The sequence below is a fragment of the Odocoileus virginianus genome, chromosome 25, assembly GCF_023699985.2.
Source record: "Odocoileus virginianus isolate 20LAN1187 ecotype Illinois chromosome 25, Ovbor_1.2, whole genome shotgun sequence".
Classification (NCBI taxonomy): Eukaryota; Metazoa; Chordata; class Mammalia; order Artiodactyla; family Cervidae; genus Odocoileus; species Odocoileus virginianus.
Window position 1 is genome coordinate 13,314,826 of NC_069698.1, and position 125,002 is coordinate 13,439,827.

Genomic DNA, 125,002 nt, shown 5'->3' on the forward strand with positions numbered 1-125,002 from the left:
GAGGAGAAGGGATGACAGAGGATGAGATGGTTTGATGGCATCACCGACACAATGGACATGCATTTGAGCAAGCTCTGGGAGTTGGTGATGGACAAGGAAGCCTGGTGTGCTGCGATTCGTGGGGTCGCAAAGAGTCGGACACGACTGAGTGACTGAACTGAACTGAAATCAAACCTACCTACACTAGATTTGTGATATGAAAAGGTGAGAAAGAGGTCAAATGTGAACAAAAGAGATTTTTGGTTGCAAATCAGCCAAGTACACAGTATCACAACACCAAAATTCATCCTGTTTCCACAACAGTGGCATTGTCATTGTGAGATATCTTGCAACCAGCTCACACAAAAAGGAAAGACCAGAAAAGGCTACTAACCAGAGTGATCAGGGAAGCAGGAGAGAATGGGAAGCTGAGTGTTGGGAACTTGAAGAGAGGAAAATACTCAAGAACAAAGGAAAGAACAGTGCCTAAGTCAGATGAATGCTCTGGCTGGATAAGGAGTGAACAGAGATCACTGAATGCCAGGATTAGGAGATTTTTGTGGCTTCAGCAGTCCTCTGATGGGCTCAGTGGCTTTCGTGAGAGCAGTTTCCATTTGTGATAGAGTCGAGGCCAGAAATAGAAGGGAAACAAGTGGCACAGTAGTGAGGAAAATGAAAGAGAGTATCTGAGATGTGGACAGCAGATGTGGATTTCTTGTCTTGTGGAACAACGTCGTGAAAGTTTTCAAAAGCGGGAGAAGAGGCAGAGGAGTAAGGATAAAGCAGGAGAATGGGGAAGGGGCAGTGGAAAGGAAACAGGAAGCAGGAAGAGAAGAAGGGAAGGAACATCAGTGTTAAGTGTAGGAAAGAAGGCAATGAAGAGGGAGAGAGGAGGTATCAGAGGAAGGCTCAGATGAAATAAGGGGAAAAGCTAGAGGTAGGGCTTACATATTGTCTTAAATCTGATTTTTATTAGAAGCTGTCAGCACGGAGAATCTTTTCTTTTTCTTTTATTCAAAATCCCAAGTTTATTTTTCTATGGAATTTGTATGGAATAGGAACTTTCATTTTAATTTTACCTTATAAATTTGTATTGTTAGTAAATATACTATCACTGCCTAGTATCATTGCTATTACTGTTCTTAGAGCTGACTTTCCCTAGAGTTTCTGATGGATTTACTTGGCAGCTTTTGCTTTTCTACCAGTTTGATAGCAGAAAAATAGAGCCAAAGACTGGAATTTCATACAGGCAATATAAATAACCAGTGCCAATGATTGCAGTTATTAAATGTACATTTATTTGGACTGGTCTTTCTTCTATGCAGGACTTTCCTGGTGGCTCAGATGGTAAAGTGTCTGCCTACAATGCAGGAGACCCGGGTTCGATCCCTGGGTCGGAAAGATCCCATGGAATAGGAAATGGCAGCCCACCCCAGTATTCTTGCCTGGAAAATCCTATGGACAGAGGAACCTGGTAGGCTATAGTCCAAGGGGTCGCAAGAGTCGGACATGACTGAACGACTTTGCTTTCACTTTTCTTCTATGCAGTCCTAAAACTAAATAATCAAAATATTCAGCTCAATATGTGGATAATTATTAAGTCATAAAGCTGAAAAGAGCACTAGAGGAACATTTTTTACATTTTTCTATATATATGTTTTTTTCAGTGAAACTATTGTCATAAGTAGGTTGCAAAGTAGAGGTTACTATTTAAGTGATTTACTATTTAAGTGACTTAAATGCAGAGAGTCTGCTTAATTAAATGAAATAAGTGTTTTGAATACAATTATCAAAAAAGTTTCTTTTACAAGAAACATTCTGACAAATTCTTAAACTGCCTTTTAATTTGTTTAACAGTCTGGTAACCAAAACTTAGGCTATGGAATCAGTCCAATTATTTTACAGATAATTTTATATCATTAAGGAATACAGTGTAGTCTTAGAGCTGTTTTGCTTATCCAGGTTTTACTCACAAAAATAATAAAATATGCAGATTATTCACTGTTTTCCATTTTCAACTGGATATTTTGATATCTTATAAACCAAATCAAAATTATTATAAATTTAATAATATTTCAGCTTTCTATAAAAAATAATGAATATTATAAAAATCATTCTCTCTCACCAATATCTGTTAAGAAATTGTGGAAATCCCTTTAGCATTCGGCTGTCTGAAGTATTCATAGAAAATAGAACTCAGGCACTGGAATTGCAATAACACAGGCAGCATCGTTTTGCACACTGATTCATTTTGGGAGCTTCATTTTCCAGGCCCAGGAAAATGTTGTTTATGTGAATGTGTTTTGAACAGAATTGTCAACCATTGCATAACTGTCTTCTTTTGCCAAAAGAGGAAGGAATGATGAAATAAAATTCCCCTGATAGTGCCCAAGGATTCCCTTTAGGACAAACTTAAGCTTTTCCACTGGGCATTATGTACTTGGACATTTATGAGGAATCCAGGGTATTCCACAGGGCATTGCAGCCTCTGAAATCACAAACATTAAGTTATGTTTACATAACACAGAGCACATTTCTGACATGTTTATGCAAACTCCAGTGTATCTGTGAATTTTGATACTCTGTCAGTATGGTCTTAATTCACTACACATGATTTTAATGACGTCAAAGTTCTAGATTCTCTTCAGAAGCCAACTGCAAGAAAATTCCCCTCCTTGTGGAACTTGTAACTCACATCCATACCCACACCTCACTCCCCACTTTACAGTGAAAACTGATGAGACGTCTTCCTAGGAAGAGCAAGGGAAAAGCAAAAAGAAAGACCACAGTGGTAGGTAGCCGAGATCAGTGCGCCTCAAACTTTAATTCCTGTGACTCTCCTGGTGATTTTCCTAGAATGCAGATGCTGTTTTGGTAGGTCAGAGGTGGTTCCTGACGGGCGTCATTTCTCACAGGGCGCTGTGTCTGGATGTTTGCCATCCTCAGAGACTTCCTTCATTTGCACGCCTAGCTTCTCAGAGAGTTGGCTCATTACAGAAACAAAGGAAAATGCCAAACGGAACTTGTGTGCAAAGAGAGAGGCCAAGTGGAGACAAAGTAGGCAAAAGAGGTCAGTGTGAGTGATCACAGAGGAGCTAGGGGCTGGGCGGGTACTGTGTTCTTTACCCAACTTAAAGGATGACTAATAAGGGATTTTGAACATGGTGGTCACATGTTCAGATTTGCCTTTAAATATTTACAGAGAAGTTGCCATTAAACATTTATTGAGAAAAATAATGACATTATTTATGTCAAAATAGGAGCGAGAAAAGGCTGGCTTAAAACTCAACCTTCATAAAACAAAGAGCATGGAATCTGGGCCCATCTTTTCATGGCAAATAGAAGGGGGAAAAGTGGAAACAGTTGCAGATTTTATTTTCTTGGGCTCCAAAATCGCTGTTGATGGTGACTGCAGCCATGAAATTAAAAGACATTTGCTCCTTGAAAGGAAAGGTATGACAAACATAGACAGTGTATTAAAAAGCAGAGACATTACTTTGCTGACAAAGGTCCATATAGTCAAAGCTAGGATTTTTCCAGTAGTCATGTACAGATGTGAGAGCCAGGCCATAAAGAAGTCTGAGTGCCCCAGAACTCATGCTTTAAGGAGATCAAACCAGTCAATCCTAAAGGAAACCAACGCTGAATATTCATTGGAAGGACTGATGCTGAAGCTGAAGCTCCAATACTTTGGCTGCCTGAAAAGACTCTGATGTGGGAAAGACTGAAGACAAAAGGAGAAGAGAATAACAGAGGATGAAATGGTTGGATGACATCACCAACTTGATAGACATGAGTTTGAGCAAATTTTGGGAGATAGTGAAGGAAAGGGGAACTTGATGTGCTGCAGTCCATGGGATTGCAAAGAATTGGACACTACTAAGCTACTGAACAACAACAAAGAAGTGTCTTGGCATTGGTGCATGACGAGTAAAAGATTTTAAGGGTCCAGACTCCTTGAGGGGAGAATGTTGCAGCATGCAGGTAGCTAGGGAAGAACAGTGAAATGGGGGCAGGAACCAGGAAATGATGCATCTTGTAAACAGCAGGAGTCCATTGACAGACAAAGAAAAGCAGGAACCTCCAGACTGACAGAAAACTGGGTGATAAGGGTCTGAGTAGCAGATGAAGAAAGGTGAGGAAAGGTGGGAATCTCTTGTAACCAAATGTAACCTTTTGTTCACTATGCTCCCATAAGCATAAAAAGATTAGCCTTACAATAAGAAGCCTCTGGATTTCTGAGGCAATATTATCCTTATCTGGGTGTATTCCTCCAGCCCATTTACCAAGTGACAGGAAGAGCTACTAGTTTTGAGTGAAGCCCAGGAGAGAAGGGACTTCCCTGGTAGCTCAGATGGTAAAGCGTCTGCCTACAGTGCAAGAGACCAGGGTTCAATCCCTGGGTTGGGAAGATCTCCTGGAGAAGGAAATGGCAACCCACTCCAGTACTCTTGCCTGGAAAATCCCACGGATGGAGGATCCTGGTAGGCTAAAGTCCATGGGGTCACAGAGTCTGACATGACTGAACAACTTCACTTCATTTCAGGAGAGAAGGCTTTCCAATATATCAAGGCTAATGTAAAAGCTGTTGTGCTCATGGACCATATTCAGCACAGGCCCTGGTGCTGGAAGTGGCAGTGAAAGAGCTTGGCACCTTTAACAGACTTCCAGAAGTGGATCATAGTGTATGCCCTTAGAATTCTGGGCAAAGCACTGCCATCCTCTAGATAACTACTCTAATTTAGAGAAACAACCATTGGCCTGCTAGTGAGCCTTAGGAGAAAAAGAATGTTTAACCACGGCCACCAATTTTCTGTGATACCAGAGCTGCCCTTGGTAAGCTGAGTAATATCCCTGTCATTCTCCATGCAGTTGGGTATGCACAGAAGCATTTCTTCATCAAATGAAATTAGTATATATAAACCTGATCAAGCAGGAACAAGCAGGGCACAAGTAAGTTACTAAAGCAGTGGTCCAAACTCTATTTGCCTTCTATTTGCCTGCTGCGGTGGCTTCTGTCTCCCAGCCTGGGCCTGTGTCCTTGTGATTGTTTGACCGAGAAGACCAAGGCCTGATTTACAGATGGTTCTGAATGGTATGCAGGCACCATCATAAAGTGGACAGCTGATGCACTGCAGCTCCTCTCTGTGACATTACAGTGGACAGTAGGGAAGGAAGAACTTTCCAGTGAGCAAGTCTTTGACCATTGCACCTGGTTGTACACTTTCTTTGGGAGGAGAAATGGACAGTTGTGTGATTGTGTTAGGGGAAGAACACTGATTGAAACTGCCCACCCTGGCCAGGCACTATCGTAACTATTCTCATGAGTTGTTTTATGACAGAAGATCCTGGTAAGGAATACGGAACTAATAAGCCACCACCAACTGGAAGAGTTCGGGAAAGGTCGAAAGGAGACACCGCGTGTCCGTCCACTTCCCAGAATCCCTGTTGCTAGCATCCATCTTGGCTGAGCGATGCGTGTGCCACCAGGAAAGACTCTGAATTAGAATGATTGGCTCGGGACCACCCAGAAACTAATCCCACCACCATAAAACCCAAGACTGCGAGCCATGCAGCAGAGCAGTTCTCCTGGGTTCCCTTACCCTCCTGCTCTCCACCCGGGCGCCCTTTCCCAATAAAATGTCTTGCTTTGTCAGCACACGTGTCTCCTCAGACAATTCATTTCTGAGTGTTAGACAAGAGCCCAGTTTCAGGCCCTGGAAGGGATCCCCCTTCCTGCAACAATTATATGCCAATGCATTGATTGTGGCCAGTGGTTTGGTGGAATATTCATAGACTTTGAAGGAATATGATAGGAAATCAATGATAAAGAGATCTGTAGAAGAGTTATGTTAATAGATCTCTCTAAATGGGCAAAAAACATGAAGGTATTTGTGTCCCATGAAAATGTTCACCCCAAAAAAGTGATCTCAGCAGAATAGGATATTATCATCAAATGATTAAGATGATGATAAAGAATCCATCTGCAGTGCAGGAGACCTGAGTTCTGTCTCTGGGTCAGGAAGCTCCCATGGATAAGGCAATGGCGACCCACTCCATTTTCTTGCCTGGAGAATCCCATGGAGAGAGGATTCTGGCGGGCTACAGTCCATGGGGTTGCAAAGAGTCAGACACGACTGAGCAATTAAGCACACGATGTATAGACACGAGTCAGTCTTTCTCAAGCACCTCTGTCACTACTCAGTGGGCTCCCAAATGAAATGGCCAAGATGGTAGGGATAGGAGGTTATTCATAGGCTGAACATTTTCTTCGCCTTCCCAAGTCCAGCTTGACTTTGGCCACTGCTGGGTACCCGGTCAGTCAGCCGTCAAGCCCAATGTTAAGCCCTTGATGTAGCACCACCGTTCATTAGCATGATCAGCTGTGTTCCCGGTGGCAGCAAGGTTAGATTTGAAGTGGGAGTCCTTTGTTCTTATTGGAATATATACTTACTCTAGATGCAGATATGCCTAGATTTATTGACTTCCCTGCAGTCAATGCTTCTGCCAATATTACCATCCTTGGTCTTATAGAATTCCTTATCCACTTTAATTGTTGCTGTTCAGTCACTCAATCATGTCTGACTCTTTGCAACCCCATGGACTGCAGCAAGCCAGACTCCCCTGTTTCTCACTGTCTCCCAGAGTTTGCTCAAACTCATGTCCATTGAGTCAGTGATGCCATCCAACCATCTCATGCTCTGTCACCCCTTCTCCTCCTGCCTTCATCTTTCTCAGCATCAGAGCCCAATGAGGGGACTCTTCATATCAGGTGGCCAAAATATTGGAGCTTCAGCTTCAGCATCAGTTCTTCCAATGCATATTCAGGATTTATTTCCTTTAGAATTGACTGGTTGATCTCCTTGCTGTCCAAGGGGCTCTCAAGAGTCTTTGCCAACACTACAGTTCAAAAGTAGCAATTCTTTGGCACTCAGCCTTCTTTATGGTCCAGCTTTCACATCCATACGTGACTGCTGGGAAAACCACACCTTTGACTATATGGACCTTTGTTGGCAAAGTGGTATCTTTGCTTTTTAATATGCTGTCTAGGTTTGTCATAGCTTTTCTTCCAAGGAGTAAGTGTTTTTTAAATTCATGACTGTAGTGACCATCCTCAGTGATTTTGGAGCCCAGGAAAATACAGTCGGTCACTGTTTCCACTTTTCCCCCATCTATTTGCCTGAAGTGTTGGGCCTGATTGCCATGATCTTAGTTTTTTGAATGTTGAGTTTTAGGCCAGCTTTTTCACTGTCCTCTTTCACCCTCATTATGAGGCTCTTTTGTTCCTTTTTGATTTCTGCCATTAGAGTGGTATACCATTTTATATCTTCAGCATATCTGAGGTGGTTAATAATTCACCTGGCAGTCTTGATTCCAGCTTGTGAGTCATCTAGCCCATGAATAGTGTAGTCATGATGTACTCTGCATATAAGTTAAATAAGCAAGGTGACAATATACAGCTTTGATGTACTCCTTCCTCAATTTTGAACCAGTTTGTTGTTCCATGACTGTTTCTAACTGTTGTTTCTTGACCTGCATACAGGTTTCTCAGAAGGAAGGTAAAGTAGTCAGGTATTCCCATCTCTTTTAGAAGTTTCCACAGTTTGTTGTGATCCACACAATCAAGGACTTTAGTGTAATCAATGAAGCAGAAGTAAATATTTTGGGGATTCTCTTGCTTTTTCTATGATCCACTGGATGTTGGCAATTTGAGCTCTGGTTCCTCTGCCTTTCCTAAATCCAGTTTGTACATAGGGAATTTCTTGGTTCACGTACTGTTGAAGCCTAGCTTAAAGGATTTTGAGTGTTAGTTTGCTAGCATGTGAAACAAGGGCAATTGTCTGGTAGTTTGAACATTCTTTGACGTTGGCTTTCTTCTCTGGTGGCTCAGAGGGTAAAGCATCTGCCTGCAATGCAGGAGACTTGGGTTTGATCCCTGGGTGGGGAAGATCCCCTGGAGAAGGAAATGGCAACCCACTCCAGTATTCTTGCCTGGAAAACTCTATGGACCGAGAAGCCTGGTAGGCTACAGTCCATGGGGTCACAAAGAGTCGGACATGACTGAGCAACTTAACTTTCACTTTTTCACTTTCACTTTCTTTGAAATTGGAATGAAAACTGACCTTTTCCGGTCCTGTGGCCACTGCTGAGTTTTCCAAATTTGCTGACATATTGAGTGTAGCTCTTTAACAGCATCATCTTTTAGGATTTGAAATAGCTCAGGTAAGAATTTCATTACCTCCACTAGCTTTGTTCATAGTAATGCTTCCTAAGGCCCACGTGACTTCACACTCCAGGATGTCTGGCTCTAGGTGAGTAACCATACCATTGTGGTTATTAGGGTCATTGACACCTTTTTTGTATATTTCTCACGTCTATTGTTGCTCAGACAGTAAAGAATCTACCTGCAGTGTTGGAAATCCCTATTTGATCCCTGGGTCAGGAAGATCCCCTGGAGAAAGGAATGGGTACCTACTGCAGTATTCTTTCCTGGAGAATTCCATGGACAGAGGAGCCTGCCCCGCACTGTCATGGGGTTGCAAAGAGTCAGACATGACTGAGAAACTAACAATTTCACTTATCCACTGTCATGATAGTCTTTCCTTATAATTTTATTTATTTATCCATTTATTTTGTTTTTGGCTGTGCTGGGTCTTCGTGGCTGGCAGGCTTTTCTCTAGTTGTGGACAGCAGGGTCTTCTTTTCTGTTGTGGTGTGCTGACTTCTCACTGTAGTGGTTTCTCTTGTTCTGGAGCATGGGTTCTTGGGTGTGCAGGCTTCAGTTGTGGTACGTGGGCTTCGTTGCTCCAAGACATGTGAGATCTTCCTAGACCAGGGATCAAACCCATGTCTCCTGCCTTGGCAGATGGATTCTTTACCACCGAGCCACCAGGGAAGCCCTGTCACAGTGTTCTTAACAGCACTAATTCTGGTCAAGGAATTCACTTCAGAGCAAAAATACATGTGGCAGTGTGCCTATGCTTGTGGAAATCACTGGTCTTACCCTATTTCCCATCATTCTGAAACATGTAGTTTGATAGAATGGTGAATCTCTGAACCAATCACCAGTATATGATACGGTTTCACCCATAGCAGATTAATGGGTCTAGGAATCAAGGAGCAAAAATGGGAGTGGCACCAGTCACTGTTAACTCTAAGAACCCCTACAGAATATTTGTTTCTTGTTTCTGTGTTTTTCTGTCTTTCTGGCCTTACACTCTGATTTACAGAGGGAGGAATGTTTCTACCAGGACACAAAACCATGATTCCACTGAGCTGAAAGTAGATTGGCACTCAGTACCTTTGGGTCTGCATTCCTCTGAATCAGCAGACAAAAAGAAATTCTGTGGTGGCAGAGGTGATTCATGGCAACTACCAGGAAGCAGTTAGATTATTACAGAGGGTGTAAGGAAAAGAGTGTCCGGAATAGAGAAGATTCTCTAGTCTCTTCGTGTTTTCATTCCCATGATTAAGGTCATTGAAAAACTCCAACAAACAAGTCAGACAGTAGTTCCAATGGCTCAGACTCTTCAGGAATGAAAGCTCGGTTTACCTAACCAGGTGAAGAACAGCATTCACCTGAGAGCCATCCTGAAGCCAATAGGAATATAGAATATGTAGAGAAATAATTCAGTCAAAATATCAGCTACAAAATAAATATCAGCTACAAACATGTGAGCTGTTACAGATACGAGGACTGTAATTGCCAAGAGATTTCCTTCTTAGCGTGATGTGGATGCATTTGTGTATGTGTAGAGTATATGTCTTAGCTTTCTTTCCAGTCTTTTTTCCTTGTCATGTGCATATCCTGACTGTATAATATAGAGGTTGAGGGCTGTTCATTTGCCATTATAGTATTTAAGTTACCCTATATCATGGAGAGAAATAAATATCACTCAAAGAATTTACCTACTTTTCTGGGGAAGGAGATATACCTTTTCCATTATCCACAAATGGGTGCGTTATGTTAGGTGGAATGTAACTTTATTCTTTTTTATATGTGGAGATAACATATGGCTTTAGGAGATATGTATGGGTGCCATGGTGATTATGGATAGATTATAAGGTTAGTTTTATATGTCAGCTTGGCTGGGATGTGGGCTGTCCATTTATCTGATTAAACATTATTTTGGAGTGTGTCTGTGAGACTGTTTCCAGAAGTGATTAGTATGGAAGTGGTGGACTCAGTAAAGCACATGATCCTCCCAATGTACCTGGGCATCATCCAGTCTGCTGAGTGTCTGAATGTAACAGCAAGGCAGGGGAAGGTTGAATTCAGTTTCTGCTTGCCTGGTTGACGCTGATCTTTAGGTGCTCTAGGTGATCCTGATTCTCAAGACTTTGTACTCAGACAGGAATCTGTACCATTGACCCTCCTGTCTCAGGCCTTCTTTTGAATTACGACACTTGCTGTCCTCAGTCTCCAGCAGTGTTCCAGGCAACTGGCTGAATTTAGTAAAATGGTATCATGCTAAACACCTAAATAGCTGTTAAACAATACAGATTGACTTTCAAAGTATCTTTTTAAAGGAATCATATTCTCTAAATGTGAAATATACATTCTTTATAGGTGAAATATGTTTTCAGAAATCTGGATTTTTCAGAAGTGTATATTTTACCTCTTTCCTAATGTGCCACTCTAATGAAAAACAATGTACTAAATTAATAAATCTGTAACAGAAGGTGAATAGAATCACATCATTTGACTAGATATTTTGATAATTTCTGGAGCGTATAAAGCAGTTTGAATTGTACTGAAGGTCAGGGCAGAGCAGAGGAGTCTGTTGACCAAACATCTGTAAGAGAAGGCTGCAAGGAGGCCTGAGTTTCTTGGAAGCCTCCAACTGTCTGTCCTGTACTCACCAAGCTAAATTAAGACTTGATAGGTTATACAGCCCACTCATATATTCATAATTTGGCATCAGACTTCTCATTCAAAGAAGAATCCATTAGGACATGTCCTTAATGACAGTAGAAGAAAATGCGTGCATGTAGCCTGCACTTTCAGTTAGTCTTTGGGTCATTACAGTATATGAAAAAGCAAAACTCCACGTAATTGACAGGAAACCATCTGAAAAATGGAAACATTGTATACCAATAATAATCAACAAACTACAGACATATACAATTAGAATGAATCTTTAGGGAGAGGATTAAAAGCAACTTGAATGTGATCAATCCACTCTATTTCCCTAGAACTTAGAATGCTTCAGAAGAATTAAAATAAGACAAATGAACTGGTCTAATCTTGTGACCTACACAAGACTCCAGGAATATAGAGTAATGTATTTTTAAAAAATACTTGTAGCTGAAAACCATTTTATGGTCACCAGTTAACCTCTTTCTCCAGCCACACCCGTCATCACCAGATAGGCTCATGAAAAAGGCAAAATGATGAGAAGAACAAAGGTTATGCATGAGCCCTACATCAGTAACTTCCACTTAAGATGGACAGCTTGCCTAAGGTCATGTCAGAGTGCTCCATTTGCCAGGACAGAGTCCAGCATTGAGTCCCCAGTATTTCACCATTAATGGGGGTAGTTAACCAGCTACCTGGTGGTAGGTTGATCACTTTGACAGTTTTCCATCAAGAAAGGGTTGGTGTTTTGTTCTTAATAGAATAGATATTTACTTTAGATACAGATTTGCGTCCCCTGCAGGCAGTGCTTCTGCTGAAACAACCATCTGTGGACTTACAGGATTCCTTATCCACTGTCATGGTACATTTCATTCCACACTGTCATTCCACATTTCATTGCCTCTGATCAAGGAATTTACTTCATAGCAAATGAAACGTCATAATGGCCCCACTGTTATTAAATTCACTTGTTTTATCCTGTTTCCTAAAATTCTGAAGCAGCTAATTTGAGTGACAGATATAATGGACTTTTAGAACTAGGTTACAAAATTTCCTGTATGATAATATCAGAAAGTTCAAAGTTCAGAAGGATGTATATTTTTTGAATCTACATTCAATACATAGTACTGTTTCTCAGAGAGGATTTGCTCTGTTTCATGGATCACAGCCTTACTGTGGCAAAGAGGCTGTGGAAACTCAATGAAGCTATGAACCATGCCTTGCAGGGCCACCCAGGATGGACGGATTATAGCAGAGAGTTCTCACAAAACATGGTTCACTGGAGGAGAGACTGGCAAACCACTCCAGATTTCTTGCTGCAAGAAACCCATGAACAGTATGATATTTTGGGGGGAGTGACAAAGATGGCACTCCCCCCAAGCTCAGAAGATGTCCAACATGCTACTGGAGAAGAGTGGAGGGCAATTACCAATGACTCCAGAGAGAAAGAAGGGGCTGGGCCAAAGCAGAAATGACGCTCCGTTGTGGATGTGTCTGGTGTCTGGTGGTGAAAGTAAAGTCTGATGCTATAAAGAACAGTATTGCATAGGAACCTGGAATATTAGGTCTGTGAATCAAAGTAAGTTGGATGTGGACAAATAGGAGATGGCAAGAGTTACCATCAACATCTTAGGAATCAGTGAACTAAAATGGAAGAGAATGGGTGAAGTTAATTAAGATGACCATTATGTCTACTACTGCAGGCAAAAAGCCGTTAGAAGAAAGGGAGTAGCCCTCACAGTCAACAAGAGTCTGAAATGCAGTACTTGGGCAGTCAATCCCAAAGAAGGAATGTCAAAGGATGTTCAAACTATCATGCAGTTGCATTCATTTCACATGTTAGCAAGGTTATGCTCAAAATCCTTCAAGATATGTGTGAATCCACCAGCAGTATGTGAAGTGAAAACTTCCAGACATACAAGCTGGGTTTAGAAAAGCAGAGGAACCAGAGGTCAAACTGCCAACATTTGTTGGATCATAGAGAAAGCAAGGGAATTCCAGAAACACGTCTGTTTCATTGACTACACTAAAGCCTTTGACTGTGTGGCTCACAACAAACTGTGGAAAATTCTTAAAGAGATAGGACCATCAGACCATCTTACATGTCTCCTGAGAAACCTGTATGCAGATCAAAAAGCATCAGTTAGGACCAGACATGAAACAATGGACTGGTTCCTGATTGGAAAAGGAGTATGTCAAAGCTGTATACTGTTACCCTGCTTATTTAACTTATATGTGGAGTACATCATGCGACATGCTGGCCTGGATGACTCACAAGCTGGAATCAAGACTGCCAGGGGAAATATCAACAATCTCAGATATGAGGACAATACCACTCTAATGGCAGAAAGCGCAGAGAGGAACTGAAGAGGCTCTTGATGAGGGTGAAAGAGGTGAAAGAGGAGGCATAGAACTCAAGATTAATAAAACTGAGATCATGGCATCCCATCCCATCCCATCATGGAAAATAGAAGGGAAAAAAGTGGAAGCAGTGACAGATTTTATCTTCTTGGGCTTCAGAATCACTGAGAATGTTTACTGCAGCCATGAAATTAAAAGATGCTTACTCCTTGGAAGGAAAGCCATGAGAAACCTAGGCAGCTTATTAAAAAACAAAGATATCCGTTTGCCAACAAAGGTCCATTTACTCAAGTTATGGCTTTTCCAGTAGTTATATACAGATGTGAGAGTTGAACCATAAAGAAGGCTGAGTGCTGAAAAACTGATGCTTTCATATTTTGGTGCTGGAGAAGATTTGAGAGTCCCTGGTACAGCAAAGAGATCAAACCAGTCAATCCTAAAGGAGATGAATTCTGAATATTCATTGGAATGATTGATGCTGAAACTGAAGCTCCAGTATTTTGTCCACCTGATACAAAGAGCTGACTCATTGAAATAAACCCTGATGCTGGGAAAAATTGAAGGCAATCTTTTCTTTCCTGCCGGAGAAGGAGGTGGCAGAGGATGAGATGGTTGGTTGGCATCACAGACTCAGCGGACATAAATTTGACCAAACTCCTGGAGACAGAGGACAGAGCTGGTGTGCTGCATTCCATGGAGTCGCAAAGAGTTGAACATGACTTCACAATCGAACCGCAACACAACAGCAGTTCACAACTCAGACTGAGAAATATGGTTCTAGATTTAGTAGAGTTTGTTTTTACTTAACTTGTGATTGTGTTGATTTTTTGAACACTGTAAAGGATAATGTTCTCAGAAACTTCTCAATATCACAAGGTGTTGCAAAATGAGGAGAAAAAAGTATTTATCCATGTACATAAGAGAGAGGAGCTATAAATTCTCTAAAATCTCAAGATTAAATAATTGATATATCTTCATAATAAAGAGTATTTCTGTTGTATTATTTCCAAGTAGCGTTTTCATCTGATATTATCAGTGTTTCAGACAACTGGATGAATGTAGCCTGATAGCTTTTACATCTCACTAACATTAAATAATACATTTGTCATTTCATAGTTTCTTTTTTTAAAGATATCTGGACAATACTTATAAAATGTAAGCTTTGTAAAGGTTTATATTTTACATCTTTCCCAACATTCTACTGCAATGACTTATATGATATACAAATTAAAAAAAAAAACTCTAACAGAAATAAAAATGGGAACACATCAGTGAAGCGATTTTAGTGAATTTTGGAAGGCATAAATTAGTATGGATTTTTCTGAAACATACATCAGAGCACTAGAATCTATAGATTAGATATATTCAAGAGAAGGCTCCATAGGAAGTCTGACATCTGACAGGCCTCCAGTGCCTATTTCATACCTACCCAACCTAAAGAAGAACTTGGCACGTGATACATAGTGCTCAACCTTTTCATTCAAACAAAAGGCCAGTTATAGAATCAAACTTTGTGGTTATCAAAGAAATATACACCAGTTGCCTATATTAGAAATATAGGCTTTGAGTCATAACAGTTTGTGAACCATCAGAAATTTAGATAACCTGCAGGAAAAAAATAATCAGAGCAATGGGAATATTATACAGCAACAAAAAGTAACAATCCAGGGCAATATGCAATAACATGGATCCTATAGTGAAAAGTAACAAAAGTATCTGGACTTTGATTTATTCACTCCATTTCTGAGGCTTAGGGATGTCCCCTAGGGAACAAAAACAAGATAAATGACTTGGTCTAATCTTGTGACCTTCACTTTTGGATATAGGTAATAATGATATTTTTACTTATACTGTTTAATTGTTAATCCAAACATCTACCTAAAGAGTTTCTCCTAATATAGAGCAGGAGATAATCCTCCTGCTAAGTAGAGCAGGATTAATCACTTTAGGGATATGATACTTGCAATTGTCATGAAAGAAACCTAAGATTGGTGTGGTGCAATCCATGGGGTCGCAAAGAGCTGGATACGACTGACCGACTGAACAGCAGTAAGGTGACCTGACATTCAGTGACCGTTGTCGGCCTAGTAATCTCCATGGGCTCATCACAAGATTGATAATCAGCCTTGCAATTTTGCTTCATTTTAAGTATTCATTTCAGTTCTCTCTCGATTATTTATAGACACAGATTCCTGTGATTGTCCTCCATTCACTCAAAAACAATCCTAACTTTACTATAGAATTAAATGTAAGTCTCTAGACTACACAGCGCTTTTGTTATCTAAGACATTATATTCCCTTTTCTTCAGTGATTATGCCATTGTATTGCTTAATGCATTTATGAAACCACACTGAGAATATATGTGTGAACTCTGATAATTTCTCTCCTCTTTAATTATTCTGATATTACATGAACACTTGATTAAAATTTATCTTTATTCTTGGTTTTGAGTTACATATCCACATATTTTAAGATGTTTACTAGAAATCCCACCTTAGTGAGTCATTAAAATTCTAGGATAGTTATAAGAGGAACAAACTTATACACAAAACTACAAATAGCCATATCAGATCTCCACAATTATCTGACTATTTTAACAAGAGGACAGATATTAATATGAGTTTTAAGCATTTATCTTCAACATTTTTGCCAGTGAATTTATGACTTTCTTATTTCTGAGGCTGTAGATAATTGGATTTAAGAAAGGAATGATGACAGTGTAAAATAGGGAGTCCATCATATCTTAATCATTTTCTTGTAAAGATCCAGGGAGCACATACATGAAGAGAAGAGGCCCGTAGTATAAAGAGACAGATAGGAGGTGGGCTCCACAGGTGGAGAAGACCTTCCTTATACCTTTCAAAGACTTCTTTTTCAAAATTGTACAGAGAACTAGTGCATAAGAGGTAAGAACAATGGAAATGGTGAATTCCTGTATTGACCCAGCAAAAAATGAATACTATCAGAATGTTAATGGAAGGGTCAGTACAAGAAATCTTTAACAGTGGTATAATGTCACAGTAAAAGTGATGTACTATGTTGGAATTGCAGAAGGTTAATCTGAGTAAAAAAAACATTATGAAGTGTGGCATGAAGGAGGCCACCAAAATATGACAAAACCAACAGCCAAATGCATAGTCTGTTGGTCATGATCCTTGGATAAATTAGTGGTTTGCATATGGCCACATAACGATCATATGCCATAGTTGCCAACAGAAAACATTCTGTAGTTACACAGATTACAAAGAAAAAGAATTGTATCTTGCATTCAGAAAGAGATCATTTTGCTCATGGCAAAGAAGTTGAGCAGCGTTTTGGGGGTCACTGTGGAGGATAACCAAATATCCACAAATGCCAGATTCCCAAGGAATAAGTACATGGGGATGTGAAGTTGAGGGTCATTGCAGATGAGAGCAATTAGACCAAGGTTTCCCGTGATGGTGATGAGGTATATCATCAAGAACAGCAGAAGCAGGGGCACTTGCCATACTGGTTTATGTGTAAGTCCTGTGAGAATGAACTCTGTCAGCTCTGTTGCATTTTTTGTTTCCATATCATTAATAGATTGCATCTGAAATACAATGCTATAAATGGAGAAAACATTTCTCAAGAATTTTAAAGAGGAAATTTGGTTAGGATAATATGAATAGAACCATATACCAAGCCTGAATGCCCTTTATTTTATTTACTCTTACCAAATACTTGAAAAGTATTTGCAGAAATTATGTTATTGGAATAATATAATTATTTCAGTTCAAAATATATACAGGTATGAATGGATGTAGAAGAAGAGAAAGACATTCTGAACATGATCAAATTTATGGGGGATTATTAAATGAGATGGAGGAAACGTGCTTAGGGCATGGATATAGTGTCAAAATTAAGATGTTAGAAGAGCATGATTATAAAATAAATTGAATACTAATGAAAATTTATTGAATTTTATTCTTTAAGGAATAGACAAACTGAAAATTTTTAAAACATGGAGATGCATCCTCAGTTATTTTTAAAGTTAAATAACTGGTTGAATAAAGTAGACTTCAGGGGATATAGCCTGATGTCAGAAGTACTAATCTGGAAGTTGTGACTATTGACCAGCGATTCTTACAACAGTTACCCATTAGAAGTACCCAGTAGGGAGTGGTACAAAATAGATTCTGAGGTATTATTATCAAAGTTGATTCTCTAGGCCATGAATGTCATCTAGTCATTTTATTAATGTTTCCTAGGTGATGAAAATACATGCAGAAATCTTATTCCATGTCTGCTTTGACGTTGGGGTGATGAGGAATTCAAACAGATAGTTCAAAGTAAATCAGAATATAGAACCACTAGCCCTTGCAGACATATTAGATGCAAAGGGGTGGTTAATAATAAAAGAGAGAAAGTCATAAGAGTCACTTGATTACCAGGTAGAAAGTCGTCAAATATTGAGATTGAAAACTCAGATGTGGTGGCAAGTTTTTGCAAGGAGCAACCTCTGACCATCCAGGTGATATATACTAAGCATTATGATTCCATAGGAGCATAATAGAAATAATGATTTGGGAATCATTAATGTAGCTAATAATAAAATGGGAAAGACTAGCGATCTCTTCAAGACAATTAGAGATACCAAGGGAAAATTTCATGCAAAGATGGGCTCAATAAAGAACAGAAATGGTATGGACCTAACAGAAGCAGAAGATATTAAGAATTCACAGAACGGTACAAAAAAGATCTTCATGACCCAGATAATCACGATGGTGTGATCACTCACCTAGAGCCAGACCTCCTGGATGAGATGGTTGGATAGCATCACCAACACAATGGACATGGGTTTGGGTGGACTTTGGGAGCTGGTGATGGACAGGGAGACCTGGTGTGCTGCGGTTCATGGGGTCACAAAGAGTCAGACACAACTGAGCGACTGTAACTGAACTGAATAGTAATAATAAGTATTCATATATTTCACAATCATTTGAATCAGATTATGTAGCTAGGTATAAACATGTCAAACCAGAAATATATTAATTCACTTATTTGACAAGAAAATTTACTTTGTAAATTTCTATTTTTAATAAATATGCCAACTCTACTTAGAGTCTCTGTTGTCACAGAGAAATGACATTCTCTAGAAATCCTGCTGGATTTAATTGAGAGCATTTATTCCCCTACCAGTTTTCTAGAAAAAAAATTTAACCCCCAGCCTGGAATATTAATACAGGCAATGTAAATAAATAATGGCAACAGCTGCAGTTGCTAAATGTATATTTATTTGAATGTGCTTCCTTCTATAAAATTTTAAACAATTCAACAAACAAAATATTTCAATTTAATGTGTGGGTACTTAAGTCATAAATTTGAAAGAGCACTTAGGAAACACTTTCTGCATATAGTCTTATATACATATATATAAGCCTTATATATATATATATATATATATATATATATATATATATATAGGGCTTCCCTGGTAGCTCAGAAGGTAAAGCGTCTGCCTGCAATGCAGGAGACCCGGGTTCAATCCCTGGGTTGGGAAGATCCCCTGGAGAAGGAAATGGCAACCCACTCTAGTATTCTTGCCTGAAAAATCCCATGGACGGAGAAGCCTGGTAGGCTATAGTCCATGGGGTTGCAAAGAGTCAGATATGACTGACCAATTTGAAAGAGCACTTAGGAAACATTTTCTGCATACAGTCTTATATACATATATATACATATACATGCACTACAAATATATACATATATATATATATATACATACACACACATACCTATAACCTTTGTGTGTATATATATGTATACAATCAGTTTCATTATATGTATGAAATTATATTTCAATGAAATTATTTTAATTTCCAAAGAAATTGCTATCAGAATTGGGTTAAAGGAGAGAGAGTTTACTATTTCAGTGACTTAACTTAAAAATCAATCAGAGAATGTAAAGTTAATGGAATATATATTTTGAGCAAAATTATCAGAAGGATTTCTTACAGAGGAAGCGTTATGATGTAACTCTGTAAACTCACACTTATTTGTTTAATGTTCTAGTTCACCAAAACATATCCTATGGAATCATTAGAATTAATCATATAATTATGTATCATTAAAGAGTACAATATAGTCTTAGATCTATTTTGCTCATCTAGATTTTACTTATAATAATAAAATAGATTATTCAGTATTTGTTTTCCATTTTCAACTGTCTATGTTGGCATTTTGCAAACCAAATCAAATTAGTATAAAATTTAACAGCATTTTACATTCATTTTAAAAATAGATGTTATAGAAATCATTCTGTCTTACCTATAGCTACCAAAGTTGAGATCCTTTTAGTGTTTGACTTTTCAAAGTAGAAAATAATGCAAAAGTACTGCATTGACAAGAACACCAGCAGCAATATTTTGCACTTTGATTCATTTTGGAGGTTTCATTATCCAAGCTCAGGAAAATGCTTTTTATTTGAATTTGTTTTGAACACAAGACTCAAGCAGTTTTAAAACTGTGTGCTTTTGCCAAAAAGGTGTGATCGAAGAACTGTTAATAAAATTCCCCTGATAGAGCCCATGGACTCCCATTAGGACAAATCTAAGATGTTCTCCTGGGCACTGTGAGCTTGGACATTTATGAAAAATTCAGGTTGTTCCATGGGGCATTACAGACTCTGAAATCATAAGAAGCAGTCCTTATAGAGAGTTCAGTTTTTTTCTAATTTTTATTGGAGTAGAGTTGCTTTAGAATGTTGTATTAGCTTCTACTGTATAGCAAGATGAATCAGTCATACATGTACATTTACCCCCTCCCTTCTGGACTTCCTTCCCATTCAGGTACCACAGTGCGTTGAAACTGGTACACTCTCTAACACTATACACAAAAATGGACTCAAAATAGATTAACCTGAATGTCAGGTCAGACACAATGGAACTCTTAGAGGAAAACGTAGGCAGAAATGTGACATAAATTGCAGCAAGAGCTTTTCTGACCCACCTCTTAGAGTCATGAAAATAAAAACAAAAATAGATAAATGGAATCTAATGAAACTCAAAGGCTTTTTCACAGTAAAGTAAACTATAAACAAGTTGAAAAGACAACCCTCAGAATGGTAGAAAATATTTGCAAATGAAGCAATGGACAAAGGATTAATCTCCAAAATATACAAGCAGCTTATACAGCTCAATATCAAAAAGCAAACAACCCACTCAAAAATAGGCAGAGACCTAATCAACATTTATGTCTAAATAGATACTTAGGTCAAGAAGACATACAGATGGCCAACAAACAAGTGAAAAGATGTTCAACATCACTAATTATTAGAGAAATGCAAATCAAAAATATTAATACAATGAGGCATCACTTCACACAGGTCAGAGTGGCCATCATCAAACAATCTACAAAGAATAAATGCTGGGGAGGGTATGGAGAAAAGGGAACCCTCATACCCTATTCTTTTGAGTGTAAAAGTAGACAACCACTCTGGAAAACAGTATGGAGGTTTCTTAAAAGATGAAATATTCAGTTACCATATGCTCCAGCAATCCTACTCCTGGGTGTATACCCAAGAAAATCACAGTTCAAATAATACATAGAGCCCAATGTTCATAGCTGCACTATTTACAGTAGCCAGGACATGGCAGCAACCTAAACCTGACAGCATCAGAAAGTGAATAGCTGTTGCACTAAAACTCCTCTCTCTGACATCCCTGAAGGACACTGGTGCTGGAGAAACATTCCAGTGAGCAGAACTTTGACCACTGCACCTGGTTGTCCACTTTATTCTGGAGAAATGGACAGATGTGTGAATATATACCAGTTCATTGGCTTTGGCCAGTGGTTTGGTGGGATGTTCAAAGCCTTTGAAGGAAAATGACTGGAAATTGATGACAAGGAGATCTGCAAAAGAGTGATGTTAATAATTTCTCTGAATGGGCACAAAACATGAAGATATTTATGTCCCATGTGAATATTCACACACACACACACACACACACACACACACACACACACAAACAAAAAGTGATCTCAGCAGAATAGGATATTATCATTAAGTGGTTAAGATGACCCAATGACTGGACACTAGTTACTCTTTCTCAAGTAACCTTGTCATCATTCAATTGTTGTTCAGTTGCTCAGTCATGTCCAACATATTGCAATCCCACAGACAGAAACACGCCAAACTCCCCTGTCCTTTACCATCTCCCAGAGCTTGCTCAAACTCATGTCCATTGAGTTGATGATGCCATCCATCCATCTTGTCCTCTAATGTTCCCATCTCCTCCTGTCATCTGTCTTTCCCAGCATCAGGGTCTTTTCCCGTCAGTCAGCTCTTCAAATTAGGTGGCCAAAATATTGGAGATTCCTTCTCAACATAAGTTCCTTCAATGAATTTTCAGGATTGTTTTTCTTTAGAATTGAATGGTTTGATCTCCTTGCAGTCTAAGGAACTCTCAAGAGTCTTCTCCAACACCACAGTTCAAAAGCATCAATTCTTTGGTGCTCAGCCTTCTTTATGGTCCAACTCTCACATCCATACATGACTACTGGAAAAACCATAGCTTTGACAACACAGACCTTTGTTGGCAAAGTAATGTCTCTGCTTTTTAATATGCTGTCTAGGTTTATCTTTTCTTCCAAGGAGCAAGTGTCTTTTAATTTCATGGCTGCACTCACCAACTGCAGTGATTTTGGATGCCAAGAAAATAAAGTCTCTCACTGTTTCCATTGTTTCCTCATCTATTCACCGCAAAGTGGTGGAACTGGATGCCATGATCCTACTTTTTTCAATGTTGAGTTTTAAGCCAGCTTTTCACTCTCCTCTTTCACCTTCATCAAGGGGCTTTTTAGTTCTTCTTCCCTCTCTGCCATAAGGGTGGTGTCATCTGCATATCTGAGGTTATTGATATTTCTCCTGGCAATCTTGATTCCAACTTGTGCTTCATCCACCCTGACATTTCCACGTGATGTAATCTGCATATAAGTTAAATAAGCAGGGTGACAATATACAGCCTTTACATATTCCTTTCCCAATTTGGAACCAGTTCATTGTTCCATGTCCAGTTCTAACTGTTGCTTCTTGACCTGCATGCAGGTTTCACAGGAGGTGGGTAAGGTGGTCTGGTATTCCCATCTCTCTATGAATTTTCCAATTTGTTGAGATTCACACAGTCAGAGGCTTCAGCATAGTCAATGAAGCAGAAGTATGTGTTTTTCTGGAATTCTCATTTTTTCTATGATCCAACAGATGTTAGCAATTTTATCTCTGGTGCCTCTGCTTTTTCTAAATCCAGCTTTAACATCTGGAAGTTGTCAGCTTGGAGAATTTTGGGCATTATTTTGCTAGCATGTGAAATGAATACAGTTGTGTGGTAGTTTGGACATTCTTTGGCACTGTCCTTCTTTGAGATTGGGGTGAAAACTGACCTTTTCCAGTCCTGTGGCCACTGCTGAGTTTTCTAAATTTGCTGGCATATTGAGTGTAGCTCTTTAACAGCACCATCTTTTAGGATTTGAAATAGCTCAACTGGAATTCCATCACCTCCACTAGCTTTGTTTTTAGTGATGCTTCCTAAGGCCCACTTGACTTCACACTCCAAGATGTCTTATAGGTGAGTGATCACACCATCGTGGTTATCTGTGTCATGAAGATCTTTTTTATATAGTTCTTCTGTGTATTCTTGCCATCTCTTCTTAATATCTTCTGCTTCTATTAGGTCCATACAGTTTCTGTCCTTTATTATGCCCATCTTTGCATGAAATGTTCCCTTGGTATCTCTAATCTTCTTGAAGAGATCTCTAGTCTTTCCCATTCCATTGTCTTCCTCTATTTCTTTGCATTTTTCACTTAGGAAGGCTTTCTTATCTTTCTTTGCTGTTCTTTGAAACTCTGTATTCAAATGGGTATATTGTTCCTTTTCTCCTTTGCCTTTCACTTCTCTTCTTTTCTCAGCTACTTGTAAGGCCTCCTCAGACAACCATTTTGCCTTTTTGCATTTCTTTTTCTTGGGGATGGTCTTGATCACTGCCTCCTGTACAATGTCATAAACTTCTGTCCATAGTTCTTCAGGCACTCTGTCTAAATAGATCTGTTCCCTTGAATCTGTTTGTCACTTGGCTATATGATAATAAGGGGTTTGATTTAGGCCATACCTGATTGGTCTAGTGGTTTTCCCTACTTTCTTCAATTTAAGTCTGAATTTTGCAATAAGGAGTTCATGTTCTGAACCACAGTCAGCTCCCAGTGTTGTTTTTGCTGACTGTATAGAGCTTCTCCATTTTCGGCTGCAAAGAATATAATCAGTCTCACTTCAGTATTAAGCATCTGGTGATGTCCCTGTGTAGAGTCATCTTGTGATGTTGGAAGAGGGTGTTTGCTATGATCAGCTCATTCTCTTGAGAAAACTGTGTTAGCCTTTGCCCTGCTTCATTATGTACTCCAAGGCCAAACTTGCCTGTTACTCCAGGTATCTCTTGACATTCCAGTCCCCTATAATGAAAAAGACATGTTTTTTTGGCGTTAGTTGTGGAAGGCCTTGTAGGGGAATCTTAGAAGCTATCCTTGATTCTCCAGGCAAGAATACTGGAGTGGATTGCCACACCCTCCTCCAGGGGATCTTCCTTATCCAGGGATTGAACCCACGTCTCCTGCGGCTCCTGACTTTCAGGCAGATTCTTTACTGCTGAGGAGCCAGGGAAACCCCATCATTTAATGGGCTCCTAGACAAAGTGGCCATGGCGGCATGGATTGAGATTATCGATTGGCTCAACACTATTGACCTTCCCTCCCTAAGTCCCTAAGCTTGACTCTGTCCTCTGCTGGGTGCGCGGCCGCAGCTGAGACCAATGGTACATCCTTCATGTGGCACCATCATTCACTGGAGTGATCAGTCGTGTATTTGGTGGCAGCATGATTACATTGGAAGTGGAAGTGGAAAAGGAAATGGAAATGAAAGGGATCTGTTCTACTGGAATAGATACTTACTCTAGATACAGATGTGTCTAGATATGTGACTTTCCTGTAGTCAATACTTCTGCCAAAATTATCAGCCTATTCTAACAGAATTCCTATTCCAATGTCATAATGTTCTTAACAGTACTGATTATGGTCAAGGAACTCATTTCAGAGCAAAATAAGTGTGGCAGTGTGCCCATGCTTGTGGAATTCATTGGCCTTCCCTCTGCACCGTGAAGCATGTGGTTTGATAGAATGGTAAATGACCATTGTAAAGCCTCAGTTATAGCAGAACTGTCTGGCAATATCTCACAAAGCTAGGACAAGTATCTTCAGAAAGCTGAAATTTCTGAACCAAACATCAGTGTATGATACTGTTCCATGGGTCTAGGAATCAAGGGGCAGAAATGGGAGTGGCTGCAGTGACTACTGTCCCTTGTGACCACTACAAAATATTTATTTCTTGTTCCTATGTTTTTCTGTCCTTCTGGCATTGCAGTCTCACTTCCAAATGGAGGATTGTTTTTACCCAGACACAAACTATCATTTCACTTACCTGGAAGTAAACACCACTCACTACTTTTGAACCTGCATTCCTCTGTGTTATCAAACAAATGAAGGAGTTACTGTGCTGATTGAGGTGATAGATGGAAACTTCCAATAGGAAACAGGACTGCTCCACAAGGAGAGTAAGGAAGGTCTGGAATACAAATGATACACTAGGGTGAAGCTTTCAGACTATTTTTATAGTGCTATTTAAGTAGGAACTAGTGGATGTGTCGAAACTCCATTGTTTTTGTTCTCTAAATATCTTAAAATTGTAAAATGTTTTTCCACTGATTATTTCAAAATAGTGTTTTTTTTTTTTAACTCACACTGCTATAATCAAATATCATAGATTTTTGGCCTTATAACACAGACATTGATTTTTTACATTCTGGAGGTTGGGAAGTCTGAGTCCAAGGGTCCAACAAACACTGTACTGGTGAGAACTTGCTTTCTGGCTGGCAAACAGCTGCCTTCTCATATGGCCTTTCCTAGCTGAGTACCCCTGTAGAGAAAGCGAGCTCTCTTGTCTCTCTCTTTTCTTATAAGGGGACTAATCCCATCATGAAAAGCCTTACCCTTATGACTTCAGTTAATAAGTTCAGTCGCTCAGTCCTGTCCGACTCTTTGCAACCCCATGAATTGCAGTGCACCAGGCTTCCCTGTCCAGAACCAAATCCCAGAGCTTGCTCAAACTCATGTCCATTGAGTTGGTGATGCTATCAAACCATGTCATCCTCTGTCATCCCCTTCTCCTCCTGCCTTCAATCTTTCCCAGCATCAGGGTCTTTTCCAGTGAGTCAGTTCTTCGCATTAGGTGGCCAGAGTATTGGAGTTCAGGTTTAGCATCAGTCCTTCCAATGAATATTCAAGACTGATTTCCTCTAGGATTGACAGGTTGGATCTCCTTGCAGTCCAAGGGACTCTCAAGAGTCTTCTCCAACACCACAGTTCAAAAGCATCAGTTCTTTGATGTTCAGCTTTCTTTATAGTGCAACTGTCACATTCACACATGACTAATGGAAAACCATAGTTTCACTAGATGGACCTTTGTTGGCAAAGTAATGTCTCTGCTTTTCAATATAAGGTTTGTCATAGTTTTTCTTCCAGGGAGCAAGGATCTTTTAATTTTGTGGCTGCACTCACTATCTGCAGTGATTTTGAAGCCCCCCAAAATAAAGTCTGTCACTGTTTCCACTGTTTCCCCATTTGCCATGAAGTGATGGGACCAGATGCCATGATCTTAGTTTTCCGAATGTTGAGTTTTAAGTTAACTTTTTCACTCTCCTCTTTCACTTTCATCAAGAAGCTTTTTAGTTCTTCTTCATTTTCTGCCATAAGGGTGATGTCATCTGCATATCTGAGGTTATTGATATTTCTTCCAGCAATCTTGATTCCAGCTTGTGCTTCCTCCAGTCCAGCGTTTCTCATGATGTACTCTGCATATAAGTTAAATAAGCACAGTGACAATATACAGCCTTGACATACTCCTGGAACCAGCCTGTTGTTCCATGTCCAGTTCTAACTGTTGCTTCTTGACCTGCATGCAGCTTTCTCAGGAGGCAGGTAGGGTGGTCTGGTATTCCCATCTCCTTGAGAATTTTACACAGTTTGTTGTAATCCATATACAGTCAAAGACTTCAGCATAGTCAATGAAGCAGAAGTAGATGTTTTTCTGGAATTCGCTTGCTTTTTCTGTGATCCAAAAGATGTTGGTAATTTGATCTCTGATTCCTCTGCCTTTTCTAAATCCAGCTTGAACATCTGAAAGTTCATGGTTCATGTACTGTTGAAGCCCAGCTTGGAGAATTTTGAGCATTACTTTCCTAGCGTGTGAGATGAGTGTAATTTTACGGTAGTCTGAACATTTTTTGGCATTGCCCTTCTTTGGGATTGGAATGAAATGTAACCTTTTCCAGTCCTGTGGCCACTGCTGAGTTTTCCAAATTTGCTGGCATATTGAGTGCGACACTTTAACAGCATCATTGTTTACTATTTGAAGTAGCTTAACTGGAATTCCATCGCCTCCACTAGCTTTGTTCATAGTCTGGGTCATGAAGATCTTTTTGTATAGTTCTTCTGTGTATTCTTGCTACCTCTTCTTAATATCTTCTGCTTCTGTTAGGTCCATACCATTTCTGCCCTTTATTGAGCCCATCTTTGCATGAAATGTTCCCTTGGTATCTCTAATTTTCTTGAAGAGATCTCTGGTCTTTCCCATTCTTTTGTTTTCCTCTATTTCTTTCCATTGATCACTGAGGAAGGCTTTCTTATCTCTCCTTGCTATTCTTTGGAACTCTGCAATCAAGTGGGCATATCTTTCCTTTTCTCCTTTGCCTTTCACTTCTCTTCTTTTCTCAGCTATTTGTAAGGCCTCCTCAGACAACCATTTTGCCTTTTTGCATTTCTTTTTCTTGGGGATGGTCTTGATCACTGCTTCCTGTACGATGTAATGAACCTTTGTCTGTATTTTTTCATGCACTCTATCAAATCTAACCCCTTGAATCTGTTTCTCACTTCCACTGTATAATCATAAGGGATTTGATTTACATCATACCTGATTGGTTTAGTGGTTTTCCCTACTTTCTTCAATTTAAGTCTGAATTTTGAAACAAGGAGTTCATGATCTGAGCCTCATGATCTCATGACCTCATCTAAGACTAATTACCTGCCAAAGAGTCTACTCTAATACCACCATATTAAGGGGTTGGTGCTTCAACATACGGATTTGGGGGAACACTGACATTCAGTCCCTATAGTAGTTTGCACTTGTGTGCTCATGTGCTCATTTTGTCTGACTCTTTGCGACCCTGTGGACTGTTCCACCTGGCTCCTCTGTTCATGGAATTTTCCAGGTAGGAATACTGGAGGGAGTTGCCATTTCCTCCTCTAGGGGATCTCCTGGCCCAGGGATCGAACCCGCATGTCCTGTGCCTCCTGCGTTGGCAGGCAGATTCTTTATCACTGTGCCAGTTGGCAGATTTCAAAGATGGAGAACATTTCCTTCCTATTCTGCCACTTGTTTCTTCCCCATGCCCATTTAAAAATTAGGTCCTCAATCTAAACTGTTAGCTTTCTGACACAGTGAAACTTTTCAGACTACTGAACAACAAGCATAGCTAGAAGGGGCCTTAGAAAGCATTATGGGCAGTGAGAGGCAACTCACTCCTTTTTGGTCCTCATAGAAGCAGGCTGAGTTAAGAGAATCCTTCAACAGTGAAGGTCAGGTCAAAATCCTTGAGTCCTTTCTCATGCTTTCTTCATTGCTTTCCCATTGTGTTTATTCTTCTGTGTCAAATGAGAGTTGAATACACAAGAAGTGAGCTCACCATGTCCTAAATAAAGTAGAATAGAAGACCTTTTGATGGTCAGCAGCATTCCTGGGATCTGCCTCTGATCTGCCTCTCAAACACAACATGCTTACTATGTGGAGTTATATGTAATATGAGTCTCCAGGCTATACGGCTGATTATGATCAAAGGCCTCATATATGAGTTCTTTTCAGAGGTACAGCACAATTTTAGTGCTTAATATATGTTTAGTAAATGGACTTATAAAACCACAATGAAGAATATACAAACATGTAAAATATTTTCATTTCTGCTTATTTCGGTATGATATGAAGACTTGATTAAAATTTCCTGTGTGTTTAAATAATATATACAAATATTTAAAATCATTTATTAGGTACTAAAATCTTAAGTCATTAAAATAATAGAACAGTTATGAATGCAGAAAACTTTGAATGTTAAACACAATTAAAAATTTAATCTACATAATTTTATGTTGCTTTTATATACGAGAACACATATTAGTATTAAATCTTAATGTTTCTTTTTAATATTTTTAGCAGTGAATTTATGACTTTTTTATTTCTCAGACTGTAGATAATTGGATTTAGGAAAGGAATTATGACAGTGTAAAACAGAGAGTCCGTCATATCCTGATGATCTGCTTGTGTGGATCCAGGACGCACATACATAAAAAGAAGAGGGCCATAGTATAAGGAGACAGAGAGGAGGTGGGCCCCACAGGTGGAGAAGGCCTTCCTTATGCCTTGTGCAGACTTCTTTTTTAAAATTGTGAACAGAACTAGTGTATAAGAGATAAGAACAATAAGAATGGTGAACACCTGTATTGAGCCAGAGAAAATAAATATCATCAGAACATTAATAGAAGGGTCAGTGCAAGAAATTTTAAACAATGGCATGATGTCACAATAAAAGTGGTGTATTATGTTGTCATTACAGAAGGTTAATCTGAATAAAAAGCCTGTATGAATTAAGGCATGAAAAAGGCCACCAACAAATGATGAGACTAACATTCCCATGCATAGTCTATGAGTCAGAATTGCTGGATAAAGTAGTGGGTTGCATATGGCTAGATAACGATCATACGACATCATTGCCAGCAGAAAACATTCCGTAGTTGCACTGACTGCAAATGAAAAAAATTGCACCAGGCATTCAGAGAGAGATATCCTCTTATTCTGGGTGATAATGTTGACCAGCATCTTGGGAGTCACTGTGGAGGATAGCCAGATATCCACTAAGGCCAAATTCCCAAGGAATATGTACATGGGAATTTGAAGGTGGGGGTCTTTCCAGATGAGAGCAATCAGACCAAGGTTTCCCGTGATGGTGATGAGGTATATCATCAAGAACAGCAGGAACAGGGGCACTTGCCATACTGGTTCATATGTGAGTCCCGTGAGAACAAACTCTGTCAGCTCTGTTGCATTTTTTGTTTCCATATCCTTAATAGATGGCCTCTGAAATACAGCGCAGTAGATGGAAAAAGGACAGTCATCAGTCATTAAAAAAGAAAATTTCAGGACGATAATAGAAATAAAAACATACACTAGAGTGCCCTTTATTTGCTCTTACTGAAATACATGAAAAATATTTTGGGGAAATTATTGTGCTGGAAAAAACCAACTATTATGTTGGCTAAAAATTTTGTTCAGTTTTTCTGTATGGTCTTATGGAAAAACCCAAACAAACTTTTTGACCAACCGCCTATTTTATCTCAAGATGTATGTGGGGATGAACAGATGTAGAATAGAGGAAAGATATTCTGAACATGGGTAAATTTATGGGAAAACTACTAAGGTAGAGAAATCCCGTGTTTTAGTTATGGATGCAGCATCAGGAGTAAAAATGTTACAAGGGCCTGGTTTAACAAATGAATTCACTGCCATGCACGTCATAAATGGCATCTAATAATATGCACTTTATAAATGCTCCCCAAGTGATGTAAATGTATCTGAAGTTTTTAATTCATATGTGATATGACATTGGGAGTTTTGAGACCACAAAGAAACAGATCAAAATAAATCACAATGTAGAGTTACTGGGACTTGGTGACACATGAGATATGAAGAGTGGGTTAGTGAAAGTTGCTCAGTCGTGTCCAACTCTTTGCCACCCCATGGACTATACAGTCCATGGAATTCTCCAGGCCAGAATACTGGAGTGGGTAGCCTTTCCCTTCTCCAGGGGGATCTTCCCGATCCAGGAATTGAACCAGGGTCTCCTGCATTGCAGCAGATTCTTTACAAGCTAAGCCACAAGGGAAGCCCAAGAATACTGGAGTGGGTAGTCTATCCCTTCTCCAGCGGATCTTCCTGACCCAGGAATCAAACCAGGGTCTCCTTCATTGCAGGCAGATTCTTTACCAACTAAGCTATCAGGGAAGCCAGAAGAGTGGGTTAGTAAAGATGAAAGTCACTTGGTGTCTTACTAAGTGATCATGGAAAATTAAGGAAAATTCAGATGCAGAGGCCAGTTTTTGCAAGAAACTTCTTCTGAATATCAAAAGTGACATATATTTAGCAATAATAATCTATAAGAGCTTAAAAGAAATAATGACTTACGAGACATTGAGGTGGCTGAAAGCATAGTATGTATGGCCTATCCAGAAGACAGTGGACAGTGTGGATAAGGTAAAAGAAAATACATGCGGAAGTGTTAAGTTAAAATAGATACCCATCATGTATTAGTTAATGTTTGATTCTCTTTTCTGCCTTATGACTCTTGGTATTAGACAAAAATTATCATTCACTCTAGAAGTCAAAATTCTAAAAACTGACCTTCTCTATCCCCTGAACCTAGACTGAGGGGACCAGATCTACCATTAGCCACTCAAACTCATCTACACTGAATTTGGATATGAAGAGGGGAGAAAGAGGTCAAATGTTGAGAAAAGAGACTTTCCATGTCAACGAAGTTGCAATATCATGCCGCCAAAATGCATGCTGCACCCACAACAGTGGCATTTTCATTGTAAGCTGTAGCATTCAAATTCAGCAGCAACGGCAACAGGTCTCACCGAGCTAGAGCTGCAATATGATTTTGGCGGTTAACTGTTCAGCTTCTTTTTCTGTGTGTTCCTGCCCATTTGTCCAGTGGATTTGTGTAATTTCCCTGGCAGTTACTTGTTAGAGCCAATTTCCATTGAATTAACTCATTTCATGTTGCAACCAGGAACACTGGCTCACACAAGGAGGGACAAGAAAAGACCAGAAAAGGCTATTGAACAGTGACTAGAGAAGCAGGGGGAATTAGAAAGGTAGTTTTATGAACCTCAAGAGTAGAAAGCACAAAAAAAAAAAAAAAAAAAAAAGCAAAGGAAAGCACAGTTTATTTGGTAAGAAAAAGAGTGAGCTGAAATCACTGAGTTGGATTTAAGAGATTTGTAATGGCTTTAGTGAGATGAGTTTCCGTTTGCGACAGAACAGATGTCAGATAATAATGAGCAATGAGTGGAAAGCAAGTGGCATAGCAGTGAGGAATGAAGGCGAGTATCTGAGATGTGGAGACAGATGCAAATTATTTTTTGTCTTGAGAAACCATGTCATTAAATTTTCAAAGAAAGAGAGGCAGGCATTGAGAAGAAAGAGGATAAAGGAATAGAATGGGAAATTTGGAGGGGGAGATGAAAAGGAAACAAGAAGCGGGAAGAGGAGAAGGGATATAGATGGATAAGTGTAGGACAGACAAGGCATTGAAGAGGGTACGAGGAAGTATCAGAGAAAAGCTTAGATGAAATAAGGAGAGGCTAGAGGTATGGTTCAAATATTTGTCTTAAATTTGATTTTTGTTAAAAGCTATCAGTACTATAAATCCTTTTTCTTTTATTCAAAACCCCGTTTATTTCCTATGGAATTTATATATGGAACAGAGACTTTCATTTTAATTTTACTTTATAAATTTGCATTGTTGGTAAATATTCTACCATGCACAGTATCTTTGTTATTATTATTATTACAACTGACTTTCCCTAGAAATCCTGATGGGTTTACCTGACAGATTCTGTTTTTCTACCAGTTTGATAGCAGAAAAAATTGAGGCAAGTACTGGAACTTAATACAGGCAAAGTAAATAACCAATCCAAAAATTTGAATTTGTTAAATGTATATTTGGAATGGGTTTTGTTCCATGCAGTCTCCAATAACTCAAATTTTCAATTCAATGTGTGGGTGATTATTGAGTCATAAGGCTGAAAAGAGCACTGGGAAATATCTTCTGAATTTTTCCAGATATATATATTTTTTTCAATGAAATTATTGTCAGAAGTTGGTGAAAGGAAAGAGAGGTTATGGTTTAAGCAAATTAACTTAAAATTTAATTTGTTAATGTGGTTAATTAAATGAATATTCATTGGAAGGACTGATGCTGAAGCTGCAACTCCAATACTTTGGCCACCTGATGCGAAGAGCCAACTCATTGGAAAAGACCCTGATGCTGGGAAAGCATCAGGCAAAAAGACAAAGGGGTGGCAAGAGATGAGATGGTTAGGTAGCATCACTGACTTAATGGACTTGAATTTGAGGAAACTCCAGAAGATAGTGGAAGACAGGGGAGCCTGGAGTGCTGCAGTCCATGGCATCACAAAGAGTTGGACATGACTTAGTGACTGAACAACAACAGCAACAAAATGAAATGAGTGTTTTGAATACAATTATCAGAAAGATTTCTTATACAGGACACATTATGACTTAAATCCCCAAACTCACTTTTAATTTTTTTGACATTCTACTTCACCAAAACTTATCCTACAGAGTCATTGTAATTATTCTAACTAAATAATTATATGTCATTAAGGAATGCAATGTAGTCTTAGAGCTATTTTGCTCATCCAGATTTTACTCACAATAATAAAAGTTACAGGTTACTCACTGTTCATTTTTCATTTTCAGTTGGCTATGCATCAGCTTCAATTGGCTTATGAATGAAATCAAAATTGTTATAAATTTAGTAGTATTTTAACTTTGTATAAAAAATAATGAGTATTATGGAAATCATTCATTCTTACCAATATCTCTTAAGAAACTGTGGAGATCCTTTCAGTTTTTTACTTTCTGAAGTAGAAAATAATACAGGAACACTGCTGTGACTCTACATAGACAGCATCAGTTTGCACACTGATTCATTTTGGAATCCTCATTTTCCAAGCTTAGGAAAATGTTGTTTATATGAATTTGTTTTGAACAACATCAACCAATTACATAACTGTGCGCTTTTGCCAGAGGAGGAAATGAAAAACCCATATTCCCCTGATAGCACCCAAGGATTCTCTTTACTAAAGTCCTAAGCTTTTCCACTGGGTGTTATTGACATGGACATTTATGACGAATCCAGGCAATACCGCAGGGCATTACAGACTCTGAAATAAAAATCAAATCAGTGTTGACAGTTCCAGATTTTTTAAAAATTGGAATTGCACTACTTACATCACAGATGACATTTCTAACATGTTTATACAAACTCCAGTTTATCTGTAAATTTTGATACTCTGTATGCTTTGGTCAGTATGGTCTGATTTAACTAATCACACTTGGTTTTCATGAAGCCAGAGTTTTAAATACCCTTTATGAGCCAACCCCAAGTAAGTTGTCCTACTCATGAAGACTGTAGCTTGTATTCCATGCCTATTTCCAACTTTCCACTTTACAGTGAAATTTGATGAGAAATCTTCCTAGGCATAGGTCAGGGAGAGGCACAAAAGAAAAATGAAAAGAAAGAATGCATGGGAAGTAGCCTAGATCAGGACTCCTTGGACTTCAGGTCCTTGTGAATCTCCTGGTGAGTTTCTTAAAGTGCACATTCTGATCCAATAGTTTAGAACTGGTGCTGAGCGTCTTCATCTCTAATGAGGTTATACCTCTGAACGTTCGCACTCCTCAAGGTCTTCCTTCATTTGCAGGTCTAGCTTTTCAGGGAGCTAGACCATTATGGAAAGAAAAAAAATTGCAAATGGGGTTGGCATGCATAGAGAGCAAAGAGGAGCTTTTTTGAGAGGCCAGCACAGGTGGGATCATGGAGGATCTGGAGTCTGGGTCGGGGACTTTGTTCTTTATCTCGATTGAAAGGGAAACTATTGAGGGGTTTTGAACATGAAGATTACATGTTCAGATTTGCTTTTAATTATTAACAGAGATGTTGCTGTTCAACATTTATTTATAAATATAGTGACATTATTTATGTCAAAGTAGTGTAATATGAAAATGATAATATTTAGTTTTGATATGTGAAAAATGAAAAATATTTAACCTCCACTTGGGACCAACTTAGTAGCTAGGAAAAAAAAAACCCAAAAAACATGGGCCATAGACTTTGGTAGACTCACTCATTAATCAGTTGTCCTGTGTTCTTAGAAGTATGCTAGTGTGAGACAAGTGCTCGGGCCTGGTGCACTGGGAAGACTCAGAGGGATTGGGTAGAGAGGGAGGTGGGAGGAGGGATCGGGATGGGGAATACATGTAAATCCATGGCTGATTCATGTCAATGTATGACAAAACCCACTACAATACTGTAAAGTAATTAGACTCCAACTAATAAAAATAAATGAAAAAAAAAAAGTATGCTAGTGAAAGCAGAAAAATGCATGAAAAAAAAAAACCACAATAGATCAAATAGAAGTCAGTATGAAAACAGCGAAGGATGGAGTAAGCAGTATAATGTGCATTAGTAGCTTCAGCATAACTCAAACGCAACAATTTACTGCCCCTTCAGTTGTGTATGTGTGCAGTCACAGTCATATCTGACTCTTGGCAACCCCATGAACTATAGTCCCCCAGGCTCCTCTGCCCGTGGGATTTTCCAGGCAAGAATACTGGAGTGGGTTCCCATTTACTTCTCCATCAGTTTTGTATAGTTACCTTTTAACTCATTTTGTTGCCCATAAGTGAGTACAAAGGTCTGCATTGCTGCTCTTAGTATGAATAGTCTTTTTAGTTTTAGTCATTTTAATAGGTGAAGGATATGTTGTTGCATCTGGCACCTCCTACAAAAGAAAAAAAAAAAAAAGGGCACAACACCTACTGGGACCCTGTGGATTTTAGAAACAACACCATCATCATTTGGGTGTGTTATTCCAGCCCATTCCAGCCAAAGTTGCTAGCTTCGAGTGTGGCTCAGAACAGAAGAACGTTTACAAAAGGTCCAGGCTGCTGTCAATTGAACCACATGATCTCACAGAAACAATGGTGCTTGGAGTGGCAGTGGCAGATAAGGATGCAGTTGGGAGTCTTTGGCAGGCCTCTTGGGCATCCCTGGTAGCTCAGATGGTAAAGAATCTGCCTGCAGTGCAGGAGAACCAGGTTCGATCCCTGGGTCAGGAAGATCCCCTGGAGAAGGGAATGGCTCCCCACTCCAGTATTCTTGCCTGGAGAATTCCATGGACAGAGGAACCTGGCAGTCTACAGTCCACGGGATTGCAAAAAAAACTGGACATTACTGACTAGCACACACATAGGTAAAAAAGTAGAGCAGAACCTTGATTCTGGAGCAAAGGTCTGCATCCACTGCAAATAACTACTGTCCTTGTGACAAATAGCTGTTGGCCTGCGTCTAGGCATTTTTAGAGGCTGAATGCTTAAGCATTTAAAATGCTGGTTAAAATGGCAGTTTTCCATGAGACTAGAGCAGCTTTTCATAAACTTGGTGTTATATGACCCACCAAACCATAAAATTGGCAGTACACTGCCATAATTTTGTCAAATGGAAGTGAAATGTACCCTCTGGCCTGAGCAAGCCCTCAGGGCACCAGTATCTTTCTTGAAGAAACATGATCTCCATACCTGCTGCAATGACTTCTCTAGCCCAGCCTGCACTGTGGCCTTGTGGGTTGGTCTCTATAATTCATGGAAAGAGGAGAGATTACCTGGAGCTGATTAAACAATGATTCTGTACCACATGAAGACACCATCTGAGGGTGGACAACTATAGCACTACTGACACTCTCCGTGACATCCCTGTAGGACAGTAGTGATGGAATATCCTCCCATTGGGCAAAACTTTGAGCAGTCTACCTCCTTGGTTTCCTGGAAGGAGAAATGGCCAGATTTATCATGATATGGGCTTCCCAGATGGTGCTAGTGGTAAAGAACCCACCTGCCAGTGCAGGAGACATAAGAGACACAGGTTCAATTCCTGGTTCAGGAAGATCCCTGGGAGAGGGAATGGCAACTGATTCCAGTATTCTTGTCTAAAGAATCCCATGGATAGAGGAGCCTAGAGGGCTACAGTTCGTAGGGTCTCAAAGAGTGAGACAGAACTGAAGCAACCTAGCATGCACACACGTGATGATATATAATATATTAGTTTCAATCCCTGGGTTGGAAGATCCCTTGGAGAAGGGAATGGCTACCCACTCCAATATTCTGGCCTGGAGAATTCCGTGGATTATATAGTCATGGGGTTGCAAAGAGTTGGACACATCTGAGCAACTTTCTCTTTCACATATTAGTTTCAGTTATACAACATAGTGACTCAAAATTCTTATAGATTAGCATATTAAAAAGCAGAGACATTACTTTGCCAACAAAGGTCTAGTCAAGGCTGTGGTTTTTCCAGTGGTCATGTATGGATGTGAGAGTTGGATTGTGAAGAAAGCTAAGCACTAAAGAATCGATGCTTTAAAACTGTGGTGTTGGAGAAGATTCTTGAGAGTCCCTTGGACTGCAAGGAAATACAACCAGTCCATCCTCAAGGAGATCAGTCCTGGGTGTTCATTGGAAGGACTGATGTTGAAGCTGAAACTCCAATACTTTGGCCACCTGATGCAAAGAGCTGACTCATTGGAAAAGACCCTGATGCTGGGAAAGATTGAGGGCAGGAGGAAAAGCAGATGACAGAGGATGAGATGGTTGGATGGCATCACCGACTCAAGGGACATGGGTTTGGGTGGACTCCAGAAGTTGGTGATGGACAGGGAGGCCTGGCGTGCTGTGGTTCATGAAGTCGCAAAGAGTCAGACGTGACTGAGTGACTGAACTGAACTGTCATGTACCACCATCTAATCTGTGTTATTATATGACTGTATTAGTGAAGGAGGACTGATACTAGTATGAATTCTGAGCATTTTACTATTTTTGCCAGTGAGTCTACAACTCTCTTATTTCTTAGGCTGTAGATAACTGGATTTAACAAAGGGATTATGACAATGTAAAACAGAGAGTCCATCATATCCTCATCATCTGCTTGTGCAGATCCAGGGTGCACATACATGAAGAGAAGAGCCCCATAGTATAAAGAGGCAGATAGCAGGTGGGATGCACAGATGGAGAAGGCCCTCCTTATGCATTGTAAAGACTTCTTCTTCAAAATTGTAAAGAGAACAAGTGTATAAGAGGCAAGAACAATGAGAATAGTGAACACCTGTATAGACCCAGAGAAAATAAATATCACCAGAAATTTAATGGAAGGATCAGTGCAGAAAATCTTAAACAATATTATATCACTGTGTATTATATCACAGTAAAATTTATGTACTATGTTGGAGTTGCAGAAAGTTAATTTGAATTAAAAAAGCATTATCAATTATAACATGGAAAAGGCCACCTAAAAATGACAAAACTAAGCCAGATGCATAGTCTATTGGTCATGATCATTAGCTAAATTAATGGTTTGCAAATGGCCATATAGTGATCATATGCCATTGTTGCCAGCAGAAAACGTTCTGTGGTTACACTGACTGCAAAGGGGTAAAAAAACATATTTTGCATTCAGTGAGAGAGATCATTTTGCTCTTGACACACAAGTTGACCAGCATCTTGGGAGTCACTGTGGAGGATATCCAGGCATCCACAAAGGCCAATTTTCTAAGGAATGGGTACATGGGAATGTGAAGGTGAGGGTCATTGCAAATGAGAGCAGTCAGACCAAGGTTCCCCACAGTGGTGATGAGGCATAGCACCAAGAGCAAGAGGGCTTGCCGCTGTGGTTGATACTTAAGTCCTGTGAGAACAAACTCTGTCAGCAATGTTGTTGCTCTTCCATGTCCTCACTGGATATTTCCTGAAATCAATGGGATAAATATTCATTACTATTTAACATGGATTTTCTTGGGGAAATGGAAATAAATTCTTACTTAAATTCAAAAAATGTGAAGCAATGAGCAGATTTAGAAAAATGGAAGACATTCTAAACGTGTGAAATTTGTGGAAGTAGGGTGGAGTGTGATAGGGAATTGTGTCTAGGGCATGGATATAGGGTCTAGGGAAAGGAAGTTTGAAAGACTTAGATAATGAAATAACTTGAATGGCTTGCAAAGTATCTTGAACATTACTCGTCAGCTAGTAAGTATACACTGAAAATAAGAGATACAAGTGGGACTGTAAGATATTTTTTAAAATTTGTATGAGGTAGTATAGAAAATAAACTGCAGGGAGTGGAAATTATAGTCAAGAATACTAGCCAGGAAGCTGTTACATTGTCCAGTGGTTTCCAAACCAGATTGCACATTAGAATTGGCTAAGGAACTTTTTGTGTAAAATATAGATCATGAGGTTTAATGTACATATTGATTTAGTGGGTTAATAATAAAGTCTAATAATCTGTATTTCTAAATTACAACTCAAGTAATTAAAACTTTTGGCTTAAAACTCAACATTCAAAAAACTAAGATCATAGTCACATCACTTCTTGGAAAATAAATGAGGGGAAAATGGAAACAGTGGCAGATTTCTTTTCTAGGGCTCCAAAATCACTGTGAACCATGACTGCAGTCATGATATTTAAAGGCACTTTCTCCTTGGAAGAAAAGCTATGATGAAACTAGATAGCGTATTAAAAAGCAGAGTCATCACTTTGCCGACAAAGGTCTATATAGTCAAAGCTATGGTTTTTCCAGTAATCATGTACAAATGTGAGAGTTGGACCGTAAAGGAAAATGAACACTGAAGAAGTGATGCTTTCGAGTTGTGGTGCTGGAGAAGACTTTTCAGAGTCCCTTGGACTGCAAGGAGATCAGGCCAGTCAATCCTAAAGGAAATCAAGTCCGAATATTCATTGGAAGGACTGAGGCTGAAGCTAAAGCTCCAATACTTTGGCCACCTGATGTGAAGAGCCAGCTCATTGGAAAAGACCCTGATGCTGGGAAAGATTGAGGGCCTGAAGAGAAGGGGGTGACAGAGGATGAGACGGTTGGATGGCATCATCAACTCAATGGACATGAGTTTGAGCAAATGGCAGGAGATAGTAAAGGACATGGGAACCTTGTGTGCTGCAGTCCGTGGAGTTGCAAAGAGTCAGACACGACTGAGCGACTGAACAACAATTTTGTACTCCAAGGCCGAACCGCTATTCTGGGTATCTCTTGACTTTCTGCTTTTGCATTTCAATCCCTTATGCTGAAAAGGACATCTTTTTTTTGCTGTTAGTTCTAGAAAGTCTTGTAGGTCTTCATAGAACCATTTGACATCAGCTTCTTCAACATTAGTTGCTGGGACAAAGACTTGGATGACTATGATGTTGAATGCTTTGCCTTGGCAATGAACTGAGATCATCCTGCTGTTTTTGAGATTTCACCCAAGTTCTTTATTTCAAACTCTTTTGTTGACCATGAGAGCCACTCCATTTCTTCTAAGGGATTCTTGCCCACAGTACTAGATATAATGGTCATCTGAATGTATATTTTTCATTTTGTTATTCTGGAAAATTATCCTATACTAATATAAAAATGCACTGTTCCTTTAATGAGTTTTTGCTTTATTTTGAAAACTAAAGGGAAATATGATAACAAAAGGCAAGCTGCATGCAGTAACCATCTCAAATCAAGGAAACTTCTTGTACTTTGTTACAAGATTCAAAAAGAGTGATGCACTCTTACTGCATTCTATGTGTTTGTATATTTCACAAATTCTTGTTTAGAAATTCAGATGTGCAAGCTATTCTGCCATTCACTGCAAAAAATACAGTGTAAAGACTTCTAAGTTGAGATCTAAAAGAATTTTTAGGTCCAGAATAAGTAATATCCAAGTCCAAGGGTGGTCTAAGAAGAGTAAATAAACTAACAAGAGTTTCAAATGAGTGTGCATTGCCATCCTCTTTAGGGCAATCTGAAAGTAGATAATCTACACTCTAAGGTACAAGATAGACCTTGAAGAAAGACACCATGAAAATTCTGAAGGATCAGTTTGGGGCTGGGGAGGTGGATTCTCTGTGGGGAGACCAGTAAGAGCAAAAGGACATAACTGAGGAGGGAAGTGTATCCAGTCTTTCAGTGACTTATTGTTGCTATAAAAGAGAGTCCACAGGAGAATTGTGAAGGAAAGGACTTGGAGTCCAACCATAGTATAATTGAAAGGACCTCAACCACAGTGAACAAATTCAGAGCAAGGAAGATAGAGAAAGAAAAATATATAAATATTTATATAGATGTACATATATATAGAAACATCATATAGTCTGAACATGCACATGCATAAATAAATAATGCTAAATTTTGTGTGTTGTGTGTATACACACACAAACACCACACAAAAAACCTGCTAATGGCAATCCATTATAGATCCTTGAAGAGTAATATGATTTAATCTGAGTTCTTTTTACAAAGAAATATCTGGCAGATATGTTTGGAAAATAAGAGAGAATGAGCAGAATGAAGCGGATAAGTAACTAGAATTTTGTAAATCACAGAGGTAAGTGGTTATGAAAGTGAGTGTCACAGTGGTATCAATAAGAATGTACCTAGGATGAGTGATGAGAGGCAAAGAAGGGGTGGACCTGAAGGTGAATCACTCTTTATTCTTAGAGCATGGAGTGTGATGAAAATGAATATTTAAGGACTTTGGGGCACAAACATGCAAACTCTTGTTCGTTTTCATTTCTTTCGCAGCCAACCCACAGGCATCACAATAGCATATCTTAACATTATTTGAACTTTGATGAGATGCATTTATATCTCCTCATTGTCCACCACACATCCTGATAAGCTGACAACCTTTACATGTTTCTAGTTTCTTACTAGGTTTACTTTTAAAAAATTCAAAGAATATTAATCCATTTTTTCTATCCTACCCCTTACAGCATAAATCTTCAATATAATCTGCTAGCTTTCTTAGTGAAGCTTTTCAAATTGATCAATGAAATACAGACACAAAAAGGACTGTAGAAGTCATAGACAATGAAAGAAAACATGCCTCTTTGCCTTTTCCTAAGCATCACTCTCAGCTAAGATCATCTCCTACAGTGTAGTTCTGTTTTCACTGTCTTACTCCCATGCCATTTTTTTCCCCCTTGCTTTTCCATTTCTTTGTGTGATACGACAGGTGATTACCAAAGAAGTTCAGTTCAGTTGCTGAGTCATGTCCAACTCCTTGCGACCCCATGAACCACAGCACGGAGTCCACCGAAACCCATGTCCATTGAGTCGGTGATGCCATCCAACCATCACATCCTCTGTCGTCCCCTTCTCATTTTGCCCTCAATCTTTCCCAGCATCAGGGTCTTTTCCAATGAGTCAGCTCTTCACATCAGGTGGCCAAAGTGTTGGAGTTTCAGCTTCAGCATCAGTCCTTCCAATGAACACCCAGGACTGATCTCCTTTAGGATGGACTGGTTGGATCTCCTTGCAGTCCAAGGGACTCTCAAGAGTCTTCTCCAGCACCACAGTTCAAAAGCATCAGTTCTTTAGTGCTCAGCTTTCTTTATAGTCCAACTCTCACATCCATACATGGCCACTGGGAAATCCATAGTCTTGACCAGACGGACCTTTGTTGGCAAAGTAATGTCTCTGCTTTTTAATATGCTGTCTAGGTTGGTCATAACTTTCCTTCCAAGGAGTAAGCCTCTTTTAATTTCATGGCTGCAATCACCATCTGCAGTGATTTTGGAGCCCCAAAAAATAAACTCAGCCACTGTCTCCACTGTTTCCCAATCTATTTGCTGTGAAGTGATGGGACTGGATGCCATGATCTTAGTTTTCTGAATGTTGAGCTTTAAGCCAACTTTTTCACTCTCCTCTTTCACTTTCATCAAGAGGCTTTTTAGTTCCTCTTCACTTTCTGCCATAAGGGTGGTGTCATCTGCATATCTGAGGTTATTGATATTTCTCCTGGCAATCTTGATTCCAGCTTGTGCTTCCTCCAACCCAGCATTTCTCATGATGAAAGTTACCATAGCCTAAATAAAGTGGAATATGGGACCTTTGACGGCAGATGAAATTCTTGGGATTTGTCTCTGTTCAAGCAAATACCAACCTGCCTCCACTGTGGAGTTAAAAGTAATAAGAGTCTCTGTCTCTAGGTCTATGGTTTATAAGAATCAAAGATACCATAAACAATTCCCCCTTATAGTAACTTCACTATTTTAGTACTTTATGCATTTTTAGTCATGTTCTAGAACATAAAAGCATATAAAATGATTGTTTGTGTTTGTTTTTTGCTTTATTTTGGTATTCTATAAACAGTTTAATAAAAATTTTGTAATAAGAAGTAAAAATTATTTAGGGAATTTAGTAGGTACTAACATAAGTCCCAAAATTATAGGACATTATAAGTACAAAAAATTTTGAATACTAATCATTACATAGCAAGATCAAAACTATACAATTTAGTTAATGCTTTAATGAAAATAGATATTACTATGAGATCTAAGAATATCTCTTTAACACTTTTGTCAGTGAATCTATGACTTTCTTATTTCTCAGGCTGTAGATAATTGGATTTAAGAAAGGAATTATGACAGTGTAAAATAGAGAGTCTATCATATCTTGATCAATCATCTGCTTGTTCAGATCCAGGGTGCACATACATGAAGAGAAGAGGCCCATAGTATAAAGAGACAGACAGAAGGTGGGCTCCACAGGTGGAGAAGGCTTTCCTTATTCCTTGTATAGACTTCTTTTTTAATATTGTAAAGAGAACAAGTATATAAGAGATAAGAACAATGAGAATGGTAAACACCTGAATTGAACCAGAGAAAATAAATACCATCAGAACATTAACAGAGGGATCAGTACAAGAAATTTTAATCAGTGGCATAATGTCACAATAAAAGTGATGTATTATATTAGAGTTACAAAACGTTACTCTGAATAACAAACCTGTATGAATTATGGAATGTATAAGGCCACCTAAAAATGATAAGACTTAATAGTTGCATGCATAGTCTATTGGTCATAATCACTGAATAAAGTAATGGTTTGCAAATAGCTACATAGCGATCATATGCCATTGTTGACAGCAGAAAACATTCTGTGGTTACGCTGATTACAAAGGAAGAGAATTGTACCATGCATTCAGAGAGAGATATCATCTTACTCTTGCCTAGGAAGTTGGCCAGCATTTTGAGGGTCACTGTAGATGATACCCAGGCATCCACAAATGCTAAACTCCCAAGGAGTAAGTACATGGGGATGTGAAGGTGAGGGTCATTGCAGATGAGAGCAATCAGACCAAGGTTCCCCATGATGGTGATGAGATATATCATCAAGAGCAGAAGGAACAGGGGGATTTGCCACTCTGGTTGATGTGTAAGACCTGTGAGGATGAACTCCATCAGCTCTGTTGCATTTTTTGTTTCCATATCCTTGATAGATAGCCTCTGAAACAAGTGCAGTAAATGGAAAAAAAAGTTATCAAGAATTTTTTTTTAAGAATTTTAAAACTAATATTTGTTGAAGGTAATTGAAATAAACCATATACTATCTAAATGCTCTTTAATAATCTTACTATAGTACATAAAAATTACTTGTGTAAGTTATGTTAAAACAGTTCAATTACAACATCTAAAAATTTGTACAGAAATGAGCAGATTTAGAAGAGAATAAAGACTTTCTGGAGATGAGCAAAATTAGGGAATACTATAGGATGAGGTCAAGAAATTCTATGTGTAGGACATGGATGCAGCATCTAAGTACAGATGTTAGAAGGACCCAGTTTATAAAATGAATTCAATGCCTTATGAGTGATCTTGAGCTATATTCTTTAAGAAATAAGCAAGAAATGAAAACATATAAAACAGAAAGTGGCAACATTAGTTATTTTTAAAATTAAATATTTGATTGCAGAAAATAGACTGCAAGGAGAAAAACTTGTGTCATAAATACTAATCAGGAAGTTGTGACTATTGTCCAGTGACTCCCAAACTAGATTAGACATCAGAATTGTCTGAGGGAAATTTTGTGAAAATTATAGATTCTGAAGTATTACTGTAGACATCGGATCAGTAGATCTTGAATGGAGTCTGATAATATGTATTGTAAAAATATTCCCCAGGTGATTTAAATGTATGTGAAGTTCTTAATTCATGTGTGATATGACATTAGGAGTGACAAAGAAGACAAAGTGAGAGATCAAAATAAATCAGAATGAAGACTCATTTGTATTGCTGAATGCAAGTTTGTGTCCCCGATGTACTGTGAGGTCAAACAAACCATAATATCTGAGTTTGGAGTAGAGAGAGGTATAATGCAGGGACTAGCAAAGAGAATGGGTGGCTTCAGCTCAAAAAATCCTAACTCACCAATGGTTTTCAAAAATTGATGTTGAAAGCTCAGATGAAATGGCCAGTTTTTGCAAGGAGCATCTCTGAACACCCAGGCATATAATTCTACAAAAGCTTAATAAAAATAAAAAGTAATGACTTGGGAGTCATAGAAGTGGCTAAAATATAGTATGATCTATCCATTGGAAAATGTATACAAGGTAAAGGGAAATAAAGCATGAAAATAAACTTGAGGAAATTTAAAGAGATTTAAAAGTGGATATGTGTGTGTGTGTGTGTGTGTGTGTGTGTGTGTGTATAGGTATATACATAATTTTAGATACATAACACCTGATCCTATTTTCTACCTAATAAGTCTAGAAACCAAATTTCTAGAAACTGACTTTTCCTTGAACCTAATGTAAGGGGGCTTGATCTACTGCTAGTAACACTACTGCACATACACTGAGTTTGGAATATATAGAGAGAATGACAAAAACTTGATGTGTGCCGAAGAGAATTTTGGTTGCCAACTCAATCATGGGAACAGTATCACATCCCTAGAAAATGAATCCTGTGCCCATCACAATGGCATCTTCAGTGTGATTTGTAGTATTTAAGTTCAGCAACAATGATAACAGGGCTGTTGAGCTAGAGCTAGAACATGATTTGGCATGTTGACTACCCATATCTCCAGAGGGTTTCTCCAACTTTCCTAGCATTTCTTTGTTGGATTCTGTTTTCATTCAATTAACTGTTTTCCTCGTGGAACCAAGAGTACTGGCTCACCCAAAAAAGAGAAAAGGAAAGACCAGGAAAGGCTGCTGAGCAGACTGATCAGAGAAGAGGGAAGGAGTTGGAAAGCTGAGTGTAGGGAACTTAAGAGAGGAAAATACTTTAAAAGCACAAAGGAACGTAGAGCGCCAAAAGTGAAATAACTGCTCTTGTTAAGATAAGGAGTGAACAGAGGTAGTTGAATCTGGAAATTAGATTTTTAGTGGCTTTAGTGAGAGCAATTTCCATTTTGTCATAGAACTGAATCAAAAAACACTGGAAAGTGAATGGAGCAAATGGCACAGCAGTGAGAAGAATGAAACGGAGTATCTGAGATGTGAAGAACAGATGAGTTTTTTTTTTTTCCTTGTAGAAAAATGTCACGAGAATTTTCAAAAGAGATAGAGGAGGGCATTGAGATGAGAGTGGGCAGGGAAGTAGAATGAGACGTGTAGGTGGGTGGGAAGAAAACATGAAACCACAAAAAGCAGAAAGAGAGTAAGGAATGTAGATGGGTAAGTGTAGAAAAGAGAAGGAAATGAAGAGGGAGAGGAAGTATCAAAGAAAGGCTGAAGATGAAATAAGGGGAAAGTCTCAACGGTTTGGGGGCCTTATGTTTATATTAACCCTGGTTTTCCTTGAAATTTTTCAACACTGGGAAACTTTCCTTTTTCTTTCCTTCAAGTTTTTATTCCTACAGAATTTGTGTATGACAGTGTTTAATTTAAATAAATTTGCTTCAGAAATTTATATTGTCTATAAATAAACTAAACAGCATCAAACTTCATGTTTGAAAGATCCTTTACCTTTGCTATTACTGAGATTAGAGCTGACTTTCTCTAGAAATCCTTCTGGTTTTCTGTCACAGCATTTGTTTATCCACAGTTTTTATTAGCAGAATAAAATTGAGCCAAAGACTGGAACTGAATAACGGTCATATAAATAACCAATGCCAATAACTGCAACTGTTAACTGTGTATTTATTTGAAATAGACATTCCATTCAGTCCCAAATCAGTAAATAATGAAAAATTCTCAATTCAGTGTATGGGTACTTATGAAGTAATAAAAGTCAAAATGATTGAGGGCCATTTCCAGCACTTTTGCATATATATGCACACAGATAGACTCAATGAAATAATTAAGGAGTGGATGAAAGGATAGAGGGGTTACTATTTAGGTGATATAACTTGAAATTTAATCCACCAGTATAGTTAGTTAAATGGAATAAATATTTTGAACACAATTATCAGAAAGATTACTTACACAGGAAACATTGTGATCTAAATATTTAAATCAACTTTTAATTTAACGTTCTAGTTTACCAACTCTTATCCTGTGGAGTCTTGTGATTATGTTAAGCAGATAATTAAGTATGATTAAATGGTAAAATGTAGCCTTAGAACTATTCTGCTTATTCATATTTACTCACAATAGTAAAATAAACAGATTATTCACTATTTACTTTCAATTTTCAAATGACTGTTCAGGTATCTTGGAAACCAAATCAAAATTATTATAAATTTAAAAGTATTTTAAATTTCTATTAAAAGTGAATATTATAAGTCATCCTCTCTTACCTATAGCTGTTGAGAAATTGTTGAGATTCTTTGAGAGTTTGGCTTTCAGAAGCAAAAAATAATACAAGAGCCCCAGAATGACGGTAACAGGGGTGATAGTTCTTCCCACGGATTCACTTTGGAGGCTTAATTTTCCAGGCTCAGGAAAATGCTGCTTATATACATTTTAATGATGTGCGTTTGCCAGAAGGGGAAAGAGCAATAAAATAAAATTCCCCTGAGAGCACCATGATTCCCTTGATGACAACCTAATACGATGTTAAAGTGTTGCACTCAGTATGTCAGCAAATTTGGAAAACTCAGTAATAATGAGAGCCCATTAAAAATCCTTGAAGAGTTATGTGATTTAATCTCAGTTCTTTTTACAAAGAAAAATCTGGCAGATGTGTTTGGGACATAAGAGAGAATCAGCAGAATGGAGGCAATAAGTAATTAGAGTTTTAGAGGTAGATGGTTATGAAGGTGAGGGCCACAGTGGTATCTGCAAGAATGTACCTAGAATCAATAGTGAGAGGAAGACAAGGGGTGGACCTGACGGTGAATCACTCGTTAGTCTTAGAGTATGGAGTGAAAATGATCATCTGGAACACACACATCCAAACCCTTGTTCATGTCTTTCCTAGCCACTCACTGGGCAGTATGGTATCATATCTTGACATTATTTGAACTTTGTTAGTATGCATGTTAGTATGCAAAACTTCTCATTGCCATCCACACATTCCAATAACTTTTTTACATGTGACTATTTCTTTTTCTAATTAATTTCACTTTTTAAAAAAAACTCTAGGAATATTGCCCATTATTTTCCTATTCTGCCTCTTCATTCATACCCATCCTAAACTTTCAGTTTATCTATTAACCTTCTTAGAAAAAGTTTTCCAGATTGACCTACAAATACATACACAGCTAGAAAGGACTTTAGAAATCATCATAGACAGTGAGCGATAACTTGCCTTTTGTCTCTCTCGGAGCCCAGGAAGGTAAAAGCATCTCTCATAGTGTAGCTCTTTGTCTTCATTATCTTAAATCCCCTGTCATTTTTTTTTTCTCGTTGCTTTCCTATTTTTTTCTGTGATATGAGAGTTGATTCCCATGAGAGGTGAAAGTTACCATGCACCAAATAAAGTGGAATGCAAGACCTTTTGATGGCCAGCAGAATTCCTAGGGTTTGCCTCTCTTCATTCAAATACCAACCCGCCTCCACTTTGAAGTTAAATGTGATTGACTTATAAGTGTCAAAGACATCATAAACAAGTCTCCTTCAGAGGAACAGCTCTGTTTTAATATTTAATGCATTTTAAAACCACATTGAAGAACATACAGGCATAGAAAATACTTGGGGTTTTTTGCTTTATTTTAGTATTCTATCAAGAGGATTAAAATTTTTATATGTTTTTAAATAAGAATATAAATCTATTTTATGGGACTTATTAGTTACTAATGTCTTAAGTCACTAAAATAATAAAACAATTATACATCCAAAAAAACTGAACACTATCACATAGCAACATCTAAAATATATAATATTGTCAATATTTAAGTGAAAAGAATACCGATAAAACTATGAGATACAACCATCTCTCTTTAACATTTTTGTCAGAGAATCTATAACTTTCTTATTTCTCAGGCTGTAAATAATTGGATTTAAGAAAGGAATTATGACAGTGTAAAATAAAGAGTCCATCATATCTTGATCATTTGCTCGTGTGGATCCAGGGCGCACATACATGAAGAGAAGAGGCCCATAGTATAAAGAGACAGACAGGAGGTGGGCCCCACAGGTGGAGAAGGCCTTCCTTATGCCTTGCAAAGATTTCCTTTTTAATATTGTAAAGAGAACAAGTGTGTATGAGACAAGAACTATCAGAATGGTGAACACCTGTATTGAGCCAGAGAAAATAAATATCATCAGAACATTAATAGAGGGATCAGTACAAGAAATTTTAATCAGTGGCATGACATCACAGTAAAAATGAAGTATTATGTTAGAGTTACAGAAGGTTAATCTGAATAGAAAACCTGTATGAATTAAGGCATGAAGAAGGCCACCTATAAATGATGAGACCAGCAGCTGCATGCATAGTCTATTGGTCATAATCACTGGATAAAGTAATGGTTTGCAAATGGCTACATAGCGATCATATGCCATTGTTGCCAGCAAAAAACATTCTGTGGTTACACTGATTGCAAAGGAAAAGAATTGTATCTTGCATTCAGAGAGAGAGATCATCTTACTCTTGCCTAGGAAGTTGACTAACATCTTGGGTGTCACTGTGGATGATAACCAAGTATCCACGAAGGCCAAGTTCCCAAGAAAAAAGTACATTGGGATATGAAGTTGAGGGTCATTGTAGATGAGTGCAATCAGGCCAGTGTTTCCCATGATGGTGATGAGATATATCATAAAGAACAGCAGAAACAGGGGAATTTGCCACTCTGGTTGATGTGTAAGTCCTGTAAGAATGAACTCTCTCAGCTCTGTTGCATTTTTGGTTTCCATATCCTTAATAGATGGCATCTGAAATGTAATGTGGTAAATGGAAAAAGGACATCATTTATTTTTAAAAGTGAATCGCTGAGGGCAATTGAAATAAAAGCATATACTAACCTGAATATTTTTTATTTACTCTTACTATGATACATGAAAATTAGTAGTAGAAAAGTTATATTAGAATAATGCAATTACATCACGTAAAATTTTTTTCAGAAGTGAGCAGATTTAGAACACAGAAAAGCATTATGTCATTTAAAACTTTGCACAGAAACGAGAAGATTTAGAAGAGAAGAAAGACATTCTGAAGATGAGCAAACTTAGTGAATACTAAATAACCTCAGATATACAGATGATGCCACCCTTATGGCAGAAAGCAAAGAGAAACTAAAGAACCTCTTGATGAAAGTGAAAGAGCAGAGTGAAAAAGTTGGCTTAAAACTCAACATTCAGAAAACTAAGATCATGGCATCTGGTCCCATCACTTCATGGCAAATAGATGGGGAAACAATGGAAACAGTGACAGACTTTATCTTTTGGGGCTCCAAAATCACTGCAGATGGTGACTTCAACCATGAAATTAAAAGACACTTGCTCCTTGGAAGAAAAGCTATGACCAACCTAGGCAGTATATTAAAAAGCAGAGACATTACTTTGTCAACAAAGGTCCATCTAGTCAAAGCTATGGTTTTTCCAGTAGTCAAGTATGGATGTGAGAGTTGGAATATAAAGAAAGCTGAGCACTGAAGAATTGATGCTTTTGAACTGTGGTGTTGAAGGAGACTTTTGAGAGTCCTTTGGACTTCAAGGAGATCAAACCAGTCAATCCTAAATGAAATCAGTCCTGAATATTCATTGGAAGGACTGACATTGAAGCTAAAGCTTCAATACTTTGGCCACCTGATGCAAAGAACTGACTCGTTGGAAAAGACCCTGATGCTGGGAAAGGTTTAAGGCAGAAGGAGAAGGGGACAACAGAGGATGAAATAGTCAGATGGCATCACCAACTCAATGGACATGAGTTTGAACAAGCTCTGGGAGTTGGTGATGGATAGGGAAGCCTGGCGTGCTGCAGTCCATGGGGTCACAAAGAGTCGGACACGACTAAGCGACTGAATTGACTGATAGAGTAAGGTCAAGAAATTCTTTGTGTAGAACATGGATGTAAGAACAAAGTAACAATGTTAAAAGGGACCAGTTTATAAAATGAATGTAATGCCATGTGAAGATCTTCAACTTCCTTCTGCAAGCATTCGGCAAGAATCTCAAACTTATTAGACAAGGAGGGAGAACATCACTTATTTTTTGAAGTTAAATATTTGCCTTTAGAAAGTAGGGTGCAGGGAGAAGAAACTTGCGTCATAAACAATAATTAGGAAGCTGTAGCTATTGTCCAATGATTCCTAAACCAGATTACACATCAAAATTGTCTGGGGGAGTTTTGTGCAAAATATTGATTCTGAAGTATAACGGAAGAAATTGATTCAGTAGATCATGAATGGGCTCTGATAAAAGGAATTTTATAAATATTCACCAGGTGACCTAAATGTATGTGAAATTCTTGGTTCATGTGATATAACATTAGGAATGATGAGGAAGACAAAGAGATCAAAATAAAATGAGAATGAAGATCACTTGTACTGCTGAACTCAAGTTTGTGTCCCCGATGCATAGAAAGACCAAACAAGCCAAAAAGTTTGTTTGGGAGTTTTGAACAGAGAAAGGTTTAGTACAGGGCCAGGCAAGGGGAATATGTGGCTTACGTTCTAAAATCCTAACTCATCCTTGGTTTTTGAGGAAGAGTTTTTAAAGGCAAAACTTGGGATGAGGGCTGCAGAATGTATGACTCTCTTCTGATTGGTTTGTGATGGGGTAACAGGGTGTGTTCCAGGAATCTTGTGCTCAGCCTGAAGTTACCATCCTCCACCTGGATAGAGGCCTTAAAGAAAAACTTAAAGTTATGTTGTTCTGTATGTTCCTTGAGGGAGAGCAGGGACCCTGCTTCATCTCTGCAATGTTGTTTGCTGACTGTTCCTCTTTGCTTCTGTATTCCCCCCTTTTCCTAATTAGGAACTGTTTGAATCTGACCTTAGGAACTCAGGGAAGGTCTACGAGCTAAAGCTTTTTTCCTACAAAGAAATGCGAAATACTGAAAGTCTTTTGTATTCATGAGGGCTCCACAGGGTCCTGCTCAGTTTCACTGGAACTTGGTGACATGTAAGATATGAAGGAGTGATTAGTAAAGGAGAGAGCGTAACTAAGTGACTAGGCAGATGGACATCAAAAATTGACATAGAAGACTCAGATGCAGGAGCTAGTTATTGCAAGAACATCCTCTGGATAGTCAAGTTAGATAAACTTCACAGTATGATTCTACAAAAGATTGATAGAAATAATGACTTGGGCGTCATTGAGGTGGCTGAAATACATAGTATATATGATCTTTCCATTGGCCAGTGTGAGTAAGGTAAAAAGAGAGAAGGCATGAAAATAAACTTGAGGAAGTTATATTAGAGAGAAATGGATGTATATCATTTATTAGATGGAAAAATCTGATCCTCTTTTTTTTTTACCACACGAGTTTTGGTGGCAAACAAAAACTGTCGTCCACTCTAGAAGCCAAAATTCTAGAGAATGACTTTGTCCTCCACCTTGAACCTAGGATGGGGCAGTGGGGGGCGGGTTTGGTGAGGCGTTTGATTTAGGGTTAGACACTCAAACTCTTCCCTTGTAGCTCAGCTGGTAAAGAATCCGCCTGCAATGCGGGAGACCTGGGTTCAATCCCTGGGTTGGGAAGATCCCCTGGAGAAAGGAAAGGCTACCCTTTTCCAGTATTCTGGCCTGGAGAATTTCATGGACTCTATAATCCACAGGGTCACAAAGAGTCAGACATGACTGAACAACTTTCACTTTCATTCAAACTCAGGGCTCCCCTGGTAGCTCAGCTGGTAAGAAATCTGCCTGCAATGCAGGAGACCTGGGTTCAGTCCCAGAGTTGGGAAGACCCCCTGGAGGAGGGCTTGGCAACCCACTCCAGTACTCTTGCCTGGAGAAATCCCCATGAACAGAGGAGCTTGGCGGGCTGCAGTTCATGGGGTTGCAAAGAGTGGGACACGACTGAGCGACCAAGCAAAGCACCCAAGCTCACCACACTGCATTTAGAACATATATAAAGACAAAAATCATATGTGCACGGAAAGAATTTTGTTTGCCAGCTCAACCAAGGAAAAAGTGTCGTGACCCCAGAAAATGAATCCTGTGTCCACAACAGTGGCATTGTCAGTGTGCGTTGTGGCATTTAAGTTCAGCTACGATGATAAACAGGTCTTACTGAACCAGAACTGAAACATGATTTGGGTGTCAGCTGTCTGATTTCTTTCTTTGTGTGCCTTCCCATTTATCCAGTGGATTTCTTCAACTCACCCTAGCGTTTCTTCATCAGAGCCAATTTCCATTCAGTTGACTTAATTCTTCTTGCAACCAAGAGATCTGGGTCACCCAAAAGGAGAAAAAGAAAGACCAAAAAAATGCTCCTGAGCAGAGTGAATAGAAGAAGCAGGAGGGCGTTGGAAAGCTGTGTTGAAAACTCAAACAGAGGAAAATACTCAAGAAGAACAAAGTCAAATACAGCCCTTGAAGCAAAATGAATATTCTGATAGGATAGAATGAAAAGAACTCTTTGCATGTGGGAATTAAGGGACTTTTAGTGGCTTTAGTGAGAGCAGTTTTCATATCGTAACAGAATTGAGTTAGAGAACAATCAGAAGTGGCACAGCAGTGAGGAGAATGAAAGAAAATATATGTTGAGAACAGTTGACATTTCTTTACCACTGGAAGACAGATGTGAATTTTTTTTTCCTGTAGAACAATATCATGTAGTTTTTCAAAAGAGAAAGAGGAGGGTATGGAGATAAGAATGGGTAGAGAAGTGAAGTTGAAAATTTGATTGAGTGAAAAGAAAACAAAAAGGAACAAAAAGCAGACAGAGACTAAGGAACATGGATAAGCATAGGAAAGACCAGGAAATGGAGAGAGAGAGAAGTATTAGAAAGGCCGAAGATGAAATAAAAGTCTCAGAGTTTGGGGGCTTAGTGGTGGCAAATATTTGTCTTAACTCTGGTTTCATCAAAAGTTGGCAGCACTGGGAGACCTTTCTTTTCCTTTTCTTCAAAATTCCAAGTTTATTTTCATATGGAATTTATATATGAAATAGTATTGCATTTTCAATTCATTTTAAAATTGTTCATAACCACTGCAATGTTGTAAAGTAATTAGCCTCCAACTAATAAAAATAAATGGAAAAAAAAAATAAAATAAAATTGTTCATAAATATACTAGCATTGCCTCAAAGTTCCTTTCATATTTAAAAGATGCTTTATCATTGTTATTACTGTAATCAGAGCTGAATTTATCTAGAAATTCAGCTTTTCTTTATAGCATTTGCTTCTCTGCAACTTTTAGTAGCAGAATCAAATTGAGCTAAAAACTAAAACTGAATAAAGGCAATGTACCTGTAATTGCAGTTCTTCCATGCAATCTCAAATTAATAGATAATCAGAAATTGTTAATTCAGTGTGTGGGTACTTAAGGCCTACCTTTTACTAAAGGTCAAAAGAGACTAGAGGGTATTTTTACTATTTCAGAAGATAAATAAATATATAGATAGATGATATATTTACATATTCAGTGAAATAACCTAAGAAATACATGGAAAAGTAGTGAATGTAGGTTAACTAAGTAGAATAAATATTTTGAATACAGTTGTCAGGAAGATCTTGCATGGGAAACATTGTGGCCTAAATATTTCAACCCACTTTTAATTTATTTAATATTCCAGTTTACCAAAGCTTATCTTATGGAATAATTATATAATAGTTGTATTAACCAAATAATTAAATATCACTAAGGATTACAATGTGGCCTTAGCGCTATCTTGCTTGACCATATTTACATTGTACCGTATACAATAATAAAATATACAGATTATTCACTATTTGTTTTTCATTTTCACCTGGCTATTTTGATATCTTGTAAACCAAATCAAAATTATTATAAATTTTATAGTATTTTGAACTTTCAGTTCAGTTCAGTTGCTCAGTTGTGTCCGACTCTTTGTTTTCAGTAAAAACTTAATGTTATTATAGAAATCATTCTCTCTTACCAGTATCTACTAAGAAGTTTTCAAGATCCTTTTAGGGATCAGCTTTCTGAAGTAGAAAATAGTACAAGAGCACTGCAATGAAATAACACAGGCAATAGCTCTTTGTACACTGTTTCATTTTGAAGGCTTCATTTTCCAAGTTCAGGAAACTGTTGTTTATATGAATTTGTCTTTAACACAGAGTAAATAAGTTGTACAGTTGTGTGCTTTTGTCAGAAGAGGAAAGAACATAGAACTCAAATTCCCCTGATGATGCCTGAAGAGTCCCTTTAGGACAAAGCTAAGCTGGTCTGCTGGGCATTTTGGACTTGGACATGTATGAGAAATCCAGGTTGTCTCATTGGGCATTACAGACTGAAATCATAAACATCCAGTCATTGTAGACAGTTCCCAGGTTTATCAATTGAAATTGCACTTCATACCACTTCTTTCCACCACAGGTACTTTTGAAATGTTTATGCAAACTCCAGTTTATCTATAAATTTGATATTCTAAGTTCTTTGATGAGTACAGTATTGTTTGAGCTCATCACTCGTGATTTCAGTGAGGCCAAAGTTACAGACTGTCTTTAGAAGTCAACTCCTAAATCTTTCCTTCTTGTGCAAACCATGGCTCACATTCCACAACTACACCTGACTTCCTACTTTAAGCTGAAAACTAGTGAGAAATCTTACTAGGCAAAATTCGCGGGATGAGAAAAAGAAAACCGAGGACCACTGTGGGAAGTGGCCTAAGTTAGTGCTTCTCAAGCATTAATCCCTATGAATATTCCAGAGGTTTTTTTAAAATGCAAATTCTGTTTAAGTGGTGATGACTGTGTATCTATATTTCTAATATGGTGTTGTCTCCAGACATTTGCCTTCTTCAGTTTCATCATCTGCAGGCCTACCTTATCAAAGAACTAGATCATTAGAGAAATAAACCAAAAAATTTTGCAAATGTAGCAGAAATATAAAGAGAAGCAAAGAGGAGTCAGAGTGGACAAGGGAGGCCAGCATTGGTGGGGTCACATCAGACCTCATGGTAGGTGAGGTTTTGTTCTATCAGTTCAGTTCAGTTCAGTCTCTCAGTCGTGTCAAACTCTTTGCGACCCCATGAATTGCAGCATGCCAGGCCTCCCTGTCCATCACCAACTCCAAGAGTTTACTCAAACTCATGCCCATCAAGTCGGTGATGCCATCCAGCCATCTCATCCTCTGTCATCCCCTTCTCCTCCTGCCCCCAGTCCCTCCCAGCATCAGGGTCTTTTCCAATGAGTCAACTCTTCGCATGAGGTGGCCAAAGAACTGGAGTTTCAGCTTCAGCATCAGTCCTTCCAATGAACACCCAGGACTGATCTCCTTTAGGATGGACTGGTTGGTTGGATCTCCTTGCAGTCCAAGGGACTCTCAAGAATCTTCTCCAACACCACAGTTCAAAAGCATCAATTTTTCAGAGCTCAACTTTCTTTATAGTCCACCTCTCACATTCATACATGACCACTGGAAAAACCACAGCCTTAACTAGACGGACCTTTGTTGGCAAAGTAATGTCTCTGCTAGGGTGAAGCAGATCACCAGCCCAGGTTGGATGCATGAGACAAGTGCTCAGGCCTTGTGCACTGGCAAGACCCAGAGGAATCGGGTGGAGAGGGAGGTGGGAGGGGGGATCGGGATGGGGAATACATGTAAATCCATGGCTGATTCATGTCAATGTATGACAAAACCCCCTACAATATTGTAAAGTAATTAGCCTCCAACTAATAAAAATAAATGAAAAAAAAATGCTGTCTAGGTTGGTCATAACTTTCATTCCAAGGAGCAAGTGTCTTTTAATTTCATGGCTGCAGTCACCATCTGCAGTGATTTTGGAGCTCCCTCCCCAAAAAAAGTCTGACACTGTTTCCACTGTCTCCCCATCTATTTCCCATGAGGTGATGGGACCAGATGCCATGATCTTAGTTTTCTGAATGTTGAGCTTTAAGTCAGTTTTTTCACTCTCTTCTTTCACTTTCATCAAGAGGCTCTTTAGTTCCTCTTCACTGTTTGCCATAAGGGTGGTGTCATCTGCATATCTGAGGTTACTGATATTTCTCCTGGCAATCTTGATTCCAGCTTGTGCTTCCTCCAGCCCAGCATTTCTCATGATGTACTCTGCATGTAAGTTAAATAAGCAGACATACTCCTGTCCCTATTTGGAACCAGTCTGTTGTTTCGTGTCCAGTTCTAACTGTTGCTTCCTGACCTGCATACAGGTTTCTCAAAAGGCAGGTCAGGTGGCCTGGTATTCCCATCTTTTTCAGAATTTTCCACAGTTTATTGTGATCCACACAGTTGAAGGCTTTGGTGTAGTCAATAAAGCAGAAATAGATGTTTATCTGGAACGGTCTTGCTTTTTTGATGATCCAGCGGATATTGGCAATTTGATCTATACCCCAACTTAAATGAAAACTGTTGAGGGATTTTGCCCATGGTGGTCACATGTTCAGATTTGCCTTTAAGTATAAACAAAGTTGCCATTGAGCATTCACTGAAGAAAATAATGGCATTATTTACATCAAAATATTATAATATGACAATTTTGATGTTGTGTTTTTATATCTGAAGTGTACAATGAATGTTTAACCTCCACTTGGGATTTGATTGGAAGTTAGAGGGAAAGCAAAGGACGTTTTTTGGGTCATTTTTCAATTCTTCTGTGTACTTTGAATTCTGCTAGTGAAAGCTAAAAAGGAGGTGAAAAAGAAAACATAGATAAAGAGCAGTCACCGTGGAAACTCAGCAGACAGATGAAGTAAGCAGTATAATGTGCATCAACACATATAATATGTAGCTTGCCTTAAACATACTGCCCACTTCAATATTATGTAACTATCTTTTCACTCTTTTTCTTTTAATCTATCAGGTTGCTGTTTTGTGTTTTTTTTTTAATCTAACAGGTGTCTACATTGTTGCTTCCAGTATAAGAAGTCTTTCCAATGTTATCATTTCAGTAGGTGGGTCATGATGTCTCACTATGGTCTTAATTTGCATTTCCCCCAATGACAAATTATATTGAGAATGTTTATTCTGTCTTATGAAACAAATCCAAAAAGATATTACTATGATTTATGTCAAATAAAGTTCTAGTATGTTTTCTTATAAGGATTTGTGCATGCTAAGTCACTTCAGTCGTGTCTGACTCTTTGCAACCCTATAGACCAGGGCTCACCAGGCTCTTCTGTTCATGGGATTCTCTAGGTAAGAATTTTGGAGTGGGTTCCCATTTCCTACTCCAGGGGATCTTCTCAACCCAGGGATCAAACCTACATCTCTAATGTCTGCTGCATTAGCAGGTGAATTCTTTACCACTAGTGCTACCTGGGAAGCCACTTTAAGGATTTATGGTCTTGCATTGTGGTCTTTAAGCCATTTTGAGTTTATTTTTGTATATGATGTGAGAAAGTGTTGTAACTTCATTCTTTTTATATGTAGCATCCAGTTTTCCCAGCAGCACTTATTTTTTAAATTTATTTTTAATTGCTGGAAAATTGCAATGTTGTGTTGGTTTCTGCCATGCAATAACATGAGTCGATCATAGGTGTACACTTGTCTCTCCCTCTTGAACCTCCCAGCCCCCTAGGTCATCACAGAGCACCAGGCTGAGCTCCCCGTGTTACACAGCACTTCCCACTGGCTATCTACTTTACAGATGATAATGTGTATGTTTCAATGCTGCCCTCTCCGTCTGTCCCACCCTCTCTTTTCCCTGCTGTGCCCCCAAGTCCACTCTCTATGTCTGCATCTCTATTCCTGCCGTACAAATAGGTTCATTGGTACCATTTTCCTAGATTCCATTAATCTGTGTTAATACATGATATTTGTTTTTCTCTTTTTTTTCATTTATTTTTATTAGTTGGAGGCTAATTACTTTACAATATTGTATTGGTTTTTGTCACACATTGACATGAATTAGCCATGTTTTTCTCTTTTTAACTTACTTCCCCCTGTATAACAGGCTTTAGGTTCATCCACCTCAGTTCAGCTGACTCACATTCATTCCTGTTTATAGCCAGCAGCACTTACTGAAGTACTGAATTTTCTCATTGAATGTCATTCCTCTTTTATTGTAGATTAATTAATGATAAGTTTATGGGTTTTTATGTCTGGGCTCTCCTTTGTGTTCCATTAATCTGTACATCCGTTTTTGTCCCAGTGCCATATTGTCTGGATGACTTTAATTTGTAGTATATTCTCAAATCAGGGAGTATATACCTCCAGCTCTATTACTTCTTCTCAGGATTGTTTTGGCTCTTTGAATTATTTTGTTTTTCAGTACAAATTTTAGTACTATTTGTTCTATCATGAAAAATGTCATGATACTTTGACAGGGCTTGAACTGAATCTGTAGGTTACCCTGGGTAGTATGTCATTATAATAAGATTGATTCTTCCAATCAGAGAACACTCTATCTTTTCATCTATTTGTGTATGCCTTCATGTCTATTATCAGTGTCTTATAGTTTTCTTAGTTCTTCTACATCCTTAGGTAGGTTTATTGCTAGGTATTTTATTTTTTAATCTAATTATAAATGAGGCATCTCCTTAATATCTGTTTCTGATAGTTCATTGTTAATGCATAGAAATGCATCAGATTTCTGTATATTAATTTTGTATCTTGCAACTTTATTGATGTTGAATTTTTTCAAAAGGTTTTTCTGCATGTATTGAAATGATCATATGATTTTTATTCTTCAATTTTTTGCTGTGGTGTATCACATTGATTGACTTGCAGAACCATCTTTGCATAACTTGGTGTAAAACCCACTTAATCATGTGCGATCTTTTTAATATATTGTTGAAATTGGTTTGCTAATATTCATTTGGAGATTTTTGCCTGGTGTTCATCATAGATATTGGTGTATAATTTTTTGTGAGATATGTATTTCTAGCTTTTATATCAGGGTAATCCTGGCAATGTAAAAATGAGTTTGGAAGCTTTCCTCCCTCTGTAATTTTTAGAATACTTTGAGAAGGATGGGTGTTAACTTTTCTCTAAATGTTTGATAGCATTCACCTGTGATGCTACCTTGTATTGAACTTTTGCTTGTTGGGAGTTTTTGTTATGTTTGTTGTTGCTGTTACTTTACTGATTCAATTTCTCTGCTGGTAATTGGTCTGTTCATATTTTCTATTTCTTTCTGGTTCTGTCTTGGAAGATTGTACATATCTTGCTATTTATCCTTCTCTTCTGGGTTGTCCATCTTATTGACATATAGTTTGTTCACAGTAATCTCTTACGATCCTTTGTAATTCTGTAGCGCTGGTTGTCATTTATTCTTTTCCATTTCTTATTTTTTGATCCGGATCCTCTTTCTTTTGAGGAGTCTGGCTAAAGGTTTAACAGTTTTGTTTATCTTTCAAAGAACCAGTTCTTAGTTTCATTAATCTTTTATATTTTTTCTTTTAATCTCTTTCGTTTATTTCTGCATTGACCTGTAGGTTTTACTTCCTTTGACTTAGGAATGAGACTTTTCTTATTTCTGAGGTAGACTTGTTTTGCTGTAAACTTTCATCTATAACTGCCTTTGTGGGATCATTGTGTTTTCATTTTTTCCCCCTCTTTAAAAAAATTTCTTCTTTGGTTTCTTCATTGATTTCTTCATTGATCCGTTGAATTTTTAGTAGTGTGTTATTTAGCTTCCATATGTTTGTGTTTTCTGGAGGGATTTCTTTTTCTCATTATTGATTTCTAGTCTTAAAGCACTGTGGTCAGAATGCTTGATCTGATTTCAATTTTCTTAAATTTCCTAAGGCTTGTTTTTGGGTGCTGCCATTTGTAATGTGTCCTGGAGAGTGTTCCATGTGTATTTGAAACAATGTGCTTTTGCTGTTATGGGGTGGAATGTCCTGTATACATATCTATTAAGCCCATTTGATCTAAAGAGAATCGTTGAACATCAGTTTCCTTACTGATTTTCTGTGTGGATGATCCGTCCATTGACGTAAGAGGAGTATTAATGTCCCCTAATATGATTGTGTTATTGTCAATATCTTCATTTACGTTCATCAATATTTGCTTTCTGTATTGTGCTTCTATGTGAAGTACATACATATTTACAGTGGTTATATCTTCTTGGATGATCCCTTGATCATTATGTAGTATATTTCTATGTCTCCTGTTCCTGTCTTTGTTCTAAAGTCTATTTCATTTGATACAAGTATTGCTACCTTGTGGCTCAGCTGGTAAAGAATCTGCCTGCAGTGAGAGAGAAATGGGTTCGACCCCTGGGTTGGGAAGATCCCCTGGAGAAGGGAAAGGCTACTCACTCCAGCATTCTGGCCTAGAGAATTCCATGGACTGTATAGTCCATGGGGTCGCAAAGAGGCAGACACAACTGAGCGACTTTCACTTTCCCTTCACCCTAGCTTTATTTTGATTTCCATTTATATGGAATAACTTTCGTCCCTCCATTTTTAGTCTCCGTGTGTCTTTAGATCTGAAGTAAGTATCTGTGGGATAAACATGGGTGTTGTTTTTGTATCCCTTCAGCCTTTCTGTATGTTTTGATTAAAGCATTTAATCTTTTTACATTTAAAATAATTATTGATAGTATGTACATATTGCCATTTTATTAGTTGTTTTGAGGTTGTTTTGTACTTCTTTTTTATGCTTTCTTCCCTTCTGAGTTGATAACCTTATGGCTTGTAATTCTTTCTACTTTTTATGTGTTGTATCTATTATGATTTTTTGTTTGTGGTTGCCATTAGGTTTATACATAGCAGTCTATATTGGGATATCTGTACAGTGGCTCAGTCATGTCCGACTCTGCAACCCCATGGACTGCAGCACGCTGGGCTTCCCCATCCATCACTTACTCCCAGAGGTTGCTCAAACTCACGTCCATCAAGTGGGTGATGCCATCCAACCATCTCATCCTCTGTTGTCCCATTCTCTTCCTGCCTTCAGTCTTTCCCAGAAACAGGATCTTTTCTAGTGAGTCAGTTCTTTACATCAAGTGACCAAAGTATCAGAGCTTCCAATAAATATTCAGGATTGATTTTCTTTAGGATAATTGGTTTGATCTCCTTGCAGTCCAAGGAACTCTCAAGAGTCTTCTCCAACACCACAGTTCAGAAGCATCAATTTTTTGGCACTCAGCTTTCTTTATGGTCCAGCTGTTACAAATCTACATGACTCCTGGAAAAACCATAGCTTTGACTATACAGACCTTTGTTGGCAGAGTAATGTCTTCTCTTTTTAATATGCTGTCTAGTTTTGTGATAGCTTTTCTTCCAAGGAGCAAATGTCTTTTAATTTCATGGCTGCAATCACCTTCTGCAGTGATTTGGGAAGCCCCAAAAAATAAAGTCTGTCACTGTTTCCATTGTTTCCCCATCTCTCTGCCATGAAGTGATGGGACCAATGTCATGATCTTTGTTTTTCTTTTTTAATGTTGAGTTTTAAGCCAGCTTTTTCACTCTTCTCTTTCACTTTCATCAAGAGGCTCCCTAGTTCCTCTTTGCTTTCTGTCATAGGATGGTGTCATCTGCATATCTGAGATTATTGGTATTTCTCCCTGTAATCTTGATTCCAGCTTGTGCTTCATCCAGCCTGGCATTTCTCATGATGTACTCTGCATATAAATTAAATAAACAGGGTCACAATATACAGCCTTGATGTACTCCTTTCCCAATTTGGAACCAGTCTGTTGTTCCATGTCCATTTCTTAGTGTTGCTTCCTGACCTGCATACAGATTTCTCAGGAGGCAGGTCAGGTGGTCTGGCATTCCCATCTCTTTCAGGATTTTCCACAATTTGTTGTGGGTTGCCATTTTTTCTCCAAGGAATCTTCTCATCCTGCAGATCGTGCCTGTTTCTCTTGCATCTTCTGCAGGGGCAGTCGGATTCTTTACCACTAGCTATGCGTGGTAACTGAGCTGACAACAGGTGGACTTGTGGTGGTTCATATTTTGTGTCACATTGACATGGTCTCGATTGCCCAGATATCCAGTTATCATTATTTTTGTGTGTGTCTGTGTGTTTCTAAAAGTGATCAGTGTTGACTTAGTAGACTTAGTAAAGTGGATCACAGCACCGTTTGTATGTGAGTGTCACCTCGTCCATTCTGGGCCTGTACGGAACAGAAAGGCAGAGGAAGGCTGGCTGAATGAATCTTAGTTCGCCCTCCATGCTGTTGGTCCTCAGGTTTTCACACATGGGCTGGAATGTATACCATCGGTTCTTCGATTTCAAACCTGACAACTGCCTCAGCTTTCCTGGCTCTCTACCATGCAGATAGCAGGTCACAGGTCTTCTCAAACTCCATAATAAGGTGTCCCAAACCTAATAATATATATCTTTAGATATAGATGTATGTGTAGATAGAGGTTTACAAAGAGAGTGATATAGGTTGATTTCTATATTTGTCTTCATATATGTGTACCTCCCATTGGTACTATCCTGGATAATTCTGATTGATATAAAGGCTATATATTTAGTGAACCTCTTTCTTTATACTGAAAAACAAATGGAAATGTCATGATGCAGTTGTTAACTGTAACCCTTAAATGAGGCTGACTTACACCCCTTCTCATCATATTATTACAGCATAAGGAATAGCTTGTATATGAAATTTCTTTGAGAATTATGGTCCAAAAATCATATAAACCTGACAACTAATTTTTTTTCCAGTGATAACCAATGTATCTCTCCTGGAAGTTGACCTGATGTAACTTTGTGAGTACCTCCGAAAATACATAACAGTAAGATTATTGTAAATATTTTAATCCAAACATCTAACTTAAGGCTTCTCCTGATATATCCCAGGAAATAATCCTCATGATAAAAAGAAAAAGATTTAATTCATTTTAGGTGTATGATACTTGTGATTGTCTTGAAAGAAACTTAGATTGGTAAACTGACACTCAGTATTATCCCAGGGCAAGTGATCCCCCTGAACTCATTACAAAATTGATATCAAGTAAAGGACTCTTACTTCATTTGTAGTATTTTAAAGATGATGCTGTGAAAGTGCTGCACTCAATATGTCAGCAAATTTGGAAAACTCAGCAGTGGCCACAGGACTGGAAAAGGTCAGTTTTCATTCCAATCCCAAAGAAAGGCAATGTCAAAGAATGCTCAAACTACCACACAATTGCACTCATCTCACATGCTAGTAAAGTAATGCTCAAAATTCTCCAAGCCAGGCTTCAGCAGTATGTGAACCATGAACTTCCAGATGTTCAAGCTGGTTTTAGAAAAGGCAGAGGAACCAGAGATCAAATTGCCCCACTGGATCATTGAAAAAGCAAGAGAGTTCCAAAAGAACATCTCTTTCTGCTTTATTGAGTATGTCAAAGCCTTTGTGTAGATCACAATAAACTGTGGAAAATTCTGAAAGAGATGGGGGTATCACACCACCTTACCTGCCTCTTGAGAAACCTGTATGCAGGTCAGGAAGCAACAGTCAGGACTGGGTGTGGAACAACAAGACTGGTCCCAAATTGGGAAAGGAGTACATCAAGGCTGTATATTGTCACCCTGCTTATTTAACTTATATGCAGAGTACATCATGAGAAACCCTGGGCTGGAGGAAGCACAAGCTGGAATCAGGATTGCCGGGAGAAATATCAATAACCTCAGATATGCAGATGACACCACCCTTATGGCAGAAAGTGAAGAACTACAGAGCCTCTTGATGAAAATAAAGAGGAGAGTGAAAAAGTTGGCTTAAAGCTCAACATTCAGAAAGCTAAAATCATGGCATCTGGTCCCATCACTTCATGGCAAATAGATGGGGAAACAGTGGAAACAGTGGCTGAGTTTATTTTTCTGGGCTCCAGAATCACTGCAGATGATGATTGCAGCCATGAAATTAAAAGACGCTTACTCCTTGGAAGGAAAGTTATGACCAACCTAGACAGCATATTAAAAAGCAGAGACATTACTTTGCAAACAAAGGTCCAACTGGTCAAGGCTATGGTTTTTCCAGTGGTCATGTATGGATGTGAGAGTTGGACTGTGAAGAAAGTTGAGTGCTGAAGAATTGATGCTTTCGAACTGTGGTGTTGAAGAAGACCCTTGAGAGCCCCTTGGACTGCAAGGAGATCCAACCAGTCCATCCTAAAGGAGATCAGTCCTGGGTGTTCATTGGAAGGACTGATGCTGAAGCTGAAACTCCAATACTTTGGCCACCTGATGTGAAGAGCTGACTCATTGGAAAAGACCCTGTTGCTGAGAAAGATTGAGGGCTGGAGGAGAAGGGGACGACAGAGGATGAGATGGTTGGATGGCATCATCAACTCAATGGACATGGGTTTGGGTGGACTCCGGGAGTTGGTGATGGACAGGAGGCCTGTCGTGATGCTGTTCGTGGGGTCACAAAGAGTCGGACATGACTGAGTGACTGAACTGAACTGAAAGTAATATTTATTTCAATTTTACATAAATTTCTTAAATGCTTATTTAGGACTTTATGTATGTAAACAGTTGTGCTAATAAGCACAAAAAAAGATTAAAGAATAGTGAGCCTTGTAAACTGTAATCTGAAAAAAACATATAGGCTAAAAATAAGTATTACACTATTACACAAGATCATTTGTGGAAACAAAACTGTAACATTTAAACTTTGAAGGAAGGACCATTTCAATTGGAGATGAAGACAGATACCTAGAGGGAGCATTCTCAGTGGAGAGACCTGTATGAAAATAAAACATGTACCAGAGAGAAAGTTTTGTCCTGAGGCTTTCAGTAATTAATTTTGGTATAACATATGGTCCATTAGGAAAATTGTGGAAGCAGAGATTTCAGAGTTAAATTTGGAGTAAAAGTGCTCAAATAATGTCAGCAAATGCAGAGTAGTATGTGTGTGTGTGTGTTTATTTATCATGTTATCTATACATATATCTTAACAAATTGAACATATGTATATTCATATATGAAGTTCTGCATATGTATACCATATATACATGCATAGTCTGGTGCAATGGAAATCCATCAAAAGTTATTGAAGAGGAATATTATTTAATCAGAATTCTGTTTATAAACAATAATCTGACAGTAATGTTTGGGAAGTTAGAGAATATCAACATGACATAAAAGAAGTAACAAAACTATTACAAATGACAAATGTGAGTCATTTTAGGTCCTCAGTGGTGTTAATAGGAATGTGTATGGATTCAGTGGTGAGATTGGAAGGTAAGAGATGGACCTGAAGATAAATCACATATTATCATAGAGTATAAAGTGAGACAAAGGATGACATTTAAGCACTTCAGGGCACAAATCATGCAAGCTCCTGGTTCATTTTATCTTTCCCAGCTACTCACTGAACTCTTTGATATTATATCATCTTACAATTATTTGAACTTTGGTAATATGCATTTGAAGCCTCTGTTACTCAACAATATATTCCAATAACTTTTCCATATTACTTCTTTTTTTTATCAGTTTCATCATTTCTAAATTGTAGGAAGGTTGAGCCCATTTCCTTCCTATTCTGCCACTTCACTTTTCTTCTCTATGCCCATCCCAATTAAATCTGAAACCTCATCTCTTTGCTTTCTGAATTAGTGAAGTTTTCAGATTACTGTGTAACACACAAGTAAACTGGACAGTGCCTTTAAAGGCATCATGGACAACGAGAGGCAGCTCTCCTCTTATTATTTATAGACATCCACTGGGCCAAAAGCATCCTCTTCTAATTTGTTCTGACTTTCATTTATTTAACTCCTTTCTCATTTTTTTCTTTTTATCTTCTCAACTCTGCTGATTTCTCTGTGTAATATGAGAATTGAGTCTGCAAAAGAAATAAATTTCACTATGTCCCAGAGAGAATGTATGAAAGTCCTTTTAATAGTTAGCAAAATTCCTGTGATTGGCTAATTTACTCAGACTCAAAGTCGCCTACACTATGGAGGTAACCATGATATGAGCTTCCAGGCTACACAGCTGTATTACTATCAAAAAATTTGCATTCAATTTTTTCAGCGCAATTGTGCTATTATAGTGCATAATGCATTTATGGATCCACATTGAGAACACATGTGTATAATATGTTGTTTTCCTGTTTCAGTTCAGTTCAGTTGCTCAGTTGTGTCCGATTCTTTGCGACCCCATGAACCGCAGCATGCCAGGCCTCCCTGTCCATCACCAACTCCCGGAGTCCACCCAAACCCATCCCCTCTAGGGAGCCCCTGTTTGAGTTTCCTGAGTCATATAGCAAGTTCCTGTTTACTATATGTCTGTCTATTTCACATATGATAATGGAGGTTTCCATGTTACTGTCTCCATACATCTCACCCGCTGCTTTCTCCACCACCTCCATCCATCTCCACCACCTCCATCCATAAGTCTGTTCTCTATGTCTGTGTCTCCACTGCTGCCCTGCAAATAATTCCATTAGTACCATCTTTCTAGATTCCATATATATGTGTTAGTACACAATATTTATCTTCATTTCTGACTTACTTCACTCTGTATAATAGGCTCTAGGTTCATCCACCTCATTAGAATGGACTCAGATGAGTTCCTTTTTATGGCTGAGTATTACAGCTTCTTTATCCATTCAACTATTGGTGGACATCTAGGTTGCCTCCATGTTCTAGCTGTTGTAAATAGCACTGCAGTGAACACTGGGGTACATGTGCTTTTTTCAGTTTTGATTTCCTCAGGGTATGTGCCCAGGAGTGGGATTGCGGTGACCCTGTTCCTGTAAATGTGTATTTTCCCCTTCTCCCTGCACACTCAGCAGAGGGGATGTTAAAATAAGTGGGTCACATGCACAGAGTTTCAGTGTTCTGCCTCTTTAGGGACCTGTGGCTCTGCTAAGAGATCTGGGAGGCCTCGGAGGTGGCACTTCAGTAAATGCCATCAGTGACCACCACCGTCCTACCCAGGCTCTACCTTGGGACCTGGTGATCTCTAAACCCATGATCAAACTTTTTCCCCTGTTGTGGCCACCCCAAATCTAATCTATTTTGCTTAACTGTCCTGCGGAAAGATTGTATCAATTTTAGAGGTATAACTGCTCTATTATACTCCCAACAAGTTGGCTGTCATATCCTTTTAAATGTTTTCCAGACTGATAGCTCTTCTTTCCCCTCATACAATAGAAGTAAAATAAATAAAACCAAAAAAACTTTAATTTCACTTATTTAAATTGAAATAAGTGAAATATATTTCTTAAGCTTATTAGATTTGCAATTTTTCTGTTAAATGTCCATTGCCCCTTCCTTCCACTCAGATGTTTGCATGTCTTTTATGAATTGTAGTTGTTTCTTATATATGTGTTAACCAGTTTATTTCTCTCATAAATGTCTTCAATTTTTTTGTATTTTATGTGGCTATTAACTCTGCTGTTTTATTATTATGTAAAAGTTTTTAAATTTATATAGTCATTGTAAGAGGAACAGTGTAGGTAAACAAAGACTTTGCCCACTAGTTAAGGAGAGAAATTTAATTTAGTAAACAGTTCGAAAGTACTGTTAAATCAAAAAGTCAAACAGAATAGTAAGGCAACTCAGATATTATTATTAGTGAGGAGTTTCTACAAGGGTGAGTGGTTAGTTAACATAATCTATGATTTCACACGCATGAGCAACTTTCCTACAGTAGGTGAACTCTGTGATTAGATGCAACTTGTGCTTGGAGACACTCCCTTTAGCAGTGGGGGAGGGGAGAAACATTATGGGTTTTCCCCCAGTCTTTAGTTACACTGCTCCTCATTGTCCAAATGTAGACAGAGACATTTGAAAGGGAAGGAGTCTGAATTTGACAGTGGTCTTTAATTATAAAACAAACACAGGAAAGGAAGTAGGAAAATGGATTGAGGGCAAAAGGAAAATGATCAAAGAATCACATGCATCAGTTAACCTGCTTATTATTTCTAGATTTGGTCTTTTGGTAATAAACCCTTTTCTTGACTTGTCAAAGTATGAGATTTTTACTGTGGAAAAGCATGAAAAACCTTATCTAACTATTTAGAGGGTAATATATATGAAAGTTCTAGCTTAGTGCCTAGCACTTGGTAGATTCTCAGTAAATTATTTTTATTTCTTTCATAATTATACATGTAAAGATCAATACATGTTTTTGTTTATAAATGTAGAATTGTTAATATTTTCTGTCTCAATTATGCTTGATCAACATCTCCAGGTTTTTCTTAATGCTATGCATGTATTAATACTCTTAATTGGAATCAACCCAGGATAGAGTTATTTCTAATAATAAGCAAGTCAAACTATAATGTGAGAGGAAGAAATCTTTATTTAATTAGTACATATAGTAATTAGAGTGTCATATATGATGGACAGCCAATCAAAACCAAACAGCATGAAAATATCAAATACATAAGGGTATCAATATAAGTAGCAATGTATTCAACTACAGACTGATAAATCAACAATGACTTAAAATACTCTATTTCAGAAAACTTGATAGAAAATTGACTAACAATAAAAAGGAAAGTGTTGATTAGCAAATATATTTTATATGAATTCATATTCAAATATAATATCTTAAACTCAAAATGTATATTCAAACGGAAATATATAGCTTACTTCTGTCACACAGTATTGCCTAAGAAGGAATTAATTTTTGAGAACTTGAGGTAAGAAGAGTTTGTTAGATTATGGCTTCCAATTGCAGAAATATGCCAGCAGTATTAAATGAAGGCAAGTGTTGTATATAACTTCTAGTTCTAGGATTTGTTGAAAATTATAACTATTATACTCTGAAACTAATAGTAACTGTTGGAACTAATCATACTGGAACATGACCTCAAGAGTAATTATTTAGTTTATCCCTGTTGAACACTAGTAGCTTATATTTTGGAGCACATTTTAGTTGAAAGTCTCTTTTCTGAACTTGTTTATTCGGCTCAGAAACTAATCGTGTGTTAATAATTTAATATTTTATATTGAAAGTTGTCATTTCCCATTTTCTCAATATTCTTTGATTTTGAAAAAAGTTTTCTCAAATTGCAGTCAGCTGTCCACATGGCATGGTAATTGTTTCAGAATGTTATGATCCGTTCATAATTTTTTTCATAACGTTTATTACTTCCTTATTTCTTAAACTACAAATAAAAGGGTTTAATAAAGGAATCACTAGAGTATAAAAAATAGCCACAGGTAAATCTTTATCTTCTTCAATAACTGAATTCGGTCTAATGTACATGAAGAGAAGAGAACCATAGAAAATTGAGACAGAGAGAAAGTGGGATGCACAAGTAGATAAAGCTTTCTTTCTTCCTTCTTTAGATTTCATCTTGAAAATTGTGAAAATGATGTAAAGGTAAGAAATTATTACTATGGTAATAGTGAATATTTGAACTGATCCTCCAAAGATAAATATCATTAATTCATTGATATAAGGGTCCACACAGGAGAGTCTGTATAATGGAAGAACGTCACAAAAAAAGTGATTGATTTGATGAGACTCACGGAAAGTTAACCTAAACAGAAACCCAATGTGAATCATGGAATGCAGATTTCCAGCTACATATGCCCCTGTGGTCATCTGAATGCAGAGTTTCTGTGGCATCATGATGTGGTACTGCAGTGGTTTGCAGATGGCCACAAAGCGATCATAAGCCATCGCTGCCAGGAGAAAGGAGTCTGCACTTTCAGCAAGACAGAGAAAATAAAATTGTGCCATGCATTCATAGAGAGAAATCATCTTGTCCTTAGAAAAGAAGTTCTCCAACATCTTGGGGGTAATGGCACAGGAACAACAGGAATCCATCAGAGCGAGATTCCCCAGGAAGATGTACATTGGTGTGTGAAGACGATGCTCTGTAACTATCAATGCCACCAGGCCAAGATTCCCCACCATGGTGATCAGATAGATGGTGAGGAACACCAGGAACAGAAGAGTCCTCAGCTCCGGGTGATCTGTAAATCCTATGAGGATAAATTCAGTTGCCAAAGAACAGTTATCCTCAGCCATCTCTACCGTGTTTGTTGAGATAAGAATTATGGAGATATGAGATTCTAATTTAGAGCATGTATAGTTTTATCTTCAGATTTTTCTTTTTAAAACAAGGAGAGGAGCTTCCTTTTCAGATTCTCCCACTGTCTCTGTGATACAGGCACACAGACTTCTAAGGGAAATTTCTTCCCTTAATATGTCAGCCTCTATGACCTCAAATCTAAAACTCAGGTTAATGAGACTGTTTTGATAATTCCAGGGAGGATGCTTACAGTGGGAAAGGTTTGTCTTTATGAAATTGTACAAGTATAGTGTACAAATTTAGGGTATCCATATTTGGTTCAGTGTCCTCAAATAAGTTCAGTGTCAGTATTTAAAAATTTTTAGAATAAATTTAAAATCAATTTTTCTTTACATATATTTTTTTCATTGAGCAAAAGTTTTCATATAATCTCCCAGTAGAGTGCCTGTTTGAAAAAAAATACAGTAGACATCTTAAAATTTTGCCTTAGGAGTTGCATGAAGATTACTAAGATTAAGGGGAGGACTATTCCCTATTCAGTTTTAAAAATAGCGATCTTTGGTAGCTAAGGAATTAAATATCCGTTGATTAGTATATCTTTTATTCCTTTTCCCAGTGTCATACCTATTTCCATAAATACTGATTCTGTCCATGATTATTTCTGGTGCTTTTGCCCATGTATCTAAATCACTTCCTCTTTTCATATAAAGCATAATTTACATGTAAGGCTATTTAAGAAAGTTTTAACTAAATGCCCCAGACCACACTGATCTCCATTTTGTCTGCTCTCAAGCATGTCTTATATATGCAACACAATCTAGAATGCCTTATGTATAATCTACCTTTTTATATTTGAAAGCACAATTTCCTTATTAAATTATAGGCATTTTGAAGTTAACTGTGACTTGTACTGCTTATGACAGCTGTACTGTGCTATGAGGAGAAAACAGTGTTGATTCCAGCTCTTCCTCCATCCCAGTGACCTGGAAGGGGTGGAGTTGTTTGCAGAATCCTATCAGTGAACCTTAGTGACCCCTTCTGCAAGTTGAGTCTATTAATTTTGAAGAAGAGTCTACAAAGAAAAGTTTTCAAACCTCATCATTCAAAAATTGGGGATTGATATCCAAAATATGTAAGGAACTCATACAACTCAATGGTAAAAGTAAATCTGATTTAAAAGTGGGCAGAGGAACTAAACTTCTTGAAGGGTATTCTTCAAGAAGACATTCAAATAATCAACAGCACATGAAAGGGTATTTAGTAGCAATAATCATTAGGAAAATGCAAATCAAAACCACAAGCTATTACCCTATACCTCTCAGACTGCTTGTCATCAAGAAGGCAAGAAATAACAAGTATTGGCAAAGATGTGAAGAAAAAAGAACTCTTATGCACTATTGGTGGGAATGTAAATTGGTTCAGCCATTACAAATAAGATTAATTTTCCTCAAAAAATTAAAAATAAAACCGTCATATGATCCCTAAGTTCCACGTCCGGGTGTATAATCAAAAGGAAATGAAAACAAGTTATAAAAGGGATATCTGCACTGTAATATTTATTGCAACATTTTCCACAATAGACATCTAGTGTCCATCATAAGATGGGTGGATAAAGAAGACGAGGTGGTTAGTGTGGTGTATATGTATGTATACATACACACACGCACACACACACACACACACATACACACACACAATTGAATATTATTCAGCCATGAGGAAGAAGGATACCCTGCTATTTGTGAAAACATGAATGGACCTGGAGGACGTTATGCTAAGTGATTAAGACAAATACTGTATGGTATAATTTACGTGTGGATCTAAAAAAGCAAAACTTATAAAAACAGAGTAAAATGGTATTAATAGGGGATAAGGAGTAAGAGAATAGGAGTAATGCTGTTTAAGGGTACAAACTTGCAACTAGTAGATAAATAAGTCCTGGAATCTAATGAGCAGTATAGCTAATGTAGACAAAAATATTTACTATAACCATCAAAAGTACTGAGACTAGATCTTAATTATTCTCACCACAGAGAAGAAATGACAATTATGTGACATGATAGACTCCTGAATGTTACAATGGCAATCATACTACCATATACAAATGTATCAAATCAGCATGTTATATATGTTAAACAATGGTTTTATGATAAGTACCATATGTATATTTAATTTAAAAATAGGTATCCTTTCATTTGAATCTACTCATACTATTTTTCCTACTCTAAAAAACTGTGTAAGACTTTCCAAAGTATATCACAGCGGATTAAAAGCTAATAAATAATAGTAAGCTTGCTTTTATACTTCAGTTATTTCACAAACTTAGAAGAGAAAACCCTTTAAATCTTCATGCAATTTTTGAGGGCAAATTTTGTTTTCTTCTTAAAAAGCTATCATTTAGTGATCCACTTGGGCTGTTAACTGTTAGGTTTAATAATATAAATTCTTTGGTCAAAATAGTTTTATTTTTCCATAATCAAAATATCAAAATAAAAACACCAAATGAAAATTTTGGTTATTTGTTTTAAAGTACTAAAAATAAGCCACTTAATTATGCAGCTAAGTTAGAAAATGTTCAATGTAAGTGCCTGAATTATTTAATAGAGTTCCTTTTTGTCTTTACCTGTATATTTTGAAGTTCTACCTTAATCTGAAAAGGCTATTGTGAATAACAGTTTGAATCTCATCCTAATTTTCCATAGTCTTCAGTTTTGAAAAGAGCTAGAAAGATAATAGCATAGTTGAAACCTAATAACAACCAAAAGATGCTTAATAATTGCAGATAAATATATATTAATGGATGTTAATACTAAAAGTAAAAATAAATTAGAATATTCCCCTTACCTAAATTTCACTGAGAATGTTTTGTAGCACCTCATGTTTCCTTCCTGGTCTTAGGTCTCACAGAATTTCAGAATATAAACTTTGGTCTCTAAAACATTTGGGATTAAAAGAATGAAAATCTGGGAGACTGCAAATAGGTCAGAGTCAATAATTATGTTCCTTATGATGCAAAGTTAAAAATTTCCATCAAATCCTAAGGGATTTCCTTGCACAGACATGAGAGTATTTCTGTGGGGAGATTCAGTCCCCTACACATAAAAAGATGCCTTGTAAGACTATAAGGTTGAAGCACATAAAAGCATGCCTTGTAAAGACTAAGGTTGTTTGATGATCACCTTGCTAATTATTATATATATTCTTATTAAATGCTGTTTATTATCTGCATAAATTTTAAATGAGCAGAAAACAGTCTCATATTAATTTTACCTTTTACTGAAACAACTAATATGCCTTATGAAAGATTATTAGAATTTTGAAAGGAGACTAAAATATGTGATAGGTTCAGCTGGGGTCATTAACTTCACTCTGTGATTTACATTTGTCCCAATATCTTTTAAAAACCTCATTGGAAACTGTAATATCATTATTTATTCCTACATATGAATTACTGAAATGTTTCTCCTGCCTTTGCAATTTCCCTCAGCTGCCATTATCTTTTTTACCTTATTTTTTCCCCTTCCACTCTGTTGTTCAGTCACTGAATTGTGTCCGACTCTTTGTGACCCCATGGACTGCAGCATACCAGTCTTCCCTGTCCTTAACTATTTCCCAGAGTTTGCTCAAACTCATGTCCATTGAGTCGATGATGCCATCCAGCCATCTCATCCTCTCTCATCCCCTTCTCCTCCTGCCTTCAGTTTTTCCCGACATCAGGGTCTTTTCCAATGAATCGGTTCTTCACATCCGGTGGCCAAAGTATTGGAGCTTCAGCTTCAGCAGCAGTCCTACCAATGAGTATTCAGGGTTGATTCCCTTTAGGATTGACTTGTGTGATCTCCTTGCAGTCCAAGGGACTCTCAAGAACCTTCATTCCGTTAATCACCTTGATATGCTACGTATTTATTTGTTATTGTATCACAAGGAGTCAGTCGGTCACTCCTTTCACCCAATCACCATTAGCATATAGACTTAAGAGGAAAGGGATTTCTCTGTTATGTTCACCCCTGTATATTTCTAACACCTTAAACAATTTTGTAGTGCTCATTTTGTAGCATTTTGTAGGGACATTTTGTAGTGCTCAACAAATATTTGTCCAATGAATGAAAAAATTATACTCTCCTACTCAAGAGTTTGCATGGTCTTTCATTGGCTTTTCACACAAGTCCATTTTTTTAATTTTGGTCTTTTCAGATGCTGCATAGTATGTCTGAATTTTGCCTCTCACCTTACTTTATTCCTCTCACCTCAGGGCACTTGGCCACGTGCATCCCTTCACTGTTCTTCTGTGCACCTGTTTAATTAATATGCTTACGTTTCCCTCATCTGAAACACCGTCCTCGTCTCTTTACTCCAAGAACTACTCCATCCTCACCTCAAATCAGATCTCCTCCTAAAGGACTTTCCTAGTTCCTTCAATTTGTTTTTTTCATTTCCTAATATACAAGATTGTTGCTGTTCAGTCACTCAGTCATTTCCACTCTTTGCCACCCCATGGAGTTTAGCACGCCAGGCTTCCCTGTCCTTTGCCATCTCTCCCAGAGCTTGCTCAAACTGATGTCCATTGAGTTGGTGATGCCATCCAACCATCTCATCCTCTGTCATCTGCTTCTCTTCCTGCCTTCAACCTTTCCCAGCATCAGAGTCTTTTCTAATGAGTTGGCTCTTCACATCAGGTGACCAAAGTATACATGGTACTTGTTTTTATATTGCGTTTGGATCAAGTATGACTTGTATGTGTCTTGATTTTAAGTCTTGATTATATATGCTTAAGTCAGCAAGTCACTGACACTGTCATATGTATTTGGAACCCGTGTTCACAAATGGAGCTAGATCCTCAGTACGTGCTTTTTTTATTTTTCAAATTTCAGTTCAGTTTAACCTTAATCAAGTGCTTGCAATAGACATGGTGTTGGAAAAGACGGTGGGTAAGGTGCACATAGAATGTGAGCATGCGGGGATAAGACTTTCTCAAGTTTTACAAATGCTTCTGAAAGGAATCTCCTAGTGAAGACAGAGACACTTACATTGCTAACTAGCAAGCAATTTAGGCTGTAATATAAAAAAGTATAACTAAGCTGTATTAAAATATAGTGAACAAAGTTAATTGTGACCTGGACGAATTAAAAAAAAAAAAGATTTTCAAATGGAATTGTCATTCCCGATGAACCTTGAAGATAAATTAGGATTTAATAAGCAAAGCACATGAGGAAAGAACTAGCATGAGGGAATCAAATGATAAAAGCCTAGAAACTTGAAAGAGCAAGACCTAATTAAAAGATTAATAGCAACCTAGGGTGGTAGAAGTTTACTTATACATAATGTAAAGAGAACAGGTAATATAAAGGGAATGGAGAATTATATTGGAAGTTGTTCTGTTTGGGTTCCTTTCCATTTATTTTTTTTCTGTCCTTCCCAATTTATCAAACCCTGTTTCTCAGTAAAGTCACAACTAACTCTGAATGCCTGCTCCAAAGAACATCTAATTACCTTTCTAACCAAACTGTAGGCTTTGACTCTATTGAAAATCTTTAATTTTGGCTTCTGTGATAACACTCACTGCTTCTATCTTCCTAATTGCTCCATCTGAGTCTTTTATGCTGAGTTGTGTTTCTTTCTTTTTCCTTAATTATACTAATGTTCCCCTGAGTTTTATATTTGAACTCATTCTTCTTTCATTCTAGAATTTCCCCCAGATTGTCTCATCTCCTTATGTATTTCACCTATCTTCTGACTGCTGGTTGCTTCACAATATGAGAGATTCCAAACCATTTTTGGTGTACATTCATGTCAGTAAAGTCATTTGGTATATTTCTAAATTATACACATTTTATTTATAAATTAGATAGATGTACCACAATGCTAAAATATTATGCATATTATAAAACATAAAAATGGAAATTAAAACAATAAGACTAAATGATAGAAATGATACTAGATTTTAAGATTTTAGATCATATTAGATATTAAATTTTCTTTTTAAATTATTATTGCTCTTATAAAAATTTTTATAGCACCTCTCTTAGAGGTTCTTCCCTATGATTAAGGTCAGTGGCAAGCTTTAACAAACCAGTTGGACACTTTGGGTCATTAGATTTGTGTCACCCCAGCAGGTAAATAGCAATAATTAGCTTCAGTACTTCCTGAAGTCAATGGGAATATGACTGGTAGTGGGAGAGTGTATAAATGTATAAAGTTTTAAATGCCATGTCATCAGTTGCAGATATGAAGACAGTAACGCTGCTGTATGTATTTTCTTCCTGTTTTGGTAAGAATACATTGTGTGTGTGTGTGTGTGTTTATACATATACAGATAATATATTTGTTTTCTTTCCACTATTATTCCCTATCCCTTGTCACATAACATAAGATGTATTGACTATATATCATTGTAATTAAACACTGTTAATTAGACCTCATAGTACTAAGTTCCCAGATATTGAGGAGAAGAGTAAACATCACTGAAGGATTTTACCTGCTCATCTGGGGAAAGGCTTGGTGCCTTTTCAGTTGTACACAGCATAGTCGTATTATGTTAGGTGGAATTATGACCTTGTTGTCTTTATTTGAAGATTAAATATGGGAAGGAATTATGTATAGGTGCCAAATTGATAACAGGTAAAGTTGTGATGGTTCACTTTATGTATCAGCTTCTCTGGGCCATGGGATATCCAGATATCTTGAAAAATATTACCTATGGATGTGTGTCTGTGTGGGTGGTTCCAGACCTGATTAGTTTGGAATTAGTAGACTGAGTAAAGCAAATGCCTCTCCCTAATTTAACAACAACGAAAAAAAGCAATGGATCACTGAATTGTCTCTCTGCTTGTCTCAGACATTGCTCTTCTCATGTCTTTGATGGTTTTGGTTCTTAAGATTGCAGACTCAGACAGAAATCTATACCATTGATTCTACTGTCTCAGGCCTTTGAGCTATGAGCATCTATTACCTTGAGTCTCCTGCTTGCAGAGGGCAGATTCTCAGTCTCTATAATTCTATGTGCCAATATCTTATTAAAACTCTTTATATGATATACATTTAGATAGATAGATATCTATATGTATATATAGATTATATATTTACATCATATTGGTTTGTTAACATAAATACTCACAGTACAGTTAGCAAGTTTCTTGCTTTATATTGAAAAGTAGAAGGAAATATGACAATACTTTTAGTCATTTCATTCAAATAAGTGTCATTTAAATGGTATTAATATCTTCTCAAAAGTAAAAAAAAAATCATATTCTGACAGCATTTATAACGTCTAATATATGATTTGCTCTGAGTTCTGCATACAAAGAATAATTTGACAGCTGTGTTTGGGATGTAAGGGAGGATCCACAGAATGGGAGGAGAAGTAACTTGAGTTTTGTAAATCAAAAAGATATGCAGTTATGAAGGTGAGGCTTTCAGTGGTATCAGAAAGAATATATATAGAATCAATGGTGAGATAAAGATAAAGATGGAGTTGAAGATGAATCACTTATTATTCTTAGCGTATGTAGTCTGACAAAATGGACATTTAAGAACTTGAAGGCACAAACATCCAAATTCTTGTTTATTTTCATGTCCTTCCTATCCACCCACTGAGCTATATAACCTTGTATCATCTCAAAGTTATTTGATCTTTGACATTTGTTGGATCATAGAGAAAGCAGGAAATTCCAGAAAAAAACATATACTTCTGCTTCATTGACTACATGAAAGGCTTTGACTGTGTGGATCACAACAAACTGTGGAATATTCTTAAAGAGATGGGAATACCAGACCACCTTACCTGTCTCCTGAGAAACCTGTATGCAGGTCAAAAAGTAACGGTTAGAACCTTATATGGAACAACTGACTGGTTCACAATTGGGAAAGGAGTGCAGCAAGACCACATATTGTCACCCTGTTTATTTAACCTATACACAGAGTGTGTGTTAATTGCTGTCATGTCCAGCTGTTTGTGGCCCTGCAGACTGTAGCCCACCAGGCTCTTCTGTCCATGGAATTCTCCAGGCAAGAATACTGGAGCCAGTAGCCATCCGCTTCTCCAGGGGAGCTTCCCAACCCAGGGGTAGAACGTGGGTCTCCTGCACTGCAGGCAGTTTCTTGACCATCTGAGCCATGAGAGAGAAACCAGAGTACATCATGCGAAATGCAGGGCTGGATGACTCTTGATCTGGGATCAAGATTGCTGGGAGAAATATCAACAACCTCAGATATTTAGATGATACCACTCTAATGGAGAAACTAAAAAGGGACTAAAGAGCCTCTTGATGAGGCTGACAGAGAAGAGTGAAAAGCTGGCTTAAAACTCAAAATTCTGAAAACTAATATAATTGCATCTGATATAATCACTTCATGGCAAATAGAAGGGAAGAAGTAAAAGCAGTGACAGATTTGATTTTCTTGGGGTCCAAAGTCACTGCACATGATTACTGAAGCCATGAAATTAAAAGATGCTTGCTCCTTGGAAGGAAAGCTATGACAAACCTAAACAGCATATTTAAAAGCAGAGACATCACTTTGCCGACAGAGGTCTGTATAACCAAAGCTATGGTTTTTCCAGTAGTCATGTCTGGATGTGAGAGTTGGGCCATAAAGAAGCTGAGCACCAAAGAATTGATGCTTTTGAATTGTGGTGCTGGAGAAGACTCTTGAGAGTCCCTTGGACTGCATGGAGATCAAACCAGTCAATCCTAAAGGAAATCAATCCTGAATATTCATTGGAAGGACTAATTCTGAAGCTGAAGTTCCAGTGTTTTGGCCAGTTGATGCGAAGACCCGACTCGTTGGAAAAGACCCTGATGCTGGGAAAGACTGAAGGCAAAAGGAGAAGAGGGTGGCAGAGGATGAGATGATGTGATAGCATCACCAACTCAGTGAACGTGCCTGGGAGATAGTGAAGGACAGGGAAGCCTGGCGTGCTTCAGTCCACGGTGTCACGACGATTCGGACACGACTTAGCAACTGAACAATGACAACAACAAATATACATTTAAAGCTCCTCATTGTCAACAATACACTCCAATAACAATTACTGTTATTGTTAAATGTTAGCAATATATTACTGTTTTTAAAATCGTAATATTTTGCCTATTTTTAATTCTAGAAAAATTGACCATTTTCTTTCTATTCTGTAATTTCTTCTTCTTTTCTATGCCTATCCAACTTAAATCATCATTGTAATCTGTTAGTTTTCTAATTAGTGAAGTTTTTCAGATTGACCTTCAAATACAAACAAAGCTAGAAAGGTCCTTGTGAGAGACAACTTGCCTCTTTGCCTTTCTCTAAAAAGCATACTAGCTAAGGGCATCTTTTACACTGTAGCTCTGAGTTAATTTCTTACCTCTAATGCCATTTTTCCTCATTATTTTCTAATTTCTGTTTATTTCTCTATGTGATATGAGAGTTCATCCCTACTAAAGATTTATAATGAGTCAGATAAAGTAGAAAGTAATACCTTTTGATGGCAGGCAGAATTCTGGGAATACTTCTGTTCATTCAAACACAAACCTGCCTCCTTGTGGAGTTACATGTGATACAAGGCTCTACAGTTGTGTGAGTATCAAACACATGATAAACTATTCAGAGGATCTCCACTAGTTTAGTACTTAATGCATTTATAAAGTCACACATTGAAGAACATGCAAAAATATGAAATATTTCCATTTGTTTTCAATTTTAATTACTTTTCTATGACATTAACATTTGATTAAATACCTTATATATTTTAGAATAAGATAAGCAAATACTTTAAAGAATTTGTTAGGCACTAACATCTTAAGTCATTAAAATAATAGGATAATTATAAATATAATAAACTTTGAACACTAATCAGCATGTCACAACATCTCACCTGTAAAATTTTGTTGTTTTAATGAAAAAAGGACATTTATTAGTATTAAATATCTACTCATTTCTTTTTAACATTTTTGTCAGTGAATCTATGACTTTCGTATCTCTCAAGCTGTAGATAATTGGATTTAACAAAGGAATTATGACAATGTAAAATAGAGAGTCCATCATATCCTGATCATCTGCTTGTGCAGATCCATGACGCACATACATGAAGAGAAGAGGCACATAATATAAAGAGACAGATAGCAGATGGGCACCACAGGTGGAGAAGGTCTTCCTCACACCTTCTACAGACTTCTTTTTTTAAAATTGTAAAGAGAACAAGTGAATAAGACACGAGAACAATGAGAAAGGTGAACACCTGTATTCATCCAGAGAAAATAAATACTATCAGAAAATTAATGGAAGGGTCAGTACAGGACATCTTAAACAATGGTATAATATCACAGTATAAGTGTTATACTATGATGGAATCACAAAAGGTTAATTTGAATTAAAAAACGTTATGAAGTGTGGCATGGGAAAGGCCACCTAAAAATGACAAAGCTAGTAGCCAGATGCACAGTCTGTCTGTCATAATCACTGGATAATATAATGGTTTGCCTTATGGCCACATAGCGATCATATGCCATTGTTGCCAGCAAAAAGCATTCTGTAGTTACTCTGATTACAAGGGGGAAAAAGTGTAACTTGAATTCAGTGAGACAGATAATTTTGCTCTTGGCACAGAAGCTGACACAGCATCTTTGGAGTCACAATGGAGAATAGCCAGGCATCCACAAAGGCCAAGTTTCCAAGGATTAAGTACATGGGAATGTGAAGGTGAGGGTCATTGCAGATGAGAACAATCAGACCAAGGTTTCCCACAATGGTGATGAGGTATATCACCAAGAACCACAAGAACAAGGGGATTTGCCCCTGTGGTTGATACTTCAGTCCTGTGAGAAAAAAAAACTGTCAGCAATGTTGCATTTTTCATTTCCATATCCTTAATAGATGGCCTCTGAAAAGCAATGCAGTAAATGTGAAAAGAATATATATCAGAAGATTTTAAAAATTTAGTTAGGTTAATATAAATAAAACCATAAACTAGCCTGAATACAATTTTATTTGCTCTTATTTTAATATGTGAAAAGTATTGGGGAAAATTGTTATATTTGGAAAATGTGATTATTTCAGTTCAAAATATGTACAGGAATAAACCTGTTTAGCAAAAGGAAATTCTGAACATGAACAAATTTATGGGTAAACTACTGAATGAGATATGGAAATTCTGTGTGTTTGAGATGAATGAAGGTTTTAAAAATGTTAGAAAGGCCTAGGTTATCAAGTGAATTGAATATCATATGAATAATCTTCAATTTTATTCACCAAGCAATAGGCAAGCACTGAAAAGATGTGGCGTGTCATCAAAGGTTATTTTTGAAATTAAATATTTGGTTGTAGAAAACAGAATGTAGGAAGAAGAATCTTGTGTCATAAATACTCTTTAGTAAGATATCATTCTTGTCCAGTTATTCCCAAACTAGATTACATGTCCAAATTATTTGGGGTAGTTTTTCATGCAGAATATTGTCTGAGATACTATTTTAGAAATTTATCCCAAAGATCATGAATGTGGTCAAATAACATGCATTTTTCAATGCTCCCCAGGTGATTAAAAGTATGTGAAGTTCTTGTTCATGTGTGATGTGATTGGGGTGATGAGGGAGAAGACAGAGCTGTCAGTTCAGTTCAGTTCAGTCTCCCAGTCATGTCCGACTCTTTGCAACCCAGTGGACTGCAGCACGCCAGGCCTCCCGGTCCATCACCAACTCCCAGAGCTTACTCAAACTCATGTCCATTGAGTCGGTGATGCTATCCAACCATCTCATCCTCTGTTGTCCTCTCTCCTCCTGCCCTCAATCTTTCACAGCATCAGAGTCTTTGCAAATGAGTCAATTTTTCACATCATGTGGCCAAAGTATTGGAGTTTCAGCTTCAACATCAGTCCTTCCAATGAATTTTCAGGACTGATTTCCCTTTAGGATAGACTGGTTGGGTCTCTTTGCTGTCCATGTGACTCTCAAGAGTCTTCTCCAACACCACAGTTCAAAAGCATCAATTCTTCAGCACTCAGCCTTCTTTATAGTCCAAGTCTCATATCCATACATGACCACTGGAAAAACCATAGCTTTGACTAGACAGACCTTTGTTGGCAGAGTAATGTCTCCACTTTTTAATATGCTGTCTAGATTGGTCACAACTTTTCTTCCAAGGAGCAAGCGTCTTTTAATTTCATGGCTGCAGTCATCATCTGCAGTGATTTTGGAGCCCCCCAAAAATAGTCTGTCACTGTTTCCACTGTTTCCCCATCTATTTGCCAAGAGTGATGGAACCAGATGGCATGATCTTCATTTTCTTAATGTTGAGTTTTAAGCCAACTTTTTCATTCTCCTCTTTCACTTTCATCAAGAGTCTCTTTAGTTCTTCTTCGCTTTCTGCCATAAGCATGGTGTCATCTGCATATCTGAGGTTACTGATATTTCTCCCGGCAATCTTGATTCCAGCTTGTGCTTCTTCCAGCCCAGCGCTTCTCATGAGGTACTCTGCATGTAAGTTAAATAAGCAGGGTGACAATATACAGCCTTGACATACTCCTTTTCCTATTTGGAACCAGTCTGTTGTTCCATGTCCAGTTCTAACTGTTGCTTCCTGACCTGCATACAGGTTTCTCAAGAGGCAGGTCAGGTGGTCTGGTATTCTCATCTGTTTAAGAATTTTCCACAGTTTGTTGTGACCCACACAGTCAAAGTCTTTGGCATAGTCAATAAAGCAGAAGTAGATGTTTTTCTGAAACTCTCTTGCTTTTTCAATGATCCAACGGATGTTGGCAATTTAATCTCTGGTTCCTCTGCCTTTTCTAAATCCAGCTTGAACATCTGACAGAGCCATAGATCAAAATAAATCAGGGCTTCCCTGGTGGCTCAGTGGTAAAGAATCCACCTGCCAATGCAGAAGACCTTGGTTCAGTCTCTGGGCCAGCAAGATACCATGTGCCACCGAGTAAGTAAGCCCATGATCCACCACTGTTGGGCCTGTTTTCTAGAGCCTGGGAACCACAGCTGCTGAGGCCAGGCGCCGCATCTCCTGAAGGCCGCTCAGTGACAAGCCCACACGCTGCAACTATAGGCGAGCCTCTGCTCTCTGCAAATAGAGAGAAGCCCACGAAGCAATGAAGAACCAGGACAGCCAAAAATAAGCAAATAAATAAAAGTATTAAAAATAAATCAGACTATAGAGCCAATGAGACTTGGTGACAGATTAATGTGAAGGAGTGGTTAGTAAGAGAGTCACTTGGTGACTGGTTAGGTGGTCATTAAAAACCGAGACTGAAGACTCAGATGCAGTAGCTGGTTTTTGCAAGGGGCATCTTCTGGACATCTGAGTGAGGTAAACTTAGCAGTGTGATTCTACAAGTGTTTCATAGAAATAATGACTTGAGTGTCATTGAGGTGAATGAAAGCACTTACTATGGCTGGTATGTTGAACAGTGTGCATAAGGTGAAAAATGGAAGGAATGAAAATAAACTTGAAGAAGTTATATAAAGAGGTTAAGGATGAATATACATCATTTATTGGATGGATGACTTCTGATTCTCTTTTCTCCCAAATGAGTCTTGGTGGCAGACTAAAGCTCTCATCCTTTGTAGAAGGCAAAGTTTCTGGAAACTAACTTTCCCATCCATGGCACCTAGAGGGAGGGGACTTGGTATAGCTGGGGGGAAAAAAAAAAACTCATTTACCCTGGATTTGGGATTTGGAGAGGGGAGACAGAGGTCAAACGTGGGACAGAGAGAATTTTGGTTGCTTTCGTTGCAAAATCAACTGAGGAACCAGAACGTGAATCCTGTGCACATAGCAGTGGCATCAATAGTGAGCTGTGGAATTCAAGTTCAGCAGCAATGACAAGTGATCCTATTGAGCTAGAAAGCTGGGACATGGTTTTGGCTGTTGACAGTCTGACTTCTTTCTTTGTACCTTGCCGATTTCCCCGGTGGATTTCTCCACCTCCCCTAACATTTCTGTGTTTGAGCCAGTTTTCATTCAGTTAACTCATTTCATCTTGCAACCAAGAGCTCTGGCTCACACAGGAGGAGAAAAGGAAAGACAAGAAAAGGATACTGGGCGGAGTGAACAGAGAAGGTGGGCATTGGAAAGCTGAGTGTTGGGAACTTAAAGCGAGGAAAATACTCAAGAAAGACAAAGGGAAGTATGGTGTCTAAAGCAAAATAACTGCTCTGGGAGGATAAGGAGTGAACAGGAGTCATGAGTGTGAGAATTAAGAGATTTTTATTGAGAGCATTCTCCATTTGGGGATAGAGTTGAGATCAGAGAGTAGTGAGCAGGGAATGGGAAGCAAGTGGCACAGCAGTGAGGAGAATGAAATAAAGTATTTAAGACGTGGACCACAGTTGACATTTGTTTACCACCCACAGGCAGATGCATTTTTTATTTCTTGTAGAACAATATTTTGAAAGTTTTCAAAAGAAAGAGAGAGGAGGAAATTGAGAAGAGAGTAGGTAGAGAAGTGGAATGGGAAATTTGAGTGGATGAAAACAAGGAACAACAAAAAACAGGAAGAGACTAAGGAACATAGATGGTAAGTGTAGGAACGCCAAGCAATGAAGAAAGGAAGTATCAGAGAAGAGCTGAAGATGAAATAAGAGGAAAGTCTCAGTGGTTTGGGGGGTAAATATCTTATCAATTCTGGTTTCAACAAAGATTGTCAGCAGAAAGAAACATTTCTTTCTTCTTTTACACAAAATTCCAAGTTTATTTTCCTATGGAATTTGTGTATGAATTAGAGACTTTCATTGTAATTTTACCTTTTGGTTATAAAAATACTAGTATTGCCTCAAAGTTATTTTCACTTTTAAAAGATGCTTTTACTTTGTTGTTATTGTGATTAGAGCTGACTATCTCTAGAAATCTTTCTGGTTTACATGCACAGCATTTGCTTCTCCACAGGTTTATTAGTGGAATATAATTGAGCAAAGACTGAAACTGAATAAAGGCAATATATATATCCAGTGATAATAATGGAAGTTGTTAAATGTACATTTATTTCAAGTAAACATCCTCCCACTCAATCCCAAATCACTAAACATTAAAAAATTCTCAATTTGATGTGTAGGTACTTATTAACTCATAAATCTGAGAAAAGCACTGCAATAGCATTTTTCTGTCTGTGTGTATACATGTCTATATAATAGAATTATTGTCAGAAGTGGGTGAAAGAATAGAGATTGCTATTTAAGTGATTTAACTTAAAATTTAATCAGAGAATATGGGTAATTAAGTCAAATAAATATTTTGAACACAAATTTCTTATCCAGAAAACATTATGACCTAAATTTTTTTTTTTATTAATTGGAGGCTAATTACTTTACAATATTGTAGTGGTTTTTGTCATACATTGACATGAATCAGCCATGGATTTACATGTGTTCCCCATCCCAATCTCCCCTCCCACCTCTCTCCCCATCCCATCCCTCTGGATCTTCCCAGTGCACCAGCCCTGAGCACTTGTCTCGTGCATCCAACCTGGGCTGGCGATCTGTTTCACACTTGATAGTATACTTGTTTCAATGCTATTCTCTCAGAGCATCTCCTCCTCGCCTTCTCCCACAGAGTCCAAAAGTCTGTTCTATACATCTGTGTCTCTTTTTCTGTTTTGCATATAGGGTTATCGTTACTATCTTTTTAAATTCCATATATATGCGTTAGTATACTGTATTGGTCTTTATCTTTCTGGCTTACTTCACTCTGTATAATAGGCTCCAGTTTCATCCATCTCATTAGAACTGATTCATATGTATTTTTTAATGGCTGAGTAATATTCCATTGTGTATATGTACGACAGCTTCCTTATCCATTTGTCTGCTGATGGGCACCTAGGTTGCTTCCATGTCCTGGCTATGATAAACAGTACTGTGATGAACATTGGGGTACATGTGTCTCTTTCAGATCTGGTTTCCTTGGTGTGTATGCCCAGAAGTGGGATTGCTGGGTCATATGGCAATTCTATTTCCAGTTTTTAAAGAAATCTCCACACTGTTCTCCATAGCGGCTGTACTAGTTTGCATTCCCACCAACAGTGTAAGAGGGTTCCCTTTTCTCCACACCCTCTCCAGCATTTATTGCTTGTAGACTTTTGGATAGCAGCCATTCTGACTGGTGTGTAATGGTACCTCATTGAGGTTTTGATTTGCATTTCTCTGATAATGAGTGATGTTGAGCATCTTTTCATGTGTTTGTTAGCCGTCTGTATGTCTTCTTTGGAGAAATGTCTGTTTAGTTCTTTGGCCCATTTTTTGATTGGGTCATTTATTTTTCTAGAATTGAGCTGCGGGAGTTGCTTGTATATTTTTGAGGTTAAACCTCTGTCTGTTGCTTTGTTTGCTATTATTTTCTCCCATTCTGAAGGCTGTCTTTTCACCTTTCTTATAGTTTCCTTTGTTGTGCAAAAGCTTTTAAGTTTCATTAGGTCCCATTTGTGTATTTTTGCTTTTATTTCCAATATTCTGGGTCATAGAGGATCCTGCTGTGATTTATGTCAGAGAGTGTTTTGCCTATGTTCTCCTTTAGGAATTTTATAGTTTCTGGTCTTACATTTAGACCTTTAATCCATTTTGAGTTTATTTTTGTGTATGGTGTTAGAAAGTATTCTAGTTTCATTCTTTTACAAATGGTTGACCAATTTTCCCAGCACCACTTGTTAAAGAGGTTGTCTTTTTCCATTGTATATCCTTGCCTCCTTTGTCGAAGATAAGGTGTCCATAGGTTTGTGGATTTATCTCTGGGCTTTCTATTCTGTTCCACTGATCTATATTTCTGTCTTTGTGCCAGTACCATACTGTCTTGATGACTGTGGCTTTGTAGTAGAACCTGAAGTCAGGCAGGTTGATTCCTCCAGTTCCATTCTTCTTTCTCAAGATTGCTTTGGCTATTTGGGTTTTTTTTTATTTCCATCCAAATTGTTAAATTATTTGTTCTAGTTCTGTGAAAAATACCATAGCTTGAAAATAAGTATACTACCCAAAGCAATCTATAGATTCAATGCAATCCCTATCAAGATACAAATGGTATTTTGACCTAAATTCTTAAACTGTTGTTCATTTGTTTGAAGTTCTAGTTAAGCAAAGCTTGTTCTATAGAGTCATTATAATTATGCTAACCAGATGATTAAATATTTAAAGAGTATATTATGTTCTTAGAGCTATTTTACTCATCCAGATTTTACTCTCAAAAATAAAATATTCTGATTATTCATTATTTTTTTCCATTTTTCAACTGATAATTTTGACATCTTGTAAATCAAATCAAAATTATATTAAATTTAACAGTATTTTAACCTTCCATAAAAAAATAATAAATATTAGAAAAATCACTCTCTCTTACCTATATCTGTTAGAAATTGTTGTGATCCTTTCACTGTTCAGGCTTTCTGAAGTAGAAAATAATCTAAGAGCTTTGCATTGACAATAACACAGGTGACAGTTCTTTGAACACTGTTGCATTTTGGAAGCTTTATTATCTAAGCTCAGGAAAATGTTATTTGCATACATAAATATAAATTATAATTATATTATATAAATTTGTTTTGAACACACGAGTTAACCAATTGTACAACTGTGTGCTTCTGCCAGAAGCAGAAGGAATGAAGGACTAAAGTTCCCCTGATAGTACCCACTGATTAACTTTTGGCCAAAGCTAAGCTGTTCTCCTGGGCATTGTGAATTTGGTCATGTATGAGAAATCCAGTTTGTTCCACGGGGCATCACAGTTTCTGAAATCATGAACATCAGTCATAGTAGACAGTTATGGTTTTAACAATATAAATTACACTTTATGTCACCACTTTCAACCACAGATGACACTTCTGACATGTGTATGCAAACTCCGGTTTGTCAATAAATGTTGATGCTCTGACTGCTTTGATCAGTATGGTCTTAGAATCTAGATTCCTGTCAAGACATGACCCCAAGTAAATATGTTCTCCTCAAACAAACTGTAGCTCATGTTCCAGACACATGCTTAACTCCCAACTTTAAGCTGAAATATGGTGAGAAAGCCTTTTAAGCAAAGGTCTGGGGAAGGAGTAAAGGAAAAACAAAAGACCACAATGAGAGGTGACCTGTATCAGTACTTCTCAAACTTTAATGCCTATGAGTCTCCTGGAGGTCTAGATAAATGCAAATTCTGTTTCAGTAGATCAGGGCTAGGACCTGAGCATCTTCATTTATAACAGGTGAAGCTTATGGACAGGTGCAGTCCACAGGACCTTCACCATTGGAGGGACTATCAGTTTATCAGAGAGCCTAGATAATTAGAGAAACACAACATAGTAAATGTAGCTGAAAAGAGGGATGCATGCAGAGCCACATGGGATCAGGGAGGCAGCTTATGTGGGTAACACAGGAACGTGGAGGCTAGGTTAGAGACTTCGTTCTATATCCCAATGTAAAGGAAAACTATTATGGGATTTTGAAATGGTGGTATGATCAGATTTTCCTTTTTTGCATTAGCAGAGAAAGTTTTCAGTGTAATTCATTCAGATAAACAAAAGTTAACTGACTTATTTTTTTTTTTAATTTTTTATTATTTGGAGGCTAATTACTTTACATCATTACAGTAGTTTTTGTTATACATTGATATGAATTAGCCATGGATTTACATGTATTCCCCATCCCAGTCCCCCCTCCCACCTCCCTCTCCACCCGATCCCTCTGGGTCTTCCCAGTGCACCAGGCCCGAGCACTTGTCTCATGCACCCAACCTAGGCTGGTGATCTGTTTCACCCTAGATAATATACATGTTTCAATGCTGTTCTCCTGAAACATCCCACCCTCACCTTCTCCCAGAGTCCACAAGTCTGTTCCATACATCTGAGTCTCTTTTTCTGTTTTGCATATAGGGTTATCGTTACCATCTTTCTAAAGTCCATATATATTGTTAGTATACTGTATGGTCTTTATCTTTCTGGCTTACTTGCTTGTAATAATGGGCTCCAGTTTCATACCATCTCATTAGAAACTGATTCAAATGAATTCTTTTTATATGGCTGAGTAATATTTCCAATAGTGTAATATAATGTATACATAAAGTTTCACCATCCATTGTACATGTTGTTGGGCAAAGATGGGCTAAAGTTCCATGTTCCTCTATTTTTAACTGTTGCTGCAAACAATGGGGTTCCCTGGCTCTTTGATTGGTTCATTGGTATGATGTAATCCAGAGTGTTGTGGTCACGGCAGTTCTACAGCTTTTAAAATCAGACATCAGTCATAGTGGCGTACAATTTGGATTTAACAATATTAAATTCACTTTTGCCCACACCTTTCAACCACAGTTATTGCCTTCTAGACTTTTGTTAGCAACTCCGGTTGGGTCATAATGTGATCCTATGCTTGTGTAGTTGTCTTGAATTTAGATTTCTCAGATAATGACCGAGTGAATTTTTCACTGTGTTTGTTAGACCACTGTCTTACTCCCCTTGAAGAAATGTTGTTGAGAAGGCATTTTTAGATGGGTCTGGTAAGGAGTAAGAGCAAGGAAATGGAGGTGCTTGTATATTTTCAAGACTTTAATCCTATGTCTCTGGTGTCTAGATATGCAAATTTTTTCTAATCGAGGGCTAGACCTGTCTTTCATTTTAAGTGATGCTTTGTGAGCAAGAGCAGTCCCACTAGGCTCACCATTGTATATTATCTTTTATTTCTGAAATTCGGATAGTGGTAAGAGGAACTCAACTGTAATTTAGTCGAGAGGATGTCTCCCAGCCAAATGGAGTCGGATAGTTTGTGGGTTACATAGAACTTGAGCCAGTGAGTACTTTTTGTGTATGTGATCCTGTAAGGAAAGCTATTTATGATTTTAATGGTGGTTGACAGTTTTCCCAGACTTGAACTTATTTTTGATAATTTGATGTGCTATCTGAGTAACAAAGAAAATGCGTAACCTCCACTTGGGACTTGGATGGCTAGATGGGGGGAAGCAAACAGCATCATAGACTTATTGATCTGCTTCCTTAGAATTTTGCTGGTGAAAGCCAAATAGAGGAGAAAAATATCATAGAAGAGAGGAATCATGTGAAAAATGCACAGAGGAATAGAGTGGGGAATGTGATGTGCAGTGGTAGCTTCAACATAACCAACACTTGGCTTCAGTATAATGTCCTCTTTAATTTTGGGTAATTACTTCCTAACTTATTTGGTTGTCTATCCTTGATCACAAATACCTGTATTACTGCTTCCAGTATGTGATGGTTTTTTCAATTTTAGTCATTTTGATAAGTATAGCTTGTTGCACTTTCATTTGCATTTCCCTAGTAACTAATTTTTATAGAGTGTCTTTTTGCATCTTTCTTTGACATCTCTATAACTTTTTTGATGGAGTGTTTGTTCAAATATCTTACCCATTTTAGGTTGATTTTATTTGTTTTTATTTTTTTGTTTTTATTTTTTCTATTTATTTTTATTAGTTGGAGGCTAATTACTTTACAATATTGTAGTGGTTTTTGCCATACATTGACATGAATCAGCCATGGATTTACATGTGTTCCCCATCCCAATCCCCTCTCCCACCTCCCTCTCCACCTGATCCCTCTGGGTCTTCCCAGTGCACTAGCCCTGAGCACTTGTCTCATGCATCCAACCTGGGCTGGTGATCTGTTTCACCCTTGATAATACAGAAAAAGAGACACAGATGTACAGCACAGACTTTTGGACTCTGTGGGAGAAGGCGAGGTTGGGATGTTTAGAGAGAACAGCATCGAAACATGTTTATTTGTTTTTATTATGAGTATTGGGACTGTTTCATCTATTCTGGATACACATCTTTTATCAAACATGTGATTTGTAAATATCATATCATTTTAGTCTGTTACCTGGATGACATTGTGCTTATTGGTCTTCAGTTCAGTTCAGTTCAGTCGCTCAGTTGTGTCCGACTCTTATGAATAAGAAATAATATTTATTAGGAAGCCACTTGCAGGACAGGGGTAGAAAATAAATATGACAACAGTTCAGCGATCTTCTATTTCAGTGAAATTTGTAGGTTTCCAGTGATACAGAGCTTGTCAAAAAAAAAAAAAAAAAAAAAAACCTTCTGAGGTTAAGGATAAGTTGTTACATCTGGCCCTTGCTGAAAAAGAGAGACACAACACATAATGTGCCTCTGTGAATTGTGGAGGCAGTATTATCCTTATTTGGATGTGGTATTCCAGCCCATTACCAAGTGCTAGTCTTGAGTGGAGCTCAGAGCAAAAGAAGGCTTTGTACCATGTGTAGGCTGTTTTGCATGCTGTCCTGCCTCTCGGGCCATATCCAGCAGATCCAGTGGAGCCTGAATCAGCAGTGGCAGCTGCTTGGAGCCTTTAATCAGCCTCTGGAGGTGGATCGAAATGCAAGCCCTTAGAACTTTGAGCAAAACACTGCCATCCTCCGTGGATAGCTACTCTCCTGTAGAGAAGCAGCGGTAGGCCTGATAGTCAACCTCAGTAAAGAAAAATGAATGTTTAACCGTGGACCACCAATTTGCCATGATACTGGAGCTGCCCTTGACAAACTGGATCTTATCTGACCCACTAACCTTAAATTTTGGTGTGCACAGAAACATTCCTTCATCAAATAGAAACAGCATATACTTGATCAAGCAGGAAAGGCCCTGAAGGCACAAATAAGTTACTTGAAGAAGTGGTTCCAATGCTGCTGCTGCTGCTAAGTCGCTTCAGTCGTGTCTGACTCTGTACAGCCCCATAGACGGCAGCCTAGCAGGGTCCCCTGTCCCTGGGATTCTCCAGGCAAGAACACTGGAGTGGGTTTCCACTTCCTTCTCCAGCGCATGAAAGTGAAAAGTGAAAGGGAAGTCACTCAGTTGTGCCCGACTCTTAGCGACCCCATGGACTGCAGCCTACCAGCCTCCTCCGTCCATGGGATTTTCCAGGCAAGAGTACTGGAGTGGGGTGCCATTGCCTTCTCCGGGTTCCAATGCTACTGGCCTCCAATCCTGCCGCAAAGGCTTCTGTGTCGCAGCTGGGCCCTGTGCCCTTATAATTAGCTGACCGAGAAGTCTGGGGCCTGACTTACAGATGGTTCTGCATGGTATGTGGACACCATCAGAAAGTGGACAGCTGCTGCACACAGTTCCTCTCTGTGACATTCAGGAAGGACAATGGTGAAGGGAAAACCTTCTAGCAGGACAGCCTGCTTCCACCAAGACAGACAACAATTCTTCCATTGACCTGAAAGTAGATGACCACTCAGTCCCTTTGACTTTACATTTCTTTGAATCATGAGACAAAGAAGTGAGTTGCTATGTTGGGTGAGGTGATTGATGGCAAGTAACAAGAGGAAACTGGACTCCTCCACGAAAAAGTAATAAACAGTATGTCTGGAATACACAACACCCTCTAGGGTATCTCTTAGCATTGTTATTCCCATGGTTAAGGTCAATGAAAAACTTCGAGGTCAAACCACACAATAGTTCTAATGGCCCAGACTCTTCAGAAATTTGGGTCATTCCACCAAGAGAAGAACAATGACCACCTGAGTCAGGTGCTTGCTGAAGGCAAAGAGAACACAGAATGGGTAGTCAAAGAAGTTAGTTAAAATGCCTAACAACAATCACATGTCCTAGTTACAGATGAGGATTGTAATTGCCAAGAGATTTCCTTCTTAGTTTGATATGAATACATTAGTGTCTGTATAGCACTTGTCTTTGTTTTCTTTCCATTCTTATTCCCTTATCATGAGACATAAGATGTACTGACTTCGTATTATCATAATTAAGTGTTGTTAATTTGACATTGTATTACCTGATATCAAAGAAAATGAATAGTAAACTTCACTCAAAGATTTTACCTCCACTCTTGGGAAGAGGTAATACATTTTAGGTTGTACACAGCAGAGTTGTATCATGTTAGGTGGAATTATTCCTTGTTATTATCATTATTTAGAAATAGAATATAATTTTTAAGATATGCATATGGGCACTAAGTTGACAGCAAGTGAACTTGTAATTGTTAATTTTATGTGTCAACTAATCCATGGGCTGTCCAGATATCTACTTAAACAGTATTTGGGGGTGTTTTTGTGAGGGTGTTCCTGATTAGGTTGGAATTGATGAAATTGGTGAATTGGTCCCCACAAGACATGAGATTCAGTGGAGTAAAAGACTTTTTGATGGCTAGCAGAATTCCTGGGATTTGCCACTGTTCACTCAAACACAAACTCACCTCTCCTGTGGAGTTAAATGTGATACGTGTCTCCAGGCTATACAGCTATATTGTGTATGTTGGGCTTCCCTGGTGGCTCAGATGGTAGAGAATCCACCTGCAATGTGGGAAACTGGGTTCGATCCCTGGGTTGGGAAGATCCCCTTGAGAAGGGAAGAAGGGAATGGCTACCCACTCCAGTGTTCTTGTCTGGAGAATTCCATGGACAGAGGAGCCTGACAGGCTGCATTCCCTGGGGTTGCAAAGAGTCGGACACAACTGAGCAACTGACTTTCATTTTTATACAGCTATATTTTATCAAAGACATCGTGCTCAAGTAATTTTCAGAGGTACAACACTATTTTAGTGCTTAAAATATACTTAGTAAATTCATTTGTAAAACCATACTGAAGAATATACAAGCATGTAAAATGTTTTCACGTGTTTTCTGCTTTAGTTATTTTAGTATGATATGAACACTTAATTAAAATGCCTTTGTGTTTTTGAAAAAGATAGACATTTTAAGGAATTTGTTAGAAACTAACAGGTCATGAAAATAATGACAGTTATAACTAAAAAAAAATTGAACACTAGTCAACACATAACAAAATCTGATCTGCAGTTTTATGACTGTTTTAATGGAAAGAGAACATATATTATGAGACCTAAATATTCCTCTTTAACATTTTCATCAGCGAGTCTATGACTTTCTTATTTCTCAGGCTATAGATAATTGGATTTAACAAAGGGATTATGACAGTGTAAAAGAGAGAGTCCATCATATCATGATCATCTGATTGTGTGGATTCAGGACGAATATACGTGAAGAGAAGAGGCCCATAGTATAAAGAGACAGAGAGGAGGTGGGCTCCACAGGTGGAGAAGGCCTTCCTTATACCTTGAAGAGACTTCTTTTTTAAAATTGTAAAGAGAACTAGTGTATAAGAAATAAGCACAATCAGAATGGTGAACACCTGTATTGAACCAGAGAAAATAAAAACCATCAGAATATTAATAAATGGGTCAGTACAAGAAATTTTGAACAGTGGCATAATATCACAGTAAAAGTTATGTATTGTGTTGTAACTGCAGAAGGTTAATCTAAATAAAAAACCTATATGAATAAAGGCATGAAGAACACCACCTACAAATGATGAGACCAACAGTCTCATGCATAGTCTATTCGTCATAATCACTGGATAAAGTAAAGGGTTGCATATGGCCACATAGCGATCATATGCCATACTTGCCAAGAGAAAGCATTCTGTGGTTGCACTGACTGTAAAGGAAAAAAATTGCACCATGCATTCAGAGAGAGAGATCGTCTTGCTTTCGATGAAGAAGTTGACCAGCATCTTGGGAGTCACTGTGGATGATATGGAAGTATCCACAAAGGCCAGACTCCCGAGGAATAAGTACATGGGGATGTGAAGTTGAGAGTCATTCCAGATGAGAGCAATAAGACCAAGGTTCCCCACAATGGTGATGAGGTATATCACCAAGAATACCAGGAACAAAGGGATTTGCCACTGTGGTTGATACTTAAGTCCTGTGAGAATAAACTCTGTCAGCAATGTTATATTTTCCTTTTCCATATCTTCACTGGAAGTCTCCTGAAATAAAATGCAAAAAATGTAGAAAGAACATTCACTATGGTTTTATGAGTTGAACGCTTGGAAAGTGGAGTCAAAATAAATCATACTTCTACCAGAATGTCCTTTTAATTTCATAAAATATTGTTATAATGAACTATTTGGGGGATCTGAAGAGATGTCAATCAGTATAATAATTTCAGTTCAAATAATGTGCTGAAATTAATATATTTACGTAAAAGAAACAGTCTAACCATTTGCTAAATTTGTGGGAACTTGATAGACTGTGGTAGGGAAATTCTGAGTCTGGGACATGGATTATCAGTCAAGGAAATAGATATTTAAAAGAAGCAGGGTTATAAAATGAATTGAATACTATGTGAAGGATCTTGAACTCTTTGCCTCAGGTAATATGTACATACTGAAAGTTTTTAAGACAAGGAGAGACACAGGAGAGTATTTTAATTTAGTTTTTCATTAGTGCAGAAAATAGATGTCATGGAGGAGAAACTGGGATCAGGGATACTCTTCAGGAAATGTTGCTATTGTCCAGGGGATTTCTAACCAGATTATCCATCAGAATTGTTTGTGGAGCTTTTTATGCCGGATATATATTGTGAGATATTACTGTAGAAATTAATTCAGTGGATCAAGATGGAGTTCTAACAATCTGTACTTTAAAAAATGCTCCACAAGTGATTCAAATGCATGTATAGTGCCTAGTCCATTGGCAATATAACTTTGGTAGTTATGAGAGAGACAAAGAGATGGATGCAAAAGAATTCAAAGTGCAGTCACTAGGACCTGATGACATTAGATATGAAAGGGTGGGTTAGCGAAGGAGAGAGGAGGTACGTGGTGACTGACTAGATAATCATCAAAAATTGAAATCAAGGTCTCAGCTACAGTGGCCAGTTTGTGGAGCGAGCATCCTCTGAACATTAAGAGGAGAGGTACTTAGTAATATGAGTCTACTATACCTTCATATAAGTAATGTCTTAGGAGTTTGGGGAGTAGCTGAAGGCATATTTATTAATAACCTATCGATTGAAGAGTGTGCATAAAGAAGGACATGGAAAGAAACTTGAGGAAGTTGTATTAAAGCAGTTGCACAGTGGATACACAGCATATATTTGATAGCCAACATCTGACCACTTTTTCTGCCACATAGCCTTGGTGGCCGGTATAGGTATCACCCATTCAAGAAGCCAAAAGATGATGGCCATAATGACCTATATGGGAATTAGGTATATGCGTATGTATATGTATAACTGATTCACTTTGTTGTACAGGAGAAACTAACACAACATTGTAAATCAACTATATACCAATAAAAATTAATTTTAAAAAAGAAACCAACAGAGCTAGAATCTGACTTTTCCATTCCTGTTGCACACAGAGTGAGGGAACTTGATCTAGATTTGGCAAACCAAATCCACAAAACCTCCATTTAGAATATGGAAATAAAGAGAAAAGGTACAGGGACAAAAGAGAATATTGGTTGCAAAGACCGTGATATCAAGACTCCAGCAAATGCATCCCGCATCCATGGCCATGGCATTGTGTCAGCTGGCATTCCAAATTCAACAGTAGGGACAGCAGGTCTCACTGAGCTGGTGTTGGGACATGATTTTGGCCGTCGATTGGCTCCTAGGCTTCCTTCCTTCTGTTCCAGATTGTTTTTTCACCCAATTTCTCCATTCTCTCATTCTATGTTAGAGCCATTTCCATTCAATTAACTCATTTCCTATGGTAACCAAGAGTCCTAGTTCACAACAGAGAAAGACTAGGGAGAAACCAGAAAAGAATTCTAAGCCGAAAAGCAGGAAGGAAAGTGGAACGCTGAGTGCTGTGAACTTATAGAGAGAAAAGATACTCAATAAGAACTACAAGAAGCACAGAAGGACATGTCAAATGCCAAAATAAATGGTCTAATAGGACAAAGGATGATCAGGTTTCATTGAGTGTGAAAATTAAGGGATTTTTAGTGGCTTTAGTGAGAGCAGTTTGCATTCTGTGATTGAGTTGAGGCCAGACCATAGTTAAGAAGTGAATGAGAAACGAGTGGGTGGAAGAGTATGGAGTACCCCAAGAAAGGGAGAGAACCATTGGCATTTCTCTACTTCTCCTAGACACTTACAGGGTTTTCTTTTTTCTTTAGAATGTTTTGATGAAAGTTTTCAAAAAATGGGAGAGGAAGGAGTTGAGAGGAGAAAGGAAACAGGAAAAGTGGGAAGGCAGTATATATTGATGAAAGGAAAACAGCAGAGAGGTGGTAGCAGATGGAAAATATCAGAGACATAGATGGATACATATAGGAAAGACAACCCGAAGAGCTGACAAGGAAGTATTTGCGAGAGGCAGTATCCAAGAAAGACCAAAGAGGAAATACAGGTATGTCCCCTATTCAAAAGTTGGCTTTACTGCCACTTCTCTTGTGTGAAAAAACTGTATTAATAACCGAGTGAGATCTGAAGAGGAATTTTGCTATTACCAATAAAAAGGCAAAAGCAGTGCTCAGCATTTCTTTTGCAACAATCAGTTATAGAGACAACACATACCCCCAGCAGCCAGAGAGATGCCACCAAGCTCCTTCCTCAGGGAACTATAGTTATCTTTTCAACATCAAGTCATCATTGCTCTGAATTGTGTTTATGCACATCTGTACTGTATCTTGATTTATTTTGTCCATCTGTTAGGAAGATGGGTTCTAAGGTAATAGCTTCTTCTGTTTATGGCATTTCAGCTTTTAAAAGTTTTCATAGAAATGTTCAACTTTCGGATAACAGGGGGAAGCTGTAAAGAGAAAGGCTCAGAGACTCAGGAGTGAGTGTTTTAACTGGTGTGCCCTGAGGTTATTTGTTCTGAAAAAAAATTATTTGTTCAAAGTTTATTTTCCTATAGACTTTGGGTATGAACAAGAGAATTCAATTTTAAATTTTATTTTATAAATTTTGTATTGATCATAAATATATTGGTACTGTCAGAAAATTCCATATTCGAAATTGCTTTCTCTTTGTTATTAGGGTGTTTAGAACTGACCTTATCTAGAAATCCTGCTCATTTAACTTGAGAGCACTTTACTCTCTACCAATTGTGGGATATTTAGTTTTGAGAGGGAATCAATAACAGTCAAAAAACTGGATCTTGAATACAGGCAATATAATGATCATCAAAAATTTCAGTTAAGTAGATTTTTATATGAAATTTCCTTCCTTATTCAATCCTAATCAATAAGTAACTGAGAATTATCAAATTTAATATGTGGGTGGGTACTTTGCATGTGTGCTCAGCCTCACAGTCATGTCTAACTCTGCAGCCCCATGGACTGCAGCCCACCAGGCTCCTCTGTCCATGGAATTCTCCAGGCAAGAATACTGGAGCGGGTTGCCATTTTCTACTCCAGGGGATCTTCCCGACCCAGGGATCGAACCCGTGTCTCCTGCATTGCAGGGAGATTTTCTACCATTGAATCATCCCACAAGTACTTATTAATTCATAAATACTAGAAAACACAATGGAGAAACTTTGTCTATATATTTTCTAACATACATATATATGTGATTTACATATATTTTTCATATGAGAACATGTTTTACATATGTTTTCATATGTAAAAACATTTTACATATATTATCTATATTTCATAGCATACATATATATGATATATATTTTTTCATTTGTATTTGAATATATTTCTATACTATATATATTAAAATTATTCTCATAAGTAGGTGAAGGAATAGAGGAATTAATATTTAAGTGATTTACCTTAAAATTTTTAATCAGCATTTAATTAATCAGAATGATTCTTTTTGTCAGAATCATTAAAATAATTTCTTATATAAGAAACATATGACCTGAAACATTAAACCTAATTTTAAATTATTTAACTTTCTGGCTCACCAAAATTTACCCTATAAAATCTTTATAGTTAAAAAATAATAAAACACTTAATTTAAAGGAAACAATTCTTATAGCTATTTTACATACCTAACTTTTAGTCACAAAAATACACAATTAATTCACTAATTTTTTCTTCTCTACCTGGCTATTTGGACATCTTTTGAACCCAATCTAAAAGTATTATAAATTAAGCAGTATTTTAAATTTTTGTACAAAGACTAGCTACTATTATACAAATCATTTCTCTCTTACCCATAACTTACGAGAAATTGTGGATATCCTTTCAATACTGTAGGCTTTCTAGAGTAGAAAAATCTACAACAACACAGAAATGACAATAACGCAGACAGCAATTCTTTGCACACTGATTCATTTTGAAGACTTCACTTCCCAAACTCAAGAAATTGTAGTTTATATTAATGTCTCTGAACAGAACAGTCAACCAGTTACACAGGTGTATGTTTTTACCAGAAGGCGGCGGAATGAAGGACAAAAATTCCCCTGATACCACCCAAGGATTTCCTTTAGGACAAAGCTAAGTGTTTACAGCTTATGGTGGACATGGACATGTATGAGAAATACAGTTGTCCCATGGAGCATTGTAGGCCCTACAGTTATAAACATCAATCATTGTAGATAGCTCCAACTTTAAAAATAAAAATCATATTTATGCCATTACCTTCCAGCACAGGTGACACTTCAGATGTGTTTATGAAAGTTTCAATTTATCTATAAATGTTGATGCTCTGCTTAGTATCCTGTCGTCTGAGCTCATCAGACATGATTTTAATTCTAAGTTCTAGATTCCATTAAGGGGCGAACCCCAAATTGTCCTCCTTGTGTTAACTATAGCTCACATTCCAGAATCACACCTCACCTCTAGCTTTAAGCTGAAACTTGATGAGAAATCTTACAAAGCAATGATCAGAGGAGAAGCAAGAGAAAAGCAAAACCAAAGACCACAGTGGGAAAAGACCTAGACAGTACTTTTCAAACTTTATTGCCTGTGGATCTCCTGGAAATCCTGTTAAAACGCAGATTTTGTTTCAGTAGGTTTGTGTGTGGCCTAGGAATATTCATCTGTAGCAAGGTGATTATTGCTTGTAGACAAGTCCCATCCATAGTGCCTTCATCATTGGAGGGACTGTCAGATTATCAAACAGTCTAGATAATTGGACAATCACAACATGGTAAATGAGGTTTACAAAAAGAGAAGAAAGGAGGGGCCACATGGGGTCAGAGAGGCCGGTATATGTAGGTAACATGTGGCCTTGGAGGGCAGATGAGGGACTTTGTTCTATACCCCCAACTTAAAGGGTGACTCTTGAAGGAGTTTGAACAAGGTGGTAACAAGTTCAGATTTTCTTTTTGTGCATTAACAGAATTATCCATGAACATTTATATATTATATAATAAACCTTAATTTACTTACTTGTAACATCTTGGTTTTATATCTAAAAAGTTAAAAAAACTCAAATGTGGCTGGCAAAATAGGAGGGGAAAAAGGCATATTGTTTGATAGACTCATTAATCCATATTCTGCTTTCTTAGAATTTTGCTAGTGAAAGGCAAAGAAGTAAAGAAAAACCATCTGTTTAAAATATACTTATTTCTTCTTCTCCAATCTGGATGCTATGAAGAAAAGATAATTTTGTGACACTTGCTGAAGCTGATAAGGAAGACCTTATTCAAGGGGAGAATATTTTAGTTGATATGTGGGTGGCTGGGTGGCTCAGCAGTAAAGAATCTCCCTGCCAATGCAGGAGACATAGGTTCAGTCCTTGGGCTGGGAAGATGCACTAGAGAAGGAAATGGCAACCCACTCCAGTATTCTTGCCTGGGGAATCCCATGGGGAGAGGGGCCTGGCAGGCTACAGTCCATAGGGTTGCAAAGAGTTGGACATGACTTAGTGACTAAGCAACAACAACATTTTAGTAGGTATAGGGACCACTTCAATGGGATTATGCAATGGGGGAGAGATGTTGAGCTCATCTCTGAATATAGCATAAGAAAGTGAGTATTTACAGCCAAGGAGTGGGGAGGGAGGCAGTGGGTGAAAAATTACCAAGAGGAAACATCAGGAATAAGGGGAATTTTGGCTGAAGCTATTTCACAGTATTGCTGAAGGCAGGTTAGAGTGATCAGACATCACCTGGGGGATGGTGGAGGATAAGGAACCTAACTGTGTATCAAGGATGATAAGATATCAAGGGTAAGAGTGGTACTGGTCAAACTGCCTTAGCAGGATTCTTTCTAAAACTGGACAGTTCAGGGATGAATATGAAAGATCCAAAATCAAGCCTGGTTGAAAAAGAACTCAAGGGAAACTGAATAGAATTTAGTCAATGACAGACTCGTTGTCAGTACCTTTCATTCACTCTGAAATTATTTTATTTCACAAATACAGCTGTCCATTGCAGAAATATTTGAAAATATTGATAAACATAGGAAAATAAAATATTTTATAATCATCTATAAATATATACTTGGCTTCCCTGGTAGCTCAGACAGTAAAGAATCTGCCTGCAGTGTGGGAGACCTGGGTTCCATCCCTGGGTTGGGAAAATCCCCTGGAGGAGGGCAGGGCACCCCACTCCAGTATTCTTGCCTGGAAAATCCCCATGGACAGAGGAGCCTGGCGGGCTGCAGGCCATAGAGTCGCAAAGAGTCAGACATGACCTAAGTGAAAAGTGAAAGTGAATCCGCTCAGTCGTGTCTGACTCTCAGCGACCACATGGACTGCAGCCTACCAGGCTCCTCTGTCCATGGGATTTTCCAGGCAAGAGTGCTGGAGTGGGTCACCAGTGCCTTCTCTAGCCTCCATTCTTCCTGTCCATGTTTCCTATGTATTGAATGAAAAACCTAACTCCAAAAGAAAGAAAGTGAAGTCGCTCAGTCGTGTCCGACTCTTTGCAACCCCATGGACAGTAGCCTGCACCAGGCTCCTCCATCCGTAGGATTTTCTCAGCAAGAGCACTGGAGTGGGTTGCCATTTCCTTTTCCAAAAGCCCTGGCACAAATCCCAGGGTCTTGTTCCCTCAGTTTCTCTGCCTTTCTTCTTTCCCCGCCTCAGTTTGAAAGCGTGGGAAAGCCCAGAGTGGTGACCTGGACAAAGGGGGACACTTCACACTCAAAGGTCAGGTTGGGTACATGAGACAAGTGCTCGGGCCTGGTGCACTGGGAAGACCCAGAGGGATCGGGTGGAGAGGGAGGTGGGAGGGGGGACTGGGATGGGGAATGCATGTAAATCCATGGCTAATTCATATCAATGTATAACAAAAACTACTGTAATGATGTAAAGTAATTAGCCTCCAACTAATAAAAATCTAAAAAAAAAAAAAAAAAAAAAAAAGGTCAAAGTGACCGACTCCTCTTTGCCTGACCCTGAAGAACCTCCCTGTTGTCAGCCTCCCCCGCCTACTTCTGCAGCAGGGGACACAGCTCCACACATACTGACACTGAGCTGCAAAGTCTCAAGACAGTAGATCCTAAAACACCTTCCCGCCGGGTGATCCTCTTCTGCTTCTGAGCTTCTGTAAAGTTCTGACGTCCAGGAACCCCTCTGGGTTTCGCCTCAGCTTCACCTTGTCCTGTTTGCTGCACCAGGAAGGGCCTGAGGCTTGGGCAGGCCCTTCAGAGTCACTCTCACCCTGGCCCCAGACTGGCCTTCAGGCTGAGAAGTCCAGCTGCCTTGAGGTTCCAGCTTCATTGCACCCTGAAGGACCCACCATGCCATTCCTCTGCAGAACTCACATGGCACTGAGTTCCCAGGAGCCCAGAAACTTCAGCCACTGTCCTCCCCTGCCCCATTCCTGGTTTGTTTTGAAGGAGACACAGAAGAGGGGTGTTGGAGGCCCAGCCAGGTGAGAGGGTCAACCCACCCAGCTCCAAGCTTCCTGGCCCATCATCTAAACCTGCCCCTATATCTGTGGGAGTAAAGAGCCAGATCTCAAAAGCAGGTGCATGTCCCTCAGCGGGGAGGCAATGCCCCCAAACTGGGGACTGGGACCACATTCAATTTTGGAAGTTATTTTTTGTTAGGTAGAATTCTGAGTTGGCAGGTCTTTTCCCCCCACAATTGAAATATGTCACTCAGTACTCAGTTATCTTCTGACTGCATACCTTTTCTTCCCCTCTAGCTACCTTCAGACTTTTCTTTTTATCTCTAGTTTTTAGCTGCTTTAATATTATGTGTCCAGTTGTTTTGCATTTTTATTTTGTTGTAATTTGGTTTCTGTTTGTTTTGGTTATTCTGCCTCAGGTTCTGTGTGCTTCTTGAATCTCTGGTTTGATGACTTTCACTATCTTTGAAAAATTGTTGACAATTATGTTTTCAGATATCTATTCAGCTCCACTCTTATTCTTTTCTTCTCATTTTCCAGTTACACACATATTAGATAACCTGTTGGTCTTTCATAGTATGTGAATATCTTGGGTTTTTTTTTTAACTCTTTTCTTATTTATATTTAATTTTGATAATATTCATTGGTGTATATTCAAGTTCACGGATTTGTCCATGTCTTATTTACTGATGAGCTCACCAAAAATATGCTTACCTTTGTTCTCATGTTTTAAAAAATATGTATTTCTAGCACTTTCACTTGACTTTTAAAAAATGCTCTCTTTCTCTCTCTCTGTAATTCTCTCTAAAATCTCTTCATGCATAGAAACTTTAACATAGTAATCATGGTCATTTTAAATTTGCTGATTGATAATCCCAACTTCTGAGTCATATCTGACACGGATTCTTTTTAGTGTTTTCTATTTTGATATTGGGTTGTTTCTTTCTTGGTTTTTTGTTGTTGTTAGCTTGTTTGTGTCACAAGTTTTAATTGAAGTCTGGTATTCATTTGTAGGGCAGTAAAAATGGAAATGTTGTTGTTGTTTAGTTGCCCAGTCATGTCTGACTCTTTGCGACCTTATGGACTGCAGCACACCCCTGTCCCTCACCGTCTCCTGGAGTTGCCCAAGTTCATGTTCATTGCATCGGTGATGATGTCCAGCCATCTCATCCTCTGATGCCTTCTTCTCCTTCTGCCCTCAATCTTTCCCACCATCAGTGATTTTTCCAATGAGTTATCTGTTTGCATCAGATGGCCAAAATACTAGAGCTTCAGCTTCAGAATCCGTCCTTCCAGTGAATATTCAGGGTTGATCTCCCTTAAGATTGACTGGTTTGATCTCTTTGCTGCCCGAGGGACTTTCAGGAGTCTTCTCCAGCACCACAGTTTGAAAACATCAATTCTTCAGCATTCTACCTTCTTTACAGTCCAGCTTTCACAGCCATACATGACCGCTGGGAAGACTATATAGTCTTGAATACACATACCTTTGTTGGCAGGGTAATGTCTCTGTTTTTCAACACACTGTCTAGGTTTGTCATTGCTTTTCTGCCAAGAAGCAGTCATCTGATTTCATGGCTTCTGTCACCATCTGCAGTGATTTTGGAGTCCAAGAAGAGGAAATCTGTCACTATTTCCACATTGTCTCCTATTTGCCGTGCAGTAATGGGGCCATATGCCATGATCTTAGTTTTTTCAATATTTGTCTTAAGCCAGTTCTTTCACTCTCCTCCTTCATCCTCATCAAGAGGCTCTTTAGTTCCTCTTCACTCTCTTCCATTGGAGTGGTATCATCCACATATCTGAGGTTGTTGATTCTCCCACCTGTCTTTATTCCAGCTTGTCACTCATCCAGCCAGGCATTTCTCATGATGTGCTCAGCATATAGGTTAAACAAATAGGGTGACAGCAGTCAGCCCTGTCTTATCCCTTTCTCAATCTTGAACAGTCAGTTGTTCAATACAGGGTTCTAACTGTTGCTTCTTGACCCGCACACAGGTTTCTCAGGAGACAGGTAAGATGATCTGGTATTCCCATCTCTCTAAGAGCATTCCACAGTTTGTCATGATCCACATAGTCGAAGGCTTTAGCATAGTTGATGAAACAGAGATAGATGTTTTTCTGAATTTCCCTTGCTTTCTCTATAATCCAGTGAATGTTGGCAATTTGATCTCTAGCTCCTCTTCCTTTTCTAAATCCAGCTTGGACATCTGGAAGTTCTTAGTTCACATAATTCTGAGGCCTGGCATGCAAGATGTTAAGCACGACCTTACTAGCATAGATGAGTGTGATTGTCCAACGGTTAGCATATTCTTTAGTACTACCCTTCCTGGGAATTGGGATGAGGATTGACCTTTTCCAGCCCTGTGGCCACTGCTGGGTCTTCCAGATTTCCTGACATAATGAATGCAAAACCTTGATGGCAAAAATGGAAATAGATGGTACTTGAAGGACAAATGAAATATCCTTGATTATAAAATTTAAGATTCTTTTTAATAACTAAAGTGCTTATTTCAGATGGTCTTCTCAAGTGGTGCTAGTGATGAAGAGCCCACCTGCCAATCCTGGAGACATAAGAGATGTGGATTCAATCCCTCAGTTGGGAAGATAACCTGGAGGAGGAAATGGCAACCTACCCCAGTATTCTTGCCTGGAGAAACCCATGGACAGAGGAGCATGGTGGGCTACAGTACATGGGGTCGCAAAGAGTAGTATATGACTGAAGCAACTTAACATGCACACACATATTTCAGATACCAATTAAAATGGACATTCACCATCAACTTTGGTAGAGTATATTGTATATGTGTGTGGTAGGGCACAAACTCTTAAAGGTATGAGGTAAAAGAAAAACTCGCTTTAACATTCTGCTTAGATCTGAATAACATCTGGATAGATGGGGCATATTCAAAGTAGTGGGAGGACCCACAACCATTGAGATTTCTGTAGAAGTAATAATTTCATCACATCGAAATAGGGTAGTACCGGTATGCCTAGTTCCTGCATAAAACCCTAGGGTAAATGTGGTACCTGGTTTATGTTCTGCCAGAGATAGAAGGGGTACAGAGTGTCTTAGGTTGTATCTCAGAGACTGAGACATTATTGAGTGCAGTGATTTAACTGTGAATAGTTGATGACTGAGAAAGTGATGAAGTGAAATAGGAAAGGAAATGCAGCTGATAAAGAGTAACTTACCAAACAGGTTACAGCTGTGGGCAATCAAGCTTAATCATTTTTTGGAAACACCGTAAGCCAGTATAGAGCATAAATGTCAAATTTATATCAACTAAAGGGCAAATGTCTGAAGTATTTGTTCACTGACTCCTGTCAGTCATTGGTTGATAAATGGTCTAAGGGAGATTCTGTGAATAGTAGTCATTTCCCAGTTCTTACAGTTTGCCTTAAATGAGGGTTAAAATGGCTCTGGCCACCATACAAAGCCCTCAGATGAAGATGTATAGAAAAGACATGGGCAGGCATCAACAGTGTCTGTGACAGGGAATATGTACGAATCAATGGACAGTGTGATCTATAACTCACATTGAATGAGTCACTCAACACTAACTATTATAGTGAGTCAGGCTATCCCTCAAGCATTGCATTCTCAAGAACCTTAAATTGAGGTTTGTCTACAAATAGAAACAAAATGACAAAAATTGCTCTTATAGACTTCAGGGTTAGTCACTGAGTCAATTCTGACTCTTTGTGACCCCATGGACTGTAGCCCACCAGGTTCCTCTGTCCATGGGATTCTCCAGGCAATACTGGAGTAGGTTGCCATTCCCTTCTCCAGGGGACCTTCTCAAGCCAGGGATCAAACCCAGGTCTCCCACATTGCAGGTGGATTCTTTACCATCTAAGCAACCAGAGAAGCCAAGTAGAAAACAGTGTTTCAAAGTGAGTCATGGCATATAGTTTATACTACATAACACATAACATGGGCTGTTAATTGGAATAAAGTCTCCTCTGATATTTGCCAAAATTCACCTAAAAGAGTGATGAAATGCTATTTGTTTTATAGTCTTCAAAATCTAACTACTTAAAATACTGTTCCCAATCACACCATCATTATCTATTGTATCATTGCATACGGTGTCTAAAACACAGGGCAGCCAGCAACACAGTATTATTTTGTGAATGGTGCTCCTGAGTTAAGCGGTGCACACAGTTTGCATGATCATTCACAATCCCTCTGCACAACACTATTCATGAACCCATTATTTTTCTCTCAGTAGTTTATAAATGTTGTTCCATCATCTCTATTTTCAGTGCAAAAAATGTGACATCAAATATTACTGTACTTATCTTTACTTTGTTAGTAATCCAGTCTCTCTATCTAGAAGGTTGTAGATCTTCTTTTACCCCAAAATTTGGGACTATTTTGCCAGGAACACCGTCTACCTGTGGTTGCTATACATTCAGTGTTATCCGCTGCAGGTTATTTAACTTAGGAAACCAAGATTTCCTTTGTTCCTAGGAAATGGCTTGTTGAGCTATATTTTAGAATGAGGGAGCCTAAACTTGCCAATTCTAGGATCACCAACTTAAAGGATGTAAATGCACTATTGACTCCATCCAGTGGTCAGTTCTCTCCAAAATTACTCTCAAAAAATAAATACTTCAATATGTGAGATTTTTTTCTAGTGAGTTTGGATATTATATGGCTTCACAGTACTTGTGCTTCGAAATATTAGTAATCGTGTCCTTTTTCACAAATCTAAACCCTTTCCCCCAACTGGTTGAAGAGAGGACAGGACACCTTGCAGAAGCATGGATGGATTAGAAACTTCAATCTCTATCAGCACCAGAGATGCTCCTATTAAGTTCTTCCATTTATATGATAAGGATCATTTTCTCCCAGTACTGATTTGATTTGTAGAACTTTCTAATTCATTTGGCTTCAGTGTGTTCATTATTCTTGTCACTGCCTGTTTAGATGGCTGACTACATTCATAAAATTATTTTAAGTTCACTTATTAAGAATAAGTGAAAGTGAAAGTGCCCTGTGAAAGACTGAAGATGGTCTAAGACAGGGAAGAAGCACTGCATCACTTCAGTTCTCAGCCTTGCATCCTCCTACCCTGCACACCTGTTGTGTCCATACATCAGATTTTCTTTCTATATATTTCTTCCTCTGAATTCTCCCTTACTGATCAGCAATACCAGGTCATCACCTGAGGATTTTGCAACAGCAATGGGTAGCTAGCAATATTATTGTAAGTGTAAACAAATTTTACATTGACTACTTTAGAATTCCTTTAAATTTAGAATATAGCCAATAGAGAAAGTCACTCCACATTCCATACAGAGCAATCAATGAAAGGACAATAAATATTATATTGCAGGTTTTTATAATCATTTTGGAAATAAGACTCATTCCAGGGTGGCACACAAATTAAGAAATGTTGCATTCTGTAATTGCATCGTATATTTTTACTTAAATAGTAAACATGCAAGAGTATAAGAAGTTTGAAAATTATATGAATTTATATTTATACTTTATTAAACATGTAAAAATTAATACAGTAGACTACTAATATCTGAGGAAATATATTCTGAAATCTTTTAATATCTGCAAATTCTTGAATATCACTATTGCCTATAATTTCCCAGTAAAATGCACTATGTACTTGCATATATTTGAGCCAAATTCAATACTCCATTTTTTATTTTATCCCGATTTCCATTATTCTCCAGTAAAATGCACCAATCTCTGTATTCTGTGCCTTTTCTTCATTCAAAGAAATTTTCCTCTTCAGGGACAATCTCCTACAAGAAGTCATTTCATCTGAGTCTCTGAACAGTTGAGAAACAGCGAGAATTTTGATATTCAAGCTTAGAGAATTAGCTTCACTCACTCACTCCAGTTTCAAACAAAGAAACATGCAAATGTCTGCCACAGTAAAATTGCATACTACTGTATCTAATTTAGGTGGAATTTACAGAGTGAAACACTGCAAACCCTAAATCCTTAGTTTTAGAAAGGATTTCTATTTTTCATTAAAAATTCAGTTTTCTGTGATATGAACACCTCTTGCCATTGAAACTGACTTTCATCGTACAGTACTTAGAAACTGCCCTATACGCTACCCTCTGTTTAAATGATAAAGCCAAGGCCAATTTGCTTAACTGCAGACCCGTTGATTTTGCAAAGTTTGAAAAGAACAGTTCAAATTTTGCCTTAAAATCTGTTTATTTATTTATTATTCTCTTCAAGGCACCTATAACCTCTTTGTTCCTCAGACTGTAAATAAAAGGATTTAGCAGAGGAATTATGATTGTATAGAATAAAGAATATAGTTTATCCTGATTTTCAGCTGATCGAGACCCAGGACGCACATACATGAAGAAGAGAGTGCCATAGAACAAGGAAACAGAGAGTAAGTGAGCACTGCAAGTGGAGAAGGCTTTGTTCCTGCCCTTTTCAGACTTCTTTTTCAGGATGGCAAAGAGAACATGGGTGTAAGAGATAATGATACTCATAAAAGTGAAAGACTGTATAAAGACTGAAAATACAAAGATCAGGAGCATATTAACTCTAGGGTCAGTACAAGAAATATTAAATAGTTGTAAAATTTCACAGTAGAAATAATGTATTACATTGGACTTGCAGAAAGTTAATCTAAATAACAAACCCACATGCATCATGGGATGAAGAAACCCAATAATATATGAAACACCTATTAATTGGATGCAGAAGATATTATACATCACCACTGGGTAAAGCAAGGGATTGCATATGGCCACATAGCGGTCATAGGCCATCACCACCAGGAGGAAACATTCTGTGTTTGCACTGGAAGCAAAAATATAAAATTGGGAGATGCACTCAACCAGGGATATCGTGTGATTCACAGATAAGAAATTCATTAGCATCTTGGGAGTCACGGAAGAGGAAGAACAAGCATCTGCAAAGGCTAAGCTGCCCAGGAATGAGTACATGGGGGTGTGAAGATGGGGGTCCTTCCAGATGAGAAAAATCAGTCCAAGGTTGCCCACCATGGTGGTGAGGTAGATGACCAGGAACACCAGGAACAAGGGGACCTGCAGTCCTGGGAGATCTGTGAGTCCTGTGAGAACAAACCCCGTCACCAGAGTCTTGTTTGCCTCCATTGTATTTACTCAGACTATCACTGCAGTGAAAAGAGTAGGTGAAGAATATAGTTATAAAAGACCATGAAAGTGTCCTATTTTGTTTTTAAAAACATGCATCTTCCTTGTTTATGTATCCCCTTTAATCAGGACATTTGTAAAAATATATCTTCAGTTCAGTAATTTTTTGGATTATGTAGATACACTTTTCAATATTTTCAGTGATATTTGACTTCAACCATTGAGAGTGATTTCTCTCTCTCTTTTGTAATACTCAAAAATATTTTCTAAATGAATAGAGTTAGGCATAAAGTACAGTAAGTTTCTCGTTAGTTTTTATAACTAAGTACTTTTCTTTTTGGATATACTGACAAGTGTTTTATTTTTTGTCAATAATGCAAATGAAATATTTGATGTGATCTTTAAATAACTATACTTTCTTCTGTGACATATAATTTTTCCTAAAAGTAAATCCAAAAGAAGAGATCCTAAGATATTTGTAAGTAAGCATAGAGATTCTTAGATTACCTTTAAGGGGAAAATCCACCTATAATTTAGTGTGAAAATTCAGCTGTTTCTCAAAATAAAATAAATAACACAATATATATACATATTTTTGTTGATAAAGATACATACAAAAGTTTACCTATTTACCAAAATTGTATTAGTTTATTCTTAAGATAGATCTTAGTTATTTTCCATCTTCACTTACATGAACAAAAATTAGTTTTAAGAATATTTCTTTTAAAGCATATACCTGTAAAGAGACATGGAAACACAATACAAATAGCAAGAAGATTGAATGATATATCTCCACTGAAAACTGGTCATATGGACGATGAGTACAGAGTCAGATTGTTCCATTTCCAAAGTGGACATTTTGTCCTGACTAGCCCTATCTATCCTTCTTGCCAACTCTCAATCTATAATTGATATTTCCAAACTTCATAATTAGGTCAAAAGTTATTAAGAATTTTGGATCTTTCACCTTAAGATATAGATGATAGATAGATGAATCGATAGATAGATAGATGATCCTCATACATTTGTAATTAAAGACCCTAATAAAGATACAATTGGTGATTTTGTCTCATCTTATCATGATTCCATGAATAACTTTTAACAAGTTTGAACAGCATAATTTAGTTTTCCATACCTTGACTAGAAAATTTTCTATAGATTATGAAATAATATCTCAAACTTTGAGTCATTATAATTATTTCCCCATTGGTTTTATTCTTCTATTTCTTCAAATTTACTGTTAAAAATAAATCTTATTATGCTTATTTTCTCAACAGTAGAACATCTAATATTTATTACAGGGATATGGAATTATTTGTCCTTAAGAGAAATAGAAAATCTCATAGGATTGCCAGGATTTTTATCACTTACCTGGGTGTTTGTTTATCAGATCGACAAATTGAAAACTACAAATAATTAAAATTAGACAGATCCTGGTGTCCTCATTCAGTTTCTGTAAGACTTGGGGAGAATGAGAAAATGATGGTTTTCTTGAAGAGAAAAATGGTGATTTTTCAAATAAAATTTTAAAAGGTATATTTCCCTCTACCATACTTTATGTTGGGGCCAGAGTCGTCTTTACGAATGCAAATTGATTAGGCCACCACTGTTCTCACACGTGGGCTTCCCAAGTGTCGCATTGGTGAAAAATCTGCCTGCCAATGCAGGAGACACAGGACATACAGGTTTGATCCCTGGAGGAGGAGATGGCCACCCACTCCAGTAGTCTTGCCTGGAGAACCCCATGGACAGAAGAGCCTGGTGGGCTACAGTCCCTAGGCTTGCAAAAAGTAGGACAGGACTAAAGCGACTTTGCATGACAAATATATTTCAGATACCAAGTGAAAATTCCTTGGACAGAGAAGTCTGGTGGGCTACAGTCCGTGGGCTCACAAAGAGTCAGATGCGACTGAGCACATGTTACCCCATGTACGGCTTCATCTCTTCTTAAGGAAGGAAAGTAGAAGGTATAGAATGAAGCAGTGTTCCCTCATGCAAAGATTTTCCTTGGAAGCCTTACTTGCAGGAACATATTTGTACTCTTTCAAATCTATTCCTGACAAAGCAAAAAGAATCTTGGAATTCCCTCAGTGAAAGTTATCAATGGATTCCCTGTGGGATGAAAGCAAAGTCATTCTGCTGGGCATTATGAGCTAATCCATGAGCAAATCACCCCAGACATACCCAAGTGTAACAATTAGAACCACGCTTTATGTCATTAGAGTTTACTATGTGGGCAGCCAATTGCTTCTTAGTCATTTTTAGGACATACTAATTATTATTGATGTTGCCACATTCCAGTGACCTGATAATTTCATCAAATACCTCAAAGACCTAACAAATTCAACATGTCCAAATCAAAATTTAGTATCCTATCACTAAACATAGACCTCATACAGCCTACTCATTCTCAATTGATGGCATTATCACCTACCTCATTGGTAAAGAAACAAACCTCAGAAAACATAGGCAAAACACTCTGCAACGTAAACCACAGCAGGATCCTCTATGACCCACCTCCCAGAATATTGGAAGTAAAAAAGAAGTAAACAGATGGGACCTAATTAAAGTTAAAAGCTTCTGCACAACAAAGGAAACTATAAGCAAGGTGAAAAGACAGCCCTCAGATTGGGAGAAAATAATAGCAAATGAAACAACAGACAAAGAATTAATCTCAAAAATATACAAACAACTCCTGCAGCTCAATTCCAGAAAAATAAATCACCCAATCAAAAAGTGGGCCAAAGAACTAAACAGACATTTCTACAAAGAAGACAAACAGATGGCTAACGAACACATGAAAAGATGCTCAACATCACTCATTATCAGAGAAATTAAAATCAAAACCACAATGAGGTACTATTATACGCCAGCCAGAATGGCTGCTATCCAAAAGTCTAAAAGCAATAAATGCTGGAGAGGGTGTGGAGAAAAGGGAACCCTCTTACACTGTTGGTGGGAATGCAAACTAGTACAGCCGCTATGGAGAAGAGTGTGGAGATTTCTTAAAAAACTGGAAATAGAACTCCATATGACCCAGCAATCCCGCTGCTGGGCATACACACCGAGGAAACCGAATTGAAAGAGACACGTGCACCCCAATGTTCATCGCAGCACTGTTTATTATAGCCAGGACATGGAAGCAACCTAGATGCCCATCAGCAGACGAATGGATGAGAAAGCTGTGGTACATATACACCATGGAATATTACTCAGCCATTAAAAAGAATGCATTTGAATCAGTTCTAATGAGGTGGATGAAACTGGAGCCTATTATACAGAGTGAAGTAAGTCAGAAAGAAAAACACCAATACAGTATACTAACACATATATATGGAATTTAGGAAGATGGTAACTATGACCCTGTATGCAAAACAGCAAGAGAGATACAGATGTATCGAACAGTCTTTTGGACTCTGTGGGAGAGGGCTAGGATGGGATGATATGGGAGAATGGCATTGAAACATGTAAATTATCATATGTGAAATGAATCGCCAGTCCAGGTTCAATGCATGATACAGGATGCTCAGGGCTGGTACACTGGGATGACCCAGAGGGATGGGATTGGGGGAGAGTTGGGGGGGGTTGTACACCCGTGGCAGATTCAAGTCAATTTATGGCAAAACCAATACAATGTTGTAAAGTAAAATAAATAAATTAATTAATTTTAAAAAATAAATAAAATGATGGCATTGGGCACACACACACACACAAAAAAAATATTACTGCAATTTATGTCAGAGAGTGTTCTGCCTGTGTATTCTTCTGAGAGTTTTGTGGTTTCTGGTCTTACATTTAGGCTTTTAATTAATTTTGAGTTTATTTCTATATATGGGATTAGAAAATGTTCTAACTTTTCTTTTACATGTAGTTTTCCCAGCACTTCTTAATGAAGAGACTTTCTTTTGTCCATTGTATCTTCTTGCCTTTTTTGTCAGATTAATTTATGATAAGTGCATGGATTTATTTATAGGCTCTCTATTCTTTTCCATTGATCTATGTTTCTGTTTTTGTGCCAGTACCATGGTGTTCTGATTATTGTGGCTTTGAAATATAGTCTGATGTCAGGGAGAATTACTCTTACTTTGTTCTTTTTTCACAAGATTGCTTTGGTTATTTGGAGTCTCTTGTGGCTCTATGAAAAGTTTCATTTTTGAAACTTTAGAGGAAGTAATATTGGTGATTCAAAGGACCAAGAAAGTTTCTGAAGTCAATAATAAGAATTCAATAGCATGTGCACATTAAAAATTGAGAACAGCTTGTTTCCAAATATATTTTGGGAATAAGTCAGCTCTTGCCACCAATTCATATTATTAGTGAAGTTTGAAGAGCCAGGCATCCTGGCACTGATGGAGCTTGGAAAGGAAGAAGCAATGAGAATCCCTAGCTGACAAGGCCCTGATTTGAATCAGGTTTAATAAGGGATTAATTAATTAGTACCCTATATAATTTGAATCTTTAAGTCTCTCATTATTAACCTAGCACTCCTTTAGAGGAGATGTTTTAGGGACTGATGGAAACGTCTACTCATAATGCCCATTCCTCCTCACATGAGAATTGAAAAGTTACTTAGTGAAACTGTCATGTAATTTCCTGTCTATGAACCAAACTTTTGCTAATTTCCCTTGGGCAGTTTCTCATTATCTCAAATAATTACCATTCTCATGACACCTTGTTAGGCTTTTGTTTTGTTTTGGTTTGTTTTCCCCCATAAGAGCAAAGATGATCACTCCCAAGTCGAGTGTAACACAGGACTTGATATAGGGCGTATTTCAGTCATCGTAGTTGGCTCGATCCTTGCTTTCTAAAAGCCTAAATGACTTTACATTGAAAGGAAAGCCCCCTTGTGTCACATCTGCTCAGTTAAGTGTGAAGAGACTTTTCCCTGGACCAGTCTCTTCTCACTTAATTACTCACCTTGGATATTGAGCTAAAACTGCCTCTTAAGAGAAGAGATGTGCTGTATTGTGCTTAGTCGCTCGGTCATGTCCCACTCTTTGCGACTCCATGGACTGTAACCTGCCAGGCTCCTCTGTCCATGGAGATTCTCCAGGCAATAATACTGGAGTGGGTTGCCATTCCCTCCTCCAGGGGGTGTTCTAACTATCCCAAAAGACTTGCTCCAGAATTCTCTGAGTCATTTAAAAACAAGCTTAAAACTCCACCTGTATAACCCACCAAACTAGGAGACAGAAAGTTTTTATCTTCTTTATCCCCAATTTATTTCAATTCCCCTTCTTGGAAACATGATAATTTACAGTCTTCAGTACTTCAAGAATGCATTAACAAAACTAAAGTCACATACAACTAAACAGGTAACTGTAATCTGGTAGTGGTTAATTTGTCCTAAAGAAGTATTTACAGTTGCAAATTTTCAGTATTCCATCTGTCCTTCTTGCCTTTGTTTAACACCCTCTTCAGGTTATCCTAAATAGATGTGGTGGCTTTTTATTCTCTCTGTGATTGGCCAAGCAGTAACCAGCACAAAAATGCTGGCAAGCAAGTGATACCCCTATGTGTTGTTCAGTGTGAATAAATATTTATAAAATTTATAGGTGACATGGATCAACCTTGCTGTAGAATCCAAGTATTATACTGTTTGAAATTTCAACATTTATGGTTATAGAGATTAGCACACGACTTCTTTGGCCTTAGCTTGGACTTTAATGTCACACTGACACCAAGTTCTATCTACTATTATCCACTTCAATAAGAGGATAATCACCATATTAATTTAGTTCTATGGTTCTTGGTTAATAGTGCCTGGGGTATTTAACGTGACATTGCATAAACATTATTACTGTGGATTTTTAAGCTAGATTCAGAAATAGTTGACAAGTGTTAAAAATTTTCTCACATAGCAACATAATTTCAACATCTCCTTAATCAAGCTTCAATTGATAAGAGAAAAATTCTGTAAAGGGTAAAGTAAATCCTGGCCGTGGCCTTTGTGAATGGAATATCATAGTTGACACAGATATGATAAATAATAAACCCAGAGCTTAACATGATTTCTGTTCAGATAATCAAGCATGCAAAGAAGTCCTTAAATTGCTGTAAAGAATACATATTAAACTATGGAGATCTGCAAAGGTCAAAATGTCCTAACCATCTTTATCTTTCAGAAGAATGTAGTGGTTTCTATCCTGATATCTTAAAGCAGATCTGACTCACTTCCATAGTATCCTACTTATCTCGAGAATCCTGAAACACAGCAGAGGCTGAAGTACTGAAAGGAACCGGGAAGTATGCAGAGTGAAATAAGCAGTCTCAGTGAAAGCACCACCTCTGTGGAAGGAGGGAGATGGAAAAAAAGGAACTCCTAGCAAGCTTGTTGTAAAAAGAAAGGAAAGACATTAAAGAGAAGGAAATTAGGGCCTTAAAGAAACAAAAGAGGGACTTCCCCAGTGGACCAGTGGCTAAGACTCTGCTCCCAATGCAGGGGGCCCAGGTTTGATCCCTATTCAGGGAACTGTTAAGAGATCCCATGTGCTACAACTAAAAGATCCCACCTGTTAAGACCCGGCACAGCTAAATAGACAAAAATAAGTAAGTACATAGTAAAAAAAAGAAACAGAATCACAAAATCAGAAGACACTTCAAATGCTCCTCCAATGAAAGTTCTAGAAATTTGAAACTTTCATTGCGCTATAGACTAACAAGGACATAATGAACCAATATACATATATATATACCTCCTTCTTGTCTGTCTATAACTGTAATTGAGGGTCCTGGAAATTTTTAAATTTCAAATGACCAGAAAGCAATTGCAAACATCCATAGTAAGCTATGATAAGAATAAAACAAAATGAAAACCAATGCATTTCTACATTTTCCCCTAAAACAATCAGAGAACAGGATATCATTGTAACATAGTATCATAGGACACCAACTCAAATTTTTAAACAAGCACATATATATTAAAATTTTTTAAATTCTAAGACAAAAAGGACAGATGTGGACTAAAATTAAGGTACAAGACAAGAGTTAACCAAACTCAGGAAAGAATCAATGAAGACAAAATATTCTTAGAAAGAGATTTAACTATTAGTATTTGGGGCTTCCCTGATGGCTCAGTGGTAAAGAATCCCCCTGCAATGCAGGAGATGCGAGTTCAATCCCTGGGTCAGGAAGATGCCCTGGAAGAGGAAATGGCAACCTGCTCTAGTACTCTTTTCTGGAAAATGCCACGGACAGAGGAACCTGGTCAGCTACAACCCACGGGGCCACAGAGAGTCAGACACAACTGAGCGACTGACCACCCACATAGAGATTTACTTATTGTGTTAGTTTCATGTGTATAGCAAAGTGACTCAGTGAAATAGTCTTGTTTTTTTTTTAATTCTTTTCCATTGTGTTGTTGTTCAGTTGCTAAGTTCTGTCCAGCTCTTCAACCCAGTGGACTGTAGCACACCAGACTCCTTTGTCCTCCATCATCTCCCAGAGTTTGCTCAAATTCATATGCATCAAATCAGTGATATCTGTCCATCATACTTTATTACAAAATATTGAATATAGTTCCCTGGAACTAAGGAGCCTCCTGATGAGGGTGAAGGAGGAGAGTGAAAAAGCCAGCTTAAGACAATTGAAAAAACTAAGATCATGGCATCCAGCCCCATTACTGTATGGCAAATAGAAGGGGAAAGGTGGAAGTAGTGACAGATTTCCTCTTCTTGGGCTCCAAAATCACAGCAGACTGTGACTGCAGCCATGAAATAAGACAACTGTTTCTTGGCAGGAAAGCAATGACAAACCTAGACAGTGTATTGAAAAACAGAGACATTACTCTGCCAACAAATGTCCATATGGTCAAGGCTGTGGTCTTCCCAGTGGTCACACACAGTTGTGAGAGCTGGACCATAAAGAAGGCAGAATGCCAAAGAATTGATGCCTTCAAACTGTGGTGCTGGAGAAGACTCCTGAAAGTCACTTGGATAGCAAGGAGATCAAGCCAGTCAATATTAAAGGAGATCAACTCTGAATATTCACTGGAAGGACTGATGCTGAAGCTGAAGCTCCAGTATTTTGGTCATCTGATATACACAGATGACTCATTGGAAAAGTCCCTGATGCTGGGAAATATTGAGGGCAGAAGGAGAAGAGGGCATCAGGGGATGAGATGGCTGGACAGCATCACCGATGCAATGAACATGAACTTGGGCAAAATCTGGGAGATGATAAAGGACAGGGAGGCCTGGTATACTGCAGTCCATGGGATCACAAAGAGTGGGACGCAACTGGGCAACTGGACAATAACGACAACAGTATTATACAGTAAAGACTTCCTAGGTGGTGCTAGGGTTAAAGAACCCACCTGCCAATGCAGGAGGCATAAGAGATATGGGTTCAAGTCCTGGGTTGGGAAGATCTTCTGGAGGAAGAAATGGCAACCCACTCTGGTATCTGCCTGGAGAATCCCATGGACAGAGGAGCCTAGCAGGCTGCAGTCCATGGGGTCACAAAGAGTCACAGACACAATCAAAGTGACTTAGCACTATTATACATATATATATTATTATATATAGTAAATCTTTGTTATCTATTTTATAACCATTTTATTTATTGACTATCATTTTTATAACCATTTTATTTTATTGAAGTATAGTTGATTTACACTGTTTTGTTAATTTCTGCTATACAGCCAAGTGGTCCAGTTATACATAATATATATATTTTTTCATATTCCTTTCCATTATGGTTTATCACAGGATACTGACTATAATTCTCTGTGCTATACAATAGGACCTTGTTGTTTACTCGTCCTATATATACAAGTTTGCATATGCTAACCCCAAACTCCCGATCCTTCCCACCACCAACCCCTGTCCCCTTGGCAAGCACAAGTCTGTTCTCAATGTCTGTTAATCTATTTCACAGATATATTCATTTGTATTACATTTTGGATTCCACATTTAAGGTATTTCTTCTACTCTTTGTCTTCTCTTTCTGGTTTACTTTGCTTAGTATGATAATCTCTAAGTCCATCCATGTTGCTACAGATGGCACTATTTTATTGTTTTTTAATGGCTGAGTCATATCCCATTGTGCACATATACCACATCTTTTTTTTCCCATTCATCTGTTGATGGACATTAAGGTTGTTTTCATGTCTTGACTATTATAAATAGTGCTGCTATGAACATAGGTGAAGGACAGGGAAGCCTGGCATGCTGCAGTCCATGGGGTTGCAAGGAGTTGGACATGACTGAGCAACTAAACAACATGAACATAGGGCGCATGTATCTTTTTGAATTACAGTTTTGTATGGACATGTGCCAAGGAGGGGGATTGCTGACTCACATGATAACTGACTCTAGTTTTAGTTTTTTGAGGAACCTCCACACTGTTTTCCATAGTAGCTGTGCCAATTTACATTCTTACCAACAATGTAAGAGGGTTCCCTTTTGATTCCCTTTTCTCCATACCCTCTCTAACATTTATTATTTGTGGACTTTTTCATGATATCCATTCTGACTAGTGTGAGGTAGTACTTCATTGTATTTTTGATTTGCATTTCTCTAATAATTAGCTTAATGGGCATCTTTTCATGTGTTCATTGGCCATCCGTTTGCCTTCTTTAGAGACATGTCTATTTAGATCTTCTCTCCATTTTTCAATTGGGTTATTTGGTTTTTTTTGTTGTTGTGATTGAGTTGTATGAACTGTTTGTATATTTTGAAAGTTAAGCCCTTGTTGGTTGCATAATATGCAGTTTTCTCCAAGTCCATATGTTGTCTTTTAATTTTGTTTATGGTTTCCTTTGCTGTGAAAAAATGTATATTCCCTTCATGGATCACAGCCTTGTTGTGACAAAAGGGCTTGCATAACTTAATGAAGCTATGAGCCATGCCATGCAGGGCCACCCAAGACGGATGGATCATAGTGAAGAGTTCTGACAAAATGTGGACTGCTAAAGGAGAGAATGACAAATCATGCCAGTATTCTTGCTGTGAGAACCCATGAACAGTGTGAAAAGACAAAAAGATATGACACTGGAAGATGAGCCCCCGGTCAGAAAGTGTCCAGTATGCTCATGAGGAAGAGCAGAGGGCAAATACTAGTAGCTCCAGAAAGAATGAAGCAGCTGGGCCAAAGTGGAAATGACAGAAAGTTATGGATATCTCTGGTGATGAAAATAAAATCCAGTGCTGTAAAGAACACTATTGCATAGGAACCTGGAATGTTAGGTCCATGAATCAAGGTAAATTAGGTATGGTCAAGCAGGAGATAGCAAGAGTGAACATCAACATCTTAGGAATCGGTGAACTAAGGTGAACTGGAATGGGTGAATTTAATTCAGATGACCATTATATCTACTGCTGTGGGCAAGAATCCCTTTGAAGAAATAGAGTAGCCCTCATAATCAATAAAGGAGTCCGAAATGCAGTACTTGGGTACAATCTAAAAAACAGCAGAATGATCTAGGTTGTTTCTATAGCAAACCATTCAACATCACAGTAATCCAAGTCTGTTCCCCAGCCACATGCTGAAGAAGCTGAAGCTGAACAATGCTATGATGATCTACAAGAACTTCTAGAAATAACACCCCCCCAGGGGACTGGAATGCAAAAGTAGGAAGTACTGTTATGCCTGGCATAACAGGCAAGTTTGGCCTTGGAGTAGAGAATGAAGCAGGGCAATGAGAGCACATTGATCATAGTAAACACCCTTTTCCAAACAACCCAAGACACAACTCTACACATGGACATCACAGATGGTCAATACAGAAATCAGATTGATTATATTCTTTGCAGCTGAAGATAGAGAAGCTCTACACAGTCAGCAAAAACAAGACCCAGAGCTGACTGTGGCTCAGAAGTGAAGTGTGTGTGTGCTTAGATATTCAGTCATGTGCAGCTCTTTGCAACCCCATGAACTGTAGCCCACCAGGCACCCATATCCATGGAATTCTCCAGGCAGGAATACTGGGATGGGTAGACATTTCCCTTATCCGGGGATCTATCCAACCCAGGGATCGAACCTGGGTCTCCTGCATTGCAGGCAGATTCTTTACCATCTGAGCCACCAGGGAAGCCCTATAAGTCAGTTTTGCATGCATGCTAAGTTGCTTCACTTGTGTCTCACTCTTTGCAACAGTATGGACTGTAGCCCACCAGGCTCCTCTGGCCATGTGCTTCTCCAGGCAAGAATACTGAAGTGGGTTACCATGCCCTCCTCCAGAGGATCTTCCCAACCCAGGGATCAAGCCCACATCTCCTGCGTCTCCTGCATTGCAGGTGGATTCTTTACCGCTTAGCCACGAGGGAAGCCTATAGGTAAGTTGGTGGTGGTGGTGGTGTAGTGGTGGTATTAGTCGCTCAGTTGTGTCCAACTCTTTGAGATACCATGGAGTTATATCTCAATTAAAAAGAAGATAGGCCTTCAAGTTACTTTTTTTAAGTACAGAAATCTCCACTCCCTCACTACCATCTCTGTATCTGAAAATTGTGGCAGAGGTATCCCCACTTTACTAAGCTTCTTATTCAGATGGAAATACTTATATAGTCAAGCCAGCTAATCCAAATACCATTATTACTGTTTATTTTTAATATCAGGTGTTTAAATAGTCTGTTCCAGTTCTTAATTAAACCACGGTGATGAGTAATATAAGTCCACATGGTATTAAGCTTCTTAGCTAAAGTTGTTAACACTAGCTTCAGCTTGTGATCAGTGTTTTGATATATGTTGTTGTTGCTGTTGTTTAGTCACCTGGTCGTGTCCAACTGTTTGCAACCCAATGGACTACAGCACACTAGGTCTCCCTGTCCCTCCCATCTCCTGAAGTTCACCCAAGTTCATTTACATTGCATCAATGATGCCATCCAGCCATCTCATCCTCTGATGCCCTCTTTTCCTTCTGCCCTCAATCTTTCCCAGCATCAGGGACTTTTCTAATGAGTCGGCTATTCTCATCAGATGACCAAAATACTGGAGCTTCAGCTTCAGCATCAGTCCTTCCAACAAGTATTCAGGGTTGATTTCCCTTAAGATTGACTGTTTTGATCTCCTTGCTGTCCAAGGGGATATATGACCATTGATTTACTGCTCTATGACCTCAGCCATAGGGTAAATGAAGCCCAAAGTGCAACACATAATCATTACTATCAACACTCATTTCAAGCCACCCAATAAGACTGGTGAGGATCCTATATACTATCCTTTTCCTGACGTTGGGTATATTTACTCTTGCCTCCTTCAGTTAAGACTTTATCCTTCATCTGCAAGGTAAATGGCTAAATATTTCCAAAAGACATCTTGTCTCAGTTCTGGACCTTCTGTTAATGAATCAGGTAGTTTGCTTATCAGGGAAAGAATCAAAAGGGTCAGACTATTCTCCTAGCTCACGAGGAGCTAGGAGATGGTAGCTCCTTGGGGTGTCCTATATTCAGCCTCAGTGACAGAGTTATAGTTTGGTCATGAATACAAGAATAAGAGATACTTCCTCCAGAGCCACCACCAGTGGATGCTCCTGTATATACTCTTCATTTATTCAATGACCTCTGCTGTGTTATCTCATTTTCTGGAACATTTCTCTGGCATTCTTTACATGCAATGGTCATCTCAAGGTTTAAAATTATCTGCTTTTCCCCTGAGGGAAATTATTCCTACCAGAGCCTAATAACAGACCTGCATTTGGCTTTCAAAGGGTTCTTCTTTGCTGCACACCAAGTGATTTACAAGCCTAAAATCCTCAATGAATGCGACTGTGTGATAGTGTTAATATTTGCCAAAGAATGCACTCTTTCTGCAACTGTACAGAAGACACATTTGAAGTCATTTGTGACTTGGAATGATACAGTTCCAAAGAGACTGAGTTCAGTTTATAAGTCTCTAGGATTATTTTTCTTAACCCCATTAAAATTCAGATTTCTTTTGGGTAACAGTATAAGGTTTAGTAAAATGCTCAAGTGCAGTAAATGCACTCATTAATGTGCAAATAGCCCTCTTCTTATCTAGAGAATCTACAAAGATAGTAATTCATTCCATACTATTTGTAGAGTGTCTGCTGGGGTCCAGTCCAAGTTATTTCCCCAACTTTTATGTATCAGGAAAGGCACTATATTTTAGCTGAAAGAATTAGCCATTTGGATTAGTCATATATGTTACCAGAGTTCTTAATTCCTAGGTGTCTTCCTTCTCTAAAAGATAAAGTAGCATAGTATTTTCAATGTATCAGTAATAAACCTGTGTCCTCTTTATAGGGATCAGATCTCTTAACCTAATGAAGATGTATGGCTACACAGGAACGATTAACTATTCAAACATGTATTGGAGCCTTCATCAAATGAAAGTGTTTGAACTTTCTTCTGAAATTAGAATAAAAATGTTAATTCCTTGGCCAAATCTATATTAGTATACCAGCCACCTTTAGTTCACTCTACTTCTTAAACTGTTTTCACCATGCCTAGCACAGAGAAGGTGATCAGTAGAATCAGTTCACACAATTCTAAATCTTCTCATTTGTATGTCAAAGTAGAAATGAGTGGAGGCTAACTAGACTAATACCTGATAGATACTAGCAAGCAATGGCAAAGCCCTCCATTCTCACAACATATCAAATCCAGTAAAACCTTCAGATAGAGGTGACATTTCTACAGGCTGTCCTTTCTTATATTCCAATTTGTAATTTAATATAATTTTAGTACTTACTGACTGATGTTGAAGCTGAAACTCCAATACTTGGGCCATCTGATGCGAAGAGCTGACTCATTTGAAAAGACCCTGATGCTGGGAAAGATTGACGGCAGGAGGAGAAGGGGATGACAGAGGATGAGATGGTTGGATGGCATCACCGACTCAATGGACATGTGTTTGGGTGGACTTCGGGAGTTGGTGATGGACAGGGAAGCCTGGCGTGCTGCTATTCATGGGGTCGCAAAGAGTCAGACACGACTGAGTGACTGAACTGAACTGAACTTACTAACACCACATCACATTGTCTTCAAAGTATTATCTTTTAGTCCTTTACTGTTGCCCTCTCTGCCTCTAACTCATATCACTATGTATTATGTTTCCATTTCTTGTAATCCCAGAAAACTCTGTTCACTACCCCAAAGCCATTTAACTTAGACCAGTTATACATGTTTGGGTTTTCCTGTTGAAACTTTGAAAGCAGTTCTCAACCATCTTTTTATTCTTTTGCCTTAACGAAAGGAGTATCCCTTGTTACTCCAAATGGGAGTAAATAGAACAAATTTGTTGAGACTTCTTTGGCAAGGCAAATACAGTTGCCCTAACTACCAGTTTTCTACCTCCTAGCCGATAATAGTTCACCACCAAATTTTATGTTGCATCTCACTAATTCATTTCTCTTGCTGATATCACCATCTTCTGTTCTGCATATTTTATTTTACATGTTTGTTGCATCACTCAGTCTATTTCTTTTTTAATATTTAGTTAGTTGCTTATTTGAGTCTTAATTGCAGCCTGTGGGATCTTTCAGTTGCAGCATGTGAACCCTTAGTTGTGGCATGTGGGATCTAGTTACCTGATGAGGGATTGAACCTAGGCCCCCTGCATTGGGAGCTCAGAGTCTTAGCCACTGGACCACCAGGGAAGCCCCTCATTCAGTCTGCTTCTTTGTGTTCTGATATAGTTTCCATTTTGTCAATGCTTTTAAAAGTAAACAAGCCAAGTATCTAGATATCTTCCCTTTTTTACCTTTATTAACACATTCTGCTAAATCACAGAAATCTGAAGCTATATCATCTAAATTCCATTGATAAGATGTGTCTCCCATGTAGGCATGCATGCTAAGTTGCTTCAGTTGTGTCCAAGTCTAGGCGACCTTCTGGACTGTAGCCTGCCAGGCTCCTCTGTCCAATGGGATTCTCCAGGCAGGAATACTGGAGTGAGTTGCCATACCCTTCTCCCGTGTCTCCCATAATTTGCCTCAAAAAACTTCCACTGTCTCAAACCAAAGATTAGTTTTCAGTTACCTTAGCAACCAAAACCTCAAAAGATCCTCCTGACGCATCCTTCTGCACAAGGGTCATTTAATAAGACCACTGTAGATTTCAAATGTAGAATGATAACCAAATTCTTAAGATGAAGTGGACTTACCCATTGTTTATTTACTCAAATTATTACCCAAGTTCACCAAAATTTAAGCAAAAAATACCAAACAAGTGAAGTATCAG

The 125,002-nt window shown here is 38.1% G+C and overlaps 5 protein-coding genes and 4 pseudogenes across 8 annotated transcripts; all 9 read right to left on the bottom strand.

Annotated features, from left to right (window-relative positions):
- Positions 1–15,822: 15,822 nt before the first annotated feature.
- On the bottom strand, positions 15,823–16,752 carry LOC110144054 (olfactory receptor 5H19-like; annotated as a pseudogene).
- Positions 16,753–28,489: 11,737 nt separating this feature from the next.
- Positions 28,490–29,446, bottom strand: LOC110144055 (olfactory receptor 5H8-like). The gene has a single exon (XM_020903870.2). The coding sequence runs from the start codon at positions 29,423–29,425 to the stop codon at positions 28,490–28,492; it is 936 nt and encodes a 311-aa protein (XP_020759529.1). The 5' UTR covers positions 29,426–29,446.
- A 5,396-nt stretch (positions 29,447–34,842) lies between these two features.
- On the bottom strand, positions 34,843–39,463 carry LOC110144062 (olfactory receptor 5H8-like; annotated as a pseudogene).
- A 3,086-nt stretch (positions 39,464–42,549) lies between these two features.
- LOC110144063 (olfactory receptor 5H2-like) lies at positions 42,550–43,493 on the bottom strand (annotated as a pseudogene).
- Positions 43,494–48,298: 4,805 nt separating this feature from the next.
- Positions 48,299–49,237, bottom strand: LOC110144064 (olfactory receptor 5H8-like). The gene has a single exon (XM_020903877.2). The coding sequence runs from the start codon at positions 49,235–49,237 to the stop codon at positions 48,299–48,301; it is 939 nt and encodes a 312-aa protein (XP_020759536.2).
- A 16,831-nt stretch (positions 49,238–66,068) lies between these two features.
- On the bottom strand, positions 66,069–70,297 carry LOC110144057 (olfactory receptor 5K1-like). 3 transcript variants are annotated; one of them, XM_070455220.1, is made up of 2 exons: positions 69,382–70,297; positions 66,069–66,100 (listed from the first exon to the last, which is right to left on the bottom strand). In XM_070455220.1, exons 1-2 carry the CDS (start codon positions 70,295–70,297, stop codon positions 66,069–66,071), a joined length of 948 nt encoding a protein of 315 aa, XP_070311321.1. The 3 variants fall into 3 exon arrangements, with proteins under 3 accessions (XP_070311321.1, XP_020759530.2, XP_020759531.2); XM_020903871.2 differs by lacking the exon at positions 66,069–66,100 and adding an exon at positions 66,207–66,226; XM_020903872.2 differs by lacking the exon at positions 66,069–66,100 and having other exon boundaries at positions 69,371–70,297.
- Positions 70,298–80,201: 9,904 nt separating this feature from the next.
- LOC110144058 (olfactory receptor 5H2-like) lies at positions 80,202–81,135 on the bottom strand (annotated as a pseudogene).
- A 12,938-nt stretch (positions 81,136–94,073) lies between these two features.
- LOC110144059 (olfactory receptor 5H2-like) lies at positions 94,074–95,024 on the bottom strand. Its single transcript, XM_020903874.2, has one exon. The coding sequence runs from the start codon at positions 95,001–95,003 to the stop codon at positions 94,074–94,076; it is 930 nt and encodes a 309-aa protein (XP_020759533.2). The 5' UTR covers positions 95,004–95,024.
- Positions 95,025–108,941: 13,917 nt separating this feature from the next.
- LOC110144060 (olfactory receptor 5AC1-like) lies at positions 108,942–110,720 on the bottom strand. 2 transcript variants are annotated; one of them, XM_070455221.1, is made up of 2 exons: positions 110,688–110,720; positions 108,942–109,847 (listed from the first exon to the last, which is right to left on the bottom strand). In XM_070455221.1, the coding sequence occupies exons 1-2, from the start codon at positions 110,718–110,720 to the stop codon at positions 108,942–108,944; spliced, it is 939 nt and encodes a 312-aa protein (XP_070311322.1). The 2 variants fall into 2 exon arrangements, with proteins under 2 accessions (XP_070311322.1, XP_020759534.2); XM_020903875.2 differs by lacking the exon at positions 110,688–110,720 and having other exon boundaries at positions 108,942–109,865.
- Positions 110,721–125,002: the final 14,282 nt, after the last annotated feature.

What these genes read in the sequence shown, in the direction of transcription:
- LOC110144059 (XM_020903874.2), bottom strand. Translation starts at nt 95,003, where the DNA reads ATGGAAAAGGAAAATATAACATTGCTGACAGAGTTTATTCTCACAGGA.
- LOC110144055 (XM_020903870.2), bottom strand. Translation starts at nt 29,425, where the DNA reads ATGGAAACAAAAAATGCAACAGAGCTGACAGAGTTTGTTCTCACGGGA.
- LOC110144060 (XM_070455221.1), bottom strand. Translation starts at nt 110,720, where the DNA reads ATGTCCACTTTGGAAATGGAACAATCTGACTCT. An exon ending in AAATGGAACAATCTGACTCT is followed by an intron (nt 109,848 to 110,687) that starts GTACTCATCGTC and finishes GAGGCAAACAAG; the next exon opens with ACTCTGGTGACGGGGTTTGT.
- LOC110144057 (XM_070455220.1), bottom strand. Translation starts at nt 70,297, where the DNA reads ATGGCTGAGGATAACTGTTCTTTGGCAACTGAATTTATCCTCATAGGA. An exon ending in CGTTATGAAAAAAATTATGA is followed by an intron (nt 66,101 to 69,381) that starts ACGGATCATAAC and finishes AGTTGAGAAGAT; the next exon opens with AAAAAGAAAAAAATGAGAAA.
- LOC110144064 (XM_020903877.2), bottom strand. Translation starts at nt 49,237, where the DNA reads ATGGAAACCAAAAATGCAACAGAGCTGAGAGAGTTCATTCTTACAGGA.